Source organism: Eubalaena glacialis, chromosome 4, assembly GCF_028564815.1.
Source record: "Eubalaena glacialis isolate mEubGla1 chromosome 4, mEubGla1.1.hap2.+ XY, whole genome shotgun sequence".
Taxonomy (NCBI): Eukaryota; Metazoa; Chordata; class Mammalia; order Artiodactyla; family Balaenidae; genus Eubalaena; species Eubalaena glacialis.
Window position 1 is genome coordinate 126,942,202 of NC_083719.1, and position 143,287 is coordinate 127,085,488.

Sequence of the window (143,287 nt, forward strand, 5' to 3'; positions counted from 1 at the left end):
GGGTTTGTCCTGTGTGTATATGGAGAGTTAAGGCCTAGGGGATGAGGTGAGAGGGAAGGTGGGACTTGGATAGGGGCGTGAGATGGTTGCCAGAGAATGAGGTTATTCACTTACTCTCCTTGTTTATTAAGTACTTACTATGTTTCAGGTGCCAGGGATACATTGGTGAGCACTAATAAATGTCCATGCAAATAAATTACCAACTGTGATAAGCTCTGAAGGAAGGCTCAGGACCTCCAGAAGGCTGGGAGAGGGTACGACCGGGCTCCTTGTGTGGTCTGCATGGCTCAAGGAAAGCTCGAGGAGGTAAAGAGTGAAGGGTACGGTACGAGATAACTGGACAAAGCATCTATGTGTGGGATGATGTTCCAGGCAGAGGGAACAGCGCATGCAAAGGTCCTATGGGGGAAGAGATCCTGGCAAGTGCCAGGGGTGGAGAGAAGGCCAGTGGCTTAAAGTTGGGGAGACGGTGGGTAAATGCTAAGAAATGATTCCGGATAGGTAGACAGAAGCCAGATCACGCAGAACATTACAGGCCTCATGAAGGGTTTTGCTCTTTATCTGGGAGGAATTGGGGGCAAGCAGGATATTAAACAGGGTCCAGTAGTGTCAGATCTGCATATTGAGAACTTTACTATGGCTGTGCTGTGTCCAGCAGCCTGGAGGGGGCTGGGGTGGAAGCAGGAAGCCGTGGCTGCCGGTAAGTTGTGAGTTGATGGTGGTGTGGACTGGGTCAGTCTGAGCTTGAAGGGGTTAACGCAGTGATTGGGTGTAGAGGAAGTTCGAGAAACCCAGAGGGCTGCTTCTATTCCAGCAGTTGCTTCAGGTCTCCTGTGTAATAATCTCAGGAATGGCGGTTATCTTTTGAGCACTTACTTTGCACCAGGCACAATGCAAGCTCTTCTCATTAAATCCTCATAAGAACCCTAAGGCTATTATTACTATCTCCCATTTTACTGAGGCCCAGAGAGGTGAAATCACTCAGCCAAAATCACACAGCTCAGCCCCACATTGTCCAGTTCCTCTGGGTTGACAGTCCCTTGGATTGCTGTCCTCCAGCCAAGTTTGACCCTTCTCAGGGCTCAGCCTGAGCCCCCAGCTTCTGTCTGGTTGCTCCAGTGACCCTTGGCGCTGTGTCCACCCTGGCCACAAGAACTGATTCAGAGCTGGGCTGGAAAGGCAGTGTGTGACCTGAGGGGACACAACCCAGTGGCCCTTGCTCCTCCATCCTCAGCCCTTTGGCTTCTGACATGAGCTGAAACGGCTGTGTCTCTGGGTTTCACATGTTCATCTGCCTCTTGGGGATTCAGATGGTCTCGGCTGCTTGTCTTTATTTTGCTTCTTTATTTCCTCTGCTCTCCTCCTTTCCCTTTGCTCCCACCCTGTCCCCATCTGTTGCTGCCCCATGGGGGTCTTTTCCTTGCCTCCCAGATGTACAGGCAGGACTTGGAATGGAAGCAGAGGCCTTCTAACTTCTGGCCTTTCAGGAAGGAAAGAAACTAGCAATCTGGGCAGCTGTTACATGCCGGGCACTGGGCTAGACTGTTGGCATGTGTGATCTTACGTAACGCTCACAGCAGTCCCGTGAAGTGTACACATTATTATCTTTACTCTACAGATGCAGACGCTGGGGCTGGAAGGATTTAGGTGCTGAACCAAAGGTCACATGTTACAATTGGTCTTCTGATTTAAAATTTTTTGTTCCCCAAACTTTAATGTGCCTACGAATCACCTAGGGATCTTATTAAAGTGCAGATTCGGATTCAGGAGGATTCAGCCTGAGATTCTGCAGAACTGAACAAGCTCCAGGCCCGGCTGATGCTGCTGGTCTGTGGACCGCTCTTTGAGTGGCAGAGCGAGGAGCTAGCAGATCTCCCACATGTCCTCCCATGACACCATTGCAGACACACACCATGTGATGTGTCCCTCAGTGATCATCACCTCCATCTCCACCATCTTTCCCCCTTGTTAGGGATTGCTGATGGGGCACCTGAGGGTTTACTACCATGCCCAGGATGTCACAGGCTGACCCTGCATGTCCTGAAGCCCCAGCTGACTGACCATGGTCTCCAAGCCTGCCCAGTTTTGGAATATAGGGAAACTGAGGCTCAGAGAAGTAGAGGGACTCGTCCAAGGTCCCCACTGCCAGTAGTGCAGAGAGTTCAAGGTTGTGCCTCCTAATCAGTGATATTTTTGCTTCAACTAAGTCAGAGGTCTGGCAGTTTTAGTCCTGTTCCTCTCTTTAACTTGCTTAGTGACTTTAGGCAAGTTACTTCCCCTCTATGAACCTCAGCTTCCCCATCAGAAAAATGGCTTAACCTCTGCCCTGTTGTGAGGATCAAATGGGAGAATGTCTAGTTTACAGGCATAAAAGATTTTTATGAGCCCCAGGATTCCTAATCCTGGCAGGGTGGAAGGAACCTAGTAGGTCAGAGATGTGGGTTCAGGTGGCACTTACATGCAGGTGTGATGGGAACTTCACTCCCTGAAAGATCTCACTGTTCTCTCTTGGAGAGCTCCCCACTTCCTGCCTGTTTCTCTGCAAGCTGGGGTGATAACCAAGCATCGTCAGATGGCGTCCCTTTCCTAGCTCAGGTGCCTGTTATTCCACTGTTAGGGCCCTGGCTTTGGTTGGGGAGCCAGTGGCAGTATCACCCTGTGGGCCACCTCCCTGTTACTTAAGAAGAAGGGAATGGAAAGGTATGATTTGTTTGACACAAATTCGCTTTACATGCCCAGTGAACATACTTCTACATGAGGCAGGTTCACTGTGGCTGGAGGGAGCCAGTGCCTCAGGCATGGGGGGCGTGAGTGAGTGGGCCCTCACTTACCACATGACCAGGGAGGGCCTGCTGGGGCCAGAGAGAATCTGTTTCCCACCAGCTTCATCTGGGAGCCCATGGGTCTGGGTTTCTCATCATCTGACCACTGTGAAATTTATTTCCTTAAGGGAATAAATGGATGCAGAAGGACACCCCCCCACCCCCCCAGGAAAGGCGGGTGCGTGAGAGGGAGACCTTGCAAGCCTCACAGCAGTGTGAGGCAGAGATGCCTAAACTGACGTGGGAAACCGGAGCTCTACTCCCCCGGCCCACCTCCACTCATCCCACAAAGATTTAGTGAGCACCTACTCCGTGCCAGACACTGTTCCAGGCACTGGGATTCAACAGAGGACAAGTCTGGACCACTGCCGTCGTGCAGCTGGTATTCTGGAGGGGAGACAGACAGTCCCTGGGTTCATGCTGTGGATAACACATGGGGACATAATCCATAGTGTTCAGGGGGTTGAGTGTTGGGGAAGGCCTCTCTCACTGAGACCCAGTGCTGGATAAGTGGCCTAGGACCAGGCAGGAAGTGTCCCAGGTGGAGACCCCAAGCCGAGAGAGTTTTGTTCCAGGAGAAGAAGGCTGCTGTGTCTGCAGCGTCGGGAGGACGGGAGGGCCCAGGAAATGGTGGGAGAGGCGGCAGGCCCAGGCCGCGCCAGGCCTCACAGGCCCGGTGAGGACTTTGGGGTTTTGTCAAGGGCAGTGACAAGTCAAGGCTTGTAAGCAGGCGAGTGAGCGACGGCCCCTAGTCTCAGCTATGCCTCCAGCATCCTGGGGATGGTGGGTGAGACCCAGCTTCGGCTCTCTTCTGTGGTCTACACAGTAACTTGTTACCTGGGCTTCCTGAGCCCATAAAGACTCTCAAACATTCATATTCTGCTTAGCAACGTCACGTTACCTCACTGAGTCTCAGCTTCTTCATCTGTAAAATGGGGAAATACCCACATTGCTGGGCTCTGAGTGGTGGATACCACTTACTTGGGAAGTGGCTTCTTAGTCTGAGGATTCAAATGAACTCCGTAAAGCCCTTAAATTGCTGATGAAATAGCGTGTATGAACAATAGGTAAGAGTGTGTGGGTATGGGAAAATATAAAATTCTGTGCAAAATAGAATGTCATCGTATTCCTAACATGTAAGAAAGAAACAGGAATTTGGTTTTTGCCAGGCTCATAATGTTGAATTCACTCAGGTTAAATAGGAGTAGGATGGGTTGCCACTGTATGGTTTTTAGTTAATAAAAATGGAAAACCTAATTAATGAACTCCCTCATAACCCCTCCCACTTCAAAGCCCAGGGTGCTGGCGGGCTGCGGGGGTGGAGAGCGTGCAGGGGGTTCCCCAGGGAGCCCAGCGTGGGAACCACAGGACCAGATGGGCCGTGAGACCCCTCCCGGCTCCCACGCTGTGCAGCGGCCCCAGCGGGGGCAGTTGTGGGTTGAGCGTTGCTGAGTCATCTCTCCCTCGGCGGGTTGTGTGTACTGGCTGACAAGCCGAGGCTGGTGTGCTGGTGGCTGAGCTCTGGCCTGGGTTCTTGGGAAGCTGACTTTAGCCCCTGCCCACTGGGCTGGGGGATTCTCAGCTACCCTCTGCTCCTCCATCCACCCCGTGGTCCCCTCTCTGCTCGAACCCCCGGGAGCCGGCCACCTCGGAGCTGCCCTTCCTGAGCGGGAGTGATGCTCCACGGGCTCCCCGGCACGGCTGCCGTCAGCCCCGGGCAGCGTGGGGCTGGAGATGTGAGCCGGCACCTTGCTGGCCCGATGGGCGTGACATTTCCTCAAATGCCATGAAGGGGCTGCCTGACCTTCACTCTCATGCCAGGACCCTCTTTCTGCCTCTTTCTGCATTATTTATAACAGTGTTAACAGGCAAAAGGGCTTCTCAGCTGAACCTTGGCCCAGCTCCCTCCGTGTCTCCTGCCAGCCACGGCAAGAGACACATAAATAGAACCAAAGAACATGGACACTGTAGGACCCCAGAGAACACCTCCAGAAGGAGTGTGCCGGGCACTTTATTTTAGGACTCCGGGACTTTTAAAATTTATTTTTATTTTTTTGTGGTAAAATATACATAACATAAAATTGGCCATTTTAAAGTGTACAATTTAGTGGCATTAATTACATTCATGATTTTGTACAAACATCACCACTATCCATTCCCAGGCATTTCTTCATGCGTCTAATACCTGAGGATGGCTGACACATGCCAGTACCTCTTGCCCTGCCCTTGGGCATATTCTGATTTTGAGGGAACCCCGCAAAATGTGACGGGGAAAGGAAAGCGCCTGTTAGGTTATGATCCCGCAGCATGATTAGGGAGTTGGGGGTCACCCCATTCAGCTGCGTGAAATGGGTGCTTTCCCAGGGCTAGCTGTAGCCCTCTGCCTGCCTTCCTGTACAGTAAAGGCATTGGAATGGGAGGGGAGATCCTGCTTGCTGAGAGAAGCGTGAATCAGCTCTAATCTCTTTTCTTAAGTAAAACCTATTCATTTAGCAAACTTCACTCCTTTCATTATAAATCAGGCAAGTGTGTTGCAACTCATCTCAAAGCTGAACGCTGCTCACCATTGTGATGGACCATTTACTACCTTTGATAAAAATGTAATAACACTTCCTCACATACAGCCAGCACTTTAGAGTTTTCCTACTTTCCCATCCCAAATGCCTCATTGGACAAGACTGGGACAGTTCCACAGCTACCCTAGGGTCATGGGCTCCATTGTAGAGATGTGGAAACTGAGGCCCCAGGGAGAAGGGGTGTAGGACAGGATCTGATCTCATTTCAGTCACCTGAGCATACAGTAACTCTTTCACCCTCATTCCACCAAGGTGGGGATTAGGGTGAGGCAAAGGAGACATTTGGTTCAGACACAAAAATTTAAGGAGATGCCAAAAAGCTCAGTCATCAAGATAAATCATATTTTAATGCAACATTTACATGTGTTGCAATAGTTAATGTTAGTTAATATGTTAATAGTCAATGCCAAAATATCCATTTTGAACACACCACATCTTTAAATAAAGGAGGGAAGAATGCCCTGCAGAGCCAAACAGTCACCTGAAGCAAAAGGAAAAATCAGTACCACTGACCTTGTCTTTATTTAGAATTTTGATATGTTGCTCATCATGGATTTTTAGGGGGCATTAATTTTGATTGTTTTCACAATATTGCATTAAATATGATCTGTCTTGATTGCTGAATTTTTTGGTGCCCAAGGCTGGTGCCCTCACCTCAGCCTAATCCCAGCCCTGATTCTAGCTTCCAATGTCTGTGCACTCCTGTGACAGAGGACCCCCTCCCCGGGTCCCCAGGCCACAAGTCGTCATATGCCAGGGCCTTTCAACCACTGCAGAGGGTGGCATTTGATCCCTGCAGTCTATTTTTGTGCCTGCCCTTCAGCAACTAATAAAATGTTGCTCTGGGTAGGGCTGATGTGTTGAAATGGTGAGTGTCAATGTCAGGTGGTTTGTGTGATCGTATATCTTCATTCTTGACCTCTCAGAGGGGCCTGGAACCAGGAAAGAAAAGGAGCTCTTGATGCTTTTCCCCCACAGAGTTGGGCAAAACTCAGAATCATTGTCGAATAACTGAGGCTGCCAGGCAATTTGGCCTTGTCTTGGGACTGTACGGAAAAAATGTCCATGTTGCAGTCTCTTGCTCTTGTGTACCACCCTTTACAGTATACAGGGCACTTCCACATGGATCTCATTTTGTTTATTGAGCAGCTACTATATGCTGGGCATTGTGCTAGGCGCTGGGGAAACAGCAGGGAACAAGACAGACACCGCATGGAACTCATAGCTGGGGGAGGTGACAATACACAAGTAGATAAATGAAAAAGGGGGAAGAGTTCTGAAGAGAGAGGGACGCTGGTGATGGTTGCACAACAATGTGAATATACTTAGTGCCACTGAATTGCCTAGTTAAAAATGGTTAAAATGGAAAATTTTATATTATGTGTATTTCACCACAATTAAAAAAAAAATACCGGCAACGGGGGGAGGGGATATCAGAGAGTGAAACGTGCTAATTGAGGGACTTAGAGCAGGTGATGGGAGCGAGATGGGCAGCCACTTTAGGATACAGTGGTCAGCAAGGCTCATCTCAGAGGGACATTTAATCTGGGATGGGGCTGATAAGAAAGGACCAGCCATGCGCAGAAGAAAGAGAGAGGAGGCATCCCAGGCCGAGGGAGCTGCCGGCACAGAGGCTCCAGGGTGGAAGCTCAAGCCACACAACAGTTCCATGAGGGAGGCTGGTCCCTGGAGATGGAAAGGGACTGTTAACCAGTCTTAACAGCAGGTGGATACCTGCACACGCTTCGCAGTTCACAAAGCGCTTTTCCTGCCGCTCTCCTGTGAATTGAAGAGGCCCTTGAATTCAAGTGCATAAAATTGACAGCAATTGTAGGCGAACGCAGTATGCGGACGACACTGCCCCTGAAACACCTTCACTCACTCTCGCTCACTCGTGTCACAGAATATACTTCACCATATTACTGTTTTAAAGTAAACAAAAGCACCACCTTCCCGGGCCAGGGGCAGCCTGTGTTGGCTGACAGGTGCCAGGATCTGTGCAGCCACAGTGGGGTGCAGGGGTGTGGGGCGCCAATGGCGCCCTCTGAAACCTCGGTGCCCACCACCTGCCAAGATAGCCAGGAGCTGCTCCATCCCAGGTACCCTGGCCCAGGCACAGCTCTGAGAGACCTTAGGGATCTCTGTTGGATAAGGGGCTGCTTGCAGGCAACAGGGAGGAGGAAAGGAGATGCCCAAGATAACACCTGTCCCAGGAGACTGTCTGCCTCAGTGTCCTTATCTGCAAAATAAGAGAGTCATCTCTAGAAGTATTTCCACAGGCTCTTCCAGTGCCAAAAGCCCCAGTTCTGTGTTCTGGGAGTCCATTGTAAGGATTTATTTCCTATACAATGCAGGCTGCAATCCATGTCCAATAGCCACCTTATCCGATGAAGAGCAGGAACTACAGCTGGGGGTTGGTGGGGTGGGTGGAGGGCTGGAGAGGGGAATTCCTCGGAAAAAGTCAGTGAGAGTATGAAATCATAGAACATAATACCTAGCGTTGTTGTTTAATGAAGCCATATGGCACGCACATTCATTATTGCCAGTCTTTTGCTCTAGGGCTGCTTGTGCTGCCGACGCTGAAATCCCAAGCTCTCTCTCCTGCCTGGTCCACACCCACGCTGCCAGGGCTCCTATTTCCAGACTGGGGATTCACTCAATTGGATTAAGAATTTAGACTCTCGTCAAGCAATCTAAGTGCAGAATCCTTCAGATTCTTGCCAGCCTCCCTAATCTTTCACTGTTAGCTCGCCCACACATAATTTGACAGCAGGGTTTTTGTACGTTTTTTTTTAAAAAACAGCTCAACTTTATTGAGTCCTTCCACAGCCTTCAACTTAGTTTCCATCGCATTCTCTTCTTTTATACTCACATTTTCTGTTGATGAACCATTTCATTAAAGTTTGTAATTATTGGAATTCCCTGGTGGTCCAGTGGTTAGGACTCCGCACTTCCACTGCAGGGGGCACGGGTTCGATCTCTGGTTGGGGAACTAGGATGCTGCAGGTGGCATGAGCGCCCCCCCACCCCAAAAACAAAAAACAAAAAACTTTGTAATTATAGTAACAAATGGGTTTGGGAAGAAACACAACTGACATTGAACAAAAAACCCAGCTGCTGGAGACAGATGTGTACATGACCTGGAGGGTTGTCTCTGAGACTCTGGGGCGCCTTGGGCCTTAGTAATGTGTGTTGTTACAGGAGCGGATGAAGGGTGTTGGTTAACCTGAGCGGTTGCTTAGGGGAATGTCTATTGTACCAAAGGCCTGAGAGGGCCTGGTTAGGATTAGGTTTGGTGGCAAGTAACAGAAAACTGCCCAAAATAATGAAGACTTTGACAAGCTCCACGTTGAGTCCTCCCTCACATCCTGAGGAGGATATCCCAGGGCCGATTGGCACTTAGAAATATCAGGGACCCCACTTCCTCCATCCTATTGCCTCGCCTACCAAGCAGAGCTGCCTTCCCGAGGTCACTGGTAGCTGGTCGTCCTCCCGGCCTGGCCTTAGCCCAGTTCTGAGCACTGGACACATTTTGCTCTCTGGGCTGGAGGACCCACTCTTGCCAGACCTGATGACCTTCTGTCAGATCACCTTACGCTAAGCCCTGAGCGGGTAGCTGCGTAACTGGGGCTTGGGGCCCCGCTGAAAAGCACTGAGCATCACTGAGTTTGTGCTCGGCAGGCCTGGGGCCAGATGCTCCTGCGTGGAAAGGGCCTCCATGATGTTTTGAGACACTTAGCCTTGAGTGTTTTGGCGGGAGATCCTTTCAATGGTCTGATTTATCTTTAAGCTCAGGGTGTTTTGTTCTTTTAGGCTGAGCTCAGAGCCCCTGTGTTTTCTACTTATTCTTCCTGGAGCTTAATTTTGTGTCTGTGACTCCTGAGTCTTTTGAGGATGTTGTAGTATTTCTTTGGGGTCTAAAAATCAATTAGTCTTCCTACTGTTCTCCTGGAAGCATCTTTAGGAGTTTTGTACTAATTTGGAAGACAGTGGGAAGCCTAGGTTTTTTTTTTTTTTTTGGATGTAAGAGAGATGAATCAGTCATAACTTTTTCATCGATAGGTGACAAACTCCAGCTGGCACATAATCTGGAAAGGGACCTTATTCACTCACATAATTGTGGAGTACAGGGAATAGACTGGCTTCAGGCACAGCTGTATCCAAGTGTTTAAATTATTTTTATCGGGAATACATCTCTCTTTGCTTCTTGACTCTGCATTCCCTGTGCTGGCTTCATTCTTGGGCAGACTCTTCCCAGGTGGAAGCAAAGATGGCTCGCAGCGTCTCCAGAATTAAATTCAACCAGCTGAGCACCCTTGTCCACACGCTCCAGCACATTCCTGGTGTTCACTCTGACCCACCCCTGTGAACCAGTTGCTGTGGTCACTGGATGAAACCCTTTAATTGGCCAGACTGTGCTTACCTGGACCACCTGGGTTCGGGAGAGGGATGACTTCCCCAAGGAGATCAGTGGGCTGCCACCATTAGGAAGGGGAATGGGTGGGAGGCCAGCCAAATAACAGACGTAGGAGGAGAAAAAGGAAAACATCTGTATAATAAAATGGCTTTGTGGGGACATCATGAATATTTACTTCACTTCCTTCCTAGAAGGCGAGTAGAGGTACAGGGTCATAGGTCTAGAGCAGGCTGGGTCTAATGAATCAGCAGTGGCTGGTAAGGCTCCGGGTTGCGAAGGCTCGGGGCTCAGTGGGAGGTAGAGCCGTGTTTGGTTACTGGTATCTGCCAAGTTAGGGAGGCGGGAAAGGTGAGCCGAGTGCCAGGTATCTACCACCCTATCAGATCTCATGCCCAGGCCAGTCTGGGCATTCCTAACAGTAATTTAAAGGGAAAACTTGCCCCAGACCATCAAATACAACTTCTTGTCAGTGAAGGATGCTTTGTAGGGCAGTACTTAGGGCATCCAAGATGGCAGTAAAGAAGTGTGTTAGGCCTGGGTGGGAGCCCTGCTCCCACCCTCCAGGGCAGGCCCGGAGACAGCCAGCGTGGTCTGGCTGTTAGGGCAAGATCATCCGCCAAGAGAAACCACAAGCGATGGTAACACTGGAATGGGGGCTGGTGGAGGTTGAAGGAACATAGGATTGAGGGCATCAGAGGGTTTAGGACTGAGCAGAGGGGTCAGAGGACAAGTTCATGAAGCACTGACCTTCTGAGATGTCCTGCTTTCCCATCAGTCAAGTGGGGATGTTGACCACTGCCTACTTCCTGCATCTTGGGAAGGTACCAATGAGACCATAGCTGTGAACATCACTTGAATGTCAACTGTAAATGCTGTATCTGTGACCACCATTCACGGGGTGTCTGACACGTGCCAGGCTCCTGACCTGTGATGTTTTATCTTTCTAAGAACACCGTGAGATAGGATTCTTTTTTATTATCCCCATTTTGTCAATAGAAACTCAGGCGGTAAAAGTTAGGTTCCTGACCACAAAGGATTAGTGTTAGTAGCCAAGCCAGGTCTAGCCCTTTGTCCTTCTTCTCTAGGCCTCCTTCCATTTCAATACAGACCTTCTCTCTGCATCTTTGTGTCTGCCTCTGTAAATTCATTTATTTATTCTACCTAAATACTTACCCCAAGCGTATGTGGATCACAGAAACTGGATAAATGCAGTATGGAATTGTACTTGCAAATGCTTGAGCAAGAGGGGTCCATAGGGTCTTTGTGTTTGATGGTCTGTTTTCCAGAGGGGGCAGTGAGAACCCGAGAGAGGAGGTGACCCACTGAAGGATGCATAGTGAGTGCGGGCAGGCCCAGAACCCAAGTTCTGTTAGTGCAGCCACCCCTCCCCCTCGCCTGCTTCCTTCCACTCAGTAATTCTGAGAATGTACTCTGGGCCAGGCACTAAGCTAGGTGATTTGCTGATTGTAGTCAGTAAAGCGGAGCCACCAATTTTTCCTGAAGATGCATTCTTTCTTAAACAGGGAATCGATTTGCGACAAGATACCCAGGCTTCCAGTGAAGCAACTTAGAATCTGGATGAAGCACCATTAATCCACTGCCGGGGCGTTTATCTCCCTGGCTTGGGGCAGCTACAGCCCGTTCAGATCAGCAGTGTGGTGTCCCTGGAGGAATGGATACAGAAGGTTCAGCAACCAGAGGAGGGGTGTCCCGAGCGTGTCAGGGGTGTGAGCAGACTGGTGGTGGGGACCACAGGGGGCTGTGCATGCGGGGCTGGTGCACAATGCAGCACATGTGGCCCCAGGCGTGGCCCTGCTCAGCTACAAACTAGCCCTGTGACTTGGGTCTTTCTCAGACTTTTCCCAAAGCTCCGTCTCCCCATCCATAAATGGGAATAAATGGCCTTAAACGTTCCTTCTCACGTTCAGAAGCAGGATGTCGGGCAATGGCACAGGCTTTGTTAGGGAGCCAGGAGACCTGGGGTTTGAATCTCAGCTCTACCTTTCTGGGACCCTGGGTGCTATGGGTTGAATTGTGTCCTCCATACAAAGGTATCTTGGCGTCCTAAGCCCCAGTACCTCAGAATGCGACCTTATGTGGAGATAGGGTCTTTACAGAGGCAATCAAGTTAAAATGAGGTCATTAGGGTGGGCCTAATCTAAGGGGAAATTTGGACAGAGACAGGCACATGTAGAGGGAAGGCAATGGGAAGAGACACAGGGACAAGCTGCCATCCACTAGCCAACCAGAGAGGCCTCAGAAGGAGCCAACCCTGCCAGCATCTTGATCTCAGACTTCTAGCCTCCAGAACTGGGAGGAAAAATATTTCTGTTGTTTAAGCCACACGGTCCGTGGTGCTTTTTTACAACAGCCCTGGCAAACTAATACGAGTGACTGGATCTCTGAGTTTCCTGATTAGTAACATGGGGACAGTGACCCCTGCCCTGTAGCGTCGTTATAAGAATCTGCTGAGAGGATGTATATAAGACACTTAGTGTGGCCCTTGGCATATAGAAAGTGCTCAGTAATAGCAGTGGCTTAGCCTGTGCTGTGACCCCCCTACCTCCCATTCCATGGGTGGGTCCTGCTGGGGCTGCCCAGTATAGAACAGGAAGGCCTCAAGTCAGACCTTTCAAAGAGAGCTGGGTCACCCGAGGCACCCCTTCAAAAGCCTCTCTAAATATGGAGAGGGCCAGAGACATCACTATTAATGCAATGCTTAATGGTTTTTAGCTGGAGAGTGGCCTCAGCCCTAATTGACAAGGCCTTGAAGCTGAGGTTTCTTTATTTTTATGCCCTGGGTACACTTTGAGTATGGCAAGCTGCTCTGGGTAATCAATAAGTGCAGTAGTCATGGCCACTTGATGGGCATTTTGTAAAGGAGGGGGCATGGCTTTCATGGGAAGGACACTCATTGGATAACCCTGAGCAAATCCATTATCCTCCTTGGTTTCCCTAGGTGCAAAGTGAAGGAGGTAGACCAACCAGGTCAGGAGTTCTTAGCTGTGTCTGTGAAGGGCTAGAAGTTAAGTCTAAATTCCTTGCATGCACATGCACTGTGCACACATATCCATAACTGGTTCTTGAAGGCGCATCGGCCTCCCGAATTGTCCACAAAGACTTGCATGGACAACCTCTCAGGGCTGCTGGTTCCTGGCTGGTCTGGGATTCTGGAACTCTGATTTAAAAGCTGTTTCTAAGACTCAAAAAGCAAGTCCTGTAGAGGTGGCTGCTCTGAGTTACTAGCACGGGCTGGTTCTAGAACATATAGAAAGAGCTCCCCAGAGAGCTTATAGCTGGGGCTTTGCTGGCCAGGGAGGCCCTAGCTGCCTAGCATCCTTGTCTGTCTACTTTTGGCCTTCCCTCCTGCTCCACAGGCCCTCGGTGCTGTCCTCCCAGCCCCACCACCTGCTCCTCTCCTGGATGCTACACCGGCCTAACCCATCTGCCTGCTTCCCACCCCCATCACACTTGGTGTAAAACCCAAATCCCTTCAATCCCTACCTGACCCGGCCTCCACCTGCCTCTCTGAAGGCATCCACTCCCTCCCCCTACTCTAGGGCTGAGCTGCAGCCTCACTGGCCTTTGGTCAGTGCCCCATTCTCTAGGCTTGGTCCCCACCTGGATCTTTGACTTTGCTGGGTCCTCTCTGCCTGGAACCTTCTTCTCCACATTTTCCACTGCCTGGCTTCTCCTTCAGGTCTCAAACCAGATGTCAGCTCCTCCAGGAAGCCTTTTGTCACCCCGTCTAAGTAGATTCCCCTCCTTCTCTTGTCCTCTATCAGTGCACCTGGTTTGTTTCTTTCGTGGCACTAGCACAATCTGTAATGAAATATTTATGTGTTTTCTTCCCCCACTGAGATGTCAACAAATGAAGGAAAGAACTGAGTCTTATACAGCACAGTGCCTGGCTCACAGTAGCATTTAATAAATGCTTGTAGGCCCCCGCTATCATGCACGCCTCAAATTTAAATACTAACAACACCAAGTTCTGTTGAGGGCGTGGAACTATAGAAACTCATACGGCTGGTGGGAGTGTGCAATGGCACCACCACTTTGGAGTTTTTAATCAAGTCACACATACGCTTACCATATGACCCAGCAATTCCACTCCTAGAGATTCACCCAAGAGAAATAAAAACATAGGTCCACACAAAGACTTGTACACAAGTATTGTAGGCTTGTTCATCACAGCCAAAAACTAGAAACAAACCAATCATCCATCTAGAACAGGCAAGACGACTGTACCCCCATAGTCCAACTGGGCAGGGGAAGATTTGCAACCCCAAGAGGGGGCTGAGAATCCTCACTGGAGTGACGCAGGACTTAATATTCATGGATGTTGAACACAAGTGGATTGGAGAAAGACCGGGCAGATGGAGGGCAGGCGTGGTCAGGGATGTCCCTGGAGACATACTCTCTGGGCACCGTGCTGCCTGGCCTGAGAGCAGGGACTGGCTGCTTGGGAGAACCCAGCCCCGGTGCTGCCCGTGTGTGCAGGATTCTTGCAAAATGCCAATTAAGACATTTGACCCAAATTCGGATAAAAGCCTTTTTCCTGTGTCAAGTTGAGCTAATAATATACATTTATTCATAATTTATGAGGCCTAGTAAGTGGGAACAATTAAGGAAAAGGTCTGGATAAAACCTGTTTCTCTTAAGTGTCACACAAGCCTGTCTCTGTTCACTAAAGAGGTTCCACCCTCCTCTGCCTGCCATGAAACTCTGTTGTTCTTATTATTTTAAAAAATTTGTTGTCATTACTGCTCACTACCATTTATTGAGCAACTTACCAAGCCAGGCTACAGCACTGCCTCCTTTAATATTAACTGTATGAGACAGTTGTTGTTCCATTTTACAGGTGAGACAGTTGAGCTTCAGAGAGGTGAAGGGACTTGCCTAAGGCATTACAGCTGGTGAATGGGGATTATGATTCAGGTCTGCCAGACCCCAGCGCCTGTGGTATCCTGTTTCTGTGTTAGCCTCCCCACTCAGGCTGTTTCTGAATCTGCAAGGCAGCCCTTCTGTTGGTAACTGTTAAACTTGGGAGACTGGGGTGAGAAGGTGATTACATTCTGAGTCCATAGGTCTGGGGTTAGGCCTGAGAATCTGCATTATTTCTAATAGGTTCCCAGGTGGTTCTGCCCCTGCCGGTCCTGGGACCACCCTCTGAGAAGCACCAGTTCGGTCGGTACTGTTACCAGGTCCTCCATGACTCCCTTCTACCCAACCCACCACTGGCAGGTGGGTTTATGGCCTTCTAGACCTTTTCCTGTGTACTGGCACAGTATTCTCATATGTATTATCGTGAGAAATGTGTAGCTTGAGTCTGTCCCATTCTCTTTACACATGTGGGGTAATATTTTACCTGCTGATATTCCGCAGTTTAGTATTTTATTTAACATGCCATGGAGAACATACATAATGGCCTCATTCTTTTCAACAGCACTGTTCTATGATATAGGTGATTATAGCTTTACTTACCTATTGTCTACTGATGGGTGGTCTTCCACACTTTAGACATTACAGATATTCCTGGGAACATGGGTGAGTGTTCTTCCAAAACACAGCAATCATTCAATGATGTCATCTCTTGTTATTATTGCTTTTTGTTGTTTCATTATTCATATAGAGGGCTTGTTGCCTTCCGGAAATCCCCTTTCAGGTGGAAGCAGTTGTGTAAAGGAATAGATCTCCATTTATAGGTTGTAATAAAGTTTTCAACAAAATATTTCTGGTAAGAGAATAGAGGTGCTATGTGGGCAGGGCTTTGAGGGGTGTATAGGAGTGCAGAGGAGGCGGGGACGGAGCAGCAGGAAGGGGGATTTGTATTGCCAGGGCCTGACTTAGCTCATGGTAGGTTCAACAGTTCCAAGAGGATGCGGCTTTACATTTCTTGGTCGCTTGGCAAAATCGGGCCTCGGACAAAGGCAGCCACAGGTTCAGACTGGCAGCATCCTGAGTAAGAGGGTCCCTGCTGGGGTCTAACCAAGTTCAGCTCTGACCCGCCTCCTTCCTTCCTGTTTCCTCAGGGCGGGGGATCTGGGGAGGAGCAACTCTGCGCTGACTTTCCAGAGCTAGACCTCTCCCAGCTGGACGCCAGCGATTTTGACTCGGCCACCTGCTTTGAGGAGCTGCAGTGGCGCCCGGAGAACTCCGAGACCGAACCCAGCCAGTACAGCCCCGACGATCCGGAGCTCTTCCAGGTATGCCCCCCGGAACCTCGCTGCTTCTCTCTGCCCCTAAAAGCCTGGCTCTGCCCTGAGCCATCTTCTTCTATACTTGCTCATGCAAAGAAGTCTCCTCATCCACCAAAGCTCTTGGGACCCTGTCTCTTGTCCCGGGTCTGCACTTGATCTTGGGCAACTCTTGCCCACTTGCCAGGCTGTGTTATCGCCCCTGGGAAGTGAGGGCTTGGAAGAGCTGCTCTCTCTATGCCCCCAGTCAGAACCGAGTCCCTCTGTGAGCCAGAGCGGGTTCCAAGGCCTCCCTTCCCTGTATGGTCACACTGAACTCTCATGCCCACCCTGTGAAGCAGGTGAGATTATTCCCCCATTTTACAGATGAGGAAACTGAGGCTTGAAGAACTTTAGTCACGGGCCTAGGGTGATTTACTTGGTTGGTATCTGAACTAGATTTAAACCCAGTTTACCTGCCTCCTGAACCAGAGCTTTATAACCATGCTGACGCCATAATGGGAATGACTCACATTCTCATGCTGACGCCATAATGGGAATGACTCACATTCTCTGTGGCAGGACTGTCCCTGTTTGTGTATATTAACTCACTTAATTTTCTTAACAACTCACATACAGGAGTATAGTTATCTCCATTTTTCAATTGGAGCCTAGAGGTTCTTTAAAAAGAGTCAGTGCCAAGAACCGCAGTGCATATCTATGCATCTGCCTCTGTTCTCAGCTTTGGAGGCACATTTCCTTTAAGAAGCCCTCGAACATGGGGTAATGTGATGTCTGGGATTTGCATCAGAATAAAGCAATCCCTACATGCATTTGCGTTTGTGGGTGTGGGTGCATGGCATGGAGGGTAATAAGTGAAATATGATTGCCCACGTTGAATCTGGGTGATGGGTACATTTGGACTCATTATTCTTTCCTTGAAATATGCTCCCCTATAAAGATTGGAGGAAGAAGCCATAGCTCCCTGTGTCTGTCTGGCAGGATGATGATGATGATGTTGATGTCTGGCAATATAATAATAATAATAACAATAGCAACAACAATAATAATAACATACCATGTGCCAAGTCAGTGTGCCATGAGCATCATCTCAAATAGTACTCCTGACAGATTGTATCATTCCTTCTAGAAATGTTTATGGAGCTCCCTGTATGTGTCAGACACTGTGTTCAACAGTGGACTCTTATGGTCTAGAGGGAAGACTGACCCTAGATCAGGTAATACATAAACAAAGAGTGGTCACTTGTGACATGGGCACAGTAAGAATAAACCTGGGATGAGAAGAGCATCTAAAGGCTGGGTGGTCAGGAAAGGCCTTTCCAAGGAGGAGATGCTTCAGCTGAAGGAGGAGGAGGAGGAGCCACATGATGAGTGATGATCACAGAGCCAGGAAGCAGGAAAGCTTGCTGTGTTGGGACCCAAAGGGCTGGAGCAGTAGCTAAGGGGAAAGTGCCAGGAAATAGTTGGGGGGTGGAGGTGGGCTAGGAGGGGCCAGATCATGCAGGCTCTTCCGGGCCTTGTTAAGGAGTTGGATTTTTCCCAAGATTATTCTAACCTGTCGGTAGAAAAACTATCAGTAACCCATTTTACGGGTGAGGAAAGTGACGCTCAGAGAGGTTAAGTAACTTGCCCAAGGCCATACAGTTAGGAAGGGTCAGAGTGTAGACTCTAACACAGGACCCCAAACCCCTCGCTGTTGTATAACCTCTTTGCCAACCCTATGAGGATCAGGAGGGCTGGGCTCTAATTCTGGCTCTTTTCCAGGACCTCCATTCTTTCTCACAACAATGGGGTTAACTACGCTATGCTACCCCCTCCCTCAGAGGGGGCCAACTTCCAGGAAATGCTTTCAGGTTATGGAGAGCTGATGAGTGAGAGGGGTTTAGATGCTGCGGGGAGACCATCCCCACCTAAACTGTACAGGCCTCACCTACTCAGAGACTGGCCAGACCCACTAGTAAGCTCCTGCCAAGGTCCTACAATGTGCATGAAATGGTCTCAGACACAAGTCAGCCTTGGTATGGCCCTTCGGCTCTTAGCACAACAAGGAAGGCAGGAGAATCTTCACAGATGGTTAGGACTGAGGCAGAACTCTGCCCACCCAGCCCCTCTCCCCTTCATGGCCCGCACTCCACCTCTGCTCCACCCATTACACACCGGTGCGCCTCTGTGCGGTGATTATGTGGTTAGTGCCTGATTCCTCCCTCCCCCCCTCCCCCATCATAAACCCCCTGAGCTTGGGGGCTGATACAGCGTTGTGCATTGTTATATCCCCAGGGCTCTGCATGGAGCCCGGCACTTTCTTGGGGCTTAAAAAATATTTATCATATGAATAAATCCTTCGACACCCAGCTGTCATGTTAGCCCCTCTTAAGGCAGGTGGTCAGTCACTTCCTCTCTGGGCTCCCATCCTGTGTATGTGCATGCCTGTGACCTTCAGACTTCGAGCTCCTTGAGGACAAACAGCGTTTTGTTTTTCTGTGGGGCCCTTGCGCATCGAAAAGACTCAATCATATGTGTTGAATGAAGAAACTGATTGTAATAGTTTCCTTCCTGCCAAGGACCAGACACGACCCATTCCAGAGTCCTTGAGCTGGGATACAGGGGCCAGAGGTTCTAATACCCCCTCTGCCACTAACTGGGACAGAATCCTTAGCTGACCAGTGGCAGTCATAGAGCCATGCTGCCTTGTGTCCGAGTCGTGTTCTCACAAGTCAGGTGGTACCATCACTATGGAAACAGACAGGGAGAGTGGAGAACAGCTACCCTTACAAGAGTTGACAACTGCTTGGGGGCAGGGACAGCGCCTTCCGTTTCTGTGTGCCCAGAGTCCTAGGGCCAGGGTCACAATAGGCTAAACTTAGTAAGTATTTTTGGAGGAAGCAGGTGTCTGGTTCTATCACCATGTGCCATGTGGCCTTGGGCTAGTAGCGCCTCACTGTTGGGCCTCAGTTTCCCCAGGTGAGAAATGAAGAACGAGCATGGATCAGATCAGTGGTTCTTAATCTGTTGTAGGGAGAGAGTCACTGGGTCCTTTTAGACCCTGATGACATCTGTGGACCCACCCGCAGAAAAAAGGAAGGGAAACTGATTTCCTGGGTTTCCTGCACCCCAGTTGAGCCCTGGAACGGCAGACGATTTCTGAGTGTTCTTCTGGCCCTGATAGCCTAAATTCTGTTCTGTGTCATTCCTTCAAGCTCCTCTAGGCACTCAGAATGAAGCGTTCTCCCTCAGGTTTCTTGCAGGTTCCTTTTCCTTCAGCCTAAGAGAGCGCAGGAAGGTTGGGGGTGGAGCCAAGTCTATTAATATCCCTTCCTCAGCTGATCAACTCTCCATTAATTTGCGCTTTGTTTCTAAGTGGAGCCGGGAGAGCTGAGCTAATGGGCCCGGGAAGAGGAGAGGGGCGGCATGGCTCCCTGTGATGTATTATCCTAGGGCGCTGATGGCACGATGCCGAGGGCAGGAATGGACTTTCTTCCCAGACAGGGTCAGAACCCACAACCCTGCCTGGGTATTCCAGAGCTGGAGCAGCCCAGGGAGGGCTGAGGAGAGAGCGAGGAGACCTTCTGTCAGTCATTTTGTTTTTACTCAACCTATTGGGGCTCCTTGGGGTCTCTGCCATCTGGCATTCCTTTCAGCACCGTGCCTGGCACCTAATAAGTCCTTGACCATCCTCCCCAGCCCTTCCTGACTTGCTGTGTGACCTTGGCAAGTCTCTTTCCTGGACCTTCATTCCCCCCACCCCCAAAAGAATGGCAAATAGGCTTCCCCATGAGTTCCAACTGAGATGTATCGGCAGTGTTGCCTGGAGGGTTGTGTTCAGAAAGGTGGAAGGAACAAGAGCCACATTGGTTAGCGACATGGCGGGGTGGGGGGGAGGGATGGGGACAGTAGCACGCAGGCTGCATGTTTGACATCCCTGGTCACTATGTGATCCCTGAAGGCCCTTCCAGCTCTGATAGTTGTGATAATTCAGAATATCTCTGGGCCATGCTCCTCTCCCTGTGAAAGAGGGAACCCTCATTCCATCCAGTGCTGATGACATCGTTTGTGAATAACTTCCCTCTAGAATCTGTTTTTTGAGACTCTAATCTCAGTCTCTCCCCAGTGGTCAGAGTTCATTGTTTGGTTCACTCATTCTTCCATTCAGCAAATCTGCCTGGAGCCTCCCATGCCCCAGGCACTGAGCTAGACCCAGGAACATTGCACAGAGCCCTTGTGTCACTGCCTCCAAACTGGCCTTCCTAGCAGCCTTTGGAGGGAAGCCAACCAGGGATCCTGTCTTCCCGTTTACCGGAAATCAGCAAGGCTTTGAAGAGGGAAATGACTTGCGCAGGATCACCCTGTCAGTGGCAGAGCTGCTGCCACGGTCAGCCCCAAGAGTGGTCCTTGAGTCCCAGGTCCCAAGATCTTAACTCCCCATCAGGCTGGACAGATTGCTCTGGGAACACAGGGTTGGGGTTCTGGCCTGAGGATGGGGATGAGGGGCTGCCACTTGAGCCCGATTGCATTCCCGAACCAGAGTTCTTGGGCCTGGATCTGCCCTTGGACTCCCATCCCCAGGGCCCGGGTCAGGCTCAACCAAAACCTTTTGACCTTTTCTTTTATTCTTAGCTCTGTTCCAAAATTACAAACACATTTTTTCTCTTCTCCCCATGTACCCCCTTCGAATTACTCAGCTGCTGCTCCGGCTGCAAGGCCTGGAACAGATTTCGTGCAGCCAAAAGGCCGTCACGACATGTGTATTTCGAATGAACTTCCTGAAGAAAGGATAAACATCCTGACCTGGGATGGGAAAGAGTGCTGGGGAAGGCATCATGTGACAGAATTGCCTCCTGCCAGAACAGGCCCAGCAGCCAGGGTTTACTGAATGAGGCGCTTGGTGCCTCACCTAATAGCAGTGTGATCTCTGTGCCCCAGGGCTGGTGGGCTGGTATCTGTCGGTGGGCTGGGAGTGTGCACGCTGACCCTCGTGTTATGTCTGAGACATCAGGGAAGGAAGCTTCTTGGTTCATGTGTGTGTGCTGTGCTCCGTATAAGCCCTGCCTCTGCCCTGGATTTGCTGTGTGAATGAATGCAACGTACCCAGGACACGTTGGTCAACCTCTATGAGCCTCAGTTTCCTCAAATGCAAAATGGTGATGGGAATAGTATCCTTCCCCGCAGAGGTTATTGTGGGGTTTACCTGAGGCAGTATTTACAAAGCCTCTCTATTCCTCTCATCAGCCAAATTCTTTGTCCCTGGCCTTGGCACTAGGTTTTCTCTCTGCCTGGAATCTTCTTTCCTCAGCTCTTTGCCTGGCTGGTTCCTTCTCATCTTTCAAGCCTAAGTTTCAGTATTAGCTGCTCAGAGAGGCCTTCTTTGACCACTGTAAATAGCCTATGAATCTTCACCACCTTCTTATTCTCCATCACAGCTTCCTTTTATTTTTTTCCCAGGCTTTCTCACTCTCTGAAATGATCTGATTTTGTTTCCTTATTTAATTGTTTTCTCCACTGGAGGGTAAACTCCATGAGGACAGGGGCTGTACCAGTCTTGGGATGCTGTGTTACCAGTGCCCAGACAACACCAGGCACAGAGTAGCCATTCAGTACATATGTGCTAGGAGAAGGGAGGCGGGGGAGGAATTGCCCACTGCCGCCATCATTATCATCATCACCATCATCCCCCCCCCCAACCACCACCATCATCATCACCACAGCCACCACCACCATCGTCATCACCATCATCACCACCACCACCATCAACATCACCACTATCACCACCACCACCAACATCACCATCATCACCACCACCACCATCATCATCACCATCATCACCACCATCACCATCACCACCACCACCACCACCACCACCATCACCATCACCATCAACATCATCATCACCATCATCCCCCCCTCCACCATCATCATCACCACAGCCACCACCACCATCGTCATCACCATCATCACCACCACTACCACCACCATCATCCCCACCACCACCACCACCATCAACATCACCACTATCACCACCACCACCAACATCACCATCATCACCACCACCACCATCATCATCACCATCATCACCACCATCACCATCACCATCACCACCACCACCACCACCACCACCATCACCATCAACATCAACATCATCACCATCATCATCACCACCACCACCACCACCATCATCAGCACCACCACCAACATCACCATCATCATCATCATCATCACCATCATAGCAGGAATCATAGTAGTAGTAGTAGTAGTAGTAGTAGTAGTAGTAATAGTAGTAATGAGTACTTGTTAGGTGCCAGGCACTGTTTTCTAAGCATCTTACATATGTTAACTCAGTCCTTGACAATAACCTTATGAAGTAGGTATTGTTGTTACAGTTGATAAATGTGAGATCTGGGATTCAGCCCCAGTTCCAGAGCCCAGGCTCCTAGCCACTGCACTAACTGCTCCTCCATGAGTGAATGAGGCAGCAAGCCCCGGAAACCCACAGGGGAATGGTAGCTGTTTTCCTGTTGCTCTGCTTTCACTGTCATGGGTGAACCTTGAAGCTTCCAGCCTTTCTACCACCTGCCTGGGCCCCAGGGTCAGAGAGACTGACCTGGGGCTACCATTGGCATAGACCAGCCTCAGGGCTCTGTCCAGGGAGAGACGCAGGAGGTCGTGGTTGAAGCGGCTGTCCTTAGAGGAGGGGACGGGCGTCCCTCACGTGGACAGCCCTGGGCCTGGGGTCACATGCTGATGAGCAGCAGAGTCCAGACTGGGGCTCCTAGGCCAAGCCCCTTTCCGTTTCCACCTGCTGCCTGCTCATAAACTTCGTTGATTCCTGGAGTCCATAGCACATTTCTTGGGCATCTGCTGTCCCAGCAAACTGAGAAGATCTGAGTGGATTTGGCGGGAGGGTGATGGCAGTGCAGCTGTGTGTACAGAGCAGATTTCTACACAAAGTCGCTGAGCCCAAGGCGTTGACTAACCGTGTCCCCTCTCTGCCTCTCTGCTCACTGCAGATAATCGACAGTGAGAATGAGGCCCTCCTGGCAGCACTCACCAAAACCCTGGATGACATCCCTGAAGATGTTGTGCATCTGGCCGCCTTCCCAGCCCTGGATGATGGAGACGCACCTTCCTGCGCTTCTGCTTCTCCTGTCCCCTCATCTGCGCCCCCCAGCCCCTCCCTGGAGAGGGCCCCAGCCTTGGCCCCTGAAGTGGATGAGCTCTCGCTGGTGAGAATCTGTTTCCAACTGAAGTGATGGTGGTGGCTTGAGATGTGGTGTCTGGTGGTAGAGGTGGTGGGTGCTGGGAAACCAGCTCCAGCCCCTGCAGGGGTCTCCGTGCATCACTGGCAAGGGTTCAGGACAGACAGCCTGGACTGGCCATGGGAGGCCTCCCTGGGCTTCGCCTGCAACACTGTAGGCCCTTTGGGATTTCGTGGATTGACCCTAAGTGTGTGTTAAACCCTTGAAATTAAATGCAAACATTTTCCTAAAGATTATGCATATACACACAGTAAAAATTCAAGCAGGAAGTATGGATAGTTAAAAGCAAAAACTCCTTACCCATCTCATAATTGTTTTTTCCTTCCTTAGAAGTAACCATGGTTACTGATCTGTTGTGTGACTTTCCTCTTCCACTTTTCTTTTTAACTACAAAAGGAAGCCTCCATTATACACTGCCCTGCACCTTGCTTTTCTCAAGTGAATTGTGTGTCTTGGGAACTCTTTCAAATGAACAGAGGTATCTCTGTTTTATCCTTTTTGTTGGCTACATAGTGTTCCTTCATAAGGATGTACCATACTTCTTTAACCAATTCCCTGGTTGGCAGATATGTACATTGTTTCAACTCCTTTATTGTTCCATTGCTTCAGTCTGTGTCCTGTTACTGGCCTTTGCCACTTGTAAGTGGATACATTCCTAGAAAAGGAATTCCTTGGTCGTAGGATATGTGGTTTTTCAGTTTAGACAAATACTTCCAGTTTGCCCTCCAAAGAGGTTGGACCGGTTCGTACTTCCACCAGCAAAAGTTAAATGCTACCTGAGTGTCCGTGGAATGTAGAAACGTACACATGGCATTGCAGGTTTCTAGGGAGAAGGTCTCAGCTTTTTCAGATTCCAAAGGGTTCGGGACCTCAGAAGTTGCTGAAAGCAGTTGCCCTTGACTCAGGCTTAGGGCACCAGAAAGCCAGATGTCCTGGCTTGTGAAGAACAGCTTATCTGTCTTGGGCTCCTCACCTCGACACTGTAGCTCCTAGGGGCTGGCGAGACTTAGCTGGAAAATCAGAGCCTGTTGGAGGTGGAAGGGGTCTTTGGTCGTGAAGAGTTAGTGCCAGGCAGGCCCTTGGTGACCATAAAGTGTGACTCTGGGGAAACTGAGGCCCAGCGAGGGGAGGGCCTCTCCCAGGGTCACACAGCAAGTTGGTGTGCCAGTAAGGATTAGAACTCAGGTACTCTGACTCCTGGTCCAGGACCCCTTTCCCTCTTTCCCACTGCCTGCAAGTTCTCCAAAGCAGTGTGAAGTATTTAGTAAGCACCTATGTGTGCCGGATACAAGCACACGTTCAGTCCCACATTGTGGCTCCTGCTGATAAGCGCTGTGCTTCCTTTCAGACTACAATCAGACCTCCCGGGTTTGATTCCCAGCCCCACCAATGAATGCTTATGTGTCCCTTAGGCACCTAGCCTCTCTCTGACTCAGCTTCCTGGTCTGTAAGGTGGGGTTAATAATAGTGCTTATCTCAAAGGTGATTGGGAGGAGTGCAGCAGATTAATACATATAAAGAACTTAGAACAGTGCCTGGTACAAAGAAGTGGCTCAATAAGTGCTATCTGAATGATAGTCCCAGCACAACTGGTGGTGGTGGTCATGGAACCAGAGGAATTCTGTATGGGACTGTGGAGAGGGACCACCCTGGAAGAGGTAGAGAGTGACCCTTGCTGGTCACCGGTTGTTCCCTCTCATGCCTTAGATGGCACTTTTGTTTCAGGCACTGGGCTAGGCACACAGGAAACAGATTCACCATCTAGACTCCCCGCATACCAACAGAGTTCTAGAAAGGCCCTGAGAATTTATACAGACACCCGGTTCTTAACCTGGAGACATGGTTCCCAGAGAGTCTACCTCTGGACTAATGGGGACCAGTGGACCTCTACATATATGTGTGTTTTTCTGAGGTCAGTAGCTTCTCTCATATTCTTAGAAACCAACCAAGGCTGGTTTCTCCCAGTCCTTTCCCTCTTTCTCAAGGCTGGGAGAGGGAAAGGACTCGCCCAAGGTCTCACAGTGAGCTGGGATTGAACTGAATCAGAACCAGGTCCCTTGCCTCTGGTCTAAGAATCTTTTCCTGTCCACGTCAGAGAATCACAGATGTGTGTGTTGGTCTGGGGTCTAGGTAGGGTGGTGTGCCTCATCCAGCTCCTAGGGGAGTGGCGAGTGGCCTTTGGCAATCCTCCTAGGGGTCATGTCCCTTGAGGAAACACTTGATGCTGTAGCAAAAGCCCATCATGCTTCTTGACTTGTTCTCAACCTTGGCTGTGGTAGGATCCCCGGCGAAACCCCCAGGCGTACTCAGCTCCCTGCTTTCTTGGCTGGGGTACACTGAGCACTTTTCCTCCGGGTACAGAAGCTCAGCAACTTTTATAGAAAATTTAGAAAAGCCAGACAAGCTTAAGAAGCTTCCACTTGTGTGAAAACAGCTGGCTGGGTTGGAAGTGATGTGTATATATATATTCTTGTATGATTGAATCCCACCTCATGAAAGGTCACAGGAAGTGGTGTATGTGTACTACGAGTATATGCAGAATGTCCCAATCGAGTGTGTGCATCACATTTCAACAGTAGGATGGGTAGACATCACCCAGCATCTGTTTGGGTTTCTCAAGATCACAGATATTCCTCTTAGGTTATTAACTCTCAAAAGGACTTACATTTTGTTGGGATACCTGTATGGGTTTGGGATTGTTAGACAACCTGCTTTCTGTACTTAATATATTGGGAACATATTCTAGGTCATTAAGTGCCCTCCCTGTGTTCCGCCATGGTCCTGTGATGATGGGGTCAGGGTGTGGTTGGTCCTGAGGGGCTGGCTCTGGGCCAGGCTTCTCCCTGAGGTGCGCCTCCCCGTGTCTCTGGCTGCAGCTCAGCCCCGGCTCCTCTCCTCTCTGTTCCTCCCACAGCTGCAGAAACTCCTTCTCGCCACGTCCTACCCAACCTCGACCTCTGACAGCCAGAAGGAAGGGACCGCCTGGCGCCAGGCAGGTCTCAGGTCCAGAAGTCAGCGGCCTTGGGTCAAGGTATTTCTGCACATGCCCCCAGACCCACCCAGGCCTCTGGGGGTCTCTGGGGAGGGCCATGTGCACCTTTCCACTCTTGTTAGAGGCCATCAAGTTCAATCCACTTCCAGCTTCCCTCTTTGCTCATCACACAATCCTTGTCATGATATGCTGGGCACTGCTTGAGACCCAGGCCAGTCTGGGGTTCTAGAAAGAGCCTTGGGCTTGTTCATGTGCCGTTGACCCTTGAACAACATGGGTTTGAACTTTATGGGACCACTTACACGTGGATTTTTTTTCAGTAGTAAATACTACAGTACTGCAGGATCCGCAGTTGGTTGAATCCACAGATGCAGAGGAACCGTGGCTGCTGAGGGCTGACTAGAAGTCATATGTGAATTTCCCACCGCGTGGCTGGTCTACCCCCCGCAACCCCCACATTGTTCAAGAGACAACTGTACCTCAGTGTTCCAGGCACTGTGTTAGATGTTGGGTTAGAGCAGGGACGGGGAGGATGTGGCCTGTCCTCAGGAAGCTTATGCTAATGAGGTGACAGAATGAAACATAAGGTCCTCACTGGTACCATGGAGACCATAAGGAGTTTGGATTTCTCTTGGGGGGAGCCATCGGAGAGCTGAAAGCTCTATCTTGAACACCCAGGAGGGAAGCAAGTCCCTTTTCCTCCTTGGGCTCCATCTTCTGAGACTTCCAAGGAGAGGTTTCAGAGGTAATTTCCCAGCATTCCTGTTACTCAAAGCCTGCACCCAGCCTTCCCCTCTTGTCCCCAGACACTGCTGCAGGGGACTGCTGCGGACAATCCCACCCCTCGGGGCAGAATCAGGATGGCATCTTTCTCAGACAGTGGCTCTGTGTAGGAGTCTGTCCCCTGCCTGGGCTCCCCTGGGGGGTGGACCCTGTCCCTGTGCCCCCTCCCTACTTGTCCTGGCTGACCTCCCAAAACAGAGGTCCATCCCTCATATTCCATTTTGTCAACAGGGCAGCAGCTAAGCTCCTTCCTGAGCCAGCCTGCCCTCTGGAGTGCTAGGGGGCACATCAGGGGTGTGAGACACCCTTGATAGCCAGTCTAGCCCCAGCAAAGAGACATTTGCACTGGGAGCAAAGCCCCTGTGTGGACCAGTGGGGGCAGATAAGGCTGGAGACAGCGGTCGGGTGGGGCTACATTGCAGAGCACGCCTGGCCAGGGGGCCTCCCCTTTACCCCACGGGTACTGGGAAGATACTGAATTGTTCTTTTTCTTTTTTTAACAGCTTTATGGAGGTGCCACTTATATACCATAAAAGGCACCTGTTTTAAAAGTATGATTCAGTGATTTTTAGTAAATTTACAGAGTCATGCAGCCATGACCACAATCCAGTTTTAGAACATTTCCATCATCCCAGGAAGATCCCCAGTGTCCCTGTTTACAGTTAATCCCTGTTCCCACGCCCAGCCCCAGGCAACCACTAATGTACTTCCTGGCGCTCTCTCTGAAGGCTCCGCGCAGGGGAGTGGGGTATTCAGAGCAGGGCTTTGGCAGTAAATCTAGAAAAGGCGAAATCCATAGCTAGGAGACCTGTTAGGAGGCTGGCCATTCCTTCATTCCTCATCCCCTGAGCACTGCTAAGTGCCAGGCTCTGTGCTGGAAGCTGGGGATGAGGTGGTGAAACCTGGCAATTCTGACGATCCAGGTGAGGCACGCTGGGCCTGGCCAGTGGCTGCAGGGGTGGGCAGCAGGGAAAAGCAGTGTGGTTCTCCTTCCTCACTCTGGCCTCTTTTTCTCTCCAGATGGACAGCATCCAAGACAGGAAGGCCCACATGATGCAGTCTCAGACCCGGAGTTGCACAGAGCTGCATAAGCACCTCACCTCGGTGCCGTCCTGCCCCCGGGCTAAAGCCCGCTCCCCTGATAGGGTCCTCCAGCCACCACCACCCCTGAGTCCCTGGGTCCCTGCCAAGGAGGATGAGGAGGCGGGTGAGGACTGCCCGAGTCCCCAGCCGGCTCCAGCCTCTCCCTGGGACTCCCCAGCACCGGGCAGGGCAGACCCCGGCGCCCAGGTTTCCCAGGAGGACACGCAGGCCATGGTGCAGCTCATTCGCTACATGCACACCTACTGCCTTCCCCAGAGGAAGCTGCCCGCACAGGCCCCAGAGCCAGCCCCCCAGCCCTGCAGCAGCCCCGCCAAGCAGGTCAGACCCCGGCCTCGGTGCCAGCACCCTTCCAAAGCCACCTGGGCTGAGTTCTCCATCCTGAGGGAACTTCTGGCTCAAGATATCCTCTGTGATGTCAGCAAACCCTACCGCCTGGCCACGCCTGTCTACGCCTCCCTCACACCCCGGGCCCGGCCCAGGCCCAAAGACAGCCAGGCCTCTGCGGGCCACCCCTCCCCCGTGGAGGAGGTGCGGGTCGCGGCTTCACCCCAGAGCTCGGGGCCCAGACCCAGCCTGCGCCCGCTGCGGCTGGAGGTGAAAGGGCACATCGGCCGGTTGGCCAGGCTACAGCCTGAGGAGGAAGATGAGGAAGAGGAGGAGGAAGAAGAAGAAAAAGAGGAAGAGGAGGAGGAGGAGTGGGGCCGGAAAAGGCCGGGCCGGGGCCTGCCGGGGACCAAGCTGGGGAGGAAGCAGGAGAGCTCCGTGTGCCCCGTGCGGCGTTCCAGGAGACTGAACCCGGAGCTGGGCCCCTGGCTGACGTTCACCGATGAGCCGATGGTCCCCGCGGAGCCCCAAGGGGCTCTGCCCTCGCTGCGCCTGGCCCCTGAGGCCTACGACGTGGAGGAGGAGCTGGGCAGCCCCGCGGACGAGGACAGTGGCCAAGACCAGCAGCTCCGACGGGGACCCCAGATCCCAGCTCTGGAGAGCCCCTGTGAGAGCGGGTGTGGGGACACCGACGAGGACCCCAGTTGTCTGCAGCTCTCTTCTGGAGGTAGTCAGAGTCGGTGGTCTGAGAGAGAGGGCAGGGCCGGGGTGTGGCAGACCCCACTGCCCGGGAGCCAGGAGCCCTGGGTTGGGCAAATCCCTCTCCCTCTCTGGCTCTCAGCTTCCCTTCCTATACAGTAGGCTAGTTGGGCAGATCTTCAGGAACCTCCTTCACATCTCTGAGTTTCTCATCATGCATGGGCCAGGCGTCCTTAATGAACGAGCAGCAAGATGCCTGCCTTCTTGGGGCTTGTGTTTCAGTGGGGGAGACAGGCAGTCAAAAAGTGAGCAAGAAAGGAAAAGTGATTACAAATTGTGATAAGTGCTCTAAAGAAGACTTCCTGGGTAGCAGTGTGATGGAGGGTGTGAGTCTATAAATTCAGCTCCACAATGAAGTGGCATTTTAAATGGTAACAATAGTGGGGATAATAATACAGCAGTTATCTGTTATGCCCTCGCTATGCCAGGCTTGGTCTAAGACTTAACACGGATTATCCCCATTGATCCTCACAGGAAGCTCGTGTGGTGGGTGCTGTTATAATTCCCATTTTAAGACACAGAAACAAAGGCACAGAGATAGCTAATGGTTGGTTCAGCTAGTTAGTCCTGCATCTGTCTGGGGCAGAGCCCACAGCCACTGGCCTTGGAAGCTGGAATGCTTCACCATTGTGCTACACTGATTGGCCAGAAGGGGTCGCCCTGGTGCCCATCAACTCTGCAGAATCAGTAGATCCGCCAGCTGTTATTGTTGCTGAGTCTGGGGGAATGAAGGTGGATTTGAGTTGTCCCTGCCAGTCCCTAAAAGTGGCAGAGGCTTTTGGGTCACACGCCTGAAAGAAGCTGTGCTTGGTACCGATGAAGTTCAGAGGGAAGCGTCTGCTAGCCATGCCATGTTGGGGAAAATCTCATTTTTTTCTTTTTTGTCTTCTTTTCAGACTCTCCCAGGTGCCTCATGCTGGCCTTGTCGCAAAGGTAGATTTTTAGAAATTGTTGATTTATGACTCCAGGAGACCTTATCTGGTTGGGTGTAGGGTGGTTCATCGGCCCCTGAGCCTGGTCCTGTCCCCACACCCCTGCCCTCATTGCCATATGGGACTCCCAGGATCTGGGCTCCCTTGAAAGGGAGTTTGTTTTTAGAAGCAGGCCCAGGTGAAAGATGGAGAATTTCATGGGGAAAAGTTGACAATGCTGTGTGGCTTTGGGCAAGTGTCTTCTTCTCTCTGGGCCTCAGGTGTTCCATCATAAAATAAGGAGGCTGACAATGCTTGTCCTGTCTCCACCTCCCTCAAGTCTCTCCCGTGTCTCCTAAAAGAGCTGTACAGCTTTGATTTCCTCCAACAACCAGGAGAGAGTTCCCCTGAAAATTCTCCCCCGGCATCGCTTTCGTGGGCAGCAGAGCCAGGGTCTGGCACAATGTCCCCTTGCCTTCCTGCCATGCTCGGGGAGGTGGAGCCTGCTGCTGACTGACTTCTCTCCTTCCTGTGCTCCCCAGCCCCACTGGCGACCCTCCTTTTGGCAAGAAGAGCTTCGAGCAGACCTTGACGGTGGAGCTCTGTGGCACGGCAGGTGAGCCGGGGGCTCAGCTGGTGGGGTGCCCTTGGGGACGCAGCCCCTTGGGCAGTTAGGGAGTACCCCATCAAGCCTTCCTTGCCACCGCTGCACAGGCTACGCCGGGTCTTGAGCTACACATTGAGGGCGTTATAAGGAGAGTCAGCGCCCAGGCTCAGCTGTTTAGCTGCCAACAGTTGGCACATGACCTGACATGAAAAGAGACACGTGTCTTCCCCTGAAGGAGCCCACAGTCTTATGTGGGCGACAGACTCATACCATGACAAGTACTGTATGATATGCGCTTGTTCCAAAGACCGTGCAAGAGCTCTGGGAGCACAGAGGAAGGGGAAGAGTGGGGAGGGGCAGGATGTGGCCTGAGAAGATTCACAAAGTATCCAGAGCAGCAGGCATTTGAGCTGGGCTTGCAGGATGCATAGAAGTTGGAGAGACAAAAAAAAAGGGGAAGGGTATCCCCGGCCGCAGAATTGGCATGAGCAGAGGCACAGAGGAACGGCAGTATAGGTGCATCAGAGGAGACTGGCCACCCAGTGTTGCTCTGTGGCAGAACTGGGGGGTCAGGCAAACACAACCACCAAAGGCTGAGAGGAATGCCAGGCCGAAGGGGTTCGTCTAGATCCTGTGGGCTTCAGGAGCACCAGAAAGGAAGAGCTCTCTGGCTGATGCCTGGGGGACGGTGGAGTCCAAGGTCAGTTGCAGGACCACTAAGGTCACTGTGGTGGTCAAATCCAGGTGGGAAATTTTACCTATGGTGCCTGCCCCCTCTGCACCCTGGGAGACTTCAGAGGCATTTGGAACGACCAGTTGGGAGGGCTCGTGGAATGATTGGATGTGGAGCAGGAAGAGAGATCTTGGATGATCTGGAGGCTTTGGCTACCATTGCCAGACTACAGAAGGGATGGCAAATGGCTTTCATCACATGCCAGCTCTGAAAAATTATTGATGGACTGTGTGAGAAGGAGTCCCAGGCTACGTCCAGGCTCAGTCAGCAGTGCAGTGATCGATTAGTGATGCCTGCCATCCATTGGATCTGGGGAGTGGTGACACATATGCTACTTCTCTGCCATCCCAAACTAGGGTTTCAGTGTTCCTTGGAGAAGTGATCTGTCTCTGCCTCACATGTGTTTCCTCTTGCTTGGGTAGGACTCACTCCACCCACCACACCTCCGTACAAGCCCACAGAGGAAGACCCCTTCAAGCCAGACATCAAGCACAGCCCAGGCGAAGACATAGCTCCCACCCCGGAGGTTCCCCAGCTCGGGGCCACCGCAGAGGCTGCCCACAAGCTGCCAAAGAAGCACCCAGAGCGGAGCGAGCTCCTGTCCCACCTGCGGCATGCCACAGCCCAGCCAGCCTCCCAGGCTGGTCAGAAGCGCCCCTTCTCCTGTTCCTTTGGAGACCACGACTACTGCCAGGTGCTCAAGCCCGACGGCGCCCTGCAGAGGAAGGTGCTGAGGTCCTGGGAGCCATCTGGGGTCCACCTCGAGGACTGGCCCCAGCAAGGTGCCCCGCGGGCTGAGGCACAGGCCTCTGGCAGGGAGGAAGGCGGGAGCTGTGATGTCGGTGCCCCCACCAAGGACAGTACGCTGCTGAGAGACCACGAGATCCGCGCCAGCCTCACCAAGCACTTTGGCCTCCTGGAGACAGCCTTGGAGGATGAAGACCTGGCCTCCTGCAAGAGCCCCGAGTACGACACCGTCTTTGAGGACAGCAGCAGCAGCGGCGAGAGCAACTTCCTCCTAGAGGAGGACGACGAGGAGGACGACGAGGAAGAGGACTCAGGGGTCAGTCCCCCTCGCTCTGACCACTGCCCCTACCAGAGCCCACCAAGCAAGGCCAGTCGGCAGCTCTGCTCCCGCAGCCGCTCCAGCTCTGGCTCCTCGTCCTGCCGCTCCCGGTCACCAGCCACACGAAGGAGCTTCAGGTATGGATAGACGGGTGGCCTCAGGACGGATGGTGGACCACTGAGGACCCCCCCAGTTTCAGGGGTGTCAGGGGAGAGAGGAGCCCTGAAACTGGGGCTGCGTCCCCCTGTGTGGTCAGTGTTCTGGTCGAAGGCCCTGGAGGTGGACTCCTTGGGGAGCTGTGGGCAAGTCCTGTATCCAAGCAAAGCCTGCTGTGTGGCAGTCAGGAGTGGCCCAAATCTCCTGGCCTCGGGGGAGGAAGAAAACCCACTTTCTGGCCTGATATCTAAATGAACTTGCCCCTTATTCATCTGTTTCTGTTTTTATATTTGTAAAACGGATAGGTTTTTGTGTAAACATACACAGGTAACCCTTGAACAAGGCGAGGGTTAGGGGCACCAATCCTCCTTACAGTCAAAAATCCGGTGTAATTTATAGTCGGCCCTCCTTATCCGAGGTTCCTTCGTATCCGCAGATTCAACAACTGCCGACAGTGTAGTGCTGTAGTATTTACTGTTGAAAAAAATCCCAATGTAAGTGGATCCACAGAGTTCACATCCATGTTGTTCAAGGGTCAGTATACCCACACAGTGTAATACCTATGTGATGTTTACATGTGAAAGAAAGATTAGCATAATTCTAATCTATGTTCCAAAAAAAAAAAAAAATACCGGGATTTAAAGCAATGATAAGGTTCATTCCCATTTCTCAGTGCTGCTGAGTTGCACAGTGTCTTCCGGCAGTCAGCTGCCCCCGTGGGAGCTCTTTTACCTTCGCACAGGGATGATGTGTCATGGGCCTGTTTGCTCGTGCCATCTTTGCTCACTGAACCGGACTGTAGAAGGAGCTTGTCCAGAATGCCGTGGGGGGCTGGGCAGAAAGAATGGAAGTTTGGCATATTTTGGTGGAGATAGATTGCTTCTCTCCCTGCTCACAGCAGGACCTGGCTCTTCTTGGGGGAGGCCTGAGGAGGGTGGGTGCAGGTCCCAAACCCTCTGCCCGAGATGCACCCTAGTGACCACCAGATGGTGCTCTTGGGTCCAGAGCAGTGCAGAGTCACCAGGAGGCCTTGTTACCACGCAGATGGCAGGGCCCCACCTCCTGAGTGTCTGGTTTTGTAGGTCTGGGGGTGGAGGTGGAGGATTTGCATTTCTAACAAGTTCCCAGGGAATGATGACGTTGCCAGAGTGCCATGCTCTGAGAAGCAGAATTCAGGTACTAGAAAGATACCTTTTCTTAGGAAAATTCCGCTTTATATTTCCTTATCTATACCAGTAGCTCTTAACTGAAAATCTGATTAAAAGCAAAGCCTCCTTTCCCCATTAGAATGAGCATAGACGTCTAACTGAGCATTCAATTTTAGGGGATTTGTGGACTCCCCAGACACTAACGTGCTGAAGCCCTGAACTATCTGTCACTCGAAATGAACTTATTTTGAGCAATTTCTCTAAAAGCCCTTCTACGTAATAAGCCAGGACGATCAGTCAGAGCCATCTTCTGTCAGACCTCTCTGAGCACTCCTTCCAGCTCCGTTCTCCTTTCTCCAGGGGTCGCTGTGAGCCAGCCCACCTGTGTTCTCGTTAGGCGGTTTCCTCTGCAGCATCTGCTCAGAAGCTACTACAGTTCTTGTCCTGTTGAAGCGCATCCCCCAAGGCAGGAGCTGGAGTTTCTCGGCCTCCTTCCCCTCCTGAGCTGTTCAGGGCCTGTACCCATGGGCTTGTCTGCAAAGAGTTGGGGGCCTCTCTCGAAACCCCCATGGATTCTCCTTTCCCTCTTCTCCCTTTTGGGCCAAGTTCAGGGCTGGCTTTCTCTGCCACTGGAGAAAGTTAATTGGTTAACTTGGTTTCTGCTCAGCTGCCTGGCAGAGCTTGGTAGCTGGTAAACCTGGTAAACTAGTCATCAGTCTTCTCCAGACCAGCATTTCTTTACCTGTGCTTCTGCTACCAAACAACAGTCAACAGGAAGCACTTTGAGCTGGTTTAACAAGCCTTCCAGTCACTCTCAGCTCTTCATGGGGGGAGGCTGCCAATTCCATTGCAAATGGATGATGGTACTATTATTGTATAGTACTTTAAAGTTGGCAAGTCACATCCCTTTCTTTTACCCTATGTGAGCTTCACAGGTGCACTTGGAGGGTGCGTCTGCCTCTTATCCCCATTTTATAGATGAGGAAGCTGAGGCTCAAAGACGTTCAATAGAAAAATATAGCCAGCAAGTATCGAGCCGTTCCTGGGCTAAGCATTTATGGGCATGTTCTGATTTGATCCTCCCAAATGGCCTAGGAGACAAATACAATTGATTCTCCCTAGTTTACAGGTGAAGAACTGGAGCTGAGGTGGCTTAAGTAGCCAGCCCAAGGTCACCAGCAGGGAGGTGGTAGAGTCAGCATTGGAGCGCTCTCTGACTCCGGAGCCCCTGCTCTCATCCTCTGCTTTATTCCCAAGGACGCAGACAGCGTGTGGCAGAGTTGGGACTCACCCACGCCCCACACGCCTTGCTCCTTCCACTCCAGCAGCCTGGCCCTCAGGAGGAGAGGGCAGTGCGCAGACAGTCAGGAGGGCGCAGGCGTGCGGCACCCAGGAGCCTCTCAGGCTGTGCATCTGGGCTGACTGGCCCGCTGGCTCCCAGGACCTGGGGGCTGTGATGGCTGCTGGGGTTCCTGCTTGGCCAGGCTCCAACCACTGGAGGGAGAGCAGTGGGTCTGGAATCAGCAGACCTCCCACTAGCTCTGGCTTCCTTACTTTTTAGCTTTGCGCGAATTTCATACTGAACCTGAGCCTCAGGGTTTTCATCTGGAAAGTGGGGAAACATGAGACCTCAGAGGATGGTTTTTTTTTCATCAGGTCAAATACCATAATGAAGCGAGAGGGCCTTTCCACCCCCGTTGGCACAGAAAGGTTCACAAGGGTTATGATTAGCAAGGTGGTTGTTCTCAGTGATCTCATCCCAGAAGCTGGCAGGAGGTATGGCGTGTCGGTCACGTGTTCAGACCCACAGGCGACCCCGGGCGGTCACCGCTGAGGGGGAAAGCCGGGCTCCCTCAGGAGGGCCTTCTCATAGTTCTGCCCTCATGAACGAGTCCGAAAGAAGCGGAGGAAGCATCCCTTGCCCCCTGAGCAAGTCCTTCCCCCTGTGGTTCCTGCCGAGAGTGAGTGCCTCTGCTTTGCTTGTTCACTGACAGATGTGAGAGCAGAGGGTCGTGTTCAGACAGAACGCCAAGTGTCCGGCACACCAGGAAGCGGCGGGAAAAGGCCATTGTAAGTGAAATGGGGCCCCAGAGCCCAGAGTGAATGGGGATGAGCAGGGGCGTCAGGAAGGGCTAGGGCTTTGTAGACCTGAAGCCCTTTGAGATCATCTGTGGCCTGCAGGAGATGGTGATATTTCTCTCATTTAAAAAAGCACAGGGGTCACCAAAGGGCATCAAAGGTGACACCGTGCAAAATGCAGCCAAGGGACTGGCTGGGAGGCATGCAGTTGGTGAGCATGTAGGGCTCAGCATCAGAGGCTTGACAGGGCCCGGGGGGCAGGCGGTGATGGGGGAGCAGAGCCGGCCCTGCTTCCACATCGGTGTGACCGTCAGTTGCTCCCCAGCTTCCCTGAGCCTCAGTTTACTCATCTGTACACAGGGTCCCCTGGTGCAATCGGGGCTAAGGGACCAAGAGAGACTGTCCCTTCCTCCTGATCCGTCTCCCTAATCTTCTCCCAGAGTTAGTCCAGAGGCCAGGCTGTGCCTGGTGGACCCACTGCAAAGCACCCCGTAGGGAAAATTCATCAGGAAGCTGCAGTGAGGAGCTGGACTCACCTCCTCCATATCACTTAGAAAGGAGGGAAGGGAAAGTAAGACAGAAGCACAAACAGACAGACAGACTCTCACTGGATTGTCTACCTCCCCACCAACTGCCCCCCAGCAGGATGCTTCAGGGAAGGGAACACATGAGGTATGCACACCCCAGAGGTACGCATGCAGCTGTCTCGAAGCAGGTACTTAAAACCATGTGGAAGCGTCTTCTTGGAATCCATGTGTGACCATTCAGCAGTTGTGACATGCCCTGTTCTAGGCGCTGGATGGCAAGAGTGAACAAGACAAACAAGGTCCCCACTTCCCATGGTTGGGCCAGAAGGGAGAGAGAGACAACAGACTCATAAACAAAGCAATAAACACTGTAATTACAGATTGGGAGGTGCACTATGAAGTTAATCACGTCATGACTAAAATGTCTGAAACAGTCGTGTTTTGACTGGTGGGGCGGATGTATTTATATGGTCGTCTGGGAGGGGCATCTTCAAGGAGCTGGGCCCCAAGGGATGAAAGGAGCCAATGAAGCAAAGATTCTGGAAGACAGTGGGGCAGAGGCAGGAAAGAGCCTTGTGAATTCAAGGTGCTGGAGGAGGCTGGGGGAGGACATTGCTACACGCAGCTGAACCTAGGCCATCCTAGGGAACCTGCACAGTTCCTGTGACCGTACAGCAGCGCCCTGCTGTGGACTGCGGGCCCGTGCTTTTCTCCCTGCCCTCAGTGGCGCAGAAGGGGATGGCTGGAGAATCACAGGCCTTTACCTGTTCCGGAGAAAGCCCATCTAAACCAGAACCTGGTGATTTTGCCCACAGGAGCACAGCTGGAGTTTCTCCAGCAAATCAAAGCCACTCTTCCAATAGCTGTGGCTTTAACTTCCAATCACAGATGGTAGAGGAGGAGGGGAGGTTCCAGCCGGGCTTCCCCCTCCCCTCCCCCTGCTGGGCAGTGCTAGGGGCCTGGCACCAAGCTCACCTGAAGGTCACCTCTTGGTCACAGTGTCTACACAGTACCCTGGCAAAACCAAAGATGATGGTGGCTCCAAGCCCTATGCCCCTGTCCCATTGCTTTTTTCCCAGCCCACTCTAACCCGTAGTGACCTGGCCCCCAGTGCTCATCCATTACCATCCTCGGACCTCCCCCACTACCAGAAAAAGTCAGACTCAAAACAAATACAGAAGCTACTCAGTGTGCAGTTACATCAGTAGTGATGGCTCCCTCTCCCGTCTCCGCCCAGTCTCTGCTCATTCCCTTCAAGTAAGCAGCTGCTTCCTTTGGGGCTACTTCCCCATCCGATGCTAAACAGCCCCCTCCTCTCACAAGGCAGGTCCTCTGGGATAGCGACCGTCATTGTCCTCTCTCTGACTCCAGCCCCAGCTGGTGTCGCTTGCTTAGCCAGGTGATGTGGACTGGGGACGAGGACTCCACGGGAGCCCGCCACCAAGGGGGCTCCAGGAAGCCAGGCAATGATGACGGGTCCCTCTGTGTCCCCCTCGGGCAGGGTGAAGGCCGCGTGGTGTACGTTCGAAACCTCTCCAGTGACATGAGCTCCCGTGAACTGAAGAGGCGCTTCGAGGTGTTTGGCGAGATTGTGGAGTGCCAGGTGCTCACGAGAAGCAAGAGGTGAGTCAGGCTGTCTCAGAGGAGGGGAGTGGAGGGCACAGAGGTTCCAATTCAGGTCTGGAAGCATAAAAGATGCCTGAGAAGATTTGCAGAGCAAATCTACCGCCAGCGCAGGGGAAGGAAGGACCGGTAACCATCATGCAACCCAGTAATAGCAGGGAACATGTACTGATAATTTGCTAAAGTGTGAGCCAATTTCCATGCATTCTTTTACTTAACTTTCCAACTTGCCTGTGACATATGCACTCTTACTCTTTCTATTGCTCTCCTTTCTGGGGAGCTCAGAGAAGTTAACTGAACAGCTACCTAGTGGCAGAGCCAGATCTGCAGCCCGTGTGTCAGCTTCTGGTTTTCCATCCTAGACCCTGGTACAGGGCTGCAAAAAGCTCCTGGTGGCTGAAGGCACGCTTGCATTGCAGTCTTACTTCGCTGCAAGCCCCATGCTGCTCCATCCCTCTGTTCCTCTGCAGCTGCGGCCCAGGTGTCTCACTCACCTGGGGAAGCAGTGTTTCATCTGTCAGGGGATCTGCAAGAATAGGTTGCATATAAATGCACAACTTAGATGTCAAAGCTTTGTCGGTTTTGAAATAATTCTAAAGTATCTCCCATTATACTTGCAAACTAAGTTATTAAGTTTTTAAAATTCTAATTTAATAATAATTTTTAAACACTTCAGCGAGAAAATAGTTTCTGCATAAGAATCATTACACATCTCACATCCCTTAGGGTGGCTACAGAAAATAACAAGTGTTGGTGACGATGTGGAGAAATTAGAACCTTGCGCACTATGGGTGGGAATATAAAAGGTGCAGCCACTGTGGAAAACGGTATGGAGGTTCCTTAAAAAATTAAACATAGAATTACCATTTTATCCAGCAATTCCTCTTCTGGGTATATAATCAAAAGAATTGAAGGAAGATATTGAAGAGATATTTGTACATGCATGTTCATAGCACCATTATTCACAATAGCCAAGAGGTGAAAACAACCCAAGTGTCCGTTGACAGATGAATGGATAAACAAAATGTATATGCATGCAGTGGAATATTAATCGGTCTTAAAAAAGGATGGGCATCAATCCTGTCACATGCTACAGCATAGATGAACCTTGAGGACATTATGCTAAGTGAAATAAGCCAGTCACAAAAAGACACATACTGTGTGATTCCACTTACATGAGGGATCTAAAGTAGTCAAATTCATAGAAACAGAAAGTAGAATGGTGGTGGCCAGGGGCTGGGAAGAGGGGGTATAGGGAGTTGTTGTTTAATGGGTACAGAGTTTGTTTTGCAAGATGAAAAAGTTCCGGAGATCCGTCACACAAACTTAACACAACTGGACCGTACACTTCAAGATGGTAAATTTTATATTATGTGTTTTTATCACAATTTTTTTAAAAAGTCATTATGCAAATAGAACTGTTTTAAGTTCTGTGCAGTCTTCAGGATGTCAAATGAAGATAACCTGTAAAAACAAAGCAATCAAATTAATCTCTAAGGAGATGGGTCTATTTGTTAAGATTTAAAAAGCATGCATGAGTCTCAGACATTTAAAGAATCAGAAGGGTCCCAACTTCGGCCTGGTTCAGAGAGGTGTCAGGAAATGTGATACAGCTGAGTGTTTACAAGGCATCTGCTGTCACTAGGCCTGTGCTGAGTAGTAGGAGGGTCCACAGGGTCGCTGTCCGTGAGGAATCTGTCTGGCAGATGGGTAGGTCGGGATTCGTCCTCTTGTTGTGTGTGGAACTGATGAGTCAGGGGTAGAACTGACTTTAGGTCCCCCTCACCTCAGCATCCTTCTCAGGCAGGCTTCCCTCCTGGTAGCAAAGTGGCTGCCTCCAGCTCTAAGTTTGTCTCCTACTCGGGGAAGCAGGAGTCTCCCTCACGGTTCCAGCAAAGACGTGGGATGGAGTCTTTGGGGTTCTGCTTTGGCTGACAGGTTCATCCTTGAACAAATCACTGTGGCCAAGGAGGGCCACCGTTGTGTGACTTACCCTGGCGCCCTGAGCCCAGCTGAGCACAGGGCGCTGTTGTCAGAGGAGGGGGAGTGGAGGCTGAGCGGGCAGGCACGACGCGTCTCCCATGAATGATGAGATGTGTACGGAGTACCATCGATCTTAGGGAAGGTGAAGGCCAAGTTAGCAGCCAAGGAAGGGCTGGCTGAGGCTGGCTTTGAAGGGTGCGGGACTGATAGGAAGGGGACATAGGTGTGGCAAATCCTAGAAAATGGGAATCCTGGGGGAAATAGAGGGGAGTGTGAAGAGGATCAGCTTTCATGGCGGGAGGCCTGAGTTTACTTCTCTGCTCTGCCACCTGTCTTTGGGCAAATTCTGAACTCAGAGCCTGTTTCCTCACCCCGGAGGGGGGAGATGACAACAGCCCCCCCATCACAGGGGGTCTGAAAAGCGTGTGGGGCGATGGGTGGTGGCCAGCCCCGGGCAAACATGCAGTAAATTGCCTGCTCTTACTATTACTCCATCGTGGAGGTCAGCCCCGTGACTGTCACTGTGTCTATCGAGGGGCCACGCGAGAGTCATCGCGGCTTTCCGCTCCTCACCTAGTGGCGGGTGGTCTGACGGTGTCGACCTGGCTGGCCCAGTGACGCGCTCCCCTTGTCCTCTCCCCCCCAGAGGCGAGAAGTACGGCTTCATCACCTACCGGTGTTCCGAGCACGCCGCCCTCTCTCTGAGGAACGGCGCTGCCCTGCGGAAACGCAGCGAGCCCTCCTTCCAGCTGAGCTACGGGGGGCTCCGGCACTTCTGCTGGCCCCGCTACACTGACTACGGTGAGTACGTAGGCCCCGCACATCCCAGTCAGACCCAAAACGTCAGGGGCAGTGACCTCCTTTATTGAAACCTAAAGCCCCCTCTGGACACGGCTCCCACACCCAGACTCCCCTGTGCTGGTGAGTATAACTTGGCTGCCACTTGGCCCGGAGGCGGGCCTCTGGTGCATCTTGTCCTGTGCCAGGACTGCTACCAAAGAGATGAAGCCTCTCGTGGCCTCTTGGAAGGTCCAATCTCGTGTTCACAGCCACCTGGCAGAACCATGACTACCATCTCTTTGACCTCACAGGGCCAGTAGCTGACCTGCCCCCTTGAGGGGCATCCACGGCGGCCCCGACAGGCAGCAGCCTTGTCCATTAATGGGCCGCAGTGAAGCTATTGTCACCATGCCTAGCCATCTGGGGACAAGTCAATGAAGAAGGATAAAGTACCATTTAGGAGCGAGTTCTTTGTAGGGGAGAGTCTGATGCAGCCTCCAGAGTGCAGGGCTGAGTGTCAGGAGACCTCGGAGGTTCCCAGCCAGGCAGTGCTCCTGACTGCATGTCCCCCAGGGGGACCCAGTTCCCTGGCCATGCGCTGAGGGATTCATAGTTTCGTTGGCTGCCTTATGTGACCTCCGCACTGGTTTCCTAATGGGCAAGAAACTGTTAAGGGAAGTAGAATTAGAGGCTTTTGGAGCTGGACAGGAGCTCTGGGGGACTCTGCTTCAGGCCTCCCCATCCTACAACCAGGGCGGCCGAGGCCCTGAGACGCTGCTCACACGGCAGAGGTGTCGCAGCAGGAGGGCAGAGCCGCTGCCCGCTGCCCGGTGCTCTCTGAGGCCTCGGGCCGCATCTGCTCTGTGGTGCTGACCCTGGCGGCAGATTTTCTGGTCCGCTGGCCTTTCTGAGCTGCTCGCTGCCTTCCCCTCTCACTGACTCCTCCACCCCCACCCAGATTCTAATTCAGAAGAGGCCCTGCCTGCGTCAGTGAAAACCAAGTACGAAGCCATGGATTTTGACAGCTTACTGAAGGAGGCCCAGCAGAGCCTGCACTGATAACAGCCTTAACCTTCGAGGAATACCTCAATACCTCAGACAAGGCCCTTCCAATATGTTTACGTTTTCAAAGAAATTAAGTATATGAGAAGGAGAGAGAGCGAGTGCGTGAGAGAGAGAGAGAGAGAGAGAGAGAGAGACTTGGAACTGCTGTCCTTTTAAAACAAACAAAAAAATCAATGTTTACATTGAACAAAGCTGCTTCTGTCTGTGAGTTTCCATGGTGTTGACGTTCCACTGCCACATTAGTGTCCTCGCTTCAGACGGCTTGTCCTGGGTGCACTCCAGACGCTGAGTCCGTCACCCACCTCCCCTTCCTCCCCGACCGACGTCCCCTCGTAGACGTGCAGCTGTGTTCACCATACCATTTCTTGTCTGTAGTGTGTGATGACGAAATCGTTACTTGTGAATAGAATCAGGATTATAAACTCATTTTTAATTGAAGAAAAAAAAGTATATCCTTAATGTATTTATGGCTCAGATGTACTGTGCCTGGGATTATTGTATTGCTTCCTTGATTTTTTAACTATGCACTGTCGTGAGGTGTTTGCCACTGAGCTGCACTGCTCCCTTTGCCAGAATGCCCCAGAGGTGCTGGGTGGCCGGAAGCCTGGCCACCGAGGAGGTGTGGCATGCAGCCACAGCTAGGAGGAATGGAGAGAGGTTTCTGGGCCTCTTCTGCTGAGCGCTGCCTTGTCTCTCATTGAGCAAGTTTTGGTCCATTTACAATCAGAGTCCTCATCTGGTGTCCAGCTCACGCTTAGAATTTGTGCCTGGCCGTGAATGCTCAGATCCTTGCGGACCTTGGAAGGAAGGTGGGGTGAGCTGCGTTATTCCTGTTTTCCAGGCAGTGCCCCAAGAGGCGAAATGACTTGCCCAGGGTCCCACGACCAGTGAGACTACAGAGGAACGGCCCAGCCCGGGCCTATCCTAGGGTAAAGAGGCAAAGTTGCAAAGACTGGTAGAGGTGGGTTCAGCTAAAAAGGACAACAGGCTAGACGCTTCCAGGCTCATTTTGTGGGGGTAAGTCAATGGCTGCCTCATCAGCATGGGGCAAGTTTAGGCTCTGGCACCAGTCTTGATCCAGGGGGTCCTGTGGTTTGCTTACACCTGTGGACATGCCATCAGAGCTTCAGTGACACACCTGGGGTGACACAGAGAGGCAACCTGGGAGCGGTCATTCATCCTTTTTGGGCCAGTCACCAGCCCGTCCTCCTTCAGCTTGACTTCCCTTTTCTTCACCTGTAAAGTTGTTTTGGTGGCATGGGGCAGGGGGAGCAGGAAGGAGACATGAGGGATGGGGATGGACAAGACAATCTCCAAGCTCCTCTCCGACTTAGAAAATGTTCATTGGGCTCTACTTTAAAATTTGTGTTCTTGAGTGATGTCAAAGCCATGTCCAGCTTGGATGTTCTGCAGGTGCCTTGGGGGCCGTTTGTGAGGGAGAGCATGGCCAGGCAGGGTAAGAGTGCATTGCTTCTGCTTCAGACAGAGCGGCTCCAACTTGGTCTCTTTCACACATCAGGGTTCCTCGGGAAATTTTTGTGTTTAAAAGAAAAACAAAGAAAAAAGGTCCTGCTGCTTAAAAAAAGTTTGAACTTGACTCATTTAACTAAACAAGGTGATTTAATCTATTATTAACGCCAGGCCTAGTTCTTTGGGAATCGGTAGTTATGGGGTTTTGGTTTGTTTGTTTGTTTTTAAGATTATAAAATACCTCAGTAGGTTAACTGGGCCGATGAACCTCTCCTGAGAGGTGAGCATACTCCAAGCCCACAGAGAAGGTTGGAGGAGACAGGTGTTAGAGGAACAGGGAATTTGAGTTCCTGTGTATCAAGTCACTTAACCTCTCTGGGCCCCAATTGTCTTTTCTGTGTAATGGGCTGAGGGGGAGAATTAGGCAAGCTGATCTCTAAGGTCCTTGCCCGGTCTGATAGTCTTAGCTTCTCCTAAGGTGGTATCTAGCAAATACATGGCATATGGGCCACTACTCCCATGTCCTCGGCCAGTAGCAGACATAACTAATCAATCACAGTACTCATGATCTTTGAGCTTGGTCATGCTATTAGAATCCTCAACACAGTGTTCCGAGCAGCCATTACTAACTGATCAGAGTTTAACCTGTTTAACCTTCTGGTCTAATCTTTGAATGGTTTCTGTTATACAGAACTATATGGTGGCTGGGTTTCATGCTGGCCCATCCCTGATCTATGAGAGAAAATTCCCCTAAAGCCCTTCCTTGGCACAGGACTCCCAATACTACTCCGACACAATCCCACTTGGGGATGGGGGCCAAGTGGAATAGTGGGCAGGAACATGTTTGGGGAAGGCAGGGTTTATGAGGATGGACCAAAAGGGGACTTTCCACAGCACGGACCTGCACATTCTAAATTCCTTTTATAGCTGTTCACTGCCTAGCATACAGTAGGCATACAATAAATGGTTATGGAATAGAATGGAATGGAATAGAATTTAAATCCACTGACGCCTCCCCTAAGTCCTGATTGGCACCAAGGAGTAAACTGAGATTTCATCCTGTGGAAAAAGTAGGAAGGAACTCTACATTCAGAGTCTGGAGAACTGGGTTGAGTCCTGGCTCTGCCAAAAACTATCTTTGTGACTTTGATAAGTCACAGAGTCCCTTCCTCTCCCTGAGCCTTGGTGTGCCAGAAGGAGTCGGACTAGATGATCTCTAAGCCCCTCCTAATTGCTTCTTCCTTGATTGCACTAGCCTAGAGATTCTACCGTGAGAATATGGTACCTTAGGGTAAAGAAATGCAGATTTTTAGTGAAGGACAAGTCTGTCCCCTCTTCTGGGTCAGCTGAAGCTGCCCTTTCACTTCAGATTAATACAAGGCACTTGAAGGTAGTTAGACATTGGCTCTTGAGTGTAGTACTGGGACGTGATATGCCTGAGGTCGGGGCTGGGGCCCGCTGATGGGAGAGGGTGCCTGCCAAAGGCATCAAGAAGCTTCTTCTCTCCATCCCGTCCATAAAAGGCTGCAAGTTCTAAACTTGACCAACCCTGCAGACAACCTCCATCCGGAAGACTCATTCGGTGCTCTGTATTATTTACCAAGGAGACTCCAAGGTCTCTCCAGGACAACTAGTCAACCTTGGTCTCTTTCCCACCAAATTAAGGAGTAACCCAGAGGGAGCAGCTGCCATTGGCAACCATCTCATTGTAGCTCTGTCATAGTATTTGCTCTTGATCATGTTTACATGTGATTGCCATAAAAGCTTACAGTAGACTGTGTTGGTAGCCACCCACACAAGGCAGGTTGTACTGTCCATCTCTGTGCCGTGCTGGTGTTTTCCAAATATGTCCGATCTAAACGCTAAGTGGAATTCTTCCATCTCCTTCCTCAGTCGGTACAGGCTGAATCAGAATCCTCACTCCTGGGGGCTCTGGTTACCGAAGGAAAATGCATCAAAGAGGTAAAGAATATGAGTGGATGGAGTGCAGCTACGGCGGTGACCCCCTTCCCCCCATCATACCTTGCCCCCCAACCAGAACACTGCTTTGAGACACAAAGCACCAGTCAGGTGTTTGCATCTGCTGTGAATTCTCACAGCCTTGCGTGTCAAATGTGCCCAGGAGAGAGGCAGGGCTTCAGGGGTTCCAGGGCGGGAAGAGGAAGGGAGGAATGCTCTAAGCTGCAAAGACTCGGTACCCAGGTCCTGATGTGGGAATAGATGCAATAAGAAATCTTTCTCGCCTAAAGCCTGTGCTTGTTGATGTTTGGAGAGCGATTTCTTCTAGGTGTATGCAATATACATACTGAGGGGGCAGGGAAGGCATGACAGTGCAGCCCTTCTGCAGGGATGGCTTGGAACCCTATCCCAGGCCTTAGGTTCAGTTGAAATGACAGCTGAGCCTGCAGCTTGAGAGATGGGACATCCCAGCTGTGAAGCAGAATCAACCCCAAAGGATTTGTTGATCTGACTCACTGAGTCAAAACTGCAGTATTTTCTTACCATTTGAGATTTAGCATTTGTCCTCAGATATGACCAAGGAAAGAAATTGAATGTACAGTAGCAAATAAAGTGAACCTAATGGTTTCAATGGCCAAAGAAGAGGGATCCTTCCCATTGGGGCAGAAGGAAACCGGTTTGTGCTTACGTGCAATATGTTTAAGCTGGTCCCCAAGTCCCTCAGACATTTGCACACATAGATGGGCTCCAGGGCTGTCTGCCGAGTCCAGGGGTACAGGGTAAATGGAGGGAGAGCTCGGGAGCTGGGAAACCCTCATGCATAGCGATGCCCTTGACCCAAAACAGACGTGAGTGGAGGGCCCCTGGGAGCCGGCTGTAGAATGTCCAGGAAAGTAGGCAGAAGCTAACGTTGCATTGAACCAATAAAAGCACTTTGAGAAAACCACAGCACTCAGCCTGGCTCCGTGTTTCTACACTGGCGAATATGGATCTCCTTGGGCTGTGTGAGGCATTCTCCTAGGGATTGGAACAGGGGATCAGGAAAGGGGCTGGTGAGGGAGGAGCGAGCAGACATGCCTTCCTAGACATCAGCCACAGGAGAGCCCATTCTAGGGCCAGCCCTTTGCTGGCCTCTTTGTTGGAGGCCCTAAAAATGGAGTGGTGCTTTTCGATCTTGGTACCTATTTCTGTAAAAAAAAAAAAAAAAAAGAAAACAAAAAAGAAAACAACACAGCCGATTGAAATGGGTTTGCAGAGCAAGTCATTTATCTATAAGCCATCTCAAAGTGAGAAACCCAGAGTTTCTTACTTGCTATGTGGTCTTGGGCCACTGTTTCCTCATTTACAAATGGGAATATTGGATGGAATGAGCACTAAAGTAAGTCCCTTTCACCTCTGATAGACTCAGATTCCCATCCTGGAGCATCGGGAATCCATCACTAACCCACGAAACCAATTCCATTCTCTGACTGCCCAGCTCACATTCAAGGTGAGAGTTCTCTGCAAGGTAACCAACCTGCGGTGGATTCAGACCCACACGGTCCTGGCCGTTACCTTATACAAGGAGGCCAGCTCCCCAGGACAGATCTAAGCCATAGTTTCTGGTGGGGTGGTGAGAAGTAAACCCCAGCTTGGCTAGGTGGCGATGTTGAGTCTCACATGAGCCTCGACATTGTCCCCGCCGAACAGCTTTCAGTCCGAATGTTGTGACCACTTGGCTGTTTCTCTCTTGCTCGCAGACAATACTAGCAATACACTTGTTTTTTCAAAACAGCTTAACTTAGGAACTTTTCACACATTTCTTTCAAATGATTGTAAAACATATGGGGCAACAGGAGGCATGGATCACACTGCATATGTTTAGGGCAACTTTTGTTTTTTGTTTCATTATAGCAGCGGTGACTGAGGCTTCAAGATTGGGGGACAGATTTTTAGGTACTCCATTTCATCAGAATGCCTTGCACATTCAGAAGCAGCACAGAAATCCAACTGCCCGAACTGGGGGCTCGGAAAATAGGGTTTTGTAAGTGGTCAGTCCCTGGGCTGTGCAACAATGCCTCCAAGACATGTTTTATAGCCAGAACCCCCTCTCTGCTGTACGTTTTGTCAAAGGATCCTCCAAGCCTCCTTTTTCACTTTGCCAGCCTTGCTCATGGGTGACTTTTGAAGGGACTGGTCATCTTCCACCTCAGCACTTTGCCTTATCAACATCTAGCCGCCATCTAGTGGCCAAAGACTGTATCTACCAGCTACCCAGATGGAAGGCAAATAAATCCTTTTGGCCACCTTGCTGTCCAACACCAACTTTGGGAATGAAATGCAAGGTCATGAGCAAACTGTCTGTGTGTTTAGAGCACAGTGTAACACCAGTCAGAAGCCCCAGAAGCAGCCATGCAGACTGAGAAGTAATACACTAGCTATCCTGTTGGCAGCAGAGACAGGAGTGGACCCTGTGCCCAGGTGCCCAGGAGGGGTTTACTGTAACTGCAATACTGGCAGCGCAGCTGCTGACCTTGTTAAGTGAACCTCTGCTCTGTGCCCCCCACTGGACCCTCGGGACAAGCAAAGAGGTTGAGTGTGAGGATTCTGTGGGGGGCCTGGCCATGGCCTTTGGTGTGGTCCACCGAATAGCCAAATAGATTTTTTTGTTTGTTTTTGTATTTAAAAATCTTGTCAAATGTTTTTGTGTTAGGAATAAAAAGTCATAAACTACTCCCAACTTTGTTTCTGGAGGAATGTTCTGATTCCAATGGAAAGAGGTTGGAAATCTCAAGGGGTGTGCGGTCAGAATGGTCAGTGGACCAGGGAAGTGGACCACTTGGATTTCCAAATGGTTTCTGGGGAAGGTGACCATCCAGAAGTCTGGCTCAGTGCAGTCTGCTCTGGAAATTCACACCCACCCCCTTCACCTACTTGTGCCATGGTATTAGCATTGGTTTGGAGCACCTGCTTCTTCCAGAGGCAGCTGCTGATGTTGAAACCAACACAAGATTCCTCTCCCCAACCCCAGGTTTCTAAAGAAACAGTGTCTGTAGCTAGCCTTAATCGACTGGGCAAGGTGGTCCCTATGGTCCCTTCCAGCATTTCCAAATATTGGACTCAAATCCTTTTCTCTTAGTGTGACCATGCAGCCTAGAGAATTCTGAGCAATAGGAAGCCAGGGCTTTCCCTGGCTGTGTGACAGGGTCAAACCAGGGAATGGCTAACCTTGTGAGGTTTGGGCATCCCCAGGGGTACTACTGTAGGGGGCATTATTTATTAGGAAGCTCAACAAGGTAACTACAGCCTGGGGTGCGTGAGCGCAAGGTTGTGTGTGTGTGTGTGTATGCATGTGTGCACGCCTGTGTTTGTGTGTATGTATGGAATTACATTGATGCATTTCTTGAGAAAGGTGCAAGAATTTCACCTACACAGAGGGACACATCTGCTTTGTTATTTATAATAGAAAGCTAAAATTTAATTTTTTAAAGGACACTGCTGATGATTGAGAATCAAGTTTTTAGTTTTGCTATTTTTTTTAATTGGTAGAGGATTTTTAATATATTTTTTCCATTTTGTTGGGTTGTGTCCTTATTTATATAAATACATTATCCGTGAGGGCAAGGAAGAAAACTTCTTTGCTTTTAATTGTTGTGGTTGTCATCGTCCCCATTTTATTTCTGGTGTGGTTTATCTGTCTTACCTTCTAAATGAGAAAATGTTTTCCTGTCTTTGTACATTGTCAGATTCTATAGTTTCATAGATAATTTAACCAAATTGCTCTATGTATTATTATTCCGTGAGTATAAAGTTCTATTTTAACGTCTGTAAATACTTCAGAACTGGCTTCTTTTCTCAAACTCCCGCTGTGGAGTTATTGTTTACATCACAAAAACTGTAGAATCTCTATGCTCATGTACTGTAAATAGTGAAGTGATCTGCTTATAAATAAACTTAACAAATACACTATGGAGATTAAAAAGAAAATACCACCCACAGCCCTGCCCAGGTGTGTCTTTCTTTATTGGTCCTACGTGCTCGTTGAGGGTCGCACCGGCTACTAACTGGGGAAAGGATTCTAGTTGCAGTGTCATCTCTCAGAGAAGACCCCGGTCCAGGTGTGCCCCTCACTCCAAAACTCTCCGAGCTCACTAGTCCTTTCTTCATAGCACTTTTTGTGGATCATGATGAACCATTCAGACTTGCCTCACATAACATTGTTCCATTCTGGCTTCTTGCCGGTATGACTTTTATAAAGCTATATATACCACCTTCTGAACGAGGACTCCCTTGTTTTGGTATATCCGCTTTTTCACACAAGCACACTAAATATATGTGCTAAAAGAGATATTCTGACATTTTGGTTTCAGACAAAGACACTCACCAATTGACGACTATGAAACGGTTTCTGGTCGGAGGATATGGAAAACTTGAATTGTGTGCCATATTTGTGTGAACTTGAAACATTTTCCTTTGCTCACTTACTCGCAGTGAGAGCAGTGAAGAGTGGCATCTTCCAAGACTTTCCGTCTTGGATGTGTGTGCTATTGCTGCGGAGTTGTCCTGTGTTGGGCCGAGATGGCCAGGCCTTAACACCTGGCATGGATCAGTCACTGGGTGCAGGCCACCACCCTTGGGCAACTGTCTCCCTGCGGATGAGGTCATCCCCGAAGGGGCTGGCACCGAGGGCTGTCTGCTGACAGCGCTCATCACTGCTGGGAACACAAGTCTTCAGTAAAGGGTCTGTGAAGCTCATCACAGCATCTGCCACAGCTGGATATTAGGGGTTCGTGTGTTGCATGTGATAAGGATGTGGTTATGTTAGAAAATGCCCATATGTCTTTAAAGGTGTATAATGGAGGAGTAAACGATATGTCTGGAATTTGCTTTTAAATATTTCAGCTAAGAAAAAAATGAAAAAAATATAAAAGGACAGACGAAGCAAATGTGGCAAAACTCTCGATATTAGAATCTGGGTGATGGGTAGGTGGGGATTCATTGTGCAGTTCTCTATTTCTGAGGATGATTGCAAATTTGTGTACTATAAAATGAAAGTATAAGAACAAAAATGATTCTAGGTAAGCAGGTGAGTCTGGCGCTAATGTTTAACTGAGTCTATGAAAGGCAAAATGTTGGTTGTAGCTCAATAAAAAGTGCTCACAGCCAAAAAGAGCCTTGAAAGAAAGCCACTAGGGAAGATGTAAACTAAATTCTTCTTCAGTCTTCAAACCCTATAACTCTGACTTCTCAAGCAGGTGCATGGTTTCCCACTGGCTGGGGTACCCTCCTCCAGTGAAGGGTGGGGCCGGTCTGGGCGTGGATCCCCGCTTGCGCTACTGGACACAGCAGGACTTGGATGCAGGCGCGCCTCCACCTGAGCCTGGTTTTCCCCCAGGCTGATTTCCTGTGGCTGCTGCAATCAGACAAGAAAGAGAACACACCAGATGAGAAGAGGCTGCGGCGGGCTTTCCCTTTGACCTGGTTTGGACCAAGAGTTGCAAACTCAAGGGCTTTCAGAGGCCCTATGTCTACCACTTGATTACTGGACTCTGTCCTACACTGGTTGGGGGCAGTCAGGGAATCCTTGCTGGGAGCCTCAGTCTTGGGCACCAGGCTGCGCTACTGCTCACGGTGTGACTTGGCCATGACACTTCACCTCTGCGGGCCTCAGTGCTCTCATACGTAGAATGGGGACAGCTAGGTCGTGGGGAGGCCTGAATAGGTCCACGTGTGTGAGGCTTTGCGGCCCCGCCAGGCACGCAATGAGAGCTCAGTGTGTGTGGGGTAGGGGCTCCCCGTCCTCCCCCTTCCACAAACCTTGGTTGGCTGCCTGCCCTTTCTGCTTCTCCTCCTCCTGCATCTTCATCTTGGCTTCATACTCGTCAGCGAGCACTTTCCACTCCTTGCGGTTGTTGGTGATCCCATCCAGCATGGGAGTGATCTCCTCGTGGAACCGGGAGAATTCCTGGAAGAGAGAGACAGAGCCTCTGGCGCAGGAGTCGAGCCCTGGGGTCCGGGTTCCAGGTGGAGCACAGTGGGTCGTGTCTGCACTGGAATGAGCTGCCCGGGCGCGTTGCAGCTTCCGTCCCCAGCGGCGTGTGTGATGACACTGCAGGGCTTCTGGCCACAAGGTCCCATGCCTCTCCCGCTTGAAACCCTCCTGTGGCACTCCCTGGTTTTCAGGATGAAGCGCAAGCTCCTTCACAAGGCTTTCAAGCTCTCCAGACCCAGTGCTCTTCCCCTTCACCAACTTGAACCCTCTGGACATTCCAAATCTGTCAGTTTCTGTGGGCTTCATACCAGCTCTTGCCTTTGCTGGAACACTCTAACTTATCCCTTCTTTTCCCTTGAGGCCTCCACTTAGACATCACTTCCTCAGGGAAGCCTCTTCTGATCCCCAAGGTAAGTCAGGTCCTCTATTAGCAGCTCCCCAAACCTCTTCCTACATCTCACTTCGCTGTAATGACTCCCTTTGCCAGTCTGCCCCTGGAGCTGTGAGCTGGAGAGGGCAGGGACATCTCTGCACATTCATTGGGGTGGCCTTGGCCTAGTACAGGGTCTGGGGCACAAAGACAGTCAATATTTGCTGAGTGAAATCGGGATAGGAAGAAGATTCTTAAGGTCTCTTAGCTCTAAGAATAAAAATAATGCCTTTGAGCACAGCACATGACAGTTTATGCAGTGCTTTATCTCCTTTGATCCTCAGAAACTCCTGCGAGGTGGGAAAATGAGACTCATTACTCCTAGATTTTTAGGTGAAGAAATGGAGATGCAGATTGGTGGAGATTTGCACAAGGTAAGAATGGCAAATCCAGGGTCTACTGTGGAGTTCAGCCAGAGCCAGCTGTGCTCAGAGCTGCCTGGGTTGAGATCCAGATTCTGCCACCAGCTGTGTGACCTTGGGCAGGACACCATGAAATCAGGACAGTACCTCATAGGGTTGCTGTGATAATGCACGTAAAGCACTTAGCCCAGTCTTTGTTGTTTCATATATTACTGATGATCATGGAGAGCGTCCACTATGCTGCCCTATTGCTCAGAGGACCCCAGTTAGTCTGCGTTATATCAGAGATGCACTTGTGCGCCCTCTGGGAGCAGAACGGCTGCAGCTTACGCAGCAGGAAGAGCCCTAGACTAGGGGTCAGGCGTCCCGGCTCTGATGCTGTCTGTAGCTGACTCCAGTGACCTGGCTCTGTCATTTCTCCTCTCTGACCTCTGTCTCCTCACGTAACATGGCCAAAATAAAAATAACAAACGAGAGGCGGGTGGTGGCACAGATAACATGGATTGGGGCATGGTGGGTTTCTCAAGAGAGAGACTATGAGCCAAAACTCAAAGAGAAGTTCCAGATCATCTTTTGACAATTGAGTAACTGTGACCTGTCATATTCCCACCAGCTGGGGAAGTTAGGAAGGCATGTATCTGCTACGCTCCCCATTTCTCTGCCTGAAAACACGATATGTCATTTGTCCTGCAACTAGTTACTGAGCAACTAGGCTATACGAAGCTCCGGGCTCTGGCCTGGGTATGCAGTCACACAAGCTCCTATGGGGCTGTCCTGAGGACCAAATGCCATTGGAGGTGAGAAGCGCTTTGTAAAGTATCACTCGTCACTTGCCAGGGTTTTTTATTCCTGATGTCATTTGGGAATCCCGGGCTCATCAAAGACATCTTGCTGGGCCTTTGAAAGCAAAGGACTTACCTTGTAGACAAAGGTGCAAACGAAGTCAATGAAGCCGACCTGAAGCTTGGGGAGTTCATCCGCCTTGTTTCTGTCCATCATGGGCTGTCGGGGGGGAGAAAGGGTTAACTGCACTGGGCTCCTCCTGGCCTGATGCAGCAAGGGGACCCACCCTACCAATGAAACATTCTTCCAAAACAAAAACCCTCTAACTGGTCTCCCTGTGTCTGGTGGGGAGCCGGCTGACAGTTCCAGCCAAGTTTACTTTCAACGTCGATAGGTTCTCAGTGACCAGGTCATCCCCTTGCATGGTCTCTGCTGTTAGAACAGAGCCAGGGGAGGTGGACTCCTAGATTGTCGGAACTGAAAGGGAAATCTAAGTTTTGGCATCCACTTGTCAATCACTACTTAGCTGAGTGTGCTAAGGACACATAGCTTAAAGCAGGGTCCTCAAACTTTAGGAGAGAGCACATTGCTGGCCCAGCCCCAGAGTTTGTGTTCAGGTAGGTCCAGGGTGGGTCTGTGGATTTGCATCTGTAATATGTTCCCAAGTAACGAGGTTGACGGTGGTCTCCAGGGACCATACTTTGAGAACCACTGCATTAAGGAAAGGTCATCTCTGTGGTAAGGTCACACATCCCTGTGTCAAGGGTGAGGAGGCACATCTCTCCATCACGGCAAGGTCACTGCTCTCCACCAGGATGAGATCACATGCCCAATATCAGGCTGAAGTCCCTTCTCTACTCACAATGGGATTCTGTTGCAGCACCGTGCGCTCCAGGTCACCTTGTTCCCAGAATTCGGCAGCAACCAGTAGAGCCACCTGCAACAGGTAGACACCCGCCATGGAGTCAAGCCCCAGCCCCAATCCTCCTACCCCTGCTCCCATCCCACGTGGGTTTCCAGCTCAGCAAAGACATAAACCCCACTCCTGCCCTGCCACCCCACTTTATGTCATCATGGGAGAGGTCCTCAGGTGATTGCCATGTCTTGGCAGAGGAGGATGGAGCAAAGGTAGGCTGCCTCAGGAGCTGGAGAATCCAAGCCACATTAGCTGCTGTCACCAGTACTGGGATGCTCCTTCTCTCGGGTCAGGAGGAGTGCATACCTTGCTCTGCACCTCCCAAGGCTTGGTGATGGCTGAGAGATCACAGGCGGTCATCATCATGGCCCTGTACACAAGCACACCATCCATCAGTCCAGAGCCAGTCATGGCTGTATATCTGGTTAATTCTATCTATCCTTTCTCTGCCCCTACTAGTAGGTGACCTCATCCCATGGTGAGAAGAGGGGTCACTTCCCCATTGCATCTGAAGGTCAGGCTTTGAAATCAAATAGAGGTTTAAATCCTGCCTCTGTCAGTTACCAGGAGTTTGACATTGAGCAATTAAACCAACTTCTCTATGCCTCAGTTTCCTGTCTGTAATAATAATGGTACTTCCCTCATGGAGTGGGTGCAAGATTAAATGAGATAATGTGTGTAAAAATCTTAGCATGGTGTCTGGATATAGTATGTGCACAATAAACACTGGCGATGATCAGGAACATATATTGGGTTTCTATTATGTGCCACACACTGTTCTAGGCATTTTATAGACATCAATTTCATTTAAATCTCATCACATCCTCGGAGTTCCTTCTCTCCTGTCTAATACAGAACAATGTTTCTCAACCTTTTTCTCATCATCCTCCCTGCTCCACTGTCAAAGAGCTTTTTTATTAGACATTTTTTCTATAATCGCTGCACCATGAAATTTTAATAACACAGACATACTGTATATCTGTTTGGAGGGCCACAGACCATTGTAATATCTAAGATTTTTTGCTCCTCTCCCAAGAACCACTTTTTGCCCCATTGAGTAATGCATGATGCAGGGAGAAGGGCGACCCTGGTCATTGTGAGGAAGCATTACGTTAAGAAGTAGTGGAAGGGATTGAGGAAAGAAAGAAAGGGTTAAAAGATAAACTTTTTTTTTTTTTAATATTTTGATTTGGATTTCTTTTTTTTTTTTTTTTTTTTGGCTGCATTGGATCTTCGCTGCTTCTCATTGCGGTGGCTTCTCTTGTTGCAGAGCACAGGCACTAGGCACATGGGCTTCAGTAGTTGTGGCACACAGGCTCAGTAGTTGTGGTTTGCGGGCTCTAGAGCACAGGTTCAGTAGTTGGAGCACACAGGCTTAGTTGCTCCGTGGCATGTGGGATCTTCCCAGACCAGGGCTCGAAACTGTGTCCCCTGCATTGGCAGGTGGATTCTTTTTTTTTTAAATAAATGTATTTTATTATTTATTTATTTATTTATTTATGGCTGTGTTGGGTCTTTGTTTCTGTGCCCGGGCTTTCTCTAGTTGCGGTGAGTAGGGGCTACCCTTCGTTGCGGTGCACGGACTTCTCATTGCGGTGGCTTCACTTGTTACAGAGTATGGGCTCTAGGCACGCGGGCTTCAGTAGTTGTGGCACACGGCCTCAGTTGTTGTGGCTCACGGGCTCTAGAGCACAGGCTCAGTATTTTTGGTACATGGGCTTAGTTGCTCTGCGGCATGTGGGATCTTCCTGGACCAGGGCTCGAACCCGTGTCCCCTGCATTGGCAGGCGGATTCTTGGTTTTTTTTTTTAGAGGTTTTCTGGCTTTATTTATTTATTTATTTATTTTTGGCTGTGTTGGGTCTTCGTTTCTGTGCGAGGGCTTTCTCTAGTTGCGGCAAGCGGGGGCCACTCTTCATCGCGGTGCGCGGGCCTCTCACTATCGCGGCCTCTCTTGTTGCGGAGTTGAGGCTCCAGACGCGCAGGCTCAGTAGTTGTGGCTCACAGGCCTAGTTTCTCCGCGGCATGTGGGATCTTCCCAGACCAGGGCTGGAACCTGTGTCCCCTGCATTGGCAGGCAGATTCTCAACCACTGCGCCACCAGGGAAGCCCGGCAGGCAGATTCTTAACCACTGGAAGGTGGATTCTTAACCACTGCGCCGCCAGGGAAGTCTCTAAAAGATAAACTCTTAAAGGAGTTTCACAATAATAGGAAGATAAGACAGGTATTATTACATAGGTAGGTACAATATAAGACAGAAGGGAGGGGACATGGGAAAAGAATTGGAGAAAGAGGGGGAATTTGAGAATGTGTTTCAGAGTCGGGGTGTAGTGGCATGAGCGTCTGGGATGGGAATCCTGGGCCATGTACTACGGGCCTTAATTCCATGCTGGGGAGTGTAGGTGTATCCAATAAGCAGAAAGAGCTTTTGAAGGTTCAGGGCCAGGTCATGACCTCATCAGAGCTGCTTGGCAGCACCTGTAGGATGGAGCCGACAGGAGAGGGAGGAAGGGAGGGAGGAAGGAAGGAAGACAGACGCTGCAGCAATGCAGGCAGGATGGCAGGAGGGCCTGACCTGCAGCAATACCCGCGGCTGGAAGAGCATGGGGTGAACCTCACGTGGTAGAGTCAACCGACTTGGTGAGATGATGGGCATGGGCTGGGGAGGGAATAGTTGGAGCAGGTTGGGGCTCTGAACCTAACTAGTGGCTTGGATGATTTTACAATTTACCGGCTGTATCTGGCATAGGTTACGTAAGCTGGTCTGGGAGGCCTGAAGAGTTATGAAATATTAACAGGTTTAACTATCTTTGATTAAGTAAACCCTCAAAAACTCATAGAAATCTTTAAGTAAGTAAGTTTTCAGGAATGCATACATCTCTTAGAAACACCTTTATACGTTGTAATAACTTCAGAACACATGCCTGATGCTTCATGTTGTGTTGTAGACGTGCTATGTTTACCATCAAACACATTAAGCAAATGAATGCTTGGCTGTGAATCCAGGAGTCACTGGTTCCCTGCTACCCGTCAGTGTCTACATTTTAAGCCCACAGGTGTGGCTTCAGGAGAGCACTGGAGGTTTACTTTCCTTGGCTGGAGAAATCATGTGAAAATCACTCCCAGCAATTAGGGAAACAACTAAGTGTTTTAGAGTTAGAGATTTGGTACGTTCGTGGGATGTGGTGGGGAGGGGGGCGTGGGGGACACACCTGCACATCAGAAAAGCCAATCCAAAGCCTCGTGCCCTAAAGACAAGGCATCACATTCACTTCAGCACCACTGCCTTAGGTGTTCCGAGGCCAAGATGCTATGCTACGCATTAGGGATCCAGAGAGGCCTGCAGGGAGCTCATAGTCACTTAAGGAACATAGAGGGGAAAAAAAAACCAAAAACTGTTATCACAATATGCTAAGTGGGATGGATGGCAGAAAGAAGTACAAGGTGCAAAGAAAAAAAAATCCGAAGGTGAGAGCAACTAGCTCGGTGCAGGGGCCTTCGGAGAGGTGACAGTGAGGCAGGGCCCTGAGGGGTGCATAGGAGCTCTCCAGGAGGAGGGAGCAGAAAGGGTATAGTGGGCAGAGGTGTGGTGGAGGGTACACGGCATTTCCACAGGGCAGAGGGCCATCCAGCAGGTGACCGTAGGGAGCATGCATCTATCCATCCTTGTACGTGTATGCATGCCAGACGTCAGGCAGGGGCTGGTTCACAGCATCCTTGCTCTCAGAGAGCTGGTGTTGGGGAGTCACACATGTATCTCACAAATATGTGTAAATGTGTAAACAACCGAATACTCTGAAGGAAAGGAGTTCTGTTCTAGGAGATAATGTAACAAGAGAAACTGACCTAAGTCTGGGAGGTCAGGGAGGGCTTCCCTGAGGAAGTGGCCCTGGAGCTGATATCTGCTGGAAATATAGCAGTGAACTTGGTGACAAAGGCAGTGGGGAAACGCATTCCAGGCAGAGAGAACATCTAGTGCAAAGGCCCTGGTGGAAGGAAGCCTGGCACACTCAAAGAGCTGGAAGGGAGGAAGAGCTCAGGGAGCAGGTGGCAGAGGGGGTGAGAGGGGACACAAGAGATGAGCAGGGCAGACCCACAGAACACAGGCCGTGGTGAGGGGACATCTTTATGCTAAGAACAACAGGAAAAGCCACTGAAGAGTGGAAGGGGTCACATTTGCATTTTATAGAGAACACGGTGGCTTCGACACGGAGGGCACAGGAATGCCAGCCGGGAGCCCAGTTTGGAAGCCATTTCAGGGTCCAGACAAGAGATGGACGTGGCAATAAAAGGAAGTGTCCAGATAGACAAGGCATTTAAGAAGTAAACTCAACAGGGTTTGGGGATAGATTAGACATGCGAAGTGAGGAAGAGGAAGATTTTAGGATGAAAAAGAGTAAAGGACAACAGGGTTATTATGCAGAAGAGAGCAAGAGTAAGTCATGAAGACCTGCAGAGAAATTTGAACCTTAGCCCCAAGGTAGGTGAGAGCCATCAAGAGGAGGGGGTGGAGTTGAATGGGAGAACAGTATAAAACTCTGTACAAGGCTTTGGAATTAGAGCAATTAGATCCTCACTCTTGTCCTTACTTGCCATATCTAGGGCAAGTGACTTAATGTCTTTGAGTCTTTCTCTGTTCTTTGGTGAAATGAGATAAGCATATTAGGTTGGATCATATGAAATTCTGATTTTGTGGGTCAAAAACTGTCGTTAAGTCAGCAATTTCACAGGGTTCAATGCAATTTATCTGTCCTAGGGGTTACTGTGACCATCACATAAGATGATTTTATAAGTGCCCCATGGTCCTCATCTTCATCATTATCACCTCCATCACAATCACCAGGATGGGCTCCCGCTCACCTGGCCCAAAGCAAACGTTACTTCCACTCAGCTGGGATGCTCAGCAGCGCTTCTCCCTGACCCTTGGCTGACCCCTGAAAGCATCCCAGCCACCCTTGAGAGGCATTCAGATTCTTCGTGGAATTACACCTGGCCTGGAGGCTGTAGCCTGCGGGGAAAGTTTGAAGGGAGCCTGAGAAATCTGCGGGTGTCCGGGAGAGGGGTGGGTTGACTTGGATTCCAGTCCTTGATGTTCCACGAATGCCCGTGTGACACTAGGTAAGTCACTTTGTCTCTCTGGGCCTCACTTTTTTCATTTGTAAAATGCTAAACCAGGAGCTGGCGAACTTTTTCTGTAAAGGGCCAGATAGTAAATATTTTAGGTTTTGCAGAGCATGTAGGCGCAATAGCAGCTACTCAGTTTCATCATCGCGATGTGAAAGCAGCCATAGATAAGTCAAGACAAGGTCAGTTGGCGCCTGGCATCCAGTCACCGGAAAGGTGAGGCCGGTGAGGCCTGAGCTGCGTGGCCCAGGGCTTGAGAGAGGTTGGAGGTTGTTAACTCACCAAGCACACTTTGCTGAGTGCTTACTGCATGCCAGGCCCCAGATAGATTCTGAGGATTTAGGATTTAGGAGTGCCGCCGTGGAGGCATTTACCATTGAGACAACTCTTAATCCATTAGCCCCACATTGTTGGGGATTTATGAGTTCTGGTTTGCAGTGTTTTCGGTGTCTTCGTGGTTTTCATACTTTCCGTCCAATGCTTCCCAAAGCTCCACTCTCTTGAACACTGAGTGCCTAACGTCAGATAGCAGCTGAGGTTGGAGCCGCGATGAGCTCATTGGGTTTAAAGTGGCCCTTAATTGCTGCTTGACTACAGCTGCTTGAGGAGAGTGATTTAGGATTTTGAGAATCTTGGCCACTATTTCATTATTTGCGGGTGTATATTGAAGTGTGTATTTAGCACAGTGGTTGCCTTTTGGATTCAAGCGCAAACAATGTTTCTAAATTCTTTTTTTGGAGGGGGGTTGTGGGGCAGGAGGAAGGATTTATTACTTGCAGCAAGTAAGGAGAACACCAGGGATCTTTTCCCAAAGTAGTGTCTCCCCCAACTGCAAAATTGGGGAAGTTTTAAACTAAGGGTGCATGCGTAAACTAAGGGTACATGAGACGGCTTAAGCAGAGGAGAATTCAGTATAGAATCAGGGCGAAGGTAGACAGAGACCAAGCTTTAGTTGAAGTCAGGAGGGTCCACATCATCATTCCATCCTTCGCCTGGGTGGGGGCCTTAGTTCCTGGTGTCAGGACTTACTGAAGCTCAGGTTCTTTATGTCTCGTGGCAGAAAGAATTCAGTGGGAGACAAAGTGATAGATAAGAAGTGGATTTATTTAGAGAGGTACACATTCCATAGATGGAATGCGGTCCATCTCAAAAGGTGAGAGTGGCCCTGGGAGAAACAGTCCACAGACAGAGTGTGGGCCATGTCAGAGGGCAAGGGGCTGTTTCTAAATTCTTAATATTCATTCCTAGATGGATGAATGGATGGAAGGATGGATGGGGGAGGGGAGGATGGGCTGCTCAGTAAAAAAAAAAAGACAGGGTTCAGGATACTTTTAGGGGCCCATGAAAATATTTAAATCTTAATTTCTTTTTAAAAAAAGAATATAGTAATAGTAAATTTATGAATAGTGAATGACTTCAGCTGGATTATATTTGTCTTTATACCAACACAGTCATAAAATATGATTTTTATATACTTATTTAAATGGAGGAAGAAGCCATGAAGGCAAAAGTGCCTATGACCCACAAAAGTCATAGTGTGGCCCTCCATACAAGAATACCATTTTATTTATGGGTACTAAAATTTGACTTCTTATCATTTTTATTTGTTAGGAAATATTATTCTTTTGATTTTTGTTTTTCCCAACCATTTCAAAATGTAATCACCATTCTGATATCGTGGCAGGTGGCAGGCCTCACATTCTACCACTAGAGGATCTCTAATCCACGCACAGAAACCTTCCAGTGTATGGTTTGGTTAGACTATCCAGTGTGAGACCTGCAATTAGGTGGAGACGTAAAGGGTTTAATGACGAGTGGAAGTCACACCCTGATTCTGGAGGTACTGTAACATCTTGGTCCTACAGTAAACACACTAAAGTGGGGTGACCCAAGAGAGAGCAATGCAGGAGACTCACAAAAGTCAATCGGCTTAAGATGCCTCAAGGGTTGAGGTGAGTACTCCAAGATAATCAGAGCACAGGAGGGGGGTGTTGGGTTTTTTCCTCACAACAACTAATTCTGTCACCAGCTAGGAGTCCTCTGATTCGATTCGATTCAATTCAATACAATTCACTTCTTCTTTTTTTTTAATTTATTTATTTGGCTGCTCTGGGTCTTAGTTGCAGTGTGGGGGATCTTTTAGCTGCGGCATGCGAACTCTTAGTTGCGGCATGTGGGATCTAGTTCTCTGAACAGGGATCGAACCTGGGCCCCCTGCATTGGGAGCACGGAGTCTTAGCCACTGGACCACCAGGGAAGTCCCAATACAATTCACTTCTGACGCTAGCGTCGGACTTCACAGGTTTGAGGGCTTAGTCCCACAAGGCTACCCTTGCTTCAGAAGTCAGCTGCAAGTATCAGGTTCCCAGGTTACCCACACTTCTGACTTGACTACAGAGTCAGGGGGTTCCCACAGCCCCCAGATTCAAAAATTTGCTAGGACAGCTCATAAAACTTCGGAAAACTCTGATTATACAGGATATAACTCAGGAATAGCCAAGTGGAAGAGATGCATAGGAGAAGGTATGGGGTCGGGGCTGCCTACAGAGCTTCCATGCCCTTTTCAGACATGTCACCCTCCCAGCACGTAGATGTGTTCACTGACCTAGTAGCTCTTTGAACTCTGTTGTTTAGAGGTTTTTAATGGCGCTTTTACCACATAAGCATGATTTATTAAATCACTGGCCATTGGTAACTAATTTAGTCTCCAGTCCTTTCCCCTCCCCAGAGGTTGGGCTGGGGCTGAAAGTTCCAAGCTTCTAATCAAGGCTTCATCTTTCTGGTGATCAGCCCCTACCCTGAAGCCCTCTGGGGTCCCACCAAGAGTTGCTTCGTTAGAACAAAAGACACTCCTGCCAAGCCTATGACTCTTACTGCTATCAAGGGTTTTAGAGCTCTGTGTCGGGAAATGGGGACAAAGAGCAAATACATATATCTCTTTATAGCACAGGAAAAGCCTAACACCGTACCTGCCGTGAGCAATGCTGCACAGCACTCCACGTGTCTCAGCTCAGCCCCTGTGATAATCCATAAGGTAGGTACTACCAGTATCCTCTTTGAGCAGATGAGAAAACTGAGGCACGGAGAGGTGAAGTAAACTACTCAAGGTCAAACAACAAAAAGTGAGAGAGCTGAGACTTGAATCCAGACTCTCTGGTGCCGAAGCCACAAGTGTGTAACAGGTACAATGTACCCAGGTATGAAGCAGCTCTAATTATGTGTCTAATCTCCTAATCGATGGACCAACTCCAAGACTGCTTTACAGCAGTGGTTTTCAACCGGGTGCAGTTTTTGCCCCCGGGGATATTTGGCAATGTCTGGAGATATTTTTGCTTGTCACAACTGGAGAGGAGGGGCTGCTACTGGCATCTAGTGAGCAGAAACCAGGGGTTTCATCTAGTAAGTGAAATCTTAAAATGCACAGAATAGCCCCTATAACAAAGAGTTGTTGTCCCCAAATGTCAATAGTGTTAAGATTGAGAACCCTGCTTTATAGATCTTCAATCTATAAAGATTCAAAAAATAGATCTATATAGATCCTCTTTATAGATCTTTATAGATCTTTTTCACTGAGTGCCTAGCTGAAGAATTCTGAAAAATGTTTACCTTCTTGTACATTTTTAAGTTGACATCTTGCTATTAAAATGATTACATGAGGGCTTCCCTGGTGGCGCGGTGGTTAAGAATCTGCCTGCCAATGCAGGGGACACGGGTTCAAGCCCTGGTCCGGGAAGATCCCATATGCCGTGGAGCAACGAAGCCCGTGCGCCACAGCTACTGAGCCTGCGCTCTAGAGCCCGCGGGCCACAACCACTGAGCCTGCGTGCCACAACTACTGAAGCCCACGCGCCTAGGGCCTGTGCTCCTCAACAAGAGAAGTCACCGCAATGAGAAGCCCGCGCACCGCAATGGAGAGTAGCCCCCGCTCGCAGCAACTAGAGAAAGCCCACGCACAGCAACGAAGACCCAACGCAGCCAAAAATAAATAAGTGTAATAAATAAATTTTAAAAAAATGATTACATCATTCTTTAAGTATAAAGGAATCTAAATAGCATAGCATTTTCATATCATCCATCAGCACATCACCCATTTAAAAACAAAGAGACAAGCTTTTCTTTAAGAGTCTGGAATTTTAAAGACTGAAATGTAGGATCAGAAACCATAAAACTCCTAGAGGAAAATATAGGCAGAACACTCTTTGACATAAATTGTAGCAATATATATATATTTTTTTGGATTGGTCTTCTAAAGCAAAGGAAATAAAAGCAAAAAATAAACAAATGGGGCTTCCCTTGTGGCGCAGTGGTTGGGAATCCGCCTGCCAATGCAGGGGACACGGGTTCGAGCCCTGGTCCGGGAGGATCCCACATGCCAGGAGCAGCTGGGCCTGAGCGCCACAGCTGCTGAGCCTGTGCTCTGGAGCCCGTGCTCCGCAACGGGAGAGGCCACCACAGTGAGAGGCCCAGGCATTGTGGCGAGGAGTGGCCCCCACTCTCCGCAGCTGGAGGGGGCCTACGCACAGCAGCAAAGACCCAATGCAGCCAAAAATAAATAAATAAAATAAATAAAATTTTAAAAATATATATTAAAAATAAATAAATAAACAAATGGGACCTAATTAAACTTAAAAGCTTTTTCACAGCAAAGGAAACCGTTGACAAACCAAAAAGACAACCTATAGAATGGGAGAAAATATTTGCAATCGATATGACCAATAAGGGGTTAATATCCAAAAATCTAAAACAGCTCATACAATTCAACATCAAAAAAATAAACAACCTAAACAAAACAAAACAAAACATCCTGATTAAAAAATGGGCAGAAGAACTGAATAGACATTTTTCCGAAGAGGAAATGCCGATGGCCAATAGGCACATGGAAAGATGCTCAACATCACTAATCATCAGGGAACTGCAAATCAAAACCACAATGAGATATCACCTCACACCTGTCAGAATGGCTATCATCAAAAAACAAAACAAAACAAAACACAAATAATAAATGCTGGAGAGGGTGTGGAGAGAAGGGAACTCTCGTACACTGTTGGTGGGAATGTAAATTGGTGCAGCCACTGTGGAAAACAGTATGAAAGTTTCTCAAAAAACTAAAAATAGAACTACCATGTGACCCAGCAATTCCACTCCTGGGTATATATTCAAAAAAAACAAAAACACTAATTCGAAAAGATACATGCACCCCAATATTCATAGCAGCATTATTTACAATTGCCAAGGTATTGAAGCAACCTAAGTGTCTGTCGACAGATGAATGGATAAAGAAGATGTGGTATGATATACAAGAGAATATTACTCAGCCATAAAATGAAGAAATTTTGCCATGTGCAGCAACATAGATGGACAGTATTATGCTAAGTGAAATCAGTCAGAGAAAGGCGAATACTGTATGATGTCACTTAAATGTGGAATCTAAAAACAACAACAAACAAGTGAATGTGATAAAAAAAGAAGCAGACTCACAGATATGAAGAACAAGCTGGAGATATAGTGGTTACCAGTAGGGAGAGGGAAGTGGGGAGAGGCAATATAAAGGTAGGGAATTAAGAGGTACAAACTACTATGTGAAAAATAAGCTACAGGATATATTGTACAACACAGGGAATAGAGCCAATATTTTATAATAACTATAAATGGAGTATAACCTTTAAAAATTGTGACTCACCATATTGTGCACCTGTAACATATTAATATTGTACATCAACTATACTTCAATTAAAAAAAAAAGTCTGGAATTTTGCGTTCTTCCTTTACTTCATAAACTTGTATTTCCAGTTGACTTCCCCCACAGATTTTTATCCTAATGTTTTGTGTGTGTGTATGTGTGTGTGTGTATGTATGTATGTATATATGTGTATAACTGTATACATATCACAGATAGACATTCAAAAATATATATATATGAAATATATTGATTACCCTTTCATACTTATTTGCAACCAAATATGTCCATTAGTTGAAATTATATAACTAAAAAATGCTGTCTTTGACCATAGGTCTCCAAGTGTTGAAAACTTTTCTTTTGGATTGAGTTATTATTATTACACGCTTAACCAATACAATAAAATATATTACCTATTTTTAGAAATTATTAAACATTCAAATATTTTTGGAAATTCATCTACGATGAGATAGGATGGGACTATTTTTTAAAAATCAGTTAATAAATTGGGAATTCCCTGGCGGTTCAGTGGTTAGGACTCTGCGCTTTCACTGCTGAGGACATGGGTTCAATCCCCAGTCGGGGAGAAGATCCCGCAAGTCGTGTGGTGCAGCCAAAAAGAAAAGAAAATCAGTTAATGAATGAATACTTCTTATTGCAAGACTAATTAGATGCAATAATTAGAAACTCTGGGAATGGAAGGAGTTTTGTCACAATGTCATTCCATTCTTTAAATTCTTCCAAATTATCTATCAGAAGCCCTCCCTTGGGTTTATAATGCCACGATTAAAAGAAGCTTTGAGGACACCAGTATTTATTGTCCCTCTGTTTGATGCCCCAGGGGTCTTTGCACCATAGACTTCAAAAAAGGGGGAGTTTGCCTTTATTTTGTAACGTGGGAGAAGAGTGAGGAACTGACCATGCCTCACCTACTGTGCTTTCTCCAGAAGATAATGTGAAGAGAGAGAGAGAACACTGATTCCCTTGAGGCCATCCAAGCCTATATTTGTCTTGGAAGGCTTTGGGAGGGGTATGTGTGCTCAGTGAAGACTTCCGCTTAAGACTACCTTGGCTTTTACAATGACTGAAGAAGTCCTGCCTCTGGCTTTTCAAAATTTTTTGAAACTCTTAATATCATTTCTTTGTAAAGTCTGCATGACATTGCGTTGTGTGAAAATACCATAATGTATTTAACCTGGTCCCCCATGATGGTTATTTAAGGTTTTTTCAATATTTTTTGTGATTACAAATAATGCTGCAATGAATAACTTTGTGCATACTCCTTGAAGCACATGTGGGAGAAAATCTGGAGGGTAAATCCTAGATGTGGGATTGCTGGGTCAAAGAGTATGGCCGGTTACAATTTTGATAGGCATTGCCCTCCGTAAAACTGTACCTATTGGGGAGTTCCCTGGTGGTCCAGTGGTTAGGACTCAGTGTTCTCACTGCCATGGCCCAGGTTCAATCCCTGGTCGGGGAACTAAGATCCCGCGAGCCGTTTGGCGCAACCAAAACAAAGATAAGCAAACTTTAAAACACACACACACACACACACACACACACACACACACACACACACACACAAAACAAAAAACTGCACCTATTTACATTCCCACCACAGTGAGTAGGATTGCCTGTTGCCCCTCACTCTGCCCAACACCATGTGTTAGCAAACATTTAATCTTTGCCAGTAAGAGGGATGAACAATTGTATCTCAAGGTACTTTTATTTTGCATTTCTCTCACTATGGGTAAGGTCATCATCTATTCATATGTTTACATCCCATTGTAATTCCTTTTCTGGGAAATATGTATTCATGCCATTTGCTCTTTTTTCTGTGGGATTAGGCTTTTTCTTGAATTGTATTAACACTACTGAGGAAATTAGCTCTTTTTCTGTCAGAAGTGTTGCACATATTTTCCCCCAGTGTATCATTTTCATTTGGACTTTAGCTATGTGTTCTTGTGTGTGGTGTGCAGAAATCTCTAATTTTTATGTAGTCAAATTTATCAATCTATTCATGACTTGAATTTTATGTCACACTTTGAAAAGCTTACTCTTTTTAATTCTCCCATGCTTTTTTCCTCTCTCCATTTTTTTAGTTTGTTTTCTCATTATTTTAAAATCCTTGATTCATCTGGAATTTATTTGCTATAGGAGTGAAATAGAGATTTACCTCTGTGGTAGAATATGAAATATATGGTAGAATATGAAATATATTTGGTTTTTGTCCCTGGTTCCTCACACAGAGCTCCTAAAACTCTTGAAATTTCCTGAGTGATAGGAGTGTCTTATCCTTCCCAAGAAGCCCCCTTTGGATTTACGCTAATGAGGTGATATAGGGCGACTTAGGGTAGGGTCCCTAGGTGGGTTCGGGTAGGGCTGGTCACCAGAAAGACCAAGTGAATAGAGGGATGGAACTTTCACCCCCACCTGCTGGCCTCTTGGAAAGGGTTGGGAGGAGCTGCAGATTAAGTTTTATAAAACCCTTGAACAATGAGATTTAATAAGCTTCAGGGCTGGTGAATACACCCCAGTTCCATGGGGATGGAAGCCCCTGCATTCAGGACCCTTCTGGCCTTACCCTATGTACCTGTTTGGCTGTTCTTCTGTATTCTTTTTAATAACCTTTATAATAAACTGGTAAAGTAAGTAAACATTTCTCTGAGTTCTGTGACCCACTCTAACAAATTAATCGAACCCAAGGAGGGGGTCATGGGAACATCCAATTTATAGCTAGTCAATCAGAAGCACAGGCAACATGGACTTGCCATTGGTGTCTGAAAGGAAGCCAGTCTCGTGGGGCTGAGCCCTTAGTAAGTGGGGTCTGACACTATCTCTGGGTAGATAGTGTGAGAATTGAGTGAAATTTGTAGGACAACAAGTCAGTGCTCACTGAGAACTGGAGAATTGCTTGCTGGTCTTGGAAAAAAACAAGCAGACCACCTCATGGTCCCAACACCGTTTATGAAATTATCCCTTTCTCCACTGGCAGAAAATCCACTTTTAGCATAGGCATTGTCTTTTGAGCCTGTTCATTGACCTGTCCTTCTCATGCCTAGGATTGAATTGCCTTCAGTTCTGCTGGTCCCTATTATTTCCTTTCTCTTTCAGAATTTTCTGGCTCTTTTTGCATACTTATTTCTCATAAGGATTTTGGAATTGGCTTCCTAATTCTCCCCAAAATAAAGTCGATATTTTCCTTGGAATCACTTTAAATGAATAAGTAAATAGGGAGAATAGACGACTTTTCTAATAATAAGACCCCCTGTCCAAGAACTTGGTGTTCTTTCCCGTCATTCAGTTCTTCTGCAGCACCATTTTGAAATGTCCAGCAGGGCAGCTCCTGGTCTGCCCAGGAGCAGCTGTAGCCAGCGTGTGCCTCCTTGTTCAGTGGTGCAGGTCACACTGCTCCCCAGGATGGGAGGACCTTTGGGGAGGCCTGCTTGGACAACTTCAAAGCTGAGGGAAGGACAACTGGCCACTTGCCTAGTCTTCCCTGAGCCTGTCCCAGCAGCTGCCCCTTCTCTGTTGCAGGGACTTGTAACATTTGTGACTTAATTAAACCTCATCTCCACAGAAGCATCTGGGGATAAACTAACAACACCTCTTTGGGTACTGGGTCAGGACTTGTTTCCTTTGACATCAACACCCAGGACCTGTCACAGGGGAGCCAGGGGACCCATTGGCTTGGGCCACATATTCAAGAAAAACCTCAGATTTACACTTCTCACCCCATCATCAATTGAAGTGAATCATGGAAGCACACTGAGAGAAACTAAAAGAAGACATTCACCAGAAAACTTAAAGTTGCATCCCATTACCAGACCTCATGCCAGCAAAGCACTAAATATCACACAAATCATGGAACTAATTTGTGAATTGCACAGCTGTCTTGCAGGCCATTGCCATGTATAAAAGAACACTTAAGAAATTAAGCCTACAGATTTTGAGTGACATTTAGTTATCACTCAAACCATAATTGGTATAATGCTCTATGTTTTATCAAAAACTTTATAGTTACATCACTTTACCACAAAAATTCTGCATTTTAGGATAGAAATACTTCAAATAGTGTACTTTTTGTATACAAAGAAGTAAAAGGATAGTATACTGTCTTATATTTTTGTGTTAGAATAAAGATTAAACATATAATTTCTGCAATGTTGTTTTGGCATAACTTCTTTGTTTCATATGTCAGAGGCCTCCATAATGGAAAGTGTCCCAGGGCTCTCTTAAAGGCAGCAAGGCCTGTTAGTGCAGAATTTTGCCTTATGACCCCGGGCTTAAGGGGATCAGGGTTTAAGCCCTGTCTCAACTCACATAACGATTTCCTTCCGTGTCTGATCCAGCATCATGTACTGCGTCCACTCCTGTTGAGTCTCATATGTCTTAGACTGATCCACGATCTTTTGGAACATTGTCCTCTTCCTACAAAACACGCCAGTTTGTTAAAGGAGCACATCTTAGAATAAGGCAACCTCTGGCCTTCTAATGTTGGCTGTTTCAGATAGAGGCTAATTAAAACAATGTAATTTAAAAAAAAAAAAAAAAGGGTGAAAAGAACCAACACCTGGGAGTGAAGACCTCAGTTCTAACTCAGACTCTACCATGGATTTGTTATCTGATCTTAGCTAATATTCCCCTGGATCTCAGTTTCCCCATCTGTATAATGGGGGTAAAAATATCTAGCTCATAGAGCTGTAGTGAGAGTCGATGTGTCCATAGCACAAGTATGGTGCCTGGCACAGAGCATATACTAAATCAATTAGAACTGTGGTGTTCATTATTATTATAATCATTGCTATTCTTTTTTTTGGCCACGCTGGGTGGCTTGCGGGATCTTAGTTCCCCGACCAGGGATGGAACCCGGGCCCATGGCAGTCTTAACAACTGGATTGCCAGGGAATTCCCTAATCATTGTTATTCTTAAAATGAAGAAGAAACACCAACTTGAAATACAAGGCGAGGTCTGTAGCAATGATCGCGATGTCCATCATGTGGATTGCATGCTCATGCTGCCTGCGATTGAGGTTTTGAAAGATATTCAAGCTCTAAAGAGAAAACCATAGGAGAGATATAAGAAGTGATGCTGGCAGTAAAGTTGCTCAACTACTGATGGCCGCCTCAGGTGATGGGAGAGGCAACCCAGGCCAACGCCTGGCCACACTCAGGCTTCTTGTGAGATGGGGGCTCCTTCTCAGGCCCCAAAGCCAGTGCAGAGGGCCCTCATCCTACCTCATCTCTCAGCAATGTTTTGCCAAACTCCAAGTGGTGTCTTTCCAAGATGGAGGACCCATGGAGCTTGGCCAGTGGGTTCTGGGATCTGAATGGGAGAGAAAGAGAGAGACACAGAGAGAGAGGATCAGTATGAAATGGCTGAGGTGAAGGTTAAAGACATCATCCATTCCTGTCACCTCCTAATTCTGCAGGCAGAGAGGTTCAAGTTCAGGAATAAGAAGGAATTTGCCACACAGTAGGACAGTGGGAAATAGGACTAGATAGCAGGTATCCTGACCCTCAGGCTTTAGTTTTCTCCACAACTGACTCTGGGCCTCTTTGAGGTTGTGCACTCCCTAGAAGTGTGGACCCTTATCCCCAGAAAAAGACACAAACACAATGCCACATGCAATTTTAGAAACTTATTGGCCCAGTGCCCTTCCATGGACATTGGCACTGGGCCGTACTTTGAACATGACAAAGCCCCAGATCCTTCATACCTGATCCTTAGGGGAAGCCACCGAATTCCCACAAGCAATATATTTATTCATGTCTTTATTCAATAAATATTTGTTGAGCCCTTTGTACGTGCCAAGCACTGAGATCAGTACTTAGCTTCCCACGAGGTAAAATGTAAACACAATCTCTAACCTTGGAGCAGCAGGCAAGAACTGAGAAGACTCAGAGAAGCATGTTCTAGGGCTTGTTAATGACTTACAGGCTGTGGGCCCTGGGAAGAGCCTCAGTTTCCTCATTTATAATATGGGTGTCACACTCGTCCCTGCTCTGCCCAGCCCACAAGGTGATCACGAGGGTCCCCCAGAACATAGTTCAAGGACTCTGCTTCAGAGACTATCTAGAATATAAGCTCTGTGAGGATGGGGACTGCGTCTGGTTTGCTCACCGTGGTACCTCCTTTGCCTAGCCTAGGGCCTACCACACTGGTGTTAGGAGCATTATAAACACAAGATGAATAAATGAACCGTTCTCAGTTACTAACATCTTGGCTTGAATTAATTCAACAGGTAGGAAGGGAAGGAGGAGAGTGAAGAAGTTTAATATATTAGTTTCCTGTTGTTGCTCTGACACATTACCACAAACTGAATGGCTTAAAACAATAAAATTTTATTATCTTACAGCTCTGGAGTTCAGAAGTCTAAAATGGGTCTGCAGAGCTGCTTCCCTTCTGGAGGTTCTAGAGGAAAATCTGTTTCCTTGCCTTTTCTAGCTTCTAGAGGCCCCCTACATTCCTTGGCTTGTGGCCCATCCTCCATCTTCCAAGCCAACAGTGTAGCATCTTCTGTCCTCTCTGACATCCCCACCACCTCCCTCTTATAAGGACCCTTCTGACTATATGGGGCCCACTTGGATAACCCAAGATAATCCCTATATTTCAACATCCTTAACTTAATCACAGGCATGAAGTATTTTTAAATGTAAGGCAACATATTCCCAGGCTCCAGGCACTGGGGTGTGGACATATTTGAGGGTCATTAGTCTGTCTATCACAGGAGTTTACCCAGATCCAAAGGGCAGGAGGAAGTGGGAAGTTGTGGACTGCGGGACTTCTCCTTGGCAAGCGAGTCTATCTGAGACCCATTCAGATCTAGGTAATCAATCCTGGAGGCAGGAGGTAGAGAGGAGGGCCAGTAAGCGCTGACTCACTTCATTTGGTAGAGATTGTTGGTGCCTCTGTGGTCAATGTCATGGCAGAAGGCAGCGGTGACCATGGCCAGGGCCTCCAGGTCTGTGAAGTATTGCTTCAGCTTTCCAGTCTGGAAGAGCAGTCACAGATAGCACTCACTCCCTTCTTGTGGGGGTCGGAAGAAGGGCTGAGAGCGCAGGCGTGAGGGGGAGGGCCTGGAGCTTTGAAACATAGGTCTGATCTTGGCTCGACCCCTGGCGCCACAGGGTGACCAGATGTTTGCCGGGACTCAGGGGTTTTCTGGGATGTGGGACTTTCTGTGCTAGAACTGGGACAGTCCCAGGCAAATGGGGCTGGTGAGTCACCTTACTTCTGAGTGACCTTAGCTGGTCGCATCTCCCTCTGGGCCTCAATATCTCATCGTGCACACTCAAGGTGGAGGACATCAGACTGGATGACTGTTGAGAAACTGACAGCCCTCGAATTTTAGGATTTAGAGTGTTTTTGAACATGACCAGACTGGTAAAGCAAACTTTCCAAACCTGGTCTACCGATTCAAGCACAGCCCAGAAGAATTGTTCCCTGAGTGTCTTGAAAGTACTTAACTCCTTGTTTGTGCAGGGTGTTGGAGTCAAGGGTGGAAAGAGCCCTGGGGAGGTGATGCTGACTCTGTGACTCTAAGAAATAAATCAATTCTAAGGGGTGTGTTTTTCACCCTCAATGACAGCCTAGCCAGAATTCCTGCCTCCTGGCCCTAGTGCTTACTCTGCCCTGACCATTCCAGCCACAAGGGAAAGGAATGAGGATGAGGAGGCTAGGCAAGGGCAGAGATGTGTATCATAACCTGGATGGGGAAACACTTTTAAATGAAATATAGAAACTGCAAACCCTCTGAGACAAAAAGACTGACACATATACACATAGGTATGTCCATCCAAGGATACAGTAGCACTGTTTGTAATAGTGAAAGATCGAAAACAACCCCCGTGTCCAACAATAGGGGAGCTGGGTAAAGAAATTATGGTCTACTTAAACAATGCAGAATACTCTGAAGCCATGAAATTAGATCATGGATAAGCCTTAAAAACATTCAGTGGAATAAGTCAGACACAAAAGGACAAATACTGTATGATTCTACTTATGTGAGATACCTATAATCAAATTCATAGAGACTGAAAAAGTAGAATGGTGGTCGCCAGGGGCTGGGGACAGGGGAAATGGGGAGCTGCATTAATATTGTTGTTTAATGGGGACAGGGCGTCTATTTGGGAAGCTGGAAAATTTCAAGAGATGGAGAGTAGTGATGGTTGCACAATATTGTGAACATACTTAATGCCACTGAATTGTGCACCTAAAAATGGTTAAAATGATAAATTTTGGGTTATGTATATTTTACCACAATAAAAATATATTTAAAGAATGTGATCAATATATTTATATATTTTCAAATGAAAAAAAAGTATGTTACAGAATAATAATATTTAACTGGTTATGAACAAAATAAACTTTGTGTATGTGTGTGTGAACAAATATGTCTCGATGCTTCTTAGAAGAAAATCTTGAAGGAGTTGTGTCATGGTTTTCTCCAAATACCGGCTTGGGGGTGGGAGAAGAATGTAGCTTTCTTTTACTTTTTATTTTATATACTTCTCTCTTCTTGGAATTCATTTATGCTAAGCATGTACTCTTTTTGCATTTTTTTTTAAAAAGCAGTAAGTAGAAGAATGATGCCGCTGCTGCCAGGGGAGCTGCACGAGGTCGTCCCAGTGTGGCGGGAGCTCGCAGCCACCCGCAGTCCCGCCCACCACGCCGCCCAGATGCAGCCACCGCCGTACCACCAGCAAGGAGAACATGGTCTGCCCCACGTTGAAGCCGTGCCGCCAGTTGTGGTAGGTGATCCTGCGGTAGCCCTTACTCAGGGAATACATGAACCGCACCAGGACCTGCGAACACATGCACATCAGTGAGGCAGCAGCATTGCGCCAAGGCTGGGGGGGTGTGGTGGTGGGGAGGGTGCCTGCTGAACCCCAGATGCTCCAGCCCCCGCCCTGGACCACGTGTGGGAACTAGCAATAGATGCAATAAGGCTGTGAGAGCACTTTGCAGACTGCTAGGTACTATGACAATGGACGTGGTTATGAAACAAGGCCCTGGGAGAAGCTTACAGGAACTGTACAGGAGAAAAATCAAAGGGGTCTTTAAATCAGCGGTTCTCAGACTTGAGTGCACGTCTGAATCGCTCCGGGCTGTGCGGAGGCCTTGTGAAAACAGTTTCTGATTCCTTACAGCTAGGAGTGTGTGTGTGTGTGCGTGCGCACGCGCCCATGTTGATCCGTTTTCAGGTGGTGCTGATGTGCTTTGGGGCAACACATTTAGAACCGCTGCTTTACTCAAAGAAGTCTGGGAAATTCTGCACGCGATATACCCCCCACCTCCACCTTTTTGTCCATCCCCGTCCCCCTAGATGCACAGCACACCTAAGGAATCCTGCAGGGGAAAAAGTCCTGTTTAAATGGATTTAACCCACTTTTCCCACCCTGTTTGACTGTAGCACCGTTTTTGGCATCCCATTTATCCACAGTCTTCAGAACTCAGTGCCTCAATACCCACCTTGAGAAACACCACAGTTCAGAGGAACCATGTGTCTCTTTTCTGATAAATGACGCATCTGTGCGATGTGACTAATGCTTTAAATCCTAAAAGCTGAGGGTACACTCTTTTTAAGGCAGTTTACAGATTGAGTTTTGTTTCTTTTTTTTTTTTAAAGCAAGCAAAAAAGAAACAGGGAAAAGAAAAAGGGAAATCAAACGTTTGTTTCGACCTCACCTCCTGAGGAATGTGAAATTTATCCACCACTCTGAGCTCATAGTACATCTGTATTCCACATTTCACCAGCTCCAGTTCCGTCAGGGGCAGGTCGCTGAAGTGGAATTTATTAATTTCATATTTCTCTGCATCTGGCAGCTGTCCTTGCTGTGTGAAACATGGAGTCAAGTGACTGGGACACATGAAGAGTTCCTGGGTCCCTCTCCTATCCCCCCCACCCAAGCCCTGTCCCTATCCCGAGTCCGCTGGAAGGATCAGAGCAGAGTGGCAAGGGTCATCCTTGGCAGAGACACTCCCCGCCCATGCTTGGGGCACACCCTGCGCTTGTAACAGGTCAGGGCCAGTGCTGCTGCCCAGCTCACCAGAATCTCAGCCAGTTCTTCCTCCTCGCATTCCCACGGCTCCTTCCCATACACCTCTCTGGTTTTCTGCCGGGGCCCGAAATAGCAGAGAAAAGAATTAGTTTGCTACATCTAAGGTCTAAATATATCTCTACTTTTCCATTTCCTTTTTTCTTCTTCCACCAAAGTTCTTGCAACAGAGCTACCAACTCAGAGAGGCTGTCATTCCACATTTATTGACAAGTAAATTCAAAGTCATGTGCTTTGGAGCCATGGAGCCCTTCGTGCATATTCGAGCTCTGCCAGTTACTGGCTTGGATCTCCCATTTCCTCATGTGTAAAATGGGGATAATAAAAGTACTTAACTGGCAAGTTAAAATTAGATTATGCAAAGCCTTTTTTTTTTTTTTTTTTTAAACTTGGGATCTTAGCTTCCAGACCAGGGATCGAACCGATGCCCCTTGCAGTGGAAGCGCAGAGTCCTAACCACTGGACCACCAGGGAATTCCCTTATGCAAAGTCATTTCCGAAAACATATATGCAACTAAATTAAATAATGCGTGTAAATCACTGAGAGCAGTGCTTGGCACATAGTAAGTGCTAAAATTAAGTAATGCTGTTGTTGATATTGTTATTATCGCTGACTGGGGGTCTGGAGTCCTTGCTCATGGTCCTGGCTCTTCCTCTCACTTACTGTGTGACTTGAGACAAATTCCTTCCCTCTCTGGGCCTATTTCCCCATGTGCTACAGGAGGGGGGAACCTGGACCCAATAACTGGTTTCGGAGTTCTTGATCTAGAGTATAGTCTATTAACTTTTAACTGGTTCACTGAAGCTATGCCTCCATAGGGTCTACATATCCATCATCTGGCTTAAAATTATGGACCGAGACAAGCAAACCATGGGTCAGTTCATCCATACTGGATGTTTTCTCCTTTGGATTTATCAGTTATTGGGATCAAAATGATCAAATTTGTTGTATCTTCCCAGCTTAAGAAATGCCCTCTGAAAACATTGGCTTATGTTGTTTCAACTTGTGCAGTGTATAAACCAAAGTCTTGGGAACTCAGCTGGGCATCATATCCAATGCCCTTTGGCTAATTCTGTTTACTTCTAAAATCTTCATCTCTTTCAGACCAAAATCCCAGGAATGGCGGATCACTGATTCTCACATATCTTTGAAAGCCTGTCATCCAGTTTCCCACCCAGGTGGGACTCTCCTCTATAGCTTCCCTGATATATGATCACCCAGCCTATGCTTAGATACCTCTCATGATGGGGTGCTCACTACCTCCCAAGGCAGCCCTTTCAGCACAGTGATAATTTGCTCATTATCCTGAATGTTAAATGAGACCTATTTAACGAGCTGGGTGATTTGGGGACAAATTACTTCCCCCTTCTGGGGCTCAATTTCTTCATCTCCACAATGGGGGTAAAAATTCTTACCCTGGGACTTCCCTGGTGGTCCAATGGTTAAGACTCCGAGCTTCCAATGCAGAGGGCGTGGGTTCGATCCCTGGTCAGGGAACTACAATCCCACATGCCATGTGGTACGGCCAAAAAAAAACAAATCCTTTCCCTGCCAACCTTACTGGGCTATTGTAAGCATCTTTAGTGTGAAATTACCTTATATACTGTACAGTGATGAAACTATGTGAGGGCTTCCTACAAACATCTAACCCCCCTCTGAACTATTTCTTTGCTCAGAAAGATTGAGTCTTCTAAGTGAGCTGACCTCACGGAGGGAGGCTCTGAGCAACTGGCCATTGTCCATTGGTCTGTCAGATAGAGCTTCCTCTCAGAGTAGCGACTGTGGTTGGTGGCTCCATCTCTAGTACCATGTAAGCCCTGAGCACAGAGAAAAATGGAGTTTCTCGAGCTGTTAAGCCAAGGTCTGGTTCTAAGACTGAGGTAACCCTGCGAGGGACAGCTGTCCCCAGAGCAGCCATTTCTAGAGTAGAAACAGGAAAAAAACACTACTCACCAAGATTTTCTGGATTTCTTCATTGTCACACTTCACGTGATATTTCACCATGTCTTGGAAAATATCCTTCCTGTTTTCAAGTTTGTTCATTGACTCATAAGTGTCAGGATTTAAGACAGACCAGCCCAGGAATTGAGCCAAAGACTGAAAGGAAAGAAAGGAAGAATCAGAGGCAGAACATCCAGGTTTGATTCTGCCTCTGTAACTTAGGGCAAGACTCTCTAAACCTCCACTTTCTCAGCTACAAAATGGGTTTGATTAGCTGTGTGCGGCCCTCCTCAAAGAGATGTTGTTAGGATAAGATGAAATAATGGCTGAGAATGCACTTTGAATAAAGCACATAAAGCACCATCCTGATGTCTAATAATTTCACAAAAAGGGAATGTGTTGTGCGTATGGGGGGACGTGGGATATAAGTGAACTCTCTGCACTTTCTGCTCAATTTCGCTGTGAACCTAAAGCTTCTCTAAAAGGTAAAGTTTATTAATTTTTTAAAAAAGGGAATATAGATTTCTCTGACAACTGCTGCAGTGCAGAAGGGAGAGCAAAGAGAATAAATGTTGAGTCAGGAAGGCGTCTACAAGGTGAGCCCCCATCCCTCCTGAGCTGGGGCAGCAGCACACAAGGGCCCCACCACGCGGCTCTGGAAGCCAAGTTCGTTGGTGAGCCGACTCTGAATACCACGTCTAGAGGCCTCCTCAAAAACCGTACCTCCATGAGGGTCTCATCCATTTCATCAAAGGGTTTCCCATCTTTGCGATTGTAAAACGTGGCCACCCCGACAATTTCTTCCTTCTTGTTCACAATTGGCATAGAAAGGACATTTTTAATCATCCATCCTGACTCATCCAGAGGCTCTTTCTGCAAGAGAAGAGCCAGAGTAAGTTTGCTTCAGGTACCAGGCTGCAGAGGCATCTGTAATGGACTTCATGCTGCATTATGACCCTGATTGGCTGAGGGGGTGGCAAGAGGTTAGACCTTGTTGGGTTTTGCATGATTTTAGTCGCCAAAGGCCATGAGCAGGTTGCCCATCTGGTGGAAGCTCCATAAGCCAGATAGCTATACTGTTTTCATCCCCAAAATGTCAGGGCCATCATGTGCCAGGCAGCGAGTTGTGTATTGGGAATCTAATGATGCAAACAAACAGTCCAGGGAGGCAGTGTTTCCCTTTCAGATACAGGAGCTAACTGCAGGGGACTGGCTTAAAAGGGGCCATGTTGGTGATGCTTGTAACTTTGAACTAATCAACTGGATATAACCTGTACCTTTTGCCTCCCGACCTGCCTTTCTGTGTTCCTTTTGGCATGTCGTTTTATCTCCATGAGCCTCAATTTTCTCATTTATAGATGGGGCTGGTAGTAAGAGTATGTACCTCATGGAACAAATGAGAAAATAGAGGTGAAATATCTTGGTCAATCATAAGGTACTGTTTGTGAGTCATTTCCCATCTCTCTGAGCCTCACTTTCATCATTTATAAAATGGGGATAACTAGACAATTTCTAGCCTTTTTTCCACTGATTCATTGAAGATTTATCAAGTATTTTACAATGTACAAGAACCTGAGCTAGAAGATGGGAGAACCAAGAAAAGTAAGGCAAAGGTGTTGTCCTCAGGTTGCTCACATCTGGAAGGTAAACAGGCAATCACACTGCATGTGGGAAGTTCTGCAAGGTACTGTGGGAGCCAGAGGAGGGAAGGAAGTCAAGGAAGGCTTCCTGGAGTTGGAGAGTCTTCCAGCTCGAAAGTTCCAAGATTTTGAAGGTGGTGAGATGATAATTATTATTGTTTAAGTAGCACTTGAACTCAGCACCTGGTAGGAGAGTGACTTCAGAGGGATGTAGAATACAGTCCAAAGAGCACAGGGCTGTCAGTCAGGAAACTTGAGTTCAAGTTCCCAGCTCTCTCCCTAACCTTTTCTATCACGGCCTCTCTGAAGGCCATAATAAAGAGGCAGATTTTATTGGAAGTGAATAAAAGTGAAATGGGAAAGTATTAAACATTTTTAAGGAGCGAAGTTACTTGATGCAACTTATGTTTTTCTTTTAAAAATCACTCAGGCTACTTTGTGGAGGATGAGTTGGAGACAGAAGACTGGAATCTAAAAACAAGATTAGATTTTATTTACTAAAGTGGGTAAACTACAGTTAATCTGGGTAAAGATCTTGGGTAAAGACTTGGGTAAAGATCAAGTTCTGTTGTGGTTATAATCAGGTTAGCAACTCTCAGCAACAATTTGCCTTGTCACACTGATGTGGTCAACGTCACAACACAAGACATACGGTTTTAACCTTGGAAGGATATTCTCTCTAAGGTCTTTCATAATGTTATTTAAGGAGTAAAAAAAAAAAAACAAAGAAACACTAATTTTGCTATGAGTCATTTTTATTTCCTTCTTAATTATCTCCTGACTGCTCATGATTTGGTTTTCGTACACCTAGCATGCTAAACTCAAGAAATATTGACAGGGCGCCCAGAGCTGAATATGTTAAGAAAGATAAGCCCCGACCTTTGACCAAAGGAAGCCCATATTTTGCCAAGGGGAATTAATCTAAAAGACAAGGAAGGATCATGAAAGATGACATAAGGGAAATAGAGTAAGAAAGCCAAACTCCTTGGCATGGCCTTCCAGGCCCTGTGTGACCTGGCCTGTGTCTACCTCTCTAGAATTTCATCCTGCCACTCTCCCCTCAGTCTCATTGGTCTACTCTGGTTCCTTCCAACAAGCCCTCTCTTTCCTGCAATCCTCTCTCCTTTCTTTACTGCCCAAACATAATTTCTCAGGGACATGTTCCTTGACTCTTCCCAGATGAAGTCAAGCCCCCCTGGAGAGTCTCTCCTCTGTCCCTCTGCTCTTGTCCTGACCAGAACTCCACATGCCTCTTTCCCCATATGATCATGAGTTCCCTGAAGACAAAGACCATGCCTGTCTGGTCCACCTCTGTAGCTGGTGTAGCATCGTGCCCATGCCTGGCCCAGAGCGTGCCCTCCGCAAACATTTTTTAAAAAGACAAACAAACAAAATCAAATGGAATACTAAACAACATTCCATGATAATCCTAAGGAGACAGAAATGATATTCAGCCAGGGGAAGCAGAATAAAACTTCATAGAAGTTTCATAGCATTTGAGGTTATCATTGAAGGGAAGACGGGATTTGGACAAGAGATGGTAGTAAAGGAGAGAACAGCATAAGCAAAGATCCTGAGGCCAGAAAGCAAAGGGTGTAAACCTTAAAACCAAATGGGACCTTGGATTTACCAAATTAACTCTCTCCCCACTTCCATGGGCACATGACTTTTTTGCACTCACATTTTCGCTTTGTTGAGACTGCTTCCCAATAAAGTAGGTGGATTCTAATGTATTTGAATCCTCTTTGGCGGGAAAAATATCATATGACTGAGAGAGTAAATAAAAAAAAAACTTACCTGGAATGCAAAAAAGTCCTCTGCAGGTGCATTCATGATGTTGCAAATCTGAAAGCCATGAAGAGGAATAATGGAGTTATGATTAGACTTGATAGAGTACCCATTGAGGGCAATGGGCATGCTATTTTCAGAAATATCACGTCTTTATCCAAGGCATTCACATTCTTTTCATCAGGTAGACATGCTTAAGATGGTTTTGAATTATTAACTGAGGCTACCGAACAGGAAAGCTGCCTTATAAACATGACTTCTTACCATTTGCTTCACTTCTGAGTCATTTCCAAGCTTTGAGAAAGTTAAGTCTACAATTTGTTGTTATTAATAGCTTTATAGTGTCCCATTTTCTTCTTTTTAATGTTAGCTTTTTTCATATCTCATTCATCTTTTTTTTTTTGTTATACATATCCATATACCTATTCTTTTTCAGATTCTTTTCCCATATAGGTTATTACAGAGTATTGAGTAGAGTTCCCTGTGTTATACAGTAGGTCCTTGTTGATTATCTATTTTATATATAGTAGTGTGTCTATATTAATCCCAACCTCCTAATTTATCCCTACCCCCCACACCTTTCCCCTTTGGTAACCATAATTTTGTTTTCTAAGTCTGTGAGTCTGTTTCTGTTTTGTATATAAGTTCATTTGTATCATTTTTTTTTGTGATGATGGCCATTCTGACCAGTGTGAGGTGATACCTCATTGTAGTTTTGATTTACATTCTCTAATAATTAGTGATGTTGAGCATCTTTTCATGTGCTTTTTGGCCATCTGTATGTCTTCTTTGGAGAAAAGTCTATTTAGATCTTCTGCCTATTTATTTGATTGGGTTGTCTTTTTTTTTTTTGATATAGAGCTGCATGAGCTGTTTGTAAATTTTGGAGATTAATCCCTTGTTGGTTGCTTCGTTTGCAAATATTTTCTCCCATTCTGTGTGTTGTCTTCTCATTTTGTTTATGGTTATCTTAGCTGTGCAAAAGCTTTTAAGTTTAATGAGGTCCCATTTGTTTATTTTTGTTTTTATTTTCATTTCTCTAGGGGGTGGATCCAAAAAGATATTGCTGTGATTTATGTCAGAGAGTGTTCTGCCTATGTTTTCCTCTAGGAGTTTTATAGTGTCCGATCTTACATTTAGGTCTTTAATCCATTTTGAGTTTATTTTTGTATATGGTATTAGAGAATGTTCTAATTTCATTCTTTTAGATGTAGCTGTCCAGTTTTCCCAGCACCACTTATTGAAGAGACTTTCTTTTCTCCGTTGTATATTCTTGCCTCCTTTGTTGTAGATTAATTGATCATACAACAATGATGTATGATGATGTATGTGTGGGAGTATTTCTGGGCTTTCTCTCCTGTTCTTTGTGCCAGTACCATACTGTTTTGATGACTGTAGCTTTATAGTAAGGTGTCCCATTTTCTTGCCCCCTTTTGTTGAGTATTTGGTTATGTCCAGTTTTTTTAAATTAATGTAAATAATGCTACTCTAAACATCTTTGAATCAATTATATTTGTTTTGTCAGGAAGGAGTTTTTCCTTGTGCTGTAAACTTCACAGCAGATGAAGAAGTAAAAGGTGCTGTAGCTCTGGTTGTATTTATGTTGCAAGATTCCTCTCCTGAAAACTGGACCAGTTTACCCTATCATGCAGATAACACTTATCTGATCCCTCCAGAGTCCTGCCCATGGGGCCACTGTATACAGTTGTGTAGCACGTGCACTGCACAAAGGCGTCTGCCTGAGGTGGTGACTGGGAGTTGAAATCCAGCCTGTTCTTGACTTGCAGAACAACGGCCCTAGCCTTTCTCTTTTCATCCATCAAGAAGGGGCACCTTTTTCTAGTTCTCAAAAAGGTACCATGTGAGCTTGCTTGGACCCTGCCTATCCCAGTAGATCAGACCATTCTGTTGTCTGAGAGGATGAGCTGTCCCTGCTCCTGTTCAAGACTGCCCACCCACTGTACCACACCTCTGGCCTCTCCTTGGGCCAATTCCATCAGTTGCTATTGTTCTCTCCTGATTTCTGATCTCTCTGAGGGCTCTTTATCCTCAGTCCATGGGCATGCTTGATTCTCTCCCAACCTTGAAAATAAAATCCTCCCTTGACCCAATGTGGTCTTTGTAGTGACCATCAGGCTTTCTCCTCCTTCTCTTGCATTTTCTACCTTCTCATTACCCATCCACACCTCAGCAGACCACCTGCTGGTTTCTGCCTCCACCTTGCCACCAAGCCTGCTCTCATCAGGGCCACCAATGACCTCCTAACTGCCAAGCCCAATGGGAGTTTTTGGTTCTTATCTCACTGGATCACTTTTGCTGCATTTGTTATTCTCTCTCTTTGTTGAAACTTTCTACTTCTTTGGTTTCCATGACACTACCCTCTCCTGGGCCTCCAGACACCTCTGAACCCTTCTTCTGATTCTCCTTCACACACTCTTCTTCCTCCACCCAATCTTTAAATGCTGGCATCCTCCAGTATTCCACCCCGAGTCTCCCTCACTCTCCCTGGTGACTTCATCCACATTCATGGTTTCAAGTACCATCTGCTCCTAGGAGCAAAGTGGTCAAGGACCAGATATACTATCATATTGTCTGTAGTGTAGTCAGTACAGATCTCTACCTTTTGTTGACACAAATCTCTATCTCCATCCCTCCTCTCGCTCCACAGCATCAGAGTCATCTCTTTAGCTACTTGCTGGACACTTGCTTCTGAAAAAAAGTCTCTGTCACACCTTGTCTGAAACTGATCTCAGCATCTTACATCCAAACCTGGTGGCAGCATTATCTGTCCAGTCTAGAAGCCTGAAATTGGCTTTGGTCCTTCTCTCCCTCCCTCTCTGCTCACAACCAATCACAAAGCCCTTTCGGTGTTAGATCTGAGCCCTGATCTCCCTCTCTCCACCTCATCTCTGTCTGAGTCATGAGTATTAAATGAGCAAATGTATTCCCTGCCTGGCTCATCGTAAGCACTCCATGGCTGTTAGCAATGAAGACAGTTAGTGTTCTTTACTGCCTTTGCCTTTGTTGAGATGTTCTTCATCTCTTGTTTGTAAGGACACACTTTTCGCTCTGCTTCCAGTTTTCGTCCCTTCAGATCTATTTTCTAGGGAGCGTTCAGAGTTTTCTTTCTAAAATGAAAATTCATTGTGCCAACCTCTTGCTTAAAAACCCATCGCCTGTAGATTAAAGTCCCACCCTCTTGACCTGGCGTCCAAGGCTACTGTGATCTGGCCCCTCCCTCCCTCTCAAGCCTCATCTCTTGCCATCTTCCTGTCTCAAACCTAATACTCCAGCAACACGGAACTGCACACGCTATGTCGCTTCAAACCTCCGAGCCCGTGTTGTTTGCCCATGTTGTTTCCTCCACCTGCAATCCCCTTTCCTGCCCCACCTGCCTAACCCCTATTTATTTTAAAACTCAGACCAAAACACTCTGGCAAGTAAAGCTGGTTTAGATGCTTCCTACTTTGTGTTCCTAGAATATACCATGTACATCTCTATCTGGCCTTATCACATTATAGTCTAAGTATCTGTTCATAAAGATATCTCCCATTTGATGATGAGCTTCAGAACAGAAACTATTTGATTCATCTGTCATTGTATCCCCAGAGCCAACCACAGCACCTGGCACATAGAAAATGCCCAATAAACAAACACCCTGATACATGAACAGCACTGTGTAGTGTGTGTGCCTGGGGAAGGATACAGAGATAAGCAGGCTCAAATATTGGGGTGATGTGCAGCTATGACCCTTCTCTCTAGGGTAGGGGATACTGTCACTCTACCCTGCACCCCGAGAGGGTAGGGCATGGGGGGAGATAGAGCATTTGAGCTCTGCTGTGTGGCTGGAAATGTGGCAGGGATGGGGTGGGGGGGTTGGGAGTGGCAACTAAGTCTCTGGGATGAGAGGCTGGGACTTGTTCTGTGGTGAGCCTGGTGGACCAGCCACTTGTGACTTTATCACTGACATTTGCGTAAGTATCTTTAGTTGTCACTGAGACTGTGCACCTTTCCATCTGAGAATTCTTTCTCTGTGTATTTCATATTTCTTCAAATGTCAATTCTCTGCGCATCCCCTTGGACCAACCGTCGAGTGAATTGAGACACGGGAGAACCAGGCTTTTAGAGATACACACTTCCCATCGTTTTTCCCACTCTCTTGATCTGAAATCCCTTCACCTTTCCACCTGATTCAAAACTCTCCCCCTTCAAAGTTGTATTACTTACCAGGCCATTTTGGGCAACATAAGTGGGAAGACCGCTCACTAAAGCCCAATGGTCCGGAGGTGGATTCCTGTAAAGGCCAAAGACAGTGGTAAGTTCTTTTTTTTTTTTAATATTTTTCTTTTTTTTTAATAGATTTTTAATATTTATTTATTTATTTATTGGCTGCGTTGGGTCTTTGTCGCTGTGCATGGGCCTTCTCCAGCTGCGGCGAGCAGGGGCCACTCCCTGCTGCGGTGCGAGGGCCTCTCAGTGAGATGGCTTCTCCTGCTGTGGAGCACAGGCTCTAGGCACGCAGGCTTCAGTAGTTGTGGCATGTGGGCTTCAGTAGTTGTGGCTCATGGGCTCCAGAGTGCAGGCTCAGTAGTTGTGGCGCACAGGCCCAGGTGCTCCACGGCATGTGGATCTTCTCAGACCAGGGCTCGAACCCGTGTCCCCTGCATTGGCAGGCGGATTCGCAACCACTGCGCCACCAGGGAAGCCCCTAGTGGTAACTTCTGATGTAGGGAAAGTTGGACTAAAAACTTGAAACTGGATCTTACCCTCCCTCTTCTCTCTGGTGGCTCCAAGCACCCAATTACTATACCAGACCAAGCCCCAAATCTTGGCTAAGCATCTTAATGTCCAAATGTAGACACTGAGAAAAAAGTGATAAGTCAGTTTTATTAATTTCACACTGAGTTTGACTCCCTAAGAAAAGAGACAAAATTCATCCAACAGATTGTTATTGGCTGCTGAGCAAAAACAGATGCCATCATTTCCCTCCATTAGTACTTACATACAGAGAGTTAGCTTAATATCATGTAGAGTGAGGGAAACCCATCTAGGATGAGCTCCTACCACATATCAAGCACTAAGCTAGGTGCTTTACATACTTATTTATCCCACACAGCAATATCACAATTTTGGGTATTATTTTTACTTGTTTATTTGGAAAAATGTATACATTCATGGACAAATGCATTAAAAACTTCATCAGTTGTTTGAAAGTGAACACCTATGAAACTATACCTGGCACTTCCCTGGTGGTTGGGTGGTTAAAATCCGCCTGCCAATGCAGGGGACACAGGTTCGAGCCCTGGTCCAGGAAGATCCCACATGCCGAGGAGCAACTAAGCCCATGCACCACAACTACTGAGCCGGTGCTCTAGGGCCTGCGAGCCACAACTGAGCCCATGTGCCACAACTACTGAGTCCGTGTGCTGCAACTACTGAAGCCCGCGCACCTAGAGCCCGTGCTCCGCAACAAGAGAAGCCACCGCAATGAGAAGCCCACGCACAGCAAGGATGAGTAGCCCCTGCTCGCCGCAACTAGAGAAAAGCCCGTGTGCAGCAACAAAGACCCAGTGCAGCCAAAAATAAATAAATAAATAAATAAATTTATTAAAAAAAAACAAGAAAGAACAACCTTGTCGGTACCTTGGAAATCCCTGACCTGCCCCCCCGCCACTCGCAACCTTCTCCCAAACCCCAAAGGTAACCATTGTCCCAGTGTTATGATTCTTGCTTTTCTGTGGCCTGTTTTCCTGTAGCCTGTTTCACCTGTTTTAGGTAGAATCAATGCACATACATTATTTCATTGGACTTCTTTTTCATGTTGATGTAATTCATTTGTTTGATTGACTTCAGCCGTTTTCCCTGGTAAGGTTGCATATAATTTATGCATTCAACTGTTGATGGACATTTCCCTCAGTGCGAGGCTAATATGAGCATTGCTGCTTCCAACACTCTGGTGTATATGTGCATTCAATTCCGTGTGCTAGTTCTAGGAGTAGAAATACTGGGTCATAAGATGTGCATGTCTTCAACTTTACTAGGTAAGACCAAACTGTTTTCTAAAGTGGTCATGCCAATTTATACTCCCATCAGCGGTATATTAGAGCTTCCTTTACTCCACGTCTCTGTCAATACTTAGTATTTTCAGACATTAAAAGAAAAATTACTTTTAGAAGATTAAGAAAGTTCTCCTCTATGGAGATAATTATGTCATGTTTCTCTTAACATGGCAGATTGTATTTATTCATTTTTCTAATGTTAGCCCTGCATTCCTGGAATATACCCAATTGGGTCATGATGTATAATCCTTTTTAGTTATTATTTGCTAAAATTTTATTTAGCATATTTGCATCTATGTTCACAAGTGAGCTTGGTCTGAATTTTCTTTTTCCATACAGTCTTTGTTGAGTTTTGGTGTCAAGTTTATGCTAGCCACTTCTTTTTCTAGTCTCTTGGATAATTTGTATGAGAATTGCATTATTTCTTCCTTAAATATTTAGTAGAACTCACCCCTGAAGGCATCTGGGCCTGGAATGTCTTTTTTAATGTATTTTACTGTTATAAGACTATTGTGGTGTTCTATTTCTTTGCGATTTATATTTAGTAGGTTTTATTTTTGCAGGAATTTGCCTCTTTCATCTAGATTTACAATATTTTTGGCATAATATCCTCTTACTATCTTGTTAATTTCTGTGTCATTGTGGTTATCCCCCTTTTCCTTCCTGATACAGCTCATTTGATTTTCTATTTTTCTTGCTCAGTCTTGCCAGAAATTCATCAATTTTATTAATCTGTCCAAGAAACCAGCTTTTGGCATTTGTTCGTTATTCTGTTAATATTTCATTAATTTCTGGGCTTATCTTTATTCTTTTGGGGAGGGTTTGTTTATCTGCTCGTTTGCTGTTAGTTTCTTGAGATGATGTGATGGATAGCTTCTGTCTGCCCCTCCAGGTCCACTCTCCAACATGCTCCTCCCTATCCCAGGAGGCCAATCTGTGTGGACTCCATCAAAAGGGTGCCTGGCCTTCCAGCTTCTGATTGAATTTAGCCCAGTGAGGAGACCTGGCCAAAACTAGAGGAAGGTAGACCAGTTAGGTCAGGCTATTTATTTCCCTGGGTTCCCCCTGGCAGGGTTGCTCTGGGTTTGCTGTGTCTCTTGACTGAAAGGCAACACTTCTCTCAAGATGCCCTGCTCTATGTGACTCTTTCTCCTTCCAGGTTCCAGAAATTTCCTTTGGGCCCAGGAATGCTTACAACAACCTCACTACTAGCATATTCTCTTTCAGTTTCCTTCATTCCACCCACACCTCTATAATTCATCCCTTTATAAGTAAAGCCTCCTTGAATTACCCTAATTTGAATGTGACGCCTATTATCTGCTGGGACCCCGACTGATACAAGTGGGTACAGAGTTTATTACTTTATATTGTATTCTTTTCTCATATGAATATTTAAGACCGTAAATTTCACCTTAAGCATGATTTCACTGCATCACATTGGTTTTGATATGTAATATTTTCATTCTTTCAGAATATGTCATAATTTCCATTGATTTCTTCTTTTACCCATGGATTATATGGAAGTGTATTCCTTTTTATTTTTTTCAGAAAAATAGTTTCTAGTTTCCAAGCATAAGAAGATTTTTCTGGGGCCTTCCCTGGTGGTACAGTGGTTAAGAACCCGCCTGCCAATGCAGGAGACATGGGTTCAAGCCCTGGTCGGGGAAGATCCCACATGCCGTGGAGCAACTAAGCCTGTGTGCCACAACTACTGAACTTGTGCTCTAGAGCCCACGGGCCACAACTACTGAGCCCACGTGCCGCAACTACTGAAGCCCGTGTGCCTAGAGCCCGTGCTCCGCAACAAAAGAAGCCACCACAATGAGAAGCCCACACGCTGCAAGGAAGAGTAGCCCCCGCTCACCGCAACTAGAGAAAGCCCCCGCGCAGCAACGAAGACCCAGTGCAGCCAAAAATAAATAAATAAATAAAATTAATTTTTAAAAAAAGTGCATTAGTAGAGATATAGTCACTTCTTATACTTATACTACTTAATGATAAAGAGGTCAATTCAATTCCAGGAAGAATTTACAAATGTGTATATGCTTAATAACAAGGCCTCAAAAACAAAAAAAAAGCAAAAACTGACGGAAATATAAGAATATATAGATAAATTCATGTTTGCTCATTGACAGGGCAGACTAAAACAAACAGAATAGAGAATATTGGAATAAGATAATTAACAAACTTAATCTAATGAATATATATAGAACATGGCACCTCACCCCCAAACTACGGAACACTCAGTCTTTTCAAGAATACCTGTGCATTTACAATAACTGGTGATATAATGGGCCATAAAACAAACCTCAATACATTTCAAACGATTGAAATCATACAGAGGTATCCTCTGGTCACAATGAAAATATGCTAGTTGTTTATAAATATGTTATTTTCGCTAATAACAAAAAGCTAATTAGAAAAATCTTCTTTATTTATTTATTTATTTTTAAAATTAATTTATTTATTTTTGGCTGCACTGGGTCTTCATTACTGCGCGTGGGCTTTCTCTAGTTGCGGTGAGCAGGGGCTACTCTTCCTTGCAGTGTGCGGGCTTCTCATTGCGGTGGCTTCTCCTGTTGCGGAGAACGGGTTCTAGGCACGTGGGCTCAGTAGTTGTGGCTCGCAGGCTCTAGAGCACAGGCTCAGTAGTTGTGGTGCACGGGCTTAGTTACTCTGCGGCATATGGGAATCTTCCTGGACCAGGGCTCGAACCTGTGTCCCCTGTACTAGCAGGCGGATTCCTAACCACTGTGCCACCAGGGAAGTCCCTCTACTAATGCACCTTGAGACCTATTTTTATCTGATAGTCACATAGTTACATCAGTTTTCTTTTGATTATCATTTGCAAGGCATATCTTTTGTTCATTTACTTTCATTCTCTCTGTATTCTTATCTTTTAGATAGCTCTCTTGTAAATAGGATATATGGTATTTCTTCACGTATATCTCAGAACTCATCAGTTCTTACAAGAACTGGGTTTTTTTTGTCTTTTTTTCTTTCTTTTTTTTTTGGCCATGCTATGTGGCCTGCGGGATCTTAGCTCCCCTACCAGGGATGGAACCCATGCCCCCTACAGTGGAAGCGTGGAGTCGTAACCACTGGATGGCCAGGGAATTCCCAAGAACCTTTTCTTATATGCAACTGAGAAAGATAATATTCTGCCAATTAATCTGTAATACAGTGCTTTTTGAACTTATAATTATTACTTTATGAATATCAACAGAGTTCTTTTAGCATTTAGGTATAGATTTTTATCATATTTCACACCTTTTTCCTGGCTTTTTGTGACATTCAAAGGCACTTTTTGTTTCCGTGCTGCATGATAGTATAATCTCTTTAAGTTACTTCTAAGAATTTATATTAAAGTCAGTGTGGATACAGCCACACTGTAGAAGGCAGCTAGGATGTTATCAGAGGCTAGAAGGGTGTGATACTTGGTGAGGAGTGGTGAGACATTGGGGAGAACTGTGATCTGTGATAACTCAGAATACAGGCAATGAGTTTGATAAACTGGCACCTCTAGAGAAGTGGTTAGAAAACAGAATGGTGGCAGAATATGCAGTTGACAAGGAAAAAAAAAGAAAGAGACGAGTTTAGGAAAGACTCAGTCTTCATGCAAACAGGACTGAACAGAGAGAACCCAGAAACTCAGGAACCTGAAGCAGTCTCTCATCCCCAACCAGTAAAAGATAAACCAGAGAACTGAGTGATCTGACTGTCAGGATTATCAAAATTGTTTTGGCAACAGTTGTGGCCTCTCACAACCACTATTTAAGGATTAAGGTGACCTGCTATAAATCCCTTCATTTGGACCAGAAAAGAGACCAAAGGTGAGACTCTCCCACAGAGGCTGATCACAGCCTCACGGAGTCTGCAGTTCAGTTGGGAAAGAGAGCCAAGCCTCAGACAGAACTGTGGGGTGGCTCTTGGTACCCACAGAGGATTCACATAGGTAACAAGGCAGCTAAATTTTGGAGAGTGCTCTACTGATCAAAAAGTACAAGCTGATACTAAAAACGTTCTTGACTGTTGAAATTTTAAAATGGCCTTTGAGCTTCCACCACCTGCAGGTAGGTTGGAGGCCTCACCCTCTGGGAGTTCTTGCCTTTTCATTATCCTCCTAGGTCATATAAGAAGACATTAGAGAATAAGCTTTCCGGGACTTCCTTGGTGGTCCAGTGGGTAAGATTATGCGCTCCCAATGCAGGGGCCCCGGGTTCGATCCCTGGTCAGGGAACTAGATTCCGCATGCATGCTGCAACTAAGAGTTCGAATGCAGCAACTAAAGATTCTGCGTGCCACAACTAAGACCTGCGGCAGCCTAAATAAATTAAAAAATATTTAAAAAAAAAAAGAGAGAGAGAGAATAAGCTTTCCTTGGGGGCTGAGTCACTTTCTTTGCCAGCTTCCTGCCTTTGCCTCACCCTCTGCATCAGGCCCCAGATGTGCCTCCATAGAAAATCATTTAAAAGCCGTGATCAGACACCGTGGCCTCATTCTATAGAGAGGCCCAAACAGGCCACTTATTTATTTATTTTTTAATAAATTAATTAATTTATTTATTTTTGGCTGCGTTGGGTCTTCGTTGCTGTGCTCGGGCTTTCTGTAGTTGCTATGAGCAGGGGCTACTCTTCAATGCGGTGTGCGGGCTTCTCATTGTGGTGGCTTCTCTTGTTGCGGAGCACGGGCTCTAGGCATGCAGGCTTCAGTAGTTGTGACTCGTGGGCTCTAGGGTGCAGGCTCAGTAGTTGTGGCGCGCGGGCTTAGTTGCTCCGCGGCATGTGGGATCTTTCCGGACCAGGGATCGAACCCATGTCCCCTGTACTGGCAGGCGGATTCCTAACCACTGCACCACCAGGGAAGTCCCCAGGCCACTTATTGACACTGGACTTGGGACTTGAACTCACAGCAGCTGACTCAGAATCCAGCCTCATTTGCCAAACTGCACGGTCTTTCCACCCTTCCACACTGCCTCCTTACGGCTCTCCCTGCCTCGAACAGAGTGTGTGGCCTTCTTGGGTTTGGTTAGTGTCGATCTTGGAATGAGTATCTTATGGACACTGATAATGTGCCTGCAATTCTACATGTTTTGAGAAGAGACTTACGGGATGACTTTGATGTCTTCTTTGCCATGCAGGATGTAGTCAATGACCTTGTAAAAGTTGATTTCCTAGGCAAAAGAGATAGAGAAGGTTCTTCAGAGTCTGAGACAGTACTTCAGCAGGAGTGTGTCCTTGAGAAAGGCTTTGTTCTTTACCCTGTGCCCTGTGGTTTTCCAGAAGCACCAGCCTGACCTTCTAAGGGCGTGTCCCAGTGCCCCTGGAGCTCACTGTCCTCAGCTGACTCTCAGCGTTCAGTGTGCTCCTCCTTGGAACCAGCTCACAGTGGCCAGGCAGGGGCTGGGATCTGGGGCTGGAAAGAGACATAGGAAGTGTTCCAAGGGAAACTGGGGGTTCAGTACAAGGAAAAAGAGAGAAAGATTGCTGGTGGAGTCTAGTGAGAGAGGGAGGTGGAAGGAGGCTTCTGTCCCATTTAGCATCATCGTCAACCCAGCCATCTTCCATGTGGGGTCAGCTCCATGGTCACGGCCCCCTTTCTCCTTCACTCCTCCACTCAGCTGCTCTTTGCTGCGTCAGCTCTTCCAGACTTGCCTTCCCAATCATCCCTCATGCTTCCTGACTCACATTCCACCTCTTCCATCCCTCCCACCTCCTTACACCATTAAAACCCCTATTCTCTTAAATTAGATCTGTTCAATTACATGACTTCCTAACATGGGGTTGGATACTGGCAGGTGCTTCCTTTTCCCTAGCTCTCCAGGGAAAAATCCATCACCTTATTGGAATGTGATGGGCAGGTTAGTAATAATCATTTTACAAATAGGAAAACTGAGACCCAGAGAGAGGAAAGGACTCATTTCTAGTAAGACAGTAAGCCAGGACCAGAACCTTGGCCCCTGACTCCTGTGCTCAGAGCTCTTTCTGCTGTCACGTAAGGTTAATAGCTTAAAATAGTGTTTTCCTCTCTGTAGCACTCTCACCTAGAATGGGGGCTACTCAAAGTGTGGTCCCTGACGGGTACCAGTCTGCAAACTATTTGTTACTATTCCATGATGAGACAAAAACAGAAGTTGACAGTCAGTGTTTAGAAACTTTTACAGCAGTTTGACTGAGTTAGGTTAGGTCTGTTGAAACTGATAATTTAAAAAAGACAAGTTTTGTATGTCTTTTTAAATTTTTATTTTTTGCATAATAGACTTTTATCATATCTTGAAAAGTATCAGTCCAAAATAAATTGGAAATTTAAAAAAAATTGTTCCTCTACTACAGGTTATTTTGAGAAATATTGCACTAGAGATTTAAATGTTGATACCTGGGCCCCATCCAGGCCTCCTCACTCAGAACCTCCACAAAGGGAAATTCCTCATCTAGTCAAGGGTGTCTAGTTGACGGGCAATCGTGACCTTCTTCAGGCTCACGAGGGAGAGAGAGGCTCTGCTCCTCAATGCCCAGCATTGGAAGCAGCTACAGTGATTGAACCCTTCTCTAGCGGCTCCCATGGCATCGGCTGCTCCACGGCAGGTATGAGCTCCCTGCAGTAGGAAGCATCCAAGGGAAGACCAGGTGAACCCCACAGCACGATGAAATGGAGTTAGGAATAGATCTAGAGTGCAAAGACTCAGGCTCTGGTCTTGGTTCCACTATGTGTCCTTTCTGGGCCTCAGTTTCCCCAGCTGTAAAATCGGTGGTGTTTGTTTGTTGTTGGTGTCAAGTAGCAGAACCCTTTCCCCTAACAAAGCATGGGCCCTAATCCTATAAAGCAGAGGAAAGTAACGCCGCCCTAATGGAAGCAGAGTTCGGTACATGGAGATCCTGCATCTCTCCTGGTTTTCCCTCACTCCCTGTCCCGTCCTCCTCTGCCCCCATTCACCCCTGGCCCAGGCAGCCACTGTGGGAGCCTTGGGTTCTAAAGATAATCCGGGAATTTAAAAAACTGAATTAGGGAATCCCTAAAGCCCCTTCCAGCTATGATTCTAAGACTATGGTTGGAGAGTTAGCATAGATAGATAGTCTCTCATAGATTAAAATGCACATATTCTTTGACCCAGTAATTCTACATATGCTAATAAATCCTATAGATATATTCCAAAATGTAGGTAACAGCATTGTTTTCCTCATCTAGGGCTCTCAACCAGACTGCTTTAAAAAGTCTGGAGATAGCTGATATCTATCACTTGGAGATGGTTAAGCAAACTGAGTGCCTGCACATAGTGGATACTTCGCATGTCTCCAGAGCGACTAGCTGTATCTGTGCTGATAGGGAAAGATGCCACAATATACTCAAGTGGGAAAAGTAAGGCACAAAATAGAATCATCACACTTGTCAAGGGTGGTGGTGGTGGAATGTGTGTGTGTGTCTGTCTATATATATATATATATATATATATAGACAGACACACACACACACACACATACGTACACACACCCAGGAATGTCCATGGACATTTGGGAAAGGTAGACCGCTCACAGTGGCACAGTGGCTGCCTCAGGGCAGGCTGGATTTCTGTGCTGTGCTCTTTTGTATGGTGTGAGCTGTTCTCTGTGCTCATGTATTACTTTTTCAATAAATATAAATACATTGTGGTAAGAACATTTTAAAACAGTGAGGTCATATCCTATGGGCGGTTCTAGAAATCAAAGGTGGCCACATTATCTGCTGGGACTTTGGTAGAGCTGTTTCCTTCTGGGAGAGGGAGAGGGCCTTCTTGCTTCAGGGCCATCTGTCCTTGGGCCTGGGCTCTTCACTGCTCTCCCAGGGAAGCTGCTGGCTCCCTGGGCCTGGTAAACTGCCCTACCCAGGGGTCTCCATGAGATTCCTTTAGAAAGGTGAGAAATGGACTTTTTTTCTTTTAAACCCACAGGAGAATCAATTGTGCTTTCACAGAAAGCAACAAAAAGATCAGTGTGCTTTAGGTAAATAGAACTTTTTCCACACACTGTAGCTCAGCCAAGTTGCTTTCAAGGCCATATTCATGTAGAAATTCACCAGCCTTTGGAAAGTCAAAACCAAGCCATCAATGAGTGCCTTTGTCACCTAGCACCTAAGCAGCTGATGCTGTAACACAGGGTCTTTGAAAGAGCCACATACAGCCAGAGCCAAATCATCATGCATGGAAATATACCAGTTTTAAAAGAAGTGCTATTTTTTTTTTTCCATGAAGCCTACTTAGCCTTTTTCATAACTACAAAACACACACAACACTTTATTTTTAAGAGGAGATGAAGTGAGGTGTAGTTGCTTTGCGGGAACTTCAGAACCAAGATTTGGGGAGGTTAATTGGTCAAAATCCAGATGAAGATTGTATTGGTCAAAATCCAGATGAAGATTGTATTTCTAATGTGAATGTGGCAGATAAAGTGTGAGAGTGATGTTAGAAGGCAAAAGGATAAGTTAGATAGAGCCTGATATTTCTCTGGCTGTCATGGAATTGGAGATGACCTCTGACCTCAGGGCTCAGCTCAGAGAGCTGAATATTAAAGCAGCCCGGGAAACTGAAATTAATTGAAGTTGGTGGTGTCTGAAAGCTATGGTGATCTCTATTCTATATAGTTCCTAGAATTCTGAATTTTAGGAACAAGTCCAGCTCATATGTGAATTAGATGAAAAGCTCAGTAGTAACATCTCAACTATGCCAACACAAAAAGCTGTACTTAAAAAGGAAAAATGTCCCCAAATAGTTTTCTGACAGCAGCACATGATGTAAGCCTTGAAGACTCAGTCTTCCCAAATGAAATCATGAAATTGTGTGGGCAAAAGAGTAGTTTGAAACTGGACAGCGGCAGGTTATAAAGGTCATTTTGGATAAAGCAGAACAGACAGTTTAGATTCCAAGGTTGAAATCTTTTCTGGTGTGTATATGAAGCTCACAGGCCAGGGTGTTAATTCTAAATCCCTAGAGTTTGAATTAAGATTAAATAAAGTCTGTCTCACACACACACACACACACACACACACACACACACACACACACACACGGACACAGACACATACACACGCTGTCCTTTATCTTTATTTTGGGTAGGGTTAGTGTTGGCTGGGGGGAATCAGACCTCCTAGCAGAAATTGATATACCATTTCAGACAGGCTGGAAGGTTTTGTGGGAAGAATGCTGCACTAAAACTCAATCCAGGACACGACTCTGCTGCTTACCTATTCTATGTGGCCTCAGCTAAAGTCATTCTGTCATTCTACAGGTTCTATAGGCCATTCGAGTGCCAGGTCTGTTTACCCTGCTGCATCTTTACATCCCCACACATTTCATTTCAGCTTCTCTAAAGTGTTTATGCCTCATCTTTAAAATGTAGCAATAGTAGGAAACCAGAAGTCACAAACTGAAGTGCCAAGAGAGACCTGATAGAAACATAAATGAGAGGAGGAGGCCAGGGGTATACAAGGAGGAGTCGGGGGCACCGTGCAAACTAGAGAGTTCAGGCCACACATTGCAAGGAGGCGGCTGCTACTCAGCTCCAATCAAATTTACCCTGCAGGACTGTGGGTCCAGTTTTGACTGATCGGCCACCTTTTGAAAAGAAACTGAGAATCTAGATGTTTATCAGAAATACCTTGATTTTTAAGTGCTAAGCTGCCAATTCAAATCTGTTTTAAAGTAAAAACAAAGAAAAACTAAAAAAACTTATGTAGCCAAACATATTTATCTATTGGCTGGAATTGACCTTCTGGCTATCAATTTGTACATTTTAGATTAGATTTTAAGATTATTCGCAGCTTTAATTGTCTACAGTTTTCCTGCTGGGTGGATCCTTGAGCAGATTGCTTGATTTTTCTGGAGTTCTTTCCTCATCTATGGAATGAGAATATTTATTCCTCCTTTGTCAGTCCCACCAGGTTATTGTGAAACTCCAGTGAGATATTAAAATACCTTGCAAATTACAGGGCTTGAGCAATTGTGAGGAATTATAATTTCAAGGGAGACAACCCAACCCAGAGAAGATAAATACCTAAGCGGTAAAGAAACTTCAGCAGGGCCTACAGTGCCTTACTCGTTTGCATTTCATTAAACATTTGATCATATGGGACAGGCTAGAGAGAGACCTACCCTTCCATCTGGAGTCCTGGGACCAGAGTAGGGTGGAGCCTCACCCATCAGGACTGGCCACACGTCAAAAAATTCCTAGGAATGAGAAAAACAATAATTATGTGTCTTGAAAGTAGATCAGAAAAAGATTAAGAAAAGAAGACTACCTGTATGAGTCATCTATCACTGAAATCTGGAAGATGGGCAGAGCTCAGTGAAACCAAAGGTTGGAAGGGCTGCAAGATTCACTAGAGTTGGAGAATGTCAGTCATGTCTGTGCTTTGAGATATATCAATATCATCAGAACTGGATCTGTCTAGGGACTTCCCTGGTGGTGCAGTGGTTAAGAATCCGCCTGCCAATGCAGGGGACGTGGGTTCAATCCCTGGTCTGGGAAGATCCCCCATGCTGCGGAGCAACTAAGCCCCTGCACCACAACTACTGAGCCTGCGCTCTAGAGCCTGCGAGCCACAACTACTGAAGCCCATGCGCCTAGAGCCCGTGCTCCACAACAAGAGAAGCCACTGCGATGAGAAGCCCACGCACTGCAGCGAAGAGTAGCCTCCACTCGCTGCACCTAGAGAAAGCCTGTGTGCAGCAACAAAGACCTGATGCAGCCAAAAAATAAATAAAAATTAAAAAAAAAAAAAAAAAGAACTGGATCTATCTAATCAATAACCAAGAAATGGGAGTTAGGTTGGAGCACCCTCATACTCCCTGTGCTATGGGACATGAGAGGGAAAATGGGGACACTATGGCTAAGAAATTTACCTTAAGTATTAATACATGCTAAGCATGTGAGCAAACATTTAGCTGGAACAATGTTTCTTGCAGTATCATTTATAGCAGTGAAAAATCAGAAAAAACCTAAGTGTCCAATAGGAGGGGACTTATTAAATCAATTATGGTACATCTAGTAACAATGATGTTACAGTTGTGTAGGTATTGATTAAAAAGATGTGCATGATACACTGATGAGTAAAAAATGTGAGGTGACAAAAATAGATAAATCATGTGACCCCAGTGTTTATATAGAAAATGCTGTCAAAGAATTCACAACAAAGCATTAACAACTGGTTTTCTCTGGGGGATTGGAATGAGGTTATACTTTATTTAGCAATTATTCCCTAATAAAGTTTATGGCTTTTGTAATAGGGAAAAAATTTTTTTTCTAGATAAGAAAGAAAGAACAAACAATGGTGCCAAATATGGACGGATAGACCCATATCTGGGCTCCAACAGGAAAGGATGACACCTGTAAGACAACTGGCAAAGACAGGGGCAGAGAGAGGAGAGAAAAGGGTTGGCAAAGGCTCTGCATGGTCACGCAGCCCCAGGAGAAGAAACTGGGAAGCCACGCAGGCGCTCCCTTGCTACTTCTCCGCTGGTTTTCCTACCACACACGCAGCTGCACAGCTTGTGTTGGGCCAAATCTGGGCCTGGCGGAGGAGGCCTCTGTCCTCCAGTGCCTCTCTGTTCATTTATCTGCTGGCATTTAGGGCCCGTGATTCACTAGCTCTGGGTTATTGTGGGCAGGGTGCTTCTTGACCTCTCTCTCTTGTTTGAACATATTTGTCATGGTGGTTTGTTCTAATATCATCCAGAGGGCAAGCAGAAGGGACTCCACATGAAATCCAGATTTCACGTCCTCACCCTTCTGCCCAGTTGGGCTCTTCTCTTGACTACCAACAACAGGAAGCAATTCAATTCTGGGTGAAAATGTGAACTCGGGACTTACCTAAGCTCCACAACATGCTTGCTGCTAGATAGAGAGAGATGGGCAAGGCACAGTTTATGCCCTGGAGGAATCTGCTATGTCATGGAGGAGAGAATTAAGCCCTCAAGTAACTTTAGTAAGGTAGATGGGGTAAGAACCAAAACAGTAATAAAAGGAGAACACAAATGTTAGAGGAGACCAGAAGAAGGACATGGGGCTGACACTGTCAAGGTCAAACTCTGAGTGATTCTGAAGATTGTCCCAAGGAGAAGCAGATGTTGTCAACAAAGGGTCGGGTGGAATGTGGGGCATGTTTATGCTTGCCTTCCTCTGTCTCAATCTCTCTCTCTCTTTTATTTCTAAACAGCTTTTTTGAGATATAATTCATATACCATATGATTCACCCAGTTTAAGTGTACAATTCAGTGACCTTTATTGACTTTTTTCATAATGTCAATACTTCAGGTAAGAGCTTAGCTACCTGGGGTGGGGCAGTGTGAGGGGAGGTGGAGAAGCGTAGGTTCTTAGAGTGATTATAGGCAACCCAGCCCACTTCTCATTGCTAGATTGTTCCATCTATTGGGCATGACTAAGTCAGGATATTCTTGCTTAAATGTGACTTTCCCTTTTGAGGGGGAGTTCAAAAGAAACAGAGGGCAGAACACTGCAGCTCAGAGCTGTGTTCAGATCCTTTAAGGTGCAAACTGAGCACCATTTTAAGGCGTTCAATTTCTCCAAATTTCTTTTGAATTCAACTACTCAGAAATTCTTTTGATTAAAAAATAGAACCATTCATTTGTATGAATTCATTTGCTACTTCCTGAAGGAGTATCAAAGTGCTTATTGCTGGATTTAGCCATATTTGGCAAAATACTTGATTCAAGAATTTACAAAAATCAAATGGACAGTTGCACTAGAGCCAGAGGTTCCCTAAAATCAGTATATGGCCCAACTGCACCAGAATCACTTAGGGAGCTATTTTAAAGGCAAAAATCAGAATAATAAACCCATGAGTATATGGAAATCTGTTATACGGTAAAATGGCATATCAAAATGGTGGCATTTCAAAACAGTGGAGAAAGGGTAGACTGTTCTTTAAATGGGGAATTATGAGGTGGGCACAAAATTTATCCCTACCTTATACCATAACATATTAATAATTTCAAAAGATGAGTGAAAGATGAAAATATATTAATCAAAACACATCAGATTATTTCAGACTATAATATTAAGGTTGAGGAAGTCTTTCTTAAACAAAATTCAAAACACAGAAGCCATAAAAGAAAATTTAAATCTTCTGTATGATGAAAGATGCCATAAACAAAGTTAAAATATAATCCACAGAAAGGGAAAATATGGTTGCAGCCTATGTGACAGAGATATAGTCTATATCATGGATAAAGCACTCCTATATTTTAATAAGAAATAGACAAAGAATTCAATTTTAAAGGTGGAAAAATGGGCATATATTGCCCAGAAAAATCTGGGCAATATATGGAAGAAAGAAACTTAACTCACAAATAAACATATAAATGTATTTACCCTCACTTGGTAATCAGTGAAAAAACAATTAGAAAAAAACAATAACATTTTTTGCCCATTTAAGTAGGAAAAATAAAAAGATTTGTGATATACAGAATTGGCAGGAGTTTGGAGAAATGGAATTCTCATGCAGTGCGAGTGAGTATAAAATGATTTAGCCTTTAGAGGGAAAATTTTGGGAAAGCAAAATAAAAATTTTTTCTTAGTAATCTACTTCCACAGCTTTGTCCTATAGATAGTCTCTGTCAAGTGTGCAGGAATTTAACTCCAAGGTTGTTCATTATAGCATTGTCTTTAATTGCAAGACTATTTAGAAATGATTTAAATGCCCAGAAATAGGGGAAAGGATAAATTAATTATGGTATATCCATACTATTTAGAAGAATGAGGTAAATCTATGTGAGAACAAAGAAAGAGGGTTTCTACTCCTATTAATGGTGGCCAGTTTGTTTCAGACCAGTCCTCCAACTGAGAATTATTATGAAATCTGGACTGTATATGTGTATGTGTGCATATGTGTATATAAACATTTGTTTGAAGGAATCATAGAGCTAGCAAGGCAGCAAGGACTTGATGGGCCAAGATCCCACAGAGGAGGGAAGCCCAGAGATGTGAGCCTAATGTCTGATTCAGCTTTTCCTCTTGATCCCCTTGCTGATACCAAAGATGCTGTGGGAGCCGCTGTGGAAGCTGCGCAGACTTACTGGGCTAGTAGGATAAAATTGGAATTCAGGGCCTGCCAAGGAGGAGGGACCCTTGAAATCAACCCAGGTTTCAGCCGGCCCTTCTTAAAGGTTTATACCCTAGGAGTAAAAGTGAATCAGAAACAGAACATCCCTTGCAAAAACTGAAGACCAGCTTCAAATCAGCTCAATCCCTGAGTGGATTCAGATGCTCTGCCTTTATCTTAACTGCTAGCCAGAAGTAACATAAATCCCCTTTGGAGGAATATAACATTGCCCAGAGTTTCAAATCATCTCTAAAATGTTTTATACATGTCTCTAATGTTCAAACAAAAATAAATAGTCATGTACAAGATAAGGATTAACTGAAAATCAAGAGATAAAACAGACTATAGAAAGACAGCCATAGAATATATCCACAGATATTATAGCTCTCAGACCCAGACTCTAAAATAACTGATTATGTCCAAGAAATCAAATACAGAATAGAGAATTTTAGAAGAGCACTGGAAACCTCAAGAAAGATGAAATGGAAATTCCAAAATTGAAAAATACCTGAAATTAAGAACTCAATAGATAGTTTTAACAGCCAATTAGACACAACTGAAGATTCATGGATAGATCAGAAGAAATATTCAAACTAAAAAACAAAAATATAAAAGGGCGGGAAATACAGAAAGGAGTGTAAGAGACGTAAAACATGATGAAAAACTCTAGTATATAATGACAACAAACTTAGAGGTCTTTTACCACTGCATATCAAGATATTTTATAGAGGTACTATAATTAAGACAGTATGGTATTGCAGAAGAATAGATAAATATACCAAGGGAACAAAATAGAGAGTCCAGAAGCAGACCCAATATATGGACACTTGATTGATGATAGAGGTATGATAGAGAAATATGGTCTTTTCAGTAGAACAGTGGGGGAGAAGGATGGTCTTTTCAAGTACTGGTCAAATTACTTGGAAAAATTAATATTGACACTACTTCATGCTATACATTTTAGAAATGTTAGGTAGATTGTAGAGCTGTATGTGAAAGTTCAAACAGTAAGGCTTTTAGAAGTTAACATAGGTGAATATCTTTATCACCTTGGGACCAGGAAAGATTTCTTAAATAGGGCATAAAAACCAATAACCATAAAGGAAAAGATTGATAAATTGGGCTACAATATAATTTAAAACTTACATTTATCAAAACATAAGATAATGAGAGCACAGTATGGGAGAAGATATTTGCAATGCTGCATTCAACAGAGGACCCATATCCAGAATTTGTTAAGAACTCTGACAAATAAGTAAGAGAAAAACATACAATAGAATAAAAAAAATGGGGAAAAGACTTGAACAGGCACTTCACAAAAGATGTCCAAATGGTCAATAAACATAAAGCTTCCTGGTCATTAGGTGACACATGTTAACACCCAAAGAGATAACACTACACACCCACCAAAATGGCTAAATTAGTAAGATGGCAATATCAAGTATTAGTGAGGACACCCCCTACATTGCTAGTGGGAGGGTAAAATGGTACAATAATTTTGAAAATCAGATTGGCAATATCTATTAAAACTATTACCCAGAGGAGTAATATTAAAGGTAATTCTTACCTTTAACAATTGTGAATCACTATATTGTACACCAGTAACTTATATAATATTGTACATCAACTGTACTTCAATTTTAAAAAAAGCTAGGGACTTCCCTGGTGGTCCAGTGGTTGACAATCTGCCTTCCAATGCAGGGGACGCAGGTTCGATCCCTTGTCAGGGAACTGAGATCCCACATGCCATGGGGCAACTAAGCCTGTGTGCCACAACTACTGAGACCGCGTGCCTCAACTAGAGAGCCTGTGCGTCGCAAACTACCGAGCCCATGTGCTCTGGAGCCCATGCACCACAACTAGAGAGAAGCCCGTGCACCACAAGGAAAGATCCTGCATGCCGCAACTAAGACCCGACGTGGCCATGAATAAATAAATATTAAAAAAAAAAAAAAAAAAGCTATTACCCAGAATTTCTACTCCCAGGTAAATACCTAACTGAAATGGGAAATGGGTACAACTTTGTACCAAAAAATATGTACTAGAGTGTTCATAATAGCAATATTCATAAAAGCCCAAACCTGAAAATGCAAATGTCCATCAACAGTAGAATAAATAAATACTTTGCAGATTATTCATATAATGGAATATTCCACAAGAATGAAAATTAATGAACTAATGCTATGAGGAGCAATAAGAATGAATCTTACAACCCAAATGTTGATCAAAAGAAGCCAGACGCAAAAGAGTATGTATTTATATGATTCCATTTATATGAACTTCAAAAATAGGCAAAACTAACATGGCTTTAAAGGTCAGATAGTGGTTACCTTTAGGGAGGAAGGGGTGGGAGTTACTGGAAAGGGGTAAGAAAGGGGCTTCTGAGGGGCCAGTTATGTTCTATTTCTTGATCTTGGTGGTAGTTAAGTGGGATGTTCATTCTGTGGTAATTCATCGAACTATTCTCCTGTAATTGGTGCTCTTTTCTGTGTGTATGTTATGTGTATATATGTTGTCTTAAAAAAATCCACATGTACTGATAAAAATTATGTTCACAGAACATTATGTAAAAAAGGCAGACTATCGTGTAACCCAGCAATGTTTATTTATTTCATTTTACTTTATTTTTTTAAATTGGGTTATCTTTTTATTGTTGAGTTGAAAGAGGTTTTTTTTTTTCCTTCATGAGCAAAACATCAAACTTTAAAAAAAAATTGAAGTATAGTGGATTTACTATTTTGTGTTAGTTTCAGGTGTGCAGCAAAGTGATTGATATATATATGTATTTTTCCATTATAGGTTATCACAATATATTGAGTATGGTTCCCTGTGCTATACAGTAAATCCTTGTTGCTTATCTATTTTACGTATAGTAATTCGTATCTGTTAATTCCATACTCCTAATTTTTTTTAAACTTTTTCTTTTATATTGGAGTATAGCCGATTAACAATGTTGTGATAGTTTCAGGTGCACAGCAGAGTGACTCAGCCAGGCTGCCACATAACGTTGAGCAGAGTTCCCTGTGCTATACAGTAGGTCCTTGTTGGTTATCCACTTTATTTTATTTTATTTATTTTTTAAAATTTTATTTTGGCTGCGCTGGCTCTTCCTTGCGGCACGTGGGCTCTTCGTTGTGGTGCGCAGGCTCCTCTCTGGTTGTGGCGCCGAGCGCGCAGGCTCAGTATTTGCAGCGCGTAGGCTTAGTTGCCCCGCTGCATATGGGATCAGTTCCCAGACCAGGGATTGAAACTGCATCCCTCTACAGCCACCTCTCACGCCTCAGCTTCAGCTTCTCCTTCTTGGGCAAAACAGCCTTGGCCTCGGCACCTCTCCTGATGGAGGTGACGCCCCTTGCGTCCATGCCCAGCTTCTGCACCAAGGCACTGGGGTCTTTCGTGGTCCCAGCAAAGACACTGGCATTCATGAAAGCCCACTCCGTCCCCCCGACTCCGCCAGCCGAGGCCTGCAGAGGGGCTGTCTCCCGTGTGGGGGGCCCGGGGCCGGGCGTGGCCTCCCCTGTGGGCCTCACGGCAGCCTGGTGCACCCAGGCCCGCAGGCCCCTCACTTTCCCCATGTTCCGGGCAGAGACCCACCTGGTTATCCATTTTAAAGACAGCAGTGTGTACACATCTATCTCAAACTCCCTAACTATCCCTTCTCCCCACCCTTCCGCCTTGGTAACCATAAGTTCGTTCTCTAAGTCTGTCCATACTCCTAATTTTAAGAGTTCTTTTTATATTCTACATACTAGACCTTTATCAGACATATGATCTGCAAATATTTTCTCCTATTCTATGGATTGTCTTTTCACTTTCTTCATTAGTGTCCTTTCAAGCACAAATGTTTTAAATTTTGATGGAGCCCAATTTATCTGGTTTTCCTTTGGTTACTAGTGCTTTTGATGTCATATCCAAGAAACTGTTGCCTAATCCAAGGCCACAAAGATTTACATCTATGTTTTCTTCTAAGAGATTTTATAGTTTAAGGTTTGTGCTCCATTTCAAATTAATTTTTGTATATGATGTGAAGTAGGACCCCAAATTCATTCTTTAGCATGTGGATATCCAGTTGTTCCAGCACCATTTGTTAAAAGGACTGTTCTTTCCCCTTTGAATGGTCTTGGCACCCTTGTTGAAAATCAATTGACCATGGTTTTTATATGTGACCACGGTTTTTATTTTGCTAGTATTTTGTTGAAGATTTTTTGCATCTGTATTCTGTAGGGTTTTTGGTCTGTAGGGTTTTTTCTTGTGATATCTTTGGTATCAGGGTAATACTGGCCTCAAAGAATGAGTAGGGAAATGTTCCATCCTCTTTTATTTTTGTAAGAGTTTGTGAAGGATTGGCATTAATTTTTCTTTGAATATTTGGTGGAATTCATCAGTGAAAATATCTGGCTGTGGGCTTTTCTTTGTAGGAAGTTTTTTTTAATTGTTAAGTCGATCTCTTTATTTGTTATAGGTCTAGTTAGATTTTCTATTTATTCTTTTTTTAATTTAATTTTTATTTTCTATTGGAGTATAGTTGATTTACAATGTTGTATTAATTTCAGGTGTACAGCTAAGTGATTCCATTATATATACACATATATCCATTCTTTTTCAGATTCTTTTCCCATAGAGGTTATTATGGAATATTGAGTAGATTTCCCTGTGCTATACAGCAGGTCCTTGTTGATTATCTATTTTATATATAGTAGTGTGTATATGTTAATCCCAAACTCCTAGTTTATCCCTCCTCTCCACATTTCCCCTTTGGTAACCATAAGTTTGTTTTTGAAGTCTGTGAGTCTGTTTCTGCTTCGTAAATAAGTTCATTTGTGTCATTTTTTTTTTTTAGATTCCACATATAAGTGATAGCATATGATATTTGTCTTTCTCTGACTTGCTTCACTTATTATAATAATCTCTAGGTCCATACATGTTGCTGCAAATGGCATTATTTCATTCTTTTTTTATGGCTGAGTAATATTCCATTGTATATATGTACCACATCTTCTTTATCCATTCCTCTGTCGATGGACATTTAGGTTGCTTCCATGTCTTGGTTATTGTGAATAATGCTGCTGTGAACATAGGGGTGCACGTATCTTTTTGAATTATAGTTTTGTCCAGATATATGCCCAGGAGTGGGATTGCTGGATCATATGGTAATTTTATTTTTAGTTTTCTGAGGAACCTCCGTACTCTTCTCCATAGTGGCTATACCAATTTACATTCCCACCAATGGTGTAGGAGGGTTCCCTTTTCTTCACACCCTCTCCAGTATTTATTGTTTGTAGACTTTTTGATGATTAGCCCAGCAATTTTTAAACAGTTCTTCAGAAGATTCCAATTTACTGTCACATTTGGGAGCCTCTGGACTAGACCTAAGGTCTTTTCCAATCCCAGATTCTGCAATTCATTTATTCATTCGACCAAATATTTGGAGGGTCTCCGCTGGGCTGTGTACCACACGCAGCATGACAAAGCATGCAAAATGAAACCGACAGGGATCTTGGGACTTTGGGAGAGGAAATCACATATCTAGATAACTCTGGAACTCTGTTCCAAGGCAGAAAATGATTAGCTCCAGGAGGCAGAGACAGGTAGAGAAAGAGCAATGGGAGAGTTGGTTTGGGAAAAGCTAGCTGAAGAACATGACTGGGGGCCAGTTGAGTCTCTGCCGCCTTAGCCAGCGTGGCCCCAGAGCATTCTGAGGGACCAGATCTAAACATATGCGTCCACTTCAATTGCCTGGATGAGCCCTGGGCTCCATACACCATAGGAAAGGTTTCTGCCCACCTTTGAGTGCATTTTCTGAGAATTCCTGAAGTTGGCAACTTTCTTCTTTCTGGACTTTCATCCTGCATGGAAACTTCTTTATCACCTACCTTCACCACCTCATCACGCCTTCTTCTCACATACTCATTTTTTTCCAACAGACTAGGGAAGATACAGGTTATTTTTATTCCCCTGTGCCCTAGAATGACTTTTCCTCTTTAAAGGTTGGTAGTCCTCTCCTCAGTGTAAAAGACCTATGAAAATCTTTTCACAACCATCCACATCCTCCCAGCCTCTTCCCTGAGCACTGAATTTGTGACAGAAGTCTGGGCTCCACCTGGTATATATTTAACCTGTTCTTGGAAATGTCTGCTCCTGAAGTCTTCTCACCTTCTGCTTGGTCATGTCCAAGAGCCCCACGGAGTATCTGTCACAGTTGAGGAAGGCTCGGACTGTGTACAGGGCTTTGTGGAACTGCCTCTCAATGTCCGTAAGTTCTTCAAAGACTTTGCTCCCAGACCACAGTAGTATCTGAAAAAATACAAAAACATAGTCAATGTTCCTGAGGCACAGAGCAGCAGCTCACAATAACCAAGAGATACAATAATTGTCCCCGTTTTATAGATGGAGAAACTGAGGTTCAGAGAGGTGAATAACTGGGCAGCTTCTACTGGGTCCAACTCTTCCCATTTCTTTTATCTCCTAGGTTGTTAATAAGAATGATAATAACAAACATTGATTGAGCACAAGTGCCCTACATACATTATCCCATAATTTTCCCCATTTTTCAAATGGGGAGACTGAAGCTCAGAGAGGTTAAGTGATTTGCTCAGGGTCTTAGAGCTAGTAAATGGCTTAGCAGGGATTCAAATCCAAGCTGCCTGACTTGAAAGCTTGTTCATGCAATCACTCTGGGATACAGGTTTACAAACATCTACTACCTCATGCACCCCAGAGATGCTGAGCAGAGACAGTATGATGGTTCCCAGGCACTTTTATTATCACTGCCTTTCCAGTTGAGCACATCAATGCTTCAGTAAAAGGACACATCCAGTCCATTCCCTTGAGCCAAGCCCTTTACCTGGCCGCGCCGAGTCTCACAGCTGTGCAAGTAACTCAGGTGGAACACCTTCATGATTATATTTGCAAAATTGAGGTACTTGAGAAGAATCTGAAAATCAAACAGCATGAGGGGAAACAGATGAGAAGGAGAAATTCCTCCTCTGGCCACTTCTACCATCAGAAAATAAGTCTGAACATTTTCAAAGCTTCATCTGAGACAGTTTGAGCAGATGGATCATGGAAGGCTTACTCATAAAATGATGCATCATAAGAGGGAAAAACTGGGCTTCCCTGGTGGCTCAGTGGTTGAGAATCTGCCTGCTAATGCATGGGACATGAGTTCGAGCCCTGGTCTGGGAAGATCCCACATGCCGCGGAGCAACTGGGCCCGTGAGCCACAACTACTGAGCCTGCGCGTCTGGAGCCTGTGCCCCGCAACGGGAGAGGCCGCGATAGCGAAAGGCCCGCGCACCGCGATGCAGAGTGGCCCCCGCTTGCCGCAACTAGAGAAAGCCCTCGCACAGAAACGAAGACCCAACACAGCCATAAATAAATAAATAAATAAAAGATTGAGGGACTCTGATAGATTTAAAAAAAAAGAGGGGAAAAACTCACAGAATGTAGAATGTCTACGTTAATAGGGGTGTATTCATGAAAAATTGCTACTGTTTATTGAGTTCGCAGGCCCTGTGATAAGTCATTTATGTATGTTATCTTACTTGGTCATCACAACTACCTCAAGAGATACTATAGATACTCTATATAAGAGATACTAAAAAATCATCTCCATTTTACAAATAAGAAAACTGAGGTTCAGAGAAATTATGTAACATGCCCAAGTCAAACAGATATTAGCAGAACCAGAACAATTATCCCTATGTTCTTGGCTCCAAAGTCCAACATCTTAATGATTATCCTGCCCTGCCTTCCTCACAGAGCATCAGACTACTAACTTCTTTGTGTTACAGATGGGGAAACCGAGGCCAGGCCAAATAGCAAGGGTCAGAGGATTTGTGAGCTGGGAGAATGTGCTAGCATGGCCACCCCAGCAATTTCTAAAGCATTCTTACCTCTTCATCTCTCTTGGTGAAGTGGGGCCCGTCCACTTTATTCACAGCCATGATTATGGCCACCACGTCCTTCCCATTCATTATGGGAGAAGCCAAGATGTTCTTAGTCTGATACTCTGTGAGGGTGTCCACGAAGTCACAGAAATGCTCATCCTGAAGGAAGACAGGGACAAGCCTGAGTGGGCAGATGAAGAGCAAAGACAGTAAAACAACACAGAGCCCCAGGTGCCCATGGTAGGGGTAGGGTAAGGGGGCTCCCCATTCTCTTGTTGACAAAAGAATGAAGACATTTCCATCTACTCCACTTCAGCGGGGGAAGGCAATTAGAGATGATTTCTGCCCTGGAAACCTCCAAAATCCAGTAGAAGAAAGTCTGAAATACGACCCACTAAGGGCTGTGGAGACAATGTGAGCACAGCGCTGTAGGGGCCCAAGGATGGGGGTGGAAGGTTGACTTTATCTGTGGAGGAAGGTTTCGAGAAGGCTCTCTTGAGGTGATGGCAGTTTCACCCAAAATAGAAACTTGAGTGCGGAAAAGACCTTAGTGAGTATAATAATCACAGTCACTAGCAGGTATTGTGTGTGGCGCTTTGCCTGCATCAGCTCACTTTATTCCTCCCAATAACCTGTGAGTTGGGACCATTAGTAGTCCATCTTACAGCGGGGGAAACTGAAACTCAAGAAAGTTAACGTTACTTACTACTTGTTTGTGTGTGTGATTCCAGAACCTGCCCTCAGCTCTGCTGCCTTTCAGGGAAGGCTGGATAAGGGCAGACCTGGGTCTAGGTCATTGAACCAAATAATTTGTTACTTTCAGCTTTTTTCGCAATCCAGTTCTAGCACCACACAGACAGTCCAGTGGATATCCCCATTTCACAAATCTTTTTTTTTTTTTTTTTTTTTTTTGGCTAAGTTGGGTCTTCGTTGCTGCACGCGGGCTTTCTCTAGTTGCGTGGAGCGGGGGCTACTCTTTGTTGCAGTGCGTGGGCTTCTCATTGCCGTGGCTTGTCTTGTTGCGGAGCATGGGCTCTAGGTGTGCAGGCTTCAATAGTTGTGGCTCGCGGGCTCAGTAGTTGTAACACGTGGGCTCAGTAGTTGTGGCTTGTGGGCTCTAGAGCGCAGGCTCAGTAGTTGTGGCGCACGGGCTTAGTTGCTCTGCGGCATGTGGGATCTTCCCGGACCAGGGCTCGAACTCTTGTCCCCTGCATTGGCTGGCGGATTCTTAACCACTGCGCCACCCGGGAAGCCCCCCATTTCACAAATCTTAATGGAAGTCCCACTTTGTGTCAGGCCTTAGGCTAAGTGCTAGGGATACAGAGAAGACTAAGATTCAGGCCAGCACACGGATAAATCAGTAATAGTAATACAGGACATAAGTGTTGCCTCAAAGCAGTGGAAATACAGAGCAGCACACACCCCCCACACCTCACCCTGAAGGCAAACATGGAGGCCAGTACAGGGCGTTGCAGTCCGGGTGGTCAGAAAAGGGAGACAGAACCCGAATTGTCTTAAATCCCAAAGAATCCACCTTTCTGTTTCCTGGTAGCACTGTGATGTTTCCCAACGGTCAGCATTGCTTGGACACAAGCCAGCCCAGACATGTACAGTTCATGCTGTTCTGAGAAGGGAAATGTATTTCATAGAGCCAATTCACAGAGCTTTGCTAGAACCGGGTGTGTGGTATTTTTTCCACAATGTAGAAGTTCAGAGTGTGGTGCTCTGCATCTGTTAATTTCTTCCAGTTGGAGTGGGATTAAATAAACAGGCACTATTGTCAAGGAAGCTGTCTCAAACCAGGTGAAGGGTAAAGGAATTAAGAGAAGCCTGTAGTGCTCTACTTGAATTAGTGTTCAAGGATTAAGCAAAACCTCTAAAGAGGCATTAGCCACAGCGGTTTTCCACGTCACTCTCTAAGGACACTGATGAATCGCTAAACACAGGCCTGAGTGGGGCATGCTCAGATTCATTTCATGAAGTCAGTTCAGTCTTGCAATATTTACTTCCGTCAAGGAAAACAGTACTTGGGCCTTACCCTCATCTGAGGCAGATATTACTAAATCTACCAGTACCTTCTCTCCCACTGAGTTCTCGGCCCTGGAACTTTCTCACAAATAGTACAGCTGCCAATTGACTGGTGTTTGCATAGTCATTGTCATCCTTATAGTTTCAGCATATACAGTGTTCTAAACAACCATGTCATAGAACCTCAGCTTATCAGAGAAGGAGGGGCCTTAGAAACAATTTAGCTCAAACTGTTTATTTTAAAGCCCAGGAATCAGAAGTCGAGCTAAGGAAAGCCCAAAGTCGTTCATTCATTCAGTTAGCATTAACAGAGTGCCTTCTAATGTATGCTAGGCACTGTTCTAGACCCTCAGGTTAGGCAGTGAACAAGAGGGGTGAATGTCTTTCCCTAGTGAAGCTTCCATTCAAATGGGGTGGGCAGACAAAAAGCAAGTAAACAGCTGCTTTGAAGGAGAGAAACTGGATGATGCTATAGACAGTGATTCAAGTGGTGGCAGATTGAAGCTGCTTTGGTCAGTCATGGTGGGTAGGGACGCTTCTCCAAGAGGTAAGCAGAGAGCTGAAGGCTCAGAGGAGCCAGGCAGGTGACATGCATTCCAAGCAGAGAGCACAGAGAATGCAAAGCCCAGGAGAGGGCAGTGAGTTGGCTGATCTGAAAAACAGGAAGAAGACCAGTGTAGCGAGGGAGATTGGAGGGTACGGAAGTCAGAGAGACGGGCAGAGGCCTTATCTGACAGGGCATTGGAGGCCACCGTAAAGAGCTTAGATTTTATTCCAATGTAATGCAAGACTGCTTCTCATTCCTGGAAACCCCAGCTCCTCTTTTCAAACATTCGCAGTGCCAAGCTCTGTTGCATCCCATGATGACATCTATTTATTGGATAATAATGATGTACTTGGCCCAGAGCCAGACAGTTCATTAACTCTCACATCTGCCCTGTCACACAGAATTCTCTCCTTCCCTGTTTTATAGACAATTATTCCCCTGCTGGTAAATGGCACAGCCACTGCATTCATTCATTCACTTATATTTACTGAGCACTGGCTCTGTGAGAGGCATTGGATATGCCAAGACCAGTAAGAAAGGTGAGTTATCAATGGGTTATCACTGTACAGTGGGGACATCATGTAAAACATGCACTCACAATTCAAACCATAATGTGAAGGAGGCCCCCACCGGATGGGTGATGTCCTGGGGCCCCAGGAGGGAGGGACTTGTTCTCTGAGTGGCTTCATGAACCAGTCAGTAAACTGTCAGTAGCCGAAACCTCTCTGAGCCTCAGTTTTCCTTGTGGTAAAATTGGAGTGTTGGACCAGGTCCTCCACGAGGTTTCTTTCCGGCCTGGCATGCTGGGTTCCAGGTGTCATAGTGAGGGAAGGAGAGCAAGACAACAGATGTAAGAGTCTCTGGAAATGGCAGTGTTTTCAGGTTCAGTCTTCAGAAGTGGGATTTGTCAGTGTCTAGAAAAAGCTCATTGTTCTCCTTTACTCTCACACTACTGCCACACTCACAACACTTCTCACACTAGATGCGTAGGTGTTTTTTTCCACACTGGCCAATTCTCTGACACTAGCTGGGTATCCAACAATTCAGTTCAGTTCTGACACTGTTTACCTGGAGAATCAGAACCTACCTGTGAAAGGGTTCAGTCCCAGAAGACTGCCCCCACTTCAGATACCAATCACAGGTCACAGGTTGCCATCTATACCTCTGCCTGACTGACTATAAATCGAGGTTCCTCCTTGGGTTTGATAACTTGCTAGAACAGCTCATAGATCTCAGGGAAGTATTTACATTTACAGGTTTATTGTATAATAAGGGTACAGGTGAACAGTCCGATGAAGAGATACATAAGGTGAGATCCAGAAGGGTCCTGCGTGCAGGAGCTTCTGTCCCCCTGGAGTTGGGGTATGCGCCACCCTCCCAGCACATGCATGTGTTCACCAATCCAGAAGCTCTGTGAACCCTGTACTTTTACGGATTTTTATGGCAGTTTCGTCACAAAGGCATGATAGATTATTAACTCCATTTCCAGCCCCTCTCCTCGCTTAAGAGAATGGGGGATGGGCTGAAAGTTCCAAGTGTCTAATCATGCCTTGATCTTTCTCATGACCGGCCCCCATCCAGGAGCCCACCAAGAGTCCCCACATTAGAACAAAAGACCACTGACCACCTAGGAAATTCCAAGGGATTTAGGAGCTCAGTGTCAGGTGGTTCTATCACTCAGGAAATTACAAGGATCAGTTCTGTGCCAGGAACCAGGACAAAGACCAAATAAATATTTCTTTTTATAAATCACAATATCACAGCCCACTGGGAAAGGGCCATCATTTATTCATTCACTCAATAAACTGTAATGAGTACCCACTCTGTCCCAGGCACTGGACTAGGTCTGGGGACCAGTGGTAAATAAGACGCACAGGAACAAACAGGCCTTGTGGGCTTTCCTAAGGAGAAAGGGTAAAGAATAAATACATAAACAAATACTGAATGGCAAGTAGGGTTGCCAGATTTAGCAGATAAACACAGGATGACTAATTAAATTTGAATTTCAAGTAAGTAATTTTTTAGTATATCGTAAATATTGCAGAGGGTGTACGGTAGTGTGAGCTTGACACTTCTTGTAGTTTTTTGTTTGTTTGTTTGTTTCCACTTTTGTCATGTAAGTGCATGACTTAGGCTTTGATTGCTGAAACATCCACCTCAAAGACGGCTATTTGGCTATCTCAAATAAACACACTGTCAGCCTCACACGAGATAAAGAGCCAGGCTACCTCCTCCCACTGAGGCTCCTTTGTTTTGAAGATCTTGGTTGATCTCGATAACTGATCATTTGGGGCCACTTTTTGTTTTCTAATTTCTCTTACCATGATTTAAATTTCTGCTCTTATGTTTTAAATTAACTAATAAAGAGTGAGCCTGTGAAAACCTATGCCCCTACCCTCGACCCCCATAAAAACCCTAGGCTGGACCCCACTCTCCCTCTCTACCTGAGACCTCCCTGTGTGGCCCCAGGTGTGCTATGTAATTTCCAGGTCTTGTAAGTAATAAACCTTTATTTTTTCAAAGTTTCCTGATGGTTAGTGCTGAAGGGTATCTTGCATTCATCATAAGAACCACGAGGCCTGGTCCAACCACAACATTGATTATTGGCAGTTTGAGACGGCACAAAACGCATACTAAAATAGTACTCTTTGTTTATCTAAAATTCAAATTTAACTGGGCATATTATATTTTATCTGGCAGCCCTAACGACAAGTCTCCCTGAGGAGATCCCAAGGATAAGTAGGAATGTGCTAGGGCATGGGAGCCACATTACAACCCTGGGAAACTCCGTTCATGGTTTCACATTTTTAAAATTCAGTGATTATAAGCATGTCCCAGGTTTTGGGGGGCGGGGGTGGAGCTAAAGGCTAAGAGTATCACTTGTTGGTGGTTCAGGGATGACCCAGACCCCAGTCTACACCATGTTCCTGCTCCTTCTCCAACCAACTCCCAGTTTCTATCCAAAGGCCCAAATAAAGTACGATATCTCAAGGAAGAACACATGCACGTGTGGAGGACACAGGCTTGCTGACCTGGACTGACTTCATTCCAAGCCTGAGGCACCCACCAAGGAGGCTGCATGTCCAGAAATCTTCTGGGGAAGCACAGCCATCACTTCCAGAGTGAACTTCAGGGCTGAACAGGAAACAGCAAGCTGTTCCTTAGTGCAGGGCTCAGCAAACTCTTAGGGATATTTTAGAATTAGAGAACCTTCCTAAATCCTCAATCCCTCAACACCAGGGTCCATAGAAGCTTTCGGCACCTCTGTTCTCTCTTTTCCCCACAAATAGAATCTAAACTGAAAGCTCCAGAAGGGCAGGACTGGATTCTTCTCCAAATCCCATGCAGACCTGGTACAGCATTCATCCCTTAGAATAAATAGATCCTTAACAGCAACAACAAAATAGTAATAATATTAACAAGGAGGAGGAGCTGCCAGTAAGAGCCATTACTATGTGCCAAGAACTTTGCTAGATGAGAAATAATTCCCTCATTTGATCCTACAACAGCACTTAGAGAAACTAGGTATCTCCCTCCATTTTATAAATTAGGAAGTGAGCCCAAACAGGCTAAACAATTTGCCAAGGCCATGTTCTTAGAAAGTGACTGAGTCTTGATTCACACCCAGATCTGACCTCAAAGCTTAACATCTTAACTTTCTGCCATGCGATTTGAAATGACCTGTTGTAAACTGCACTTCGTTTAATGCCCTTGTATTTTAGATAAGGAGGAGGTATAGAACAGCAGAGCAGTGAAGGGTGTGGGCACCAGCCAGAGTGCCTGAATTCAAATCCCTGCTCTGCCACTTTCTATCTCTGTGACTTAACTTTTCTGGATTTCAGTTTCATCATCTGTAAAACAGGGATGATCAGTTATAAGACTGTGACAACCCATGTTGTCTACAGTTAAAGTCTAGAGAGAATTGAAGGGAAAACAGACTCTAATCCAGTTGGATGAGTCCTCAGGGAAGCCCCCTGTGTGCAGAACCATTACCCTTACCCCTGGAGGGCCAAGGAGAGATGAACCCCGTGGGAGACCTAGCCCAGTGTGCTTCAAAGAAAACCATTTCCCACAAAGGCCCAGGTGTTAAAGGGATTATTGCATAATTACTTGATTGTGAGTCTTTTTGCCAAGCGTTTACTGAGCATCTGCTTTGTCCCAGACATTTGCTGGGTCCTGCGGATAAAGTGAAGAATAAGGCAGGCATGGTCCCTGGCCTCCAGGGCTTATTGTGATAGATGGTTTTAGGAAGGAAACTAACAGAGGGACCTGGGAGGGTCTCTCTGAGGAAGTGAACTTTAAGCTGAGATCTGAAGGATGAGTAGGAATTGACCCTGGCAGAGAGCTATGGGGAGAACTGCATTAAGTGATTTGCTCTAGGTGATCAAAGAAGTCTTTGTCAGAGCTGCCAGGAGAATCCCATGGAACCCTGGACTCTTAGAAGACAGAGCCAAGTGCTTAACCAAGTGGTCAATTTGACATTTCTGTGATGGGACAGACTGCCATCCTATGTCCCTCGATGCAAAGCATGAAGAAAAACACAACATTCCTTCTATGATATACCTGCCAGAAATGCATAGCCTGAATCTAAACATGAAGACACTTCAGACAAGCCCAAATGGAGGGACATTTCTACAGAATAGTTGGCCCGCACCCTTCAAAAACATAAGCATCATGGAAAACAAAGATAGATCAAGAAACTGTTTCAGATTGGAGGAGACTAAAGAGACAGTGCTATGTGGGCATCATTGAGATGATTGGCAAAAACTGAATATGGACTGTTTATTAGATAATAGTATTGTATCAGTGTCACATTTCCTGAATTTGATCATTGTACTTTGGATAGGTAAGAAATGTCCTTGTTCTGGAAATACACAGCAAAGTACCTGTAGTTAAAAGGATATGTTGACTTCTGAATGGGTCAGAAAAAATGGAGACATAAAGCAAATGTGGTAAGTTGTGAACAGTTGGTGAATTTGGATGAAAGATATACAGTTCTTGGTACTATTTTTGAACTCTTCTAAATTTGATTATTTTTTTCAAAATAGAAAGTTATCAGTAAACAAGTAAAGAAAGAAAGAAAAGTGCCAAGTTGTCACCAGCCCAGTCTTGGTGGCTAGCAGCTCCCCATCCCACTTGCACCCCAGAACCCCCATGGAATAATGCGTCCCTGCCCTCCCTCTCATGGGGAAGAGGTTACCTCCTCTGTGTTGGGGACGTTCACGATCTTTTTAGAGAGTGCGACGTGGCCCACCACTCCCATGTCCAGGGGGAACACGATCTCCGAGTCGGGCACCACCAGGCACTCCTCGAGGACAGCATCCTTGTGGACGTTGAAGAGCCGGGTGGCCAGCTCCGCAATGCCATTTCGGGCCCTGTACATGAACAGGCTCATGCGGTCTGCCTGCAGGAGGAAACACAGCTTCTTCATGACGTTGAAGATGCATTTCTCGGCCTGCAAATTCTCCTGAAAGTCCCGCAGGAGGTCGAAGATGATTTCACTCTCCTCCACGCTGCTCAGCGAGTGGTAGTTGCTGAAGTCCACGGCTGCCTCCCCGGGCCCCAGGAGGTCTGAGATGACCTTGGCCCGATAGCGGAGGTTGTAGTACTTTTTGGCAAAGCCAACATTGGAGTCCAGGAACTTCTCCACCTCCTCCGCCGTCACCTCGCCCATGGCTGGGAATTCTACTGCTTATTTCTGTGGAGGGGGCTGAGGCTGGCCTCTTTTTTTGTGACAAAACTGAGTCAGGATGTGTTCTGCTCCAACCCAGACTTCTCTGGGTCTTGTCTGTGAATCTCACTGGTGTGGCTGCAGAGGAGAGAGAGTGCGCTTGGGAGATTAAATCATTAATATTTCCTCAGAACAAGGATTATGAGGATTAGGGTGTTCCAGATGCTTCTGGGCCCCAGATGGGAGAAGGTGAGAGCTTTCTTTTCACCTTGGTCTTCTAACAGGAGAAGAGGTTTCTGCACAGGGCAGGAGGTGGGCTCAACTAAAAGAAAGCACTGAAACAGAGGCTGCAAACAGGCAGCACAAGACATCAGACTGTTATAGACTGCTTTCTCTGCCCCGTATGGTATTTTTCTTCAACATTCGACGTGGAAGCATACATTTACTGTTTGAGAGATCCGTTTGGCTTCTCTTGGAGAGTCAACTCTGTGTCCAATTCCTCCGTGGCAGGAATGGCTAGAGCTGAGAGGGACTGCCCACCCACCTCCCATCCTCTGGCCCCACTCTTCTGCACCCCCTTCCCCAGGGCCTCCCCAGTACAGGGCTTCACTCTGAACGCTCACCACTCAGCCTGCTTCCCTTGTGTACATTATGGACCCTGATTTCACAATCTCCACATCATAGCCTCTCCCAGTTTTAGATTTCAACAATTCTCTGATTTCAGAATTTGAAGGACCTTTATAAAAACAACACCTTTATAAAAACAACACCTTTCGGGCAGTGGTTAAGATTCTGCCTGCCAATGCAGGGGACACGGGTTCGAGCTCTGGTCCAGGAAGATCCCACATGCCACGGAGCAGCTAAGCCCGTGCGCCACAACTACTGAGCCCTCATGCCACAGCTACTGAAGCCCGTGTGCCTAGAGCCCGTGCTCTGCAACAAGAGAAGCCACCGCAATGAGAAGCCTGCGCACCACAATGAACAGTAGCCCCCGCTCGCCACAACTAGAGAAAGCCTGCACAGCAATGAAGACCCAACACAGCCATAAATAAATAAATAAATAAATAAATAAATAAATAAAAAAAAATAAAGTTCCCTTTAAAAAATAAAAAAAATTTAAAAATAAAATAAAAACAACACCTTTCATAGTTTTTTCTTCTTCTACAAAATACATGTTTACTGTAGAAAATACACAAAGAAGACCGTTAAAGTCACCCATAATCCTGCCACTCAGAGGTAACCTTTAGTTAACATTTTCATTTCTCTCCTTTCCGTAGAGGCTTAACTTTCCAATCTATTTTCCTTCAACCCCCTGATCTTTCTTTTGACATTTTAAAGTGCTTTTTTCTGGCTACAATCTGTACCTTCTTGGGTTGTCAGTCAGAAATGCACACAATAGTATGGATGTTATCAGCTCCAGTGAATCTCAAAATACCAGAATCCTCATTGGAGTGTCTCTCCGAACCCACTTGGGCAGGAAGAGAAGAGCACTTTCTTCCTGGATGAAATACACTTTAGTTACTATGGATATATATGCAAGAGCCTGGCATGTCTGTGTTGTAAACACTGTGGAGTGCAGGATCATAGACTGTGGCTGGCACTTTGAACTGTGTAAATGAACTTCAGTGGAAAGTAGATTACTTCCTTTATTGTAGAGTGTAATAAATATACTGTGCCCATTCAGCACTGTGTACACAGGTGACCCCTTGGTCTGGTGGACCACGGCAGCAACTTTTCCAAACACACCCGCCATAACTAACGTGAGCCCTCTGTCTGGAATGCACTTCCCCAGCTCGCCACCTCCTCAGCGTCAAGGTCTCAGCTCGTGCTAGTCACCCGAAGCTGTCTTATCTCAACCACCCCCTCCCCAATTCCTGCCTGTCATGTCATCCATTTATTTCCTTTATTACTATTAAAATGTATTTTGCTTGCTTTTTGTTTCCTTGTTTATTATGTGTCTTCTCGTCTATACTGTGAGCTCCAGTGAGGGCAGGCACCTCTCAGGGATGATTCCCGAGGCTTTGCAAGGCTGCCTGGCATAATTCTTGATGCTTAGTAATGTTTTTTAAATTATGTTTGTGATGGTTCATTTTATGTGTCAACTGGGCTAAGGGATGCCCAGATAGCTGGTAAAACATTACTTCTGGGTTTGTCATTGAGGGTGTTTCCAGAAGAGATTAGCATTTCAGTCAGTAGACAAGGTAATGAATTTCACACTCACCACCATAGGTGGGCATCCCCCAACCCACCAAGAGACTGAATAGAACAAAAATGTGGGGGAAGGGTGAATTGGCCCTGTGCTTGAGCTGGGACAGCCATCTTCTCCTGCCCTTGGACATGGCACTCCTGGTTCTTGGACTCAGACCAAGACTTAAACCTTCAGCGCTTGGACTCAGACTGAATTATACTACCAACTTTCCTGGCTCTCCAGCTTGCAGACAGAAGATTGTGGGACTTCTCGACCTCTATAACCACATGAGCCAATTGTCTGGAGAGCCCTGGCTAGTACAAAGTGCTGTATATTCTTGATTAAAATTTAGAAAATACAGGAAGTCACAAAGGAAAAAATTGAAATCAAACATAATCCTAGATATTACCATTACCAATATTCTTTGTATATTTTAAAATATTTTCCTGGGGAATATATATATATATATATATTCTCAACCTTGGCATAGTGACAATTTTTTTAAATAAATTTATTTATTTTATTTATTTATTTTTGGCTGCGTTGGGTCTTCGTTGCTGCGCGCAGGCTTTCTCTAGTTGCGGCGAGCGGGGGCTACTCTTCGTTGCAGTGCACGGGCTTCTCATTGTGGTGACTTCTCTTGTTGTGGAGCACTGGCTCTAGGCACGTGGGCTTCAGTAGTGTGGCACACGGGGTCAGCAGTTGTGGCTCACGGGCTTAGTTGCTCCGCGGCACTTGGGATCTTCCCGGACCAGGGCTCGAACCCGTGTCCCCTGCATTGGCAGGTGGATTCTTAACCACTGCGCCACCAGGGAAGTCCCCATAGTGACATTTTGGGCTCAGTAATTCTTTGTCGTGGGAAGCTGTCCTGTACATTGTAGTATAGCACCCCGGCCTCAACCCACTAGATGCCAGTAGCACCTCCCCTCAAGTCGTGGCAATCAAAAATGTCTCCAGATGTTTCCAAATGTCCCCTGGGGGTCAAATCACTCCTGTTGAGAACCACTGCTCCACAGTTAGATATTTATGTTGTTTCTAATTTTCTAGTATTGTAAATGATGCTGTAATGAACACTCATATTTCTTAGTGAAAACATCTAGAAGTGAAATCCCAGGCCCAAAGAGCTTGCAGCTGTCTAAGTATTTGGACAAATAATGCAAATTTTGCTCTCCAAGGCTGTATCAGAGTGCATGAAGCTGTTCTTACCCCTATCCCACCCCTCAAAAATTGAGCAGTCTTTCTTAATCCTGGCATTAAGAGCACTCCAAAATTTGGCCCCAATATTCCTTCTTACTTTGTTTTGCACAGTTTCTCTACACATACTCTAAGCTCCATCCTAGTGTTTCTCATTCTCTCTGGCTTTTGCTCCTTCATTCTTTCTGTGCCCTCAGCCTGTCCCTTACTACCCAGTCCAAATGCCATTCTCTCCATGGATTCTTTGATGCTCCAGTTAGACTTTTCTTACTTACAACCCCAAACTATTGGTTTGCTTCCATTTCAGTGGGAGTTTCTACATTCTAGGCTGTGTTATTTCTACATATTTGTACTCTTACCAAACTCAACCTCTTTGAGGATAGGGGTAAAGCTTTACCCCTTTTAAAAAACCTCTAAAAGAGCCCAGCCCAGGTCCTTTCCCATAATATGCCCACCAGGCTTAGTTATGGCTGGGAATATAAGCAACTGTTTTGCAGGAAATCTACTTTTACCTCATTTTTCAATATGCCAGACTGAGACCGTCAAACCTGCTAAAAAACTTCAGTCCTAATTATTGGGTAGGTACAGATAAGCTGGTATTTGTAGCAGGTCATCTCCTAACATGCCTGTTCAGTGGACCTGATTTCAGATGTCAGTGGAAGAAATTTGAAGCTTCTTTCATTGGAAGTAGGGGCTACCGGTATGGGTAGGAGAGAGTGCTTTCTGTAGTCCAGACCTACAGAACATGTTCTACTAGAAAAAAGAAAACAGGATTGTAGACCCAACAATGCCACTGACTCATTCTATGACCTTCAAAAAAGTTCTGTCCTCTCTCAAGGCTTTGTTGATTTCCTCAGAACAAAACAAGAGGGTTGAATAACATATCTCTAACACTCCTGGTTGCATGACTCCAGATGGGCTGAGAGTGAGGCAGGGCTGACCAGGAATGGCTGACTTCTCTGTTCCTGACCACAAGCCTTGCCAAAGGATCCTCCCGGAAGAATAGCTGGAACTATTTATTTAGCATAATCTCTACTCTAAGATGTACATTCACAGATAAGAAAACTGAAAAGCTTTGAAAAGTTAGGTGACTCAAATCATAGGTGATTTTAAAATATTTTTTTAATTGAGATATAATTCACATTACATAAAAATTCATCTTTTTTTTTTTTCTGGCTGCGCCACACTGCATGCGGGCTCTTAGTTCCCCAACCAGGGAGCGAACCCGTGCCCTCTGCAGTGGGAGCATGGAGTCCTAACCAGTGGACCGCCTGGGAAATTCATCTTTTTAAAGTGTATAATTCAGTGGGTTTTGGTGTATTCGTTATGTTGTGCCACCACTAATCTGTTTTCTCATCCCCTGGTGGCCACTACTCTACTTTCTCTCTCTATGGATTTGCCTATTCTGGACATTTCATATGAATAGAGTTATACACTATGTGACCTTTTGTGTCTGACTACTTTCACTTAGCATAATGTTTTCAAGGTTCATCCATATTGCAGCATGTATCAGAACTTCATTCTTTTTTATGGCTGAATAATGTTCCATTTTATAGATATACCACATTTTGTTTACCCATTTATTAGTTGATGGGCATTTAGGTTGTTTTCACTTTGGGGCTGTTATGAGCATTTGTGTACAAGTCTTTGTGTGGACATGTGTTTTCAATTCTTTTGAGTATATACCCACAAGTGGAACTGCTAGGTCTGCAGGTGATTTTAAGACTCTGAGTTTCGAGGTAAAGAGGGGGAATAAAGGAAAGAAATAGGACACAGCAAGGAATCAGCTGGGTGAAGGAGAGGTATTTGTGGAAAGGTGTTTTGTGAGGCACCTTTTTGGAAATTCAGGACCTGCTTGAATGGGAATGGGCTGGTTAGCATATCAGTGGCCACCACAAATCCCAGTGTTGGGTGAAGAGGTCTCCACAGGCCCCCAACTGTTCATCACTCCTGTTAATATCAATGGTGAGACAACCGAGTATGTTCAATTAGGAGGAAGCTTTGAAAGGCTGTCGTGGGTGGAGTATGCCAGCTTGTTCAGGGAGGATCCAGAGAGCCAGACAAGCCAGCAGGTTGAGACAGAAGTTATTATAAGAAGGCAACACCCGGGAATTCCCTGGTGGTCCAGTGGTTAGGACTTGGCGCTATCACTGCCAGGGCCCTGCGTTTGATCCCTGGTTGGGGAACTAAGATCGCCTCAGAGCGAGGCCAAAAAAAAGCAATACCCATAGTGCTTAAGAGGTGGTGTATAAATTATTCAGTTTCCCTGGACCTCACTTTGCTTAGCTGTAAAATTAGAATTCTTTTACATGGCGGTTGTGGAGATTAAATGAGATAATATATTGTACAGTGCACAGCTATGCACCCAGTGCATGTTAAGTTGAACCATATGAAATTGCCCCTCTTTGACTATTTTTCTCCTACAGGGACAGCAGTTTCATACTGTTCAATTTAATAGTAGTCATTCAATCATTATTAGTTATCATAACTATCTAAGATTAACTGGATTACCTTAAAGATAACAAAGTCCCTGTCATAGAAGGTAGGTAAGCCCAGGACAAGGCAAAGAGGATTCAAACATCAGCATTTAAATAGGAAGATGAATCTAGTCAATCAGTAAGGAAGCTGTTACAATTTTTTAAAAAATAATCTTTACTGGAGTATAGTTGATTTGTAATTTTCCCAGAGGAATGAGGAACTGGCCTAGGATGGGGGCTGAGAGACTGGAGGGAAGGGTGTGGGCATAGAAGCAAGAGGAAGGTGTAATGTTGAACATCCTTTCATGTGTTTGTTGGCAATCTGTATATCTTCTTTGGCGAAATGTCTAAGTCTTCTGCCCATTTTTGGATTGGGTTGTTTCTTTTTTTGATATTGAGCTGCATGAGCTGCTTGTATATTTTGGAGATTAATCCTTTGTCAGTTGCTTCATTTGCAAATATTTTCTCCCATTCTGGGGTTGTCTTTTCGTCTTGTTTATGGTTTCCTTTGCTGTGCAAAAGCTTTTAAGTTTCATTAGGTCCCATTTGTTTATTTTTGTTTTTATTTCCATTTCTCTAGGAGGTGGGTCAAAAAGGATCTTGCTGTGATTTATGTCACAGAGTGTTCTGCCTATGTTTTCCTCTAAGAGTTTTATAGTGTCTGGCCTTAAATTTAGGTCTTTAATGCATTTTGAGTTTATTTTTGTGTATGGTGTTAAAAAGTGTTCTAATTTCATTCTTTTACATGTAGCTGTCCAGTTTTCCCAGCACCGATTATTGAAGAGGTTGTCTTTTCTCCACTGTATACTAATCATTAGAGAAATGCAAATCAAAACCACAACGAGGTATCACCTCACACCGGTCAGAATGGCCATCATCAAAAAATCTACAAACAATAAATGCTGGAGTGGGTGTGGAGAAAAGAGAACCCTCTTGCACTGTTGGTGGGAATGTAAATTAATACAGTCACTATGGAGAACAGTATGGAGGTTCCTTAAAAAACTAAAAATAGAACTACCGTATGACCCCGCAATCCCACTACTGGGCATATACCCTGAGAAAACCATAATTCAAAAAGAGACATGTACCACAATGTTCATTGCAGCACTATTTACAGTAGCCAGGACATGGAAGCAACCTAAGTGTCCATCGACAGATGAATGGATAAAGAAGATGTGGCACATATATACAATGGAATATTACTCAGCCATACAAAGAAACAAAATTGAGTTATTTGTAGTGAGGTGGATGGACCCTAGAGTCTGTCATACAGAGTGAAGTAAGTCAGAAAGAGAAAAACAAATACCATACGCTAACACATATATATGGAATGTAAAAAAAAAAAAAAAAAAAAAGGTTCTGAAGAACCTAGGGGCAGGACAGGAATAAAGGCACAGATGTAGAGAATGGACTTGAGGACATGGGGAGAGGGAAGGGTAAGCTGGGACAAAGTGAGAGAGTGGCATGGACATATATACACTACCAAATGTAAAGTAGATAGCTAGTGGGAAGAAGCTGCATAGCACAGGGAGATCAGCTCTGTGCTTTGTGACCACCTAGAGGGGTGGAATAGGGAGGGTGGGAGGGAGACGCAAGAGGGAGGGGTTATGGGGATATATGTATATGTATAGCTGACTCACTTTGTTATAAAGCAGAAACTAACACAACATTGTAAAGCAATTATACTCCAATAAAGATGTTAAAGAAAAAAAAAAAGAAGGTGTAGAAGACATATTGACTGACTGGGAGAGGAGACCTGAGAAACAGTGCTGCAAGCCTGGGTAATTTGCATGTCACTGGGCATTGAGTGTCCCCCTTCAGTACCTTTCACTGGCGTTACATGTTGATTTAGCCTCCATTTCCTGATCAGAGGACTTTCACCTCTGGCTTGCCAAACCCCACGTCCTCTGTGAAGCCACAGAAGGGAAGAGTTTCTCTGACCCCATCAGCTAGCCCTTAGAACTGGTGGGACAGCCTCTACCCTCATTTTGTTGGGCTCCGCCCTCATTTTATACTTAACCTTGGCCCTCTCCCATATTTCATTTGTTCTTACCCTGACCTAGAGTTGATGTCAGTTCCTAAGTGTCCGGCCACCTGTTGACTTTGTGATTTTATTCAGCTACTTGGGTTTCCTGTTGAGTCTGTCTCTGGAGCATGGCTAGTCTGTGAAGTTCTCTTGTTTTACTTTGACGATCTAACCTGGGTGATGGATGAGCCATGTAAAAGTTTCTCCTTAGGTGCATTTTAACCTTTACGTCATTTTTCTAAAGGCTGGATTCTGAAAGCAATCTGTGATTGAAAAACAGTTAGGAGCTTGGGGAATCCTGAAAAGTCAGGTAAAGTTAAGTCCTAAATACATACTTTGTAACCACAGTAGTAAGGAGAAACGCAACAGGCAGGAGGGTATCCTTGGGCTTTAGCACCAGAGTGAACTGAGTTTGAATCCTCTTCCTGTAATTCAAACTTTTACATTGGGTTAATTTCTTAATCTCTGGTCTCAAATTGTGGATAATAATGATACTTATTTTATAGAACTGTTGTGAGGCTTAGAGGCAGTATATGTACAGAACTTGGTTCGTGGCCAGTTCTCAATAAATGTAGTCATTAATAATGATAATGTAAGCTGAGTATGAAGCAGTGATATTCGGTAGAAAGCAGAAGTAATGCAAATATAATTATTTTCCTATTTTTATTATTTTTCTTTTTATAAAGTAATATATCGTTGTGTTGTAGAAAATTGAGAAAATACAGGTAAACAAAAAGCACATAACAATTATCATCCAGAGAAACATTTTGATATATATCCTTCTTTCCCAATCATATAAATATAATTTTTAAACAAACCTGTGGTTGTGCAATATATATTTTGTTTGTTTAACAATATATGTAAATATCTTTCTGTGCCATTAAATATTCCATTACCACATGATTTTTAATGGCCTCATAGACTTCCATTGGGTGACTGTAACCATAATTTATTTAATATATTTCTAACTGTTGGTTATTTAGGCTGCTTCTATTTTTTTTTTTTTTTGATATTCTTAATGAACATTTGTTAAATCTTTGTACACTTGCTTATTTTCTTATCTTCGTAATAAAAAACATGGCCAGAAAGAACAACTTCAACTACTAATCTTTTAAGATGATGTCCTGGCTATCCAAAAGATATAAGAGTTTAAGTAAAGAAATATTGAGAAGTCAATATTTTAACACAAAGGTCATGTTCCATTTTGAATGGCCATTTCCCACAGCACCTAGCTCATAATCCTGAAAGAACAAATCTGGGATGCCAGGGCTTGTGATCGCCATGAAACGTCAACTGACAGATCACTTTCTGTACCTAAATATTATAGCAAGGGTGACTTGTACTGCTTTACCCCAGGTGTAAGAGTCACATTTCTTTTCTTTCTCCAAATCAAATTTTATATGTTCCAAGCCCCCATCCCACAGTGCTGGCAGGATATCTGATCCCAATAATTACTGTGACCACTGCCCCGCCCCAGGGTCACGTGAAGGCCTGTTGGTCTAACTCAGTCCAGCCGGAGAAAAGCCCTGTAACCTTTATTTGGTCCATCCTACTACCACAAATGTGCCCCTCGTCCAAGCTGATGAGGCCCCTGAAACAGTCCTGCTTGTTGCCAGGGTTCCAAGGTTCTTGCTGTGGCTCCAGGCTCCCAGAGCCACCAACAGTCACCCATGTGGCAAACCCTCCCACATCTCCAGGGCAGGAAGAGGCCCAGGTCCTTGCCACTCAAAGATCCTGCAAAGCCTAGCCCTCATGGGGGAAGCGTTCAAAAATCTCCTTTCTCCCTGACTCCTGGCCCTCCATTCTTTCCCTCTCTGAGACAATTCAGTCTAATTTCCCTCAAAGGCCAAAAGGAAGAGGGGATCCCTTCTTGAGTCTGAGAATAGTTACTTCCTGCCCTGCCACAGAGCAGCCCTGAGAGGCAAGTGATCAAGAAGGGCCAAGCCAAGGACTTCCCTGCTGGTGCAGTGGTTAAGAATCCATCTGCCAATGTAGGGGACACGGGTTCGAGTCCTGGTCCGGGAAGATCCCACATGCCGTGGAGCAACTAAGCCCATGTGCCACAACTACTGAGCCTGCGCTCTAGAGCCCGCAAGCCACAACTACTGAAGCCCGCGCTCCTAGAGCCTGTGCTCCGCAGCAAGAGAAGCCACTGGAATGAGAAGCCTGTGCACCGCAACAAAGAGTAACCACCGCTCGCCGCAACTAGAGAAAGCCCTTGCGCAGCAGCGAAGACCCAACGCAGCCACAAATAAATAAATAAATAGATTAAATTAAAAAAAAAAAAAAAAAGAAGGGCCAAGGCCCCTTTAGGAATTGGGGGAGAGGGGACAGAGAAAAAATACCTACAATTGTTCAAAGCACTATTTGTTTTTTTAAAAATAATTAATTAATTAATTTTTATTTTTGGCTGTGTTGGGTCTTTGTTGCTGCGCACGGGCTTTCTATAGTTGCGGCGAGCGGGGGCTACTCTTGGTTGAGGTGCGTGGGCTTCTCATTGCGGTGGCTTCTCTTGTTGTGGAGCACGGTCTCTAGGTGTGTGGGCTTCAGTAGCTGTGGCACATGAGCTCAGTAGTTATGGCTCACGGGCTCTAGAGCGCAGGCTCAGTAGTTGTGGCGCACGGGCTTAGTTGCTCCGCGGCATGTGGGATCTTCCCCGACCAGGGCTCGAACCCGTGTCCCCTGCATTGGCAGGCAGATTCTTAACCACTGCGCCACCAGGGAAGTCCCAAAGCACTATTTGTAATATTAAAAAGAATGGAAACAATATAAATGTTCGTCAATGCTTAAATAAATGATGGTTCCCCCAAAGAGTGGGATACCATGCAGCTGCTATGGCCAAAGATAGCCACAGCGATATTTCCCACCCCACAAGTCCCTCTTACAATGTGACTTTGACACGTCTCCATTGAGACTTGCAAGTATGTGACTTTTGAGGCTAGATCCTAAAAGGCTATAGCTTGCTGGAACTCTTGAAACCTTCGGAGGTCTTTTAAGTACAGACTGCCCTGAAACTGCCATGGGTGAGGAAGGCCAAACTAGCCCACAGAGAGAGACACAGGGAGAGGCCCTGAGACTACATGAAGAGAGATGTCCAGACAGCCTTCAACTGCTTCAGCCCCATCCCCTGTCCCCACTCTAGCCACTATCTGACTATAGCTCTATGAGAGACCCAAGCCAAAATCACCCATTAAAGCTCTTACCAAATTTCTAATAACAAAATATATTTTATTATTATTATTATAATATTATAATAACATGAGATTATCATAACATGAGATTATTATAACATGAGAAATAACAAAATGATTATTGTTGTTTTAAGCCACTAAGTTTTGGAGTGATTTGTTACTTAGCAGTAGATAGCCATAAAGAAGCTCTTTATGCACTGAGATGGAACAATTTTCAAGGTTTAATATTATTAATTTTTAAGAGTATAGAAGAGGATATATTGAGTGTCCATTTTATTTTTTTTAAAAAGCATATATAGGAGAGAGAGAGAGAAAGATTGATTGATTGATTGGGGGAGTCTTGTACATGCATAGATCACTGGTTTGTCAGCCCTAGGTGTACATTAGAATCTTCTGGAGGGCTTTTAAAAGATGTCAGTGCCTGAGCCCACTCTATACCAATTCAATCATAATATCTGGGGATGAGACCAAAATATCTTTATCTTTTAAAAGTTCCCCAAGAGATTCTGATGTGCAGCCAGAGTTGAGAACTGCTGGTACAGACTAACCTGGAAGGCAACACAGGAAACTGGTGCTGTGTTTGCCTCCAGAAAGGGATGCTCGGGTAAGAATGGATAGTGTGGGAGGGAGATTTACTTTTAATTGTAAACTCTTTGATATTTTGAACTTGTTTACTTGCATGTTACCTATTTCTCAGAAAAATCATGTTTTTTTTTTCGGCCACACTACATGGCATGTGGGTATGGAATCTTAGTTCCCTGACCAGGGATCGAACCCGCACCCCCTTCTTTGGTAGTATGGAGTCTTAACCACTGGACCGCCAGGGAAGTCCCCAAAATCAAGTTAAATTAAAAATTAAAAAATAGCTATAGCAGCGGAAATGAATCCCAGATAGCAAATCGGAACAGTCCACTCAATAATGGGGTCTCAGAGGAGGTGACCTGTCCTTCCTGGGAAGACTGGGTAGTCAGGAAGGGCTGAGGAAGTGAATCCTGAAGTGGTCTCTAACCTGAGATGACTTCTTTGCTGGCCCATAACATCCCTAGTTAACACATCATTAGTTACTCTTTGGAAAGCAGTTTGGGACAGAGTAATGGCTACAGTATGTAATCCTCCAGCTGCCAGTCATCTCTGTGAACCCTGAGACCAACAGGAGCGAAAATGTCCAGGCTTAGTTGGGAGGGGTGAAGAGATCTGGGTTCTGGCTGGCTGGCTGCTGACATACTGTTATTGAGGAAAAGCAGATTATTATTTAGCCAGCTCTCCACTAGCAGGGATTTGGCTATCTGTTTCACACCTTAGGTTCCTGCTGCAGAGAACTGGAGCATGATGAAGGTAAGGTAGGAGTGGCAGACCAAAGTCTAACTCTATGAGGTCCCTGGGGATATGTATGTGGGAAGGTGGGGGGACCACAACATTAAATAGCAGCCTGGGATGCTGAATTGGGAGGGAGAGAGGCACCAATGACTGACACCTATGAGTAAGAAAACCCATCTCTGTTCCACCGCAAAATCCACTACTTGTCAGTTGAGTGGCCTTGTTAAGTAACAATATTCCAAGATGCAGTTTCCTCATCTGTAAAGTAGATTAGAATGTATGGAATAAGAGAGAGAAAATGATAGCCATTATTAAATTAAGCCAGTCTTTAGTGGTGTCTGTTACATGCAAGGATGGGGATAGATTCTTACATTTGACTAACACAGGGAGTGTAGAGGTTAACAGTGGGCTTTGCAGGCAGATGTAACTGGGTTAAAATCATGCTATTGTCATTTATTAACTTGGACAAGTCACCTAACATCTCTGAGTCTCATTTCCTCACCTATAAAGGGAGATTCACAATATAGCACCTCCTCAAAAGCTTCTGTGAGACTTAAGTAAGATAATAAATGTGACGTTTTGTGCATCCAGAAATAAATATCCAGAAACTGTCAACTGTTGTCATTCTGCTTGTTTTGCAGCTTATAGGGAGTTGACAAAGTACTTTAACACCCATTGTTTTACTTGATCCCCTCCAGGACTCTGAGTGTGGGGCCATTAATTACCCTTGGAAAGGTGAGAACATCAATGGAGATTAAGTGATTTGTCCCCAGTGGTAAGGGACAGCACCAGGATTAGAACCCAGGTGTTCTGATTCTGATATGGCTTGTGACTTTGGAAGTTCTGAATCTGGTGGGTGACAGAATCTGAAGCTCATCTCAGGATAAGAAAGGGAGTTCCTTAAACGACTGTGAAGAAGTTCATGGGAAAGGGAAGAAAAGGAAGTTAACCATGTTGCTTCCTTCATCGGTCCTCTTCCACTCCCATCTATCCTATCGTCATCTGTGGGCCTCCTCAGGCAGTACAAGAGGAAAAATGAACAAATTAGCATCTACTCTATATCAGACAGTGCCCAGTTCGTGGCAGATAATTAAATCAAGACTACCTGCTAGGAAGTGACTAGCAGGGAAGTCACTGAGGAAAGGGCGGTTGGGGGTTTAGCCTGAGACCCGAGAGACAAGTAGAAACCAGGTACTGGAACAAGTGTTCAGGTCCGGAAGAGAACAAGCTTGGCAAGCAAAGGAGGCCAGGATGGGTGGGAGAGGGCTGAGGGAGGGAGAGATGCCACGTGAGGAGCGTGAGGAGTAAGGGGCCGGGGCCCAGAGCATTCAGGGCTTCGGGGGCATAGGGAGAAATTTGATATTATCTGTAAATGTCAAGGAAAACCACTGAGGATTTTAAACGAGGATTGGAATTACATTTCATATTTATTTTTATATTTTCTTTTACATCTTAAAAAGAGCCTCTGGCTATTGGGAACTTTGGTGGAAAGTAAGTTACACTAGGGCAAGAGTCCCTCTAACTTTCTAGCAGACCTTTTCCCATTCAGGGCCTCCATTTCTCTAACAATAAAGGAGGGTGGGTGGGAACAGGGGTCCCAAGGAGTCGAAGATGAAGACGATACCCCTCGCAAACAAAGAGCAGTTTACAGCTCTCGTTAGAGCATTTCCACGTTTCCCTTGATACTGATTCCTCGAAATACCCTCGGGGTTAAGGCGGAGAACCAGCAATCTGCCCGCTTCGAAGATGATTCATCGCCGTGCACAGCGCAGGAGGAATCTCCCTAAGAATCAGGGACGCGTGGCTTCTTCTGTACAGGGCAGCCAATCGCAAGGAGGAAAGCGGCCAGGGGGCAGCACCCTTGCCTGTCCTGGTCACGTCATTGGCTGACAGCCGCGTCGTTCTTCCGCGGTGCCACGTGACTGTGCATGCTGAACTTTCGTTGTTACAGTCGCCTCCGGCACCTCCTCGCTGCCGGTGCCTTCCCGCTGCTCCCCTGGGCCCCGCCTCCTCCAGGGGCCGGGCGATGGGCGGGCAAGGGGGCTGGCGGGTTAAAGGGAGGCCAGCCCGGGAGTGGGCTGCCTCTGCCCGCGCCACCCTATCCCCTCAGTCCCGCCACGGCAGAGGACGCGCCTTGGCTCCTGGTCGCACGGGGCGGCCCAGACTCGAGAGGTGAGGAGAGGGGAGGGACTTGAGACGCGGGGGAGACAGCGGTGCCGGCTTTCCCGTGGTCAGCGGGCACCTCTTGGGGTCGTCCTCGCCTGTGACCCAGGTGTGGTGGGAGGAAGCGCGCACCAGCGGTCGCCGCGGGCCGTCGTGGCTGGGCCGTGAGAGGTGGGTGTGCGTAGGAGTTATTTCCTCTGTCGGCAGGGGCGGAGGCAGGGCCAGCGTCAAAGCCCCACTCCCTCCACCCGGGTGATCCCGACCCAACTCCGACGGCTGAGGGCTGCCCACCCTTCACCCCACACTTCGCGCCGGGTGCCCTGCACCCCGCTGGTAACGGTGCGGCTCTTCCGCCCGAGTCCTCGTAGCGCCTTCTCGAACCCAGATATATGGGAGCAGGACCAAGGAGATAAGAGCCGCCACCACCACCTTAGACAGATGGGGGAACTGAGGCTTGGGTAGGAGAGAGGACTTGATTACCTTGGTTTTTAAAACCACACACCTGGTTAAGTACAAATCAGGACCTGTAGTTTTTCGAGACTCATAGACTTAAGTTGAAATTCTTTCACTGGATAGATGGAGACACTGAAAGGACACAGAGGGACAGAGCCTTGCCGAAAATTACACAGCAAGTCATTTGCAGAACTAGGACTTGCATCCAGCTTTACCAAACTCATAGACTATTAGGCTGGGCCCCTCCTTGCACAGATTGGGGACCACGGTGGATTAGACGCATTCAGGACTTAAACTCCTTTCTGGCACTCATTCTAGTACCTTTTTCCTCCTTGTCCCTAAGGCATTTTATGTGAAATCTGGAACTAATGTGATATCCAGTATTGCGTTAAGCAGAAGTTCTTGTCTTTGAAAGTTGAGTCAAGAAGAAATGGAGAGCCAAAGCTGTTGGCAAGAAATAAGCCCTTTTTTTTGTCTTCAGTAATCTCAAGGGACGGAGACTAGTAGCTGTCATTTACTGAGCAAATGCTATGTGCCAGGCGCTGTGCTAGGTACTTTACTTGGGTTAGTTTTAAAACAACACTGCAAGTTGAGTAATGTTATCCCCATTTTACAGGTGAGAAATTAATGCTGAGTAAAATGAAATTTTTCAGTCAGTGCCATACAGCTGTTGAACAGTGTAGCTGGGATCTGAATAGAGAGCTGTCTGACTCCAGAACATACCTAGTGATTCTCCAAATAGGCCCTCAGCCCACTGACTCAGAATCACCCAGGGAGCAGTCTTGGATCTCATCCCTGGATTTGTCTGAGAATCTGCATTTTAACAGATCTTCATGTTTGATATCATTGTATTGTACTATAATTTGCTGCCTCCTGGAGGAAGATCTGGAGATGACCTATTCAGGGATTTGGCGACTAGATTAGATTCACTAGGGGTCATTTTGAGCATTGGTATTACTTTTAATGAGTATAAACCCCCAGGTAGATGATTGCCAGACTAATTTCTTGACACAAACTTGGTTATGGTGTATGGGGGTGGAGGGGGAGGAGTAACTGCTTTTTCTTCACCACAGAGCTCTTTTTATTTTTTAAAGATTTTTTTTAATATATATTTTTAAAATTTATTTATTTTATTCTTTTTTTTTTTTTTTGGCTGCGTTGGGTCTTCGTTGCTGCGTGCGGGCGTTCTGTAGTTGCGGTGAGCAGGGGCTACTCTTCATTGCGGTGAGTCGGCTTTTCACTGTGGTGGCTTCTCTCATTGTGGAGCACGGGCTCTAGGCGCACAGGCTTCAGTAGTTGTGGCTCGCGGGCTCTAGAGCGCAGGTTCAGTAGTTGTGGCGCACGGGCTTAGCTGCTCTGCGGCATGTGGGATCTTCCCTGACCAGGGCTCAAACCCACGTCCCCTGCATTGGCAGGCAGATTCTTTCTTTCTTTCCCTCCCTCCCTCCCTCCCTCCCTCCCTCCCTCCCTTGGGTCTTCGTTGCTGTGTGCGGGCTTTTCTCTAGTTGCAGTGAGTGGGGGCTACTCTTTGCTGTGGTGCTGGACTTTTCATTGCAGTGGCTTCTCTTGTTGTGGAGCACGGGCTCTAGGCGCACGGGCTTCAGTAGTTGTGGCATGCGGGCTCAGTAGTTGTGGCTCGCAGGCTCTAGAGTGCAGGCTCAGTAGTTGTGGCACACGGTCTTAGTTTCTCCACAGCATGTGGGATCTTCCCGGACCAGGGATCGAACCTGTGTCCCCTGCATTGGCAGGCGGATTCTTAACCACTGTGCCGCCGGGGAAGCCCTTTACCACATAGCTCTTAAACTATTATTCGTCCATTCACTCAACAAATATTTGTTAAGCACTTATTAGGTGCTCTACATGTTTCAAGGTACTGGGAATACAACTGTGAACTGTATTAATTATTAAAATTAATAATAGGCTCAGAAATGAGGTGAGCACTTGGCCATAAAATTATTGCTTTGAACTAGCTCCTAAGACCTCTTAGCAAGGAAATAAATTTGGGGGTCATGTGGTATTTTAGAAGAGATCTAAGCTTGGAAATTGGAAGATGAGGATTGAGAATCTGGTCCTACCAGTTAAGCAAGTGACTAAACTTTGATGTTTTTCATACTGGAGAATAGGAATTCATACTCTGATTCTCAGATTTACTGAGGAGGCAAGTGGGAGATGTAGATGAAATCTTTTTTAAAATTTTATTAAAAATTTTTTTCTTTTTTTCTTTCTTTTTTTGGTTTTTTTATTTAGATGAAATCTTTTTGAAAGCAGTGAATTACTATGCAAGGAACTATTTAATTATTTTACCATGGTTTTACATTAAGCTATTTTCCTCTTGGGTATTTTATTATTTTGTCTTATATTGGGCTTTATACAAGAAAAAATATATCATAGTGCTTATACTACTGATATAAGCCTTGTGGTGGTTCTTCTTTTTGCATCACAGAAATAAATGGGCATTGTTATCATTTGTGATAACTGGAAAACAAGGAATATTTTTTTTTGGCTTCATTATATTAACTTGAAACTTCACCTGTTTGTTCATTTCAATAAACATAGATCTGTAACCGTACATAGCAAGTGGGAGGCATTGTGTTAGGTTCTGGGTTATGTAGACACGAGGATGACTTGGTGTCTGCCCTAAAGTGATACTCTCATTTGAGACACATGTAAACTTGAGTGCTAAATAGCTATGTGTCATATGTTGGGGAAGCATAGCCTAAGAAGTTTCAGCCCCCTTCTCCTATGTCATTTGAGGTGGGACTTAAAAGATTATAAAAAGGACCAAGATAGATGGAGATAGAAGGGAAAGACATCCCCGACTGAAGGAACGACATGAGCAAGGGCCCCAAAGGGCAAAGGATGCTTATTAGTATTTTCATGGACTGGTGATTGGAACACTGGTGCATGAAAAGAAGCAAGAGAAAGGCAGTTGCAGGCTCATTCACAGAGAGAAGACTATACTAAAGTTATTTGACTATATTCAGTAGGAGGTGGAGAGCCATTGCAGATTTTTGAAGAGTGTATCCAAATGGTTTGATGCCATGTTGTTAACGAATGCTTCTTTTGGAGAAGAGGCAACATGGGATGGTGGTTAAAAACATTGGTCCAATTCAGTGTTTAAGGCTGAAGTATGTCTGCAACTTTCAAATAGTTGAGGGAAAAAAAAAAACCCAAACAAACCAACCTGAGTGTATGAAGAGTGCAGAAGTAGTGCAGATGTAGCAAAACATTAACAATTGGTATATTGTTAAATGGGTGAATTGTGAATAAGGTGTTCCATGTATCATTCTTTCAACTTTTCTGAATATTTGAAAAGTTTCAAAATAAGCAGTCCAGAGACAGAGAGTAGGTTTGAATCAGACAGGTCTTGATTCTCGTCATGGTTCTACTGCTTATAAGCTGTGTGAGTACTGGAAAATTATTTCCGAACTGTATAGTCCACACCTATTCCAGCCTAGTTTAACTGGAATTTTCCACTTAGGAGAAGAGATTTTTTTTTGGTAGATGACTTGTTCACATTAATATTAGTTTAATGCTAAGACTTCTCGGGACTTCTCTGGTGGCACAGTGGTTAAGAATCCGCCTGCCAATGCAGGGGACACAGGTTCGAGCCCTGGTCCAGGAAGATCCCACATGCCGCAGAGCAGCTAAGCCCGTGCGCCACAACTTCTGAGCCTGCGCTTTAGAGCCCACGAGCCACAATTACTGAAGCCTGCGCACCTAGAGCCTGTGCTCCACAGCAAGAGAAGTCACTGCAATGAGAGAAGCCCGCGCACCACAGCGAAGAGTAACCCCCACTCGCCACAACTAGAGAAAGCCCACGCCCAGCAACGAAGACCTAGTGCAGCCAAAAATACATAAATAAAAATAAATAAATAAATTTATAAAAATAAAAACAATCTTAAACTAATTTTTATTCATAAAGGGCAAAAAAGGAAAATATTACTTGCTTGCTTGAAAAAGAATTGAATAACATAACAGACCAGAAGATGTAATAAGAAAATGATTGTCAAATGAGTGATACAGTAAGTGATTTTCTCAAAAACCTTCAGCGCCTACGCACTGTCTGCAGGTGAAAGTCTACCTTTCTTAACCTGGCATAAAAGCCTTCCAGAATCTCCCCTAGGTACCTTTGCCACTTTCTCTCCCATTGATCTCCCATATGCATCTGGTGCTCTAAACGTATCATACTATTTCTCATTCTTTCCCTCCAACCCCAGAACTATTGCTATTTGTGTTTTCTTCTTCCTCATCCGTTTTCCAAGTCCTTCCCTCATTCTTTCATCTCTGACCCAGACTTCAGATCCCAGGTGAGATATGTTGTTCCCTGGAAGCCTTTCTAAACTGTTCTATCTCTTGCAGATTTCTTCCCTGCTTAGATGCTCTGATCCTAGTAGTTCGCAGCTTCAGTTTTATTTAGCAGTGAGTTGTGGCATACATACACAGAGCAGAAACCGTTATGTTTCAGAGGCAGACTTTACCAGTCTCTGAACACTGTTGCCTTCCAAAAAGGCATTTCAGTTTCACAAATTGCAAAACTGTTTCATATGCACTATTGGTTAAAATTATATGCTGTAATTACTTACCAAAAGTAGACATTGTTTCTCTTATATCTGCAAAATTTCAAAAAGAAGTTGGCTGACCGCTGTCAGGCTTACATAGAAGGGATATCCCTCTCTTTTAGTTCAGTTCTCTTAGACTCTCAGTAACTCACACGGGAAACAGTGCCAGTGCTGCTGTTTAGTCACCAGGATAAGACAGCTTTCTAAGTAGTCACACTGCATGTGCCTAATTAAAGAAGAAAGTACAGAAATGTTTTTCCTTTTTGTGTTGCCTGAACTGCCATTATACTTTAATATATGAATATGTAAATGTATTTTTCAAATGTTTTGTTGGTTTTTTCCTCCAGTTCCTGCAAGGTACTGTGGAAGGTTCAAGTGTTTTCTTCTTGAACCTTTCTTTTCTTCACTCTCAATTATCAATGTTGATAAAGGGAGAAACTACCCTAAATGATACAGGAGAATCCTATTTTACTGAATTTCATGGAATATATAGTATGTATTCCAACTTTCTGAAAATGGGAGTCTGGCTATAGACTGTATTTCAAGGATAAACACTGTAACTTCATTTTTCATGAAGCAATTGGTGAATACTGTAATTGAAAGCAGTAACAGGCTTGGGGGAATGAGAGGATTTTTGTGCAAAAAGGGATACTTGAAAAATTTGTTCCAGAGTAGATAGTCCCACCTGAAAATAAATATTGCTTTGCATCCTACTTTTTCTGTATTTCAGTTATTTGTTTAGCAAATATTTTCATTCCTATTTTCGAAAGCATATACTTGGACACTTCAGGGGATACAAAGATGAAACAGAATGGAGCTTGCTCTCAAGGAGCTTAATTTATATGGAGGTCATACCTACAATTTAGTTTAAGATAATTTTTAATGTAGTTTTATATTGTTTGGGGTTTTAAAATAGGCTTGAAAAAAGGGAAAAAAAGTAGTTTTGAGGAGAATTTTAGGGGGTGACTAGGATCAGTAAAAGACCATAGATGGTTTTTGGATTCAGACTGATGGCTAAATCATTTACACTTCTAGGACTGTTTGTGAGTGAATACCTAAGTTTTTGAGAGCTGGAGATGGAAAAGGACTATGGCCATGAGTATAGAGAAAGGAGAGTTGGGCACAAGTTTGTAGATGTCAGTGCCAGGTCATTTTGGGTAGCAGGTAGGTGAAACTGGGATGTGTAGGATAACTGAATTTCAAAGTGTTTAGAAGTACCTGAAGTTAGAGAAAGCTAATTAGGTAGGTGATAGGAATAGTAACATGCTCAAAAAAAGCTATTCTTGGAGTCTTAAAATCTGGATTTTATTATCTGGCTCAGTCACTTACACAAGCTAAATGAATTACTAAATTGGTCAAGACATTTCACTTTATTATGATCTATCTATATCTTTATATTTAAAGTGGGTTTCTTATAGACAGCATATAGTTGGGTCTTATTTTTTAAATCTTATCTGGCAATCTGTTTAATTGGCATATTTAGACAATTCACATTTTTAAAATATTTATTTATTTTATTTATTTTATTCTTGGCTGTGTTGGGTTTTCGTTGCTGCGCGCGGGCTTTCTCTAGTTGCCGTGAGCAGGGGCTACTCTTTGTTGCAGTGCACGGGCTTCTCATTGCGGTGGCTTCTCTTGTTGCGGAGCACGGGCTCTAGGCGCGCAGGCTTTAGTAGTTGCAGCACGCGGGCTTCAGTAGTTGTGGCTTGCGGGCTGTAGAGTGCAGGCTCGGTAGTTGCGGCGCACGGGCTTAGTTGCTCCGTGGCATGTGGGATCTTCCCGGACCAGGGATCGAACCTGTGTCCCCTGCATTGGCAGGCGGATTCCCAACCACTGTGCCACCAGGGAAGCCCCGACTATTCACATTTAATGTGATTTTTTTTTTTTTTTAAATATGTTTGGATTAAATTCTACCATCTTGCTAGCCGTTTTCAATGTGTTCTACCTGTTTTGAGTCTCATTCTTCTTTTGGGTTAATTGAGAATTTTTTATGATTCTATTTTGTCTCCAGAATTAGCTTATTATTTATATCTTAAAAAAATTTATTGGTTACCCTTGAGTTTACAATGTACATCTTTAATCAGAGCCTACCTTCAAATAGTATTATATTACTTCATATATAGTATAAGACCTTACAATTCTTAATTCCCCCTACCATTCTTTGTGCTCTTGTTTTGTGCATTTTATTTTGCATGTGCTGTAAAAATGCATTTCTATTTTTGCTTTAGACAGTTATTTTTTTTAGAGCAATTAAAGATTTTTTTAGTTAAAAATAAATCTTGTTTTCATTTGTTCCATTTCTTAGACTTTATTTGTTTACTGTGTAGACCTGAGTTTTTGTCTGGTGTGTGTAGTGTGTGTGTGTGTGTGTGTATGTGTGTGTAGTAGTGCTGGTCTGCTGGCAATAAATTCTCTTAGTGTTGGTCTGAGAAAGTTTTTATTTCTTCTTCATCCTTCAAAAAATATTTTCTCTGGGGATAGAATTCTGGGTTGACAGTTATATTTCTGTGATAAAGGTATCACTCCATCTTCTGGCTTGTATGGTTTCCAATAAGAAGTCTGCTGTAATTCATATCTTTGTTCCTGTGTATGTAGTGTGGTTTATTTTTTCCCCCCCCTTTGGCTGTCTTTAGAATTTTATCTTTGTCTTTTGTTTTCAGCAGTTCAGATATGATATGTGTAGGTGTGTGGTGCTGTGTTGTTTTGGTTTGGTTTTGTATTTGTCCTTCTTGGTATTCTCAGAGATTCTTGGATCTATAGTTTGGTATCTGTCATTAATTTTGGAAAATTCTTGGCTATTATGTCTTCAAATATTCCTTCCACCCATTCTCTGTCTTCTCTTTTTGGGATTCTAATTATGCATAAGTTAGATTGTTTAATACATCCCACAGCTCTTGGATGTTCTCTTAAATTATTATTTTTCATTTTTTAAAAAATTCTGTTTTTCTCTTTCTGTTTTAGTTTGGGTAATTTCTATCAACCTATCTTCAATTTCATCGATTCTCTCTTTGGCTCTGTCAGGTTTGATGGTCCTGTCAGAGGCATTCTTTATCTCTGTTACCACGTTTTTCACTTTTAGTATTACATTTCAGTTCTTTCTTACAGTTTCCATCACCCTGTTGCACTTTCTAGTATTAATTTTTATCTTTTTCCTTTCCAGCTAGCTGCCATATAGGGCAAGATTTGAATTTTGTTAGTTTCTTCTTATGCCTCTTTTAGGTTTGGAAAAGCCTTTTGGCCCAGAACTCACTAAGAACTATTCCAAAATAGAAGGACATAAAGAATGCACTCAAACTAGCTTGGCCTGAAAGTAGGAAGTGAGAAGAGAGTTACAGACCAGTTGCATTGAGGAATGAAGAGCTGCTGTGTGTATTCACCAATCTAATTGACTTGCCCAGGGTAAGTGGTCATCTAAATCTGTTCTTTTCTTCCTTATCTATTTAACAAGACCATCAATGTAACTACTGTTTTACTCTTGTTCAGTGGGATGACCAGCTATAGCCCTTTTATCCTAAACAAAATTAATGTGGGTTACTTTTACAAATATTGTGTTCTTGAATGGGTCATGGGTCCTGGATTATGGCATCTTGGCAATATTAGGCTTATAGAACCTCACAAGGGCTTATCTTTCTGTCAATTCTGAGACAGAATACTACCCGAGTCCTTTGTCTAATATATTTTATCTCTTATTGGCCACAGTCATAAATTTGTTTATTCATTTATTATTTCCTTCATTCAAACATTTTGTAAGCCTGCTATCTCAGAGTTACCGTACATTGTTGATGATTACAATGATGAACAAGATGTCCTTTCCTCCAGGACCTGGAGAGACTCTTCCTTAACTAATACAAAAGTATGGTTAGTACTGTAACGGAGGCATGAAGTGCTATGAGACACAGATTCATTTGGGCTGGGGTCAGTGCTTTGAAGAAGAGATAGCATTTTAACTGGGTTTTAAAAATGATTGGGGTCTTGATAGAGAGTTGGATGGCCATTCTAAGCTAAGCAAACAGCCAACCCAAAGCCACTGATTTGTGAAGTATTTGGCAGTTTACACTCTGTTCCTCTGAAGGTCTGTTTCTTTTTCCTTCTCTTTTACTCTTATTACAAGACTTATTTTTTGTTGTCCCTCCTCTCTTTTTGCTTATTTTTACGTTCTTTGTTTTCCTGTAGTTCTTAGTGGTAGGTCTCATGGCAGTAGTTTTATAGTTTAAGACCCAGAGATGCAGGATCACCTGGATCTTCTCCTAGTTGAAGTGTTGGGCAACATTATTCCTCCATTCAGCTTATGTTTTAGAGTGTATACTTAGGATAGTAAAGCAAATCTTTCTTTGCATGAATATAGATCCTGCCCATAGGGCAGACATGACTCTATACTAGAACAAAGTAGAATAGAACAAAACCTTTCAGAGATCAGACACTTGCCCCATCAGCCTACTCCATGCTGTTGATGTTTGTTTCCTTCAACAGTCTCTTATCAGCTTCTCTCTTTTCTTTCCTACCAAACCAGAGCACGTTGTTCAAAGACACAAATGCATTCTGTGCTAGTTTTTTTTTTTTCTCAAAACATATCTTTACTCTGTCACTCACATTTTCTTTCTGTTTATTTTCAACAACTAGTAGGTTATCTTAAAAGGGACCCACCCCCTGAAAAAACAAAAACAAAAACAAAAAAACCATCTTCCTTGTTTCAGGGACTTTTGCAGGTAAGGTAGGTGTCAAGGTTTGAGACCAGATCCTCTTTTGCAGTATTCGTGGGAGTGAAAAATCTGAAAATAAGACTGTTAGTAGCATATAGAAAGGAGGAGACAGACTACCCCAATACCGTTTCTGGAGAAAAAAATTTCAGGGGGAGCCAGGCAGAGATGGAGAAGAATCCTTGATAGTTTATACTTTTGGGAAGTCCTGTACTCAGTGAATTATTTGCTTTAACTTGGTCTGATTCTTTTTTCCTGGATCAAGACAAATGAGGCTCAACTAAGGAAAGTGAGTATAAGATACTACCCCCAAGTGAACTTCTCTTAACTCTCATGAATGACAAGTAGGACTGTTAAAATGTGTGAGTACTGAGAATTATTTAATCAGTTAACCCTCGTATTTTCTCTGGGGTAGGAGGCTGAAACATCTATCTCCAGAAATGTCTTTGAAAAATAAAGAGCAAGATGACCAATACAGTCCTCCATCTAGGATCCATCTGGAGCATGAAGAGGAATCACGTAATGACTTCCAGCAATTTGAGACCAATGATCAATGCAGACCTTATCCTAGGATCCATTTGGAGCCTCAAGAGAAATCAGATACTAACTTCAAGCAATTTGTCATCAAAAAACTAGAGAAGAGTTGCCAGTGCAGTTCAACCAAAGCCAGAAATATCATTTTTGGCTTCCTTCCTGTTTTGCAGTGGCTCCCAAAATATAATCTGAAGAAAAACATTTTAGGAGATGTGATGTCTGGCTTGATTGTGGGCATCTTATTGGTGCCTCAATCCATTGCTTATTCTCTCCTGGCTGGCCAAGAACCTGTCTATGGTCTGTACACATCTTTTTTTGCCAGCTTCATTTATTTCCTATTGGGCACCTCCCGTCACATTTCTGTGGGCATTTTTGGAGTACTGTGCCTTATGATTGGTGAAGTAGTTGACCGAGAACTATACAAAGCTGGCTATGACACTGCCCATGTTGCTCCTTCTTTAGGAGTGGTTTCGAATGAGAGCACATTATTAAGCCAGACATCAGGCAAGATATGTGACAAAAGCTGCTATGCAATTATAGTTGGCAGCACTGTAACCTTTATGGCTGGAGTTTATCAGGTAAGAAACAGTGGAATAAGTGGTTGTTTCTGGCAAAAGAAATCACTATGCATGAAATCTCAGATCTGTAAGGGAACTTAGCAATCATAATAATTAAAGCTATCATTTATTGAATGCTCAGGATATGGAAGAGGTAGAGCCAAAATTTAAACCCTGGTTTGACTCCACAGGTAAGATAAGGCTGCTTCTATTTTCTCAACCCTAGGCAGCCTCTTAACCAATGAATTTCAGTCAGCCAGAATTTAATTATTTGATTGTAAAAATTCAGACCAGAAAGGGACCTCAGACCACCTAGTACAACTTCTTAATTTTGTATGTCGAGAACGATCAGATTTGCTTGACGTTATTTGTGGTTGGTTATTGGCGGAGTCAGCACTAACAGGGAAGAGGGCAACAGAATGGGGGTTGGGAGAGGAAGAGTGCAAGAGTTTTTCAAACTACAGATGACTTCCCCCCTTGTTTTAGAATTGCTGCTCTAATGAGTGACTGTCACTAAAGATAGTAGTTTTCTTGGACTGCTGGGAAGGGAAGAAGTTGGGGACCACTATTTCATGCTATCAGCCAGGAGAAGGATTAGAAATGAAATTCTTTTGGGTCTCCCATAGAATCCACTAATCTGCCATTTTCATCATGCCTCTGCCTTTTGGCATTCAGGAGTCAGTGCCAACATTAAACCTCTTCTCTGTTATAGACATGTGGAACCAATATAGGAGGGGGAAGAGTAGCTCACTTTATTAGGTGCTTGGATAGAAGGAGAGGGAGAAGGGGCTGGTGTGCAGAAGAGTTGTGCTCCTCAGAGTTCATTTTTGCTTTTTTGTTAGTATGCCTCACCGAGAATGAGGAAGGGTGCAATAGAATTCTGAGGAATTATTGGGAAGAGGAAAAAGAAAGAAATAAAATGTTATATCTTTGAGGATATAGAATTAACATGGGAGGCAGTATGGCATAAGCACATATGCATTGGATGAAAATAGTTTCTCAGTTTGAAGTTAAAGAATTGTATAATAATTTTTAAAGTGTGATTCTATTTTGATGTGAATCTAGTTTTTTGTTTTATCAGTTAAAACTTTACTTTTACAGTAATGATACGTAATTTAAAGAAAAATACATGTTTTTTAAATTAGAATTTTTCCAACTTGTGTTTTTATGATTTCTCATGGATCCTTTTTTTTTAACATCTTTTTTTTTTAAGCAGATATTCATTTTTAATTATTATTTATTTATTTATTTTATGTTTTTGGCTGTGTTGGGTCTTTGTTTCTGTGCAAGGGCTTTCTCCAGTTGCGGCAAGCAGGGGCCACTCTTCATCGCGGTGCGCGGGCCTCTCACTATCACGGCCTCTCTTGTTGCGGAGCACAGGCTCCAGACGCGCAGGCTCAGTAGTTGTGGCTCATGGGCCTAGTTGCTCCACGGCATGTCGGATCTTCCCAAACCAGGGCTCGAACCCGTGTCCCCTGCATCGGCAGGCAGATTCTCAACCACTGCGCCACCAGGGAAGCCCTCTCATGGATCCTTGAGAAATTTTTTCTTTTTCAAAGCGATCTGAACCTTATTCAAGTTTAAGAAACATTGTGCAAGAAGGTAGGAATCCTAAGCTCT

At 45.9% G+C, this 143,287-nt stretch overlaps 3 protein-coding genes and 1 pseudogene across 5 annotated transcripts in view; 2 read left to right on the forward strand and 2 right to left on the reverse strand.

Moving 5' to 3' along the window:
* Positions 1-15,026: 15,026 nt before the first annotated feature.
* PPARGC1B (PPARG coactivator 1 beta) lies at positions 15,027-42,476 on the forward strand. Its single transcript, XM_061188985.1, has 12 exons — positions 15,027-15,059; positions 15,848-16,021; positions 23,014-23,229; positions 26,177-26,293; positions 28,058-29,192; positions 30,121-30,157; positions 30,678-30,751; positions 31,898-32,678; positions 35,840-35,915; positions 37,953-38,074; positions 40,704-40,858; positions 41,796-42,476. The coding sequence occupies exons 1-12, from the start codon at positions 15,027-15,029 to the stop codon at positions 41,894-41,896; spliced, it is 3,021 nt and encodes a 1,006-aa protein (XP_061044968.1). The 3' UTR covers positions 41,897-42,476.
* Positions 42,477-50,643: 8,167 nt separating this feature from the next.
* On the reverse strand, positions 50,644-116,311 carry PDE6A (phosphodiesterase 6A). 2 transcript variants are annotated; one of them, XM_061188329.1, is made up of 22 exons: positions 115,838-116,311; positions 108,069-108,221; positions 107,018-107,107; positions 106,327-106,467; positions 96,206-96,280; positions 91,194-91,258; positions 84,254-84,320; positions 80,036-80,083; positions 77,322-77,471; positions 76,611-76,754; positions 74,648-74,713; positions 74,286-74,432; positions 73,295-73,402; positions 71,480-71,589; positions 69,833-69,920; positions 69,548-69,648; positions 68,918-69,025; positions 54,100-54,163; positions 53,740-53,814; positions 53,013-53,096; positions 51,128-51,275; positions 50,644-50,723 (listed from the first exon to the last, which is right to left on the reverse strand). In XM_061188329.1, the coding sequence occupies exons 1-22, from the start codon at positions 116,309-116,311 to the stop codon at positions 50,644-50,646; spliced, it is 2,586 nt and encodes an 861-aa protein (XP_061044312.1). The 2 variants fall into 2 exon arrangements, with proteins under 2 accessions (XP_061044312.1, XP_061044313.1); XM_061188330.1 differs by lacking the exons at positions 107,018-107,107; positions 108,069-108,221.
* LOC133089537 (ribosome biogenesis protein SLX9 homolog) lies at positions 98,025-103,748 on the reverse strand (annotated as a pseudogene).
* A 14,320-nt stretch (positions 116,312-130,631) lies between the features above and the next one.
* SLC26A2 (solute carrier family 26 member 2) overlaps positions 130,632-143,287 on the forward strand; it is a 15,424-nt gene continuing 2,768 nt past the window's right edge. Inside the window, exons 1-3 of one of the 2 annotated variants that reach the window (XM_061188331.1) lie at positions 130,632-130,873; positions 139,099-139,278; positions 140,992-141,688. In XM_061188331.1, the coding sequence (XP_061044314.1) occupies positions 141,017-141,688 (672 nt within the window). In that variant the 5' untranslated portion in view covers positions 130,632-130,873; positions 139,099-139,278; positions 140,992-141,016. Of the gene's footprint in view, positions 130,874-132,508; positions 132,542-139,098; positions 139,279-140,991; positions 141,689-143,287 lie in introns of those variants that run through there. The other variant, XM_061188332.1, reaches the window with a different exon arrangement.

What these genes read in the sequence shown, in the direction of transcription:
- PPARGC1B (XM_061188985.1), top strand. Translation starts at nt 15,027, where the DNA reads ATGACTCCCTTCTACCCAACCCACCACTGGCAG. An exon ending in GGAGCTCTGTGGCACGGCAG is followed by an intron (nt 30,752 to 31,897) that starts GTGAGCCGGGGG and finishes TTGCTTGGGTAG; the next exon opens with GACTCACTCCACCCACCACA. An exon ending in AGCGGCGGGAAAAGGCCATT is followed by an intron (nt 35,916 to 37,952) that starts GTAAGTGAAATG and finishes CCCCTCGGGCAG; the next exon opens with GGTGAAGGCCGCGTGGTGTA.
- PDE6A (XM_061188329.1), bottom strand. Translation starts at nt 116,311, where the DNA reads ATGGGCGAGGTGACGGCGGAGGAGGTGGAGAAGTTCCTGGACTCCAAT. An exon ending in TCACCAAGAGAGATGAAGAG is followed by an intron (nt 107,108 to 108,068) that starts GTAAGAATGCTT and finishes TTTGATTTTCAG; the next exon opens with ATTCTTCTCAAGTACCTCAA. An exon ending in ATGTTGCCCAAAATGGCCTG is followed by an intron (nt 80,084 to 84,253) that starts GTAAGTAATACA and finishes CATGGCTTTCAG; the next exon opens with ATTTGCAACATCATGAATGC.